The 124,692-nt window shown below is 37.3% G+C and overlaps 13 protein-coding genes across 23 annotated transcripts; 10 read left to right on the top strand and 3 right to left on the bottom strand.

Moving 5' to 3' along the window:
- The first annotated feature begins 11,471 nt into the window (after positions 1-11,471).
- On the top strand, positions 11,472-29,310 carry msi1b (musashi RNA binding protein 1b). Of its 3 annotated transcripts, none has more exons than XM_079382286.1 (14): positions 11,472-11,740; positions 12,004-12,044; positions 12,976-13,057; positions 13,183-13,267; positions 18,375-18,416; positions 18,522-18,614; positions 21,895-21,943; positions 23,280-23,362; positions 23,458-23,575; positions 23,901-23,981; positions 25,524-25,580; positions 25,825-25,887; positions 26,039-26,193; positions 27,358-29,310. In XM_079382286.1, exons 1-14 carry the CDS (start codon positions 11,610-11,612, stop codon positions 27,397-27,399), a joined length of 1,122 nt encoding a protein of 373 aa, XP_079238412.1. In that variant the 5' UTR covers positions 11,472-11,609; the 3' UTR covers positions 27,400-29,310. The 3 variants fall into 3 exon arrangements, with proteins under 3 accessions (XP_079238412.1, XP_079238413.1, XP_079238414.1); XM_079382287.1 differs by having other exon boundaries at positions 11,643-11,740; positions 26,060-26,193; positions 27,358-28,619; XM_079382288.1 differs by lacking the exon at positions 25,524-25,580 and having other exon boundaries at positions 11,643-11,740; positions 27,358-28,619.
- A 445-nt stretch (positions 29,311-29,755) lies between these two features.
- Positions 29,756-30,972, bottom strand: LOC306847816 (uncharacterized protein). The gene is made up of 5 exons (XM_079381990.1): positions 30,850-30,972; positions 30,536-30,685; positions 30,354-30,391; positions 30,139-30,240; positions 29,756-29,978 (listed from the first exon to the last, which is right to left on the bottom strand). Exons 1-5 carry the CDS (start codon positions 30,926-30,928, stop codon positions 29,880-29,882), a joined length of 468 nt encoding a protein of 155 aa, XP_079238116.1. The 5' UTR covers positions 30,929-30,972; the 3' UTR covers positions 29,756-29,879.
- A 7,701-nt stretch (positions 30,973-38,673) lies between these two features.
- On the top strand, positions 38,674-46,048 carry LOC306848668 (5'-AMP-activated protein kinase subunit beta-1-like). The gene is made up of 8 exons (XM_079383354.1): positions 38,674-38,784; positions 40,266-40,413; positions 40,542-40,693; positions 41,841-41,934; positions 42,043-42,157; positions 42,243-42,376; positions 43,729-43,797; positions 44,858-46,048. The coding sequence occupies exons 2-8, from the start codon at positions 40,273-40,275 to the stop codon at positions 44,933-44,935; spliced, it is 783 nt and encodes a 260-aa protein (XP_079239480.1). The 5' UTR covers positions 38,674-38,784; positions 40,266-40,272; the 3' UTR covers positions 44,936-46,048.
- A 396-nt stretch (positions 46,049-46,444) lies between these two features.
- LOC306848755 (phospholipase A2, minor isoenzyme-like) lies at positions 46,445-53,585 on the top strand. 5 transcript variants are annotated; one of them, XM_079383500.1, is made up of 6 exons: positions 46,445-46,606; positions 49,242-49,525; positions 49,690-49,739; positions 50,029-50,176; positions 50,275-50,405; positions 53,276-53,585. In XM_079383500.1, the coding sequence occupies exons 3-6, from the start codon at positions 49,694-49,696 to the stop codon at positions 53,491-53,493; spliced, it is 543 nt and encodes a 180-aa protein (XP_079239626.1). In that variant the 5' UTR covers positions 46,445-46,606; positions 49,242-49,525; positions 49,690-49,693; the 3' UTR covers positions 53,494-53,585. The 5 variants fall into 5 exon arrangements, with proteins under 5 accessions (XP_079239626.1, XP_079239624.1, XP_079239625.1 ...); XM_079383498.1 differs by having other exon boundaries at positions 46,462-46,606; positions 49,242-49,364; XM_079383499.1 differs by having other exon boundaries at positions 46,473-46,606; positions 49,245-49,364.
- Positions 53,586-55,061: 1,476 nt separating this feature from the next.
- LOC306848788 (phospholipase A2, minor isoenzyme-like) lies at positions 55,062-56,556 on the top strand (the record flags this gene model as incomplete). Its single annotated transcript, XM_079383556.1, has 4 exons — positions 55,062-55,082; positions 55,336-55,472; positions 56,193-56,326; positions 56,435-56,556. 4 exons carry the CDS (start codon positions 55,062-55,064, stop codon positions 56,554-56,556), a joined length of 414 nt encoding a protein of 137 aa, XP_079239682.1.
- Positions 56,557-61,057: 4,501 nt separating this feature from the next.
- LOC306847978 (phospholipase A2, minor isoenzyme-like) lies at positions 61,058-63,245 on the top strand. Its single transcript, XM_079382259.1, has 4 exons — positions 61,058-61,121; positions 62,183-62,333; positions 62,730-62,863; positions 62,995-63,245. Exons 1-4 carry the CDS (start codon positions 61,073-61,075, stop codon positions 63,114-63,116), a joined length of 456 nt encoding a protein of 151 aa, XP_079238385.1. The 5' UTR covers positions 61,058-61,072; the 3' UTR covers positions 63,117-63,245.
- A 1,598-nt stretch (positions 63,246-64,843) lies between these two features.
- Positions 64,844-68,100, bottom strand: asgrl1 (asialoglycoprotein receptor-like 1). The gene is made up of 8 exons (XM_079382256.1): positions 68,041-68,100; positions 67,505-67,588; positions 67,205-67,288; positions 67,000-67,077; positions 66,844-66,882; positions 66,158-66,297; positions 65,959-66,071; positions 64,844-65,881 (listed from the first exon to the last, which is right to left on the bottom strand). Exons 2-8 carry the CDS (start codon positions 67,584-67,586, stop codon positions 65,716-65,718), a joined length of 702 nt encoding a protein of 233 aa, XP_079238382.1. The 5' UTR covers positions 67,587-67,588; positions 68,041-68,100; the 3' UTR covers positions 64,844-65,715.
- LOC306847977 (C-type lectin domain family 4 member E) lies at positions 68,041-71,821 on the bottom strand. Of its 2 annotated transcripts, none has more exons than XM_079382257.1 (7): positions 71,334-71,821; positions 71,108-71,197; positions 70,704-70,781; positions 70,532-70,618; positions 70,262-70,401; positions 69,726-69,838; positions 68,041-69,570 (listed from the first exon to the last, which is right to left on the bottom strand). In XM_079382257.1, the coding sequence occupies exons 2-7, from the start codon at positions 71,175-71,177 to the stop codon at positions 69,414-69,416; spliced, it is 645 nt and encodes a 214-aa protein (XP_079238383.1). In that variant the 5' UTR covers positions 71,178-71,197; positions 71,334-71,821; the 3' UTR covers positions 68,041-69,413. The 2 variants fall into 2 exon arrangements, with proteins under 2 accessions (XP_079238383.1, XP_079238384.1); XM_079382258.1 differs by having other exon boundaries at positions 71,108-71,191; positions 71,334-71,500.
- A 1,619-nt stretch (positions 71,822-73,440) lies between these two features.
- On the top strand, positions 73,441-76,518 carry cox6a1 (cytochrome c oxidase subunit 6A1). Its single transcript, XM_079382255.1, has 3 exons — positions 73,441-73,646; positions 73,978-74,120; positions 76,048-76,518. The coding sequence occupies exons 1-3, from the start codon at positions 73,469-73,471 to the stop codon at positions 76,135-76,137; spliced, it is 411 nt and encodes a 136-aa protein (XP_079238381.1). The 5' UTR covers positions 73,441-73,468; the 3' UTR covers positions 76,138-76,518.
- Positions 76,519-76,635: 117 nt separating this feature from the next.
- Positions 76,636-86,340, top strand: hps4 (HPS4 biogenesis of lysosomal organelles complex 3 subunit 2). Of its 3 annotated transcripts, none has more exons than XM_079382267.1 (13): positions 76,636-76,945; positions 79,248-79,289; positions 79,585-79,669; positions 79,838-79,981; positions 80,171-80,278; positions 81,100-81,216; positions 81,414-81,508; positions 81,631-81,670; positions 82,239-82,372; positions 83,257-84,016; positions 85,186-85,312; positions 85,438-85,549; positions 85,735-86,340. In XM_079382267.1, the coding sequence occupies exons 2-13, from the start codon at positions 79,255-79,257 to the stop codon at positions 85,904-85,906; spliced, it is 1,929 nt and encodes a 642-aa protein (XP_079238393.1). In that variant the 5' UTR covers positions 76,636-76,945; positions 79,248-79,254; the 3' UTR covers positions 85,907-86,340. The 3 variants fall into 3 exon arrangements, with proteins under 3 accessions (XP_079238393.1, XP_079238391.1, XP_079238392.1); XM_079382265.1 differs by having other exon boundaries at positions 81,631-81,703; XM_079382266.1 differs by having other exon boundaries at positions 76,720-76,945; positions 79,606-79,669; positions 81,631-81,703.
- Positions 85,873-89,740, top strand: LOC306847985 (uncharacterized protein). The gene is made up of 3 exons (XM_079382268.1): positions 85,873-87,986; positions 88,737-88,881; positions 88,988-89,740. The coding sequence occupies exons 1-3, from the start codon at positions 87,563-87,565 to the stop codon at positions 89,352-89,354; spliced, it is 936 nt and encodes a 311-aa protein (XP_079238394.1). The 5' UTR covers positions 85,873-87,562; the 3' UTR covers positions 89,355-89,740.
- A 1,309-nt stretch (positions 89,741-91,049) lies between these two features.
- hnf1a (HNF1 homeobox a) lies at positions 91,050-97,794 on the top strand. Of its 2 annotated transcripts, XM_079382896.1 has the most exons (11): positions 91,547-91,675; positions 92,911-93,019; positions 93,988-94,187; positions 94,271-94,451; positions 94,531-94,733; positions 95,029-95,177; positions 96,238-96,379; positions 96,462-96,650; positions 97,062-97,177; positions 97,303-97,387; positions 97,475-97,794. In XM_079382896.1, the coding sequence occupies exons 3-11, from the start codon at positions 94,013-94,015 to the stop codon at positions 97,603-97,605; spliced, it is 1,371 nt and encodes a 456-aa protein (XP_079239022.1). In that variant the 5' UTR covers positions 91,547-91,675; positions 92,911-93,019; positions 93,988-94,012; the 3' UTR covers positions 97,606-97,794. The 2 variants fall into 2 exon arrangements, with proteins under 2 accessions (XP_079239021.1, XP_079239022.1); XM_079382895.1 differs by lacking the exon at positions 92,911-93,019 and having other exon boundaries at positions 91,050-91,675.
- A 5,324-nt stretch (positions 97,795-103,118) lies between these two features.
- LOC306848787 (globoside alpha-1,3-N-acetylgalactosaminyltransferase 1-like) lies at positions 103,119-109,633 on the top strand (the record flags this gene model as incomplete). Its single annotated transcript, XM_079383555.1, has 7 exons — positions 103,119-103,219; positions 107,669-107,698; positions 108,108-108,143; positions 108,227-108,271; positions 108,526-108,558; positions 108,664-108,798; positions 108,943-109,633. The coding sequence occupies 7 exons, from the start codon at positions 103,119-103,121 to the stop codon at positions 109,631-109,633; spliced, it is 1,071 nt and encodes a 356-aa protein (XP_079239681.1).
- Between the last annotated feature and the right edge of the window lie 15,059 nt (positions 109,634-124,692).

Genomic DNA, 124,692 nt, shown 5'->3' with positions numbered 1-124,692 from the left:
CTCTAGATGCATTTGAATGCACGTATGTTGTATATTTCTTATTTATTTTAATTAAATAAATTAAGATTTTTTTCTGAATGCTGTTTCAGTTGGTTTTCAGTTAGTTATTTTATGGTTCATCGAGTGACATATGGCACAATACCTAAACAATATTCAAAATCAAAGTTGGTAGAGCCAGTGATGATCAATCTGCAACACAGGTGTGTAAGTCAGACAAGACAAATAACCTACTCTCTTGTGTTTTTTGCATTTGATAGTGTTCTTAGCATTCCTGTGCTACCAGAGAGAACAAAGGGAAATGTAATTATGCTGTATCGTCTCAGCTAAAAGTAGTAACAGTTTCTAACAATCTTTAACGCTATTCATCATCAACAGTACACAAAATAAGTATAAAATAAATAAACTATAAGACAATTATAAGTTCTGAGAATGAGAATTTTGTCTAATGCCTACCTACAGCTTGTCCTTTCATTAAATAGCTAACGCAGTGTATAAAGTTTAATTGATATCGTGGAAAACGTCTTAGGTTACTTGTGTAACCCTAGTTCCTCGAGGGAACGAGACGCTGCGTCGACGACGCTTTGGGGAACGCCAACAGCGTAACCGGCTCTGAATACCAATCAAATCTGTCCAGAAATGGGAAGGGACGTCACGGGCGAGGTGACGTAATGACCAGCTGGTATAAAAGCACGTGCGGGGAAACCGGCATCAGCTTCTAGAATGAAGCAAGCGCTGGCAGGGATGCCGGAAGTGTGGCTCCGTGACGCAGCGTCTCGTTCCCTCGAGGAACTAGGGTTACACAAGTAACCTAAGACGTTCCTCTTCAGGAACTCGAGCTGCGTCGACGACGCTTTGGGGAACGAGATACCAACGGCTCCAGACTTCCACACCCCTGCCCTGTGTGTCCAAAAAAGGCGCACAGCTAGGGCAAGAGAACGGAAGAACCTGGAGTGGCTCGCATGTCCAGGCCATAGAAGCTGACGAAGGTCAGAGGCGTGGACCAAGGCTCCCGAAAGGGAAGAGGACTAAGGGCCTGCAGTACGACAGGCTGTGGTGTGACAGCTAAGTCCAAAGGTGGGACCCGGGACCGTACTGGAGGCCTTAGCCTCAGTGCACCACGGAGGAAACGTGTAACTAGGGGTTGTGCGCCTACTGTCGATCCACCCAGAGGGGTGTGGTAAGCAGAAATTGCCGCCACATAGACCTTCAAGGTGGAGTGGGCTAACCCTGCGGAGAGTCGAGCCTGCAGGAACTCCAGTACTGTACCTACTGGGCAGTTAACTGGGTCGAGCTGGCGATCTCCGCACTATGAAGTGAAGAGTCTCCACTTCAGGGCGTACAGTTTCCTCGTAGAGGGAGCTCTGGACTGGAGAATGGTCTCCACAACCTCGGTTGAGAGACCGGAAGCTATCAGTTGTGCCCCCTCAGGGGCCACACCCACAGCTTCCACAACTCCGGGCAGGGGTGCACAAGGGTGCCTCCTGCCTGTGAGAGGAGATCCCTCCTGACTGAAATCTCCCAAGGGGAGCCGTCGAGGAGGAAAATCAGGTCCGAGAACCATACTCGGCCCGGCCAGAACGGGGCTACCAATAGCAGCCGGTGTCCGTCCCGGCGCACTCTCTCCAGAACTCCAGGGAGCAGAGCCATCGGGGGAAAGGCGTACAGACGCAGCCTCGGCCACGTCTGTACCATGGCATCCAGCCCCAGGGGAGCTGGACGACGTAGAGAGTACCAGAGGGGACATTGCGCTGTCAGTAGCGAAGAGGTCCACCTGAGCCTGGCCAAATACTCTCCAGATCTGCTCCATCACCTCGGTGTGAAGCATCCATTCCCCGGATAACAGCCCCTGCCTCAACAGGGGCTGTTATCCGGGGAATGGATGCAGCTCCGACATTGAGATGCCCAGGGATGTAAACAGCTCTCAATGAGAGGAGTTTGCCCTGGGCCCACACAAGGATCTGGTGTGCCAACCTGTACAGGGGGCGCGACCGCAGACCTCCTTGGTGGTTGATGTAGGAGACCACTGATGTGTTGTCGGTGCGAACTAACACATGGTGACCTCTCAGGTCTAGGAGAAAGTGTTTCAAAGCCTGAAACACGGCCAACATCTCGAGCCTGTTGATGTGCCAGGCGAGATGATGACCTCTCCACCGACCGTGGGCAGGGTGGCCACTCATGACCGCTCCCCAACCGGTGAGGGATGCGTCCGTCGCTAGCGTTACGCGGCGACAAGGAGCTCCCAACACCAGGCCCTGGGACAAGAACCAAGGTTGTCTCCACATGTCCAAGGCACGTAGGCACCGCCGCGTGACCTTGATCATGCGAAGCGGGTTTCCCCTCGGGGAGAACCCCTTGGCCTTGAGCCACCAGTGTAGGGGTCTCATGTACAGCAGGCCAATGGGTAAAACGTTGGACGCAGCCGCCATCAGACCCAGCAGTCTCTGAAACTGCTTTACAGTGAGTGACTGGCCTTCTCTCACTCTCTCGACTTCTGTGAGGATCGACTCGATCCGAGCAGGGGACATACGTGCCTGCATCGTGGTCGAATCCCACACCACCCTCAGATAAGTGGTTCTCTGTACTGGAGAAAGAACACTTTTCTTGGCGTTTAGTCTTAACCCCAACACTTTCATGTGGGCGAGAACAGCACCTCGATGCTGAACCGCCCTCCGCTCTGACCGAGCGAGAATCAACCAATCGTCGATGTAATTGAGTATGCGGACGCCCCGAAGTCTCAACGGAGCTAACGCGGCGTCCACACACTTCGTGAAAGTGCGGGGTGAGAGTGCTAGGCCGAAAGGAAGTACCCGATACTGGTAAGCTTCGCCCCCGAAAGCAAACCTCAGGAACCTCCTGTGAGAGGGAAGAATGCGTCCTTCAGATCGATCACGACAAACCAGTCCTCGGACTTGATTTGAGACGCGACCTGCCTGAGCGTGAGCATCTTGAACTTCAGTCTGCTGACTGAGTGGTTCAGATGCCTCAGATCTAAAATAGGAATAGCTGTGTATTGCAGCGACCGTTGCTCTACCCCAGCGGGGGCTACCCTCATAGGCCCTGGCACACCACCATCAGGGCCTCTTGGCCGAAGACCTCCTCGCCTGAAGCATGGTCCTCAGATCCTGCTTAGGCTGAGAGGTCCCCGGCCGCGCACCCTTCTTTCTACCCCGCTTATGAGGAGGCGCACGGGTGGCCACGCTCTCCTTCTGCGCCTCCCTATGTGAGGAGCCAGCACGCGGCAGGGGCTGCTCTCGCCCAGCAGCCCGGAGAACCGGAGCGCGGCGAGGGAGAAACCGCTGGAACGCCGCCGCCTGCCTCCTGGCCTCCTGGTGTCTGCTGACAACCGAGTCAACAGCATCACCAAATAGGCCAGCAGGCGACAGCGGGGCGTCCAAGAGGAAGACCCTGTCACGTTCTTTAATGTCGGACAGGGTCAACCACAAGTGCCTCTCCGCCGCCACCAAGGCTGTCCATAGACCGCCCAATGGCACGGGCGGTCTCCTTGGTGGCGCGGAGAGACAAATCAGCGGTTCTGCGGAGTTCGCGAACGTCCTCCGCAGAAATTCCCTCGCCCTCGTCCAGATCTTTGAGCAGGTCCGCCTGGTATGCCTGCAACACCGCCATGGTGTGCAGGCAAGAACCAGCCAGACCTGCTGCCACGTACCCCTTGCCCACCAGCGCCGATGATGTACGCAGCGGCTTGGTGGGCAAGGTCGGAGCCTTCAGGGACGATGCCGCGTCAGGAGACAGATAGCTCGCAAGCGTCTGCTCCACACGCGGCATGGCCCCGTAGCCACGCTCCCTCGTCCCCATCACACTGCCGCAATAACCAGGTGAGGGGGCGAAGAGGCGGGCCGAGAAGGGTTTTCCCCACGACCTCGACACCTCAGTGTGGAGGTCGGGAAAAAACGGCAGGCTCCGGTGTGGAGGTGAGATCTGGAACCGCAGGAAACGCTCCTCTAGTTTGCCTCTCTGCGGTTCAACCGAACGCTCGGCCGGCCAGTCAATACAGAGCTTGGCTACAGCACGAGTGATCACCTCCACAAGCTCCTCATACTGGGGTGAAAGAGGGGGTGCGACACGTTCGGCGCCTCCCATGTCAACCTTCTCAGAGGAAGACAAGAGAAGCGCCGCGGCCGCTGCCCGAGGGGAAGAAACCGCCAGGCGTGCTTCCGAACTCGGCGAGCGGTCGCGGGATCCGGCAGGTGAGGACGGAGAAAGAGACTCGCTCGTCTCCGATCCCTCTGCCAGATCCCGTTGCGAACCCCACGAACGCCGCCTCAGCGGAAGCGGGGCCAGCGCCGCGGGGAGCGCTAATGAAAGACCCTTCTCCAGAGAAAAGAGTCTTTCGGGAGCGAAGCACACGTAGAGGAAAACCCTCGCAGTGCGGACAGTCAGTCCCCTCGAGGGCTGCCGCTGCGTGCCTCGCTCCCAAGCAAAGCACACACAGGCTGTGTGTGTCCTCCGCACACAAATAGCGTTTGCACAGAGGAACACACAGCCTGTATTGCGCCTCACTCTCTCTCCCATACTTGGTTTTGCAACCACGTTTGGACATCATTCACAGACAGACAACGGTAAATATGACTCACAAGACACAGAGCGCTTAGCTGAATGACAGAAAGCTGATGCCGGTTTCCCCGCACGTGCTTTTATACCAGCTGGTCATTACGTCACCTCGCCCGTGACGTCCCTTCCCATTTCTGGACAGATTTCATTGGTATTCAGAGCCGGTTACGCTGTTGGCGTTCCCCAAAGTGTCATCGACGCAGCTCGAGTTCCTGAAGAGGAACTTCTATTATTACACAGGCCCAGTCTGAATCTTATTGTATAAAATTTATTTTTTGCTCCATCTCCAAAGTGTTGTTCAACATTGTCCTCTGTCTGATTCATGGCAAGAGACATGATGAAAACACAAGATTTGTAAACGAAGCTAAAATTCTGCCCACTGCAGTATGTATGTAAACCTATGGCCAAATGCATTGGTTGAATGCAACCAAGGGTGGCCAAAATCAAAGAAAGAAATACCAAAATGAGCTAGCCTTTTTTATCTCATTCTCTGACTTAAGTATTTATCTGCATGAGTACATGATATATGAAATAAACACAATTGGCTTCTCTGAAGTGATTGCTTACCGTTGAGGCGTTTCCGCTTTCCCGTTCCTCCATGTGGATGCCATGTGTACTGTCCTCTCTTCAGCTGTCAGCTCAAGCACAATCCAAACCTGCCGCCAAATCAAAGGCATGAAGCTTTTATGCAAATATTGCTTCCGCTTCTGAAAATTGTCCAAATATAAGTAACCTACTATCGTGACGTCTATGAATTATCTGTCCTGTAGCCGACTGGGGGAAAAAAATGTTATGTAAAACACAAGAAATTAATAAAAAATGCATCAAAAATGTATTATTGTTGTTGTTGTTGTTGCTATTGTTTGCTTAATTTTATTATTAGGCTATTATTGTTAGTAGTAGTAGTAATACTTCTATAGGTCTTTGCTCAAATTTACTCACAAGGTGCATTGTAGTGTATTTAAGTGGTCGTTTGTTTGAGATATTTCTAGTGGGCTATTCTGTGTTTCTAGGGTTAGTGTATTTTCATAAAGTGCGCGTGTAAGCAACATGTTTATCAACGTTAAAAGTGTGTTTGTACCAATGGTGAAAAATATTTTAGTCTTATTTGAAAATGTAGTTCTTTTCATTCGTGTTTCTTCCAGTTCTCTTCCACTAGAGGGAGCACTAGTCCACTCACATTCCCTAATTGTGAAAACACAAAATCTCTCTCTCTCTCTCTCTCTCTCTCTCTCTCTCGCTCTCTTTCTCTCTCTCTCGCTCTCTCTCAATTCAATTCAGAAAGCTTTATTGGCATGACAAAAACATACATTTTGTATTGCCAAAGCATTAAAACAACATAGAAAGTGATTTAGAATATCTGAACATTTAGTAAAGCCTAGAGAAAATAATAGTAATAATGAAACTAAATAAAAAAGGCTAGAAACAAATAAATAAAACATGGCTAGATATAGCAAAAAAAATAAAAAATAATAATAATAGTGTTAATAAAATAATATTAATAAATAAAGAATTATAATAATAAATAAAAGATTAGGCTATACTACCGATATCACGTAACAACTGAACTTCTTTGACAAGAATGAAACAAGAATGAGAGTTTTGGGTTGGATTACAGGTGTTAAATTGGGGGAATATTTTCTTAATTTTGGGGTAGTAGTGGTCTTTGATATCTTTATATTTTGTGCATTCTGTGAGGAAGTGCAGCTCCGTCTCCGTCACTCCCAGGATGCAGTGTGAGCAGAGTCTGTCCTCACAAGAGAGCCAGGTCTGTCTGCGGCCTGTCTCTACGGCCAGACTGTGTTCACTGAGTCTGTACATCATCAGTGTTTTCCTGAGTCTCACATCACTCACGGCGCTCAGGTAGATCGCAACAGTGTATTCTCGATTTAGGGCCGAATAGCATTACAGTTTGTGCTGGTTTTTAATGGTGTTTGTCCAATGGGTGATGTGCTTGTCTTTTTCTGTGTTTATAATGTGTGTGGGCCAAATGTGCCCATTTGTGCCATTTCATGCAACTGACAGAATACGCCTTTCAGATGTCATAAGTAATCGTATAAGTGTGGCTTTTGACGAATCAATGATTGCATAAATACAAATGAATTCCAACAACAGCATCTAGTTGTTGCCTTCTAATGGAAGAGAGATAAGGAACGAAGCAGGATCCCCTCAGACATACAGTATCAATGAAAATAGCCTACACTATGTTAAAGTATTTAAGACCCCTGTAATTGAAGACCCCTGATTTAAAACACACGCACATTCAATTTTAAATGTCCAATTTCAACAAACATTTGGAACTTTTTTTTTTTATATATATATATTTTAAGTCCTTGTTTGCATAGGTTATATTTTTATCTTTATGCATAGAAATTCACTATATTATAAATATATAGTGTACAGTGGTGTTTTTACACACACATAGAGAACAGCACTGTTCAGAGCTACAGTGCACTATGTATATTTAAAGCAGTACTGTGGCTCATACAAGTCCTCCTCTGTACACTAGGCTACCATGTGGTTAAGCGTGCTAGAGATGTTGGGTAATCCTGTAGTGATCGGTGATGGGGTCACATGTTGCGGTGTGTGTGTGTTTAAAGAGTGTGTGCTGAAAGAGATTAGCCATGGCTGGCACTAATTAAATACTTAAGACTCAGCCATAAGCAGTGAACATGCTGACTAAAACCTCAGCAACACTTTGAGACTCCATGAAGAAATCAGCAACACAATAGCTATGAAATCATATCCCATTCAAATATTAAAAATGGTTTATTTGTATATTACGTAAATTCATTTGAGTGGGCGAACAGGAGAATTCCCCAAAACGTATTTGCATGTATTTCGAAGCATTTTATTGCAGGCTACATAAAGTTATACTTTTACATTTCAGGATACACTACAAGGGTCAATTAATATGTATTGTGAATATATTTTTAAATATTAAAACGTTAAAAAAGCTTAAAATACGTTTTTAGCTACTTTAAAGATTTAAATAGAAATTTGACATTTTAAAAATCACAAAACTTGGAGCAACTTTAAGAAATCTACATTTGTCTAAATAGATCTCTTTATTTTGCATAAAAACACCAAACTTAACAACTTGATATCCAAAGCATGTATTACATTCTTCATAACCATAACCATACGCTCTGTCCAAAAAGCACTTAATAATTTAATTAGAAAAGATGTTCTTAAAAGTTCAAATCTTTTGATAAAATACTACACAACCTATAATTATCACTAACCTTTTACTTATCTAAACATTGCTTATACAAAATAAATCCCATTCATATTCACAATTTTGAGCACTCCAGGGTGATTATGAACATGATATTATCCAGCCATGGCTTCCTGTTTCACATAATTATAAATAGGAGGGAAAACAAAGACCAAATTCCCTTAATCATCCATCATCACAATGAGAAAAATCAAAGAATATATTTCTGATGTGAAGCAAAAGATAATAGAGCTTCACAAATTAGTGAAGTGGCTTTAAGAAAAGAGCTAGAGCAGTGAAAATTCCCATTTCCTCCATCAGGGCAATAATTAAGAACTTGCAATCAACAGAAAATGTTACAAAACTGCCTGGAAGAGGACGTGTGTCTATATCGTCCTAATGCACGGTGAGAAGGAGAGTTTGAGTGGCTAAAGACTCTCCAAGGACCACAGCTGGAGAATTGAAGAAAATAGTTGAGTCTTAGGGTCAGAAAGATTTTTTTTTTTATTGTCAAACAGCACCTACATCACCACATTTGTTTGGGAGTGTTTCAAGAAAAATTCCCCTAGCTCATCCAAAAACAAACTCCAGCATATTCAGTTATCAGACACGACTGGAACTTCAAATGGGACTGGCTTCTGTGGTCAGAAGAAACTAAAACATCAGCTTTCAGCAGCAAACACTCAAGATGGGTTTGGTGAACACAGGCATCATGGATTCTATCAAATAACAACAGATAAAAAATCAACAAGTGACTGACTCTGTTAGAAATCTCATACTGGGCCATGTTTGGATCTTCCAACTGTACAATAATCCAAACACAAGCCTCAAAAACAACACAAAAAATGCGTCACTGAGCACAAAATCAAGCTTCTCTGCTATGGCCATGCAGTCCTCTGACCTGAACTCTGTAGAAAATGAGTGGGGTGAACTGAAGCGGAGAAACACCGTCATGGAGCTGGGAATCTGAAGGTTCTGGAGTGATTCTGGATGAAGGAATGGTCTCTGATCTCTTGTCAGGTGTTCTCTAACCTCATCAGGCATTATAGGAGAAAATTTAGAGCTGTTAAACTGGCAAATGGAGGTTTCAAAAAGTATTGAATGAAAGGGTGCCGTTAATTGTGGCCAATGTGTATTAGAGGAAAAACATTTATTTCATAATATTTTCCCCCATTTTAAATTCTTATTATCCAAAGAAAGGTTGGATTTTTGTGATTTGTTTTTTAAATATAAATAAAAGATCAAAAGGATTAACAATGCAGATTAATTTCCACAGCCGCCTTTTATCATATTTACCAAGGGTGCCGATATTTTTGGCCATGACTGTATATCTAAGTTGCTCTTTTCCATAGACTGAAGGTGAATGGCAACTAAAACAAATCTTTTAGTGAATTACAATTTTCATTCAGTCTCTTCTGTCTTTTGATTTCAGAAGTCCTGGGATATTGTGTTACAATTGCTAATATTACTTTATTATAATGTGTTTTTATGGTCCTGGCACTGGTCCCCATCTACTTTCATTGTATGGAAAAGAGCAGCACAAACACTCTGCTAAATATCTCATTTGCTATTCCAGGGTGGAAAGAAAGCCTTATGTTTGGACTGACATGAAGGCGAGTAAATGGTGACAGCTTATTTATCTTGGGGTGACCCTTTGAGATAAAACACAAATGGAGACAACATCGACAGATGTTAGCTGCACACAGAACTGTACCAACCATATGTAACCAGCGAGGATTAATGTCTTAAATTCTCAATGTTGGTACCATATGTTTATGTTCCGCTCTAATTACATTTGTCCACTGCAGGCCCTTAAGTGTGTGAATTAGATAGAATGAGTGCTATGAGTGGGGCAGACAAATCAGGCACATAAATTCACACAGCCAAGCACCGCTTACCTACAATCCTATTATGACATATAAATCTCCAGAAGATCTGGCTAGTTGTAGAGAGCCACTTGGCAATGTGCAGTGGCCTTTTACCACCTCTCATACATGTCAAATTAGGCCATACGGCCAGATAAATCTGTATTGATCTAAGATGACCCCCAGTACCACCTGCTCACACTGCACACAGTCAGCATTTATGTCTTATTCACAAAAGAACACATGGATAAAGGACAATTTGAAAAGATTATACTACTGTGTCTTATATGGAGAACTGAAATCTGACTGAACAAATCAAATATATTTTTAAACCATGTTCTGGTTTCAAATAACAGGAAGTAGAAATAATCTGTATCAAGTCAAAATTTTCATGGCATTTATATTTCATGTAAAACTGTTAATGCTTTTACTGAAATTCATTATAAAGTGTGACTGAAAATGATATCTTTTTATACTGGGGTCTCTGAGTTTGCTGAGAGTCTGGGTGGGGGTCACTAGATCTCTAAAGATTGAAAACTCCTGCTTTAGCTGCATCTCTATTTGTGAGATTGTTGTTATAGTGATGGTGATATGTTGTGCTGATATGGGCTTCCCCTAGAGAGAAGGTCAGAGTGGACTGTGTTTCCACCAGAGCAGTTTCATCCACAGGTGTCAGAAGAAAGAAAATGCATATGCATATAGAGAGAGAGAGAGAAAGATCAGTTTCAGAGCAGCTCTGCTGAACATAACCAAATCACAAAAAAACGTATCATACCATTAGGAAAATGAAAGTGCAAATCAAAGGAACCTGGAATGTTACTGGGAAACTAAACAGAAGGTTTGATTCATCAGAATCAGAGACAGATCCTCATAGGAAAAGCCAAACACATGAACATGGCTTCAAAATGGAAGAGTGTGGCACTGCTGATGTTGCAAATGTCCAATTTTGTTGTTATAAAGTTAGAGATATAAGAGAGAAACAAATCTTTCACTCTTTGTTTTCCTAAACTGTCAGAAATCAAATGCAGGTACTGTAGAGGAGGGCATTTGTGCATGATTTCATATTAACAATTAATTGTTATTTATATTTTGTTCATTGTCTGTCAATGTGCATTAATGTCTTCCTGAATTTTTTATTTATTTATTTATTACAACTACTATTATTGTTTTGCTGTTTTTCATCATCATCACCACCATCATCATCATTATTATAATTATTATTATTATTATTGGTAGGCCTACTCTCTTTTATTGTATTGCATTTTATTGTATTATTTTAACATTTGTCTGTCACTTTTGGTATTGATGCTTTGGTAATTTTGTATGCAATATACATTGTGTCATTTAAGTACTTTGAAATTAAATTTATTTAAATAAAAATAAAAACAAATAATAAGATAAATAACTAATAATCAAAAGTAAATAAATAAATAAATGTCCTTTAATAAAATGAATGTTCACTAATAAATAAAGCAAATTTCACAAATAAATAAATAAATGTCCTTTAATAAAATGAATGCTCACTAATAAAGCAATTTTCACAAATAAATAATGTGTTTATTAATAAAATGAATGTTCACTAATAAATAAGGCAAATTTCACAAATAAATGTTTTTTTTTTAATAAAACGAATGATCACTAAATAAAGCAATGTTCACAAATAAATGAATACATTTTATTTAATAAAATGATTCTTATAGTGATTAAATAAACAATAATCAAGCATATTATCAATCACTGTTGCTTCAGTAAATCGGTGAATCGCTACAAACAGACACCGATCGTCAGCTTTAACAGTTAACGTGATGCCGAATGGTTTCGGTTCTGATGTCATCCTCGTGTCACGGAGGAAGGTAATCCACTGACTCCCGGTCAGTTCTCGAAGGCTCCCGTGTTTCACGCCGGGACTGGACCAAGAGAGAGGTGGAGTCTTTGGGCTTTGAGCTCTAACTCACCCCATGCCAATCCCCCTCTCCACACTTTCTGCCTCCTTTCTCACACCGTACTCGGACGGGATACACAGCCGCGCAATGGAGTCGGAAGGCAGCCAAAGTAACCTGTCCTCCTCGGACTCTCCGCACGACCCCTGGTAAAAAACCTTCCTCCGATCTCAGAACTTACATATGAGAGCGTCAGAACGAAATCAATTAAAAAGTAACTCAACAAAGAGGGAAACGTGTTTTGGCGGTGCCCAGCGCACCTCTCATCCACTCGGATGAGTTTCACTGAGAATCACTGCCGTTATTTGAGTCTCGGAAGATCTTGACGCGCTCCTCTGTGTCTTTTCAGTCCTTAAGATTTATACGCAAACGCGCAGCACTTGTTGATCACTTGTTTGTATTGTTTTCACAGTAAAATGTTCATCGGTGGTCTGAGCTGGCAGACTACGCAAGGTGAGTAACACTATAGCCTAAGTATCGGCACATGTCAGCCAAAGAGACAGATCTGAGTCATATAAAACACTGAATTACTGTGTAATTACGGTCTAAATAAATCTCAATAGCCTTTTCAAGCAGCCACAACGTCTACAGTAAAGTTACAACCTGCAAATTCAATGCATTTTAATTCTATAAGAAAATCTCTAAAATTGCTTAAAATCGAGTGGAAATGTTAGAAATTATCGCAACAATTGAAGAAGATTAAAGATAGTATAAAGATGAAAACATTTTATAATGCATAGTGTTTCACCGTATGCATGCAACTAATAAGCAAGTAGCTCTAAATGAGAATTAAAAAAATAATAATTCTCCACTGGGTTGCTCTGTAATTTGGCTTGATCCTTTGTGCAAAGCCTATACAACAGGTTTAGCTGAGTGAATGGAGAAAGTTTCACCAACTCATGCTGTAGGCTGTCCTCAGTATGTAGGACACATTGTTGTTTTGAATTACGCTGAGGTATTGTTCACGGCACAGAACTCTTAATAGCTTTCCTGTCATCTGATTCTGCCAGCTATTATGATCATTTAATAGATGACCATTTTCATTAGGCTTTATAAGCTTGGCAGGCCAAAGTTGTTAACTAAGAATTGTATTTGTAGCTAATAGCCTATCTATATGTTAGCCTAAATTTGAATGTTTTTAGATTTAGAAATCAAAAATGCCTCATTAAAGAGTAGATAATCTAAATGTACATAAAAAGTAATGTATATTTCACTATGATGACCTCACCTTGTATTTCACATCAGGCTTCTTAGATCATCTCTGTTGATGATGTCATCCATTCACTGTTGATGTCATTAATGAATAATCTTGGTTTATCCATAATCTTGTTTGGCTTCTAACATTTAATGTTCTGAAATAACTCATCTTCTCCTGCTTTCTCAGAGGGTTTGAAGGACTACTTCTGCAAGTTTGGTGAAGTGAAAGAGAGTATGGTGATGAGAGATCCAGTTACAAAACGCTCGAGGTAAGGGAACAGCCAACCTGACTGGGAAGCGACAACAAACATACAAAGGCTTTTATTATTGACCGTATTGTCCGTTTTACACAAATGGGTGGAGGTGCTGTAATTTTGATCTCTCTTTTCACTAGGGGTTTTGGATTTGTCACATTTGTTGACCAAGCTGGTGTGGACAAAGTCCTGGCCCAGTCTAGACATGAGCTGGACTCGAAAACTGTGAGTTTTTATCATCGCTTAACTGCTGTGCTAACAGTCTCTTGTGTCGCGTTAACTAAAACCACTTCAGATACACATTTTTTTAGTATTATTTTATTTAGCTTTAATGAGTTTTAGTGCAGTGAGTCTCTGACTGACTGAAATGCCAATATATAATTGTTCAGAGTCGCAGATGCTGTGTATGCTTGTGAGGTTTCATGCCTCCTCACTTTGGGTTTTGGTCAAACAATTTGGGGAAGATTTGGAGAGAGAGAGAGCGAGAAAAAGTTCCCATCTCAGCCGTTCTTCAATGAGGTTGTCAGGGAAGCATTCCTATTCTGTGTCAATTGCTATGGTAACTAGGGGACCCCGAACAGGGTGTGCTGGGAGTTGCTGGGAAGCCTTTGTGGTGCCTTGTCTCAAGAGTGCTCACCAAACACATTAGACTCAGGCAGAATTCAGATTTGCCCCTGTGGAAACTAGTCCTTGAATCCTGTGATGCTTTAGTGCTGTTTTTCTAGCAGGTGTACAAGGATTTTTAGGCCATGTTTATAAATGGCATTCATTGGATGAATAAAATAACCATGGTTTTGCAACAAAACAGATTAGTGGATTCAGTAAGAGTGCTAGAAATAGGAAACTTTGATGCGAGGTTTTGTCTTGCGTTGCATCTATTTGTGAGAGTCTTTGTCGCTGTGCAGAGCAGGCGGGTCCTGGGACAATGGTGCCCGTTGGTTACCATGACGACAGTGGAGTCACCCCCCCAGGGGGTCAGTGGGGAGGGAGCATGAGGCCCAAAGGAGAAGAAAAAAAACTTTCTCATCTCTCTCTCTCCCTCTTCTGAAAGTTTGCACCAGTTCCTCATTTGAGTGAAAAACCGCCTCGCACTATGGCAACAGGTAGTACATGACAAACCACAATGAAACTGTGTGTTTCGGTGCTTCAGAAATCCTCAACACTTCAGGTATTGGGTTCACTGAGATTTTTCATCGAAACAGGCAACCGAAGGAAAGGGACTGGAAAAGCCCATCGGACTCTTAAATAAAACTACAGCGAGCGTTTAGAAAGTGTCTTTCAGCTCCAGTCTTCCACAGCCTGGCCGCTTGTGCTGTTTTCTAAGTGCCTCCCCCCTGAGAAAGAGGCAGGCAGAGCCAGGGGAACATGGAGGCCTTTGTCCTGCTTTACCTCTATGACTGTGCCCCTGTGAAGGTGCCTTATGGCTGCTCGCCTGGGCCGACTTTAAACTGGAGATTAGCTTAACGAGCTCAGCGATGGGGCAGTGGAGGAGGGGAGGAGAGGAAAGAGAGAAAAACGTGTGCGGCACAACTTATAAAAATCACAATTTTAAGTCAGCGGTGTTGGGACGCAATGTTGAGCATTCTTGTGGACGGAGCGGTCACTCGGTGTGCTTGTGTGTTTGTTTGTCTGTATGTGATTGATACACACCGCTAGAGTTCTGCTGATTGACCCTGAAGGATTGACCTAGTTAGATAAATCCATTGACTTAAAATAGTTTTGACAGGGATAGCAATTTTGGCCGTTTAAGGACACGTTGTGGTCAGATGCTAATTAGATATACTTTTTATTGTATATTTTCCCAAGATGGAAATTTTGTGAATCAAAGGGTAATGTAATTCCCAGAGCCACAGAGAAGTATTGACAGCATCTGAAAACACCCTTAAAGTAAACACACAAATCAGAATATCCATACAAAGTGTGCATCTGTTGTGCACACTTTAATACTGAAGTGTATTAGCGCTGGGAGTCAAACTCAGAAAGAGGTTTTCACCGTCATATCGAACTTTGGGTCAAGTGATAATACAAAAAGAGCACATAAGAAATGTAGTATTTCTGTTCCTTTTGGTTTCAGATGGTTTTAAAATACTTTTATTTAACATAAGTTAAATTTTTATTTTATTTAACAAGTTTTAATTTAAAAATAAAAATGTCTGCCCTTGTTAAGAAAATATTTTCAAAGGATTTTCCTTACACCTTGAATGCATGTGAACACATTTTAATCAGTATTTGTTTTTTATATATAATTTTAATTTAGTGGGCCATTTATAAGCAGTAAAGCATATTTCTTAAAATATTATGTAAATAATAGTAACAATATTTTTTTTTCTTCGTTATGATATCAGGACAGGTTTATCACCCCACTATTTTCTTTACATTTTTATTTTACTATTTTTAATATACATAAAAAAAAAAAAGACTGAAAAAGTGTAAAAGTTGAAGAGTTGAAACCTCATGTCTAAAACTAATGTAAATTTAGTGAAAGTCTATAGTGTTTACACTTAAAATCCCTTGTATGTAAAAACATACTCAGAATGGAATATTGTATTCATTGTATGTATTTCATATAATAATTAATAGACAAATGGCAACTGTCATTTCATTGAACCATTGTGTGATAAAATGCGAAAGATACAAGCAAACATTCAAGACCCAAAAAGCGTAAAAGTTTAAGATTGACCACTGATGTGAATGTATTGAATGTCTACAGTACGGTGGTTAATCATACAAGCCCCTGCTGAATCCATTACTTTTCAGTGTCTCTCCACTCTCCACCTGGTCAAAACCAACTCTAATGCCAATAATCTGTTTTATGTGACCAAACATTTTATCCTCAGCTTTCCGCTCATGTGCGTCGGTGGCTGTATGTTGATTTTGTTTGTTTGTGTGTGTGTCTGTTTGTTTGTTTTTGATTGTGCACAGGAGTGGTGCGGCCTCAGCAATGTTGTGGACCGGAGGTGACTATCAGAGTAGTCTAGAATCTATAGAAACTATACTGTAAACCGTAGCCTCTGCATCAGATCTCTGTTCAGATTAGCTTAGCCTCTTCATTTTACTCTCTAGATTCACAAAGAAACTCTGTTACTTGTAGTCTGTTGTATGAAAACAAACGGGCGACAAGAGCTGCTAGCTCTTTAGCGTAGCTCTATTCGAACCCTCTCTCAGACAGACTAATCATTATTGCTGCTAGCGCTGTACTGCCTTTACTGTCTTCTAGAATTTAACCTCAGTACAGCATGACGTAGACTAGCGTTTGGTAAATAGATGGACTAGACTATAGACTAATATAGAGTATCTTGAGTATCTGTAATCTAGTTTGTCTACTTTGGCAACGGGTGCTAATCAACATCAAATTTTCTGCACATGGTTAATAAATAAAATACCGACTGGTATATCAAAATGGTGTTGCTACATTTACACAAATTTAGCTTTTTAGCAACTTGAACTCTGTTTTAATGCATTTAAGTGCAAATATACTGTAGTTTCAAGGAGCTGGATGCTATTTTTAATGTTTCACAGCTCATTTTCCAGATTTAGACACCAATAAATAATATTCAGATTTTTAGAAAGAAAGAAAAGAAATAGGAAGACATGCAAAAACAAACAAACACAAACAAACAAAATATTTTGTTTGGCTGTCAAAAGAGTGTGTGGGTCAAGGATGCTTTTCTGCTTGAGTTTCTGTGCCTTCTTTTGTTTCTGACCACTCTTCTTCCGAGGAAACATGGTTGGGGTGTTTCCCTGAGTGTTTTTCATGTCGTCCAGTGATGTTTACAGGAAAGCTGACCCTTCTCTTGTCCAGTCACAGGTGGCCGTGACAGCCTCTTCTGTCTAGTCGTACTCATCCATTTCCATTTGCCTCTCATAGAAACCTGTAAACTTTTCTCTGTTTCTCTGTCATCTGTGAACATGATTTAAGGGGTGTTCACACTGACAAAAGCCACTCCGAGTTTGCCAGTCACATGAGCAGCAGTGACCGACTAACAATTGGTGTGAAGGCCGTGTAGCACACTTATCATTTTTTGAAGGAAATTAAAACTGTTTTTGAGGAAAGACACATTAAATTGATCAAAAGGGACAGTAAAGACATTTACAATGTGACAAAAGATTTCTATTTCAAATAAATGCTGTTCTTTTAAACTTTATGTTCAACAAAGAATCAAAAAAAAAAAAAAAAAACGAATTATGGTTTATGCTAAAATTTTAAGCAGCACTACTGTTTTTAAAATCGATAGTAAGAAAGACAGCTTATAATGTAATAATAATATTATAATCATTTAATAAATAATTTTAGATTGATTTCTGAAGGATCATGTGACACTGAATTCTTTCTGTTTTGCCATCACGTGAATAAATTGCATTTTTAAATATATTCAAATAGAAAGCAGTTATTTTAAATTGCAATAATATTTCATAATATTATTATATTTTTGCAAATACATGCAGCCTTGGCGAGACACTTCTTAAGTCTTAAAAGACTTCTTTTAAAAACATTACAAAATCATACAAACCCATATTGTAATATGATAGTTTATTTAAGGATGTAATTATCAAAATTGTATTAATTATGACATTATATTTTATGAATTATGACATTATATTCCGAAATAAAAAAAAAACTTTTTTTTCTTTTCTTTTTTTTGCTGAAACAAACTGAACACTGGCAACAAAAATGAAAAAATGAATTGTAAAAATAGTCTTTTTTTTCAGTCATTTTATTCAGATTAATTGTGCAGCCCTAAGAACACACACTGTAACAGTACAAAAATAATACATATTCAGTCTATTTCATGTTAATGCTGCATATAGTATTACCAAGACTACACAGTTCTTTTTTTAAAATAGTCTTATTTACTTACTTATCTGTAATCAGATGTCCAAAAACTACGGCCAATTGCGCAGCCCACCAGTAATATTAGGAACGCCTTCAAGCGACCAATAATACAACAACCTGGCAAACAAAATCACTGTCAGTGTGAACGGAGCATTATTTTCTTCTCTTTATAGTATCTCACTGTCAATCATGTTCTCTCTTTAGATGAATCTACATGTCTTTTTCATTTCTCATCGCTCTTGTCCTTCCCTGAACTCTGCATGTATGAATGTGCCATCATTCTCAAACAGTAAAGTTAATGCAGGGTGCAGTCAGAGCCTTTAAAACACACAGGCAGATGTCCCTGCAAGGGTAGAGAGACACCAACTGAAACCAGAGCTCAGAGGATGTGAGCTTCTCACTGATGTTCTCATTTATAGTCCTGGGTGTGTTGGTGTCAGTCTTCCTCTCTCTCCAGAATTTCTAAACTAGATCTTCTCCTCTCAAACTTTCCTCTAGATTGATCCAAAAGTTGCCTTTCCGCGACGAGCCCAGCCTAAGGTATGTGCCTGACTGGTCCACATGATCAAGATGCTTGATAACATCCAGTTTTTTGTTATTTTTGAAGATAGATCTTCATCTCTCCACCCTATCTCTCTTTTTCAGTTGGTGACTCGGACAAAGAAAATCTTTGTTGGAGGTCTGTCGGTGAACACTACTATTGAAGATGTAAAGCAGTATTTTGACCAGTTCGGAAAGGTAAGTCGTCTGTGTTAAAGTCATTTTCCTGTGGGTAAATTATGTTCTTATAGGCTTGGAAAAAGGAATATGACTAATACAATAAATATGATTAAATATGGATACAATAAAATATAATATGAATACATCAAACCTTTGGGTCAGTAAGATTTTTAATACTTTTAAAAGAAAAAGTCTCTTATACTCACCAAGGCTGCATTTATTTGATCAAAAATACAGCAATATTGTGAAATATTATTACAATTGAAAATAACCATTTTCTAGTTTATTATATTTTAAAATGTAATTTATTCATGTGATGTAAAGCTGACTTTTCAGCATCATTACTCCAGTCTTCAGTGTCACGATCCTTCAGAAACCATTCTAATATGTTGATTTTCTGCTCAAGAAACATTTATTATTATTATCAGTGTTGAAAATAGTTGTTCTGCTTAATATTCTTTGCAAACCATGATACATTTTTCTGGAATATTTGATGAATAGAAAGTTATAGAGAAAAAAAATAGAACAAAAACATTACTGACCCCAAATTTTTCAAAAGTAGTGTTTAATGGTACAGGTGTTTTTCTTTCTTCCTTTCTTTCTTCCAGCATCAAAAATGACTCAACCGATCAAGTCAGCACTTTAAATAAAATAGCATAAACTAATCATTGTGAAGGTTTTACAGAGGTGTACTGAGTGAAATCTGAGCCAGTTTGGTGAGGAAGCATGAAAGAGGGAGCAAGAAAGGTGCAGAGAGACTGAGAGAAAGAGTTGGGGTAGAGTTTGAGAGTTTGAAGGGGTGAGTTTTTTTGCAGGGGAAGGTGGGGGAGATTACTTGAATCTGAATTAATTTGATGGAACAGCTGCTCCTGCCCTCAGCCCCCCTCCTACCCGGTTACCACGGTGACCCTGCCCATCCATTGTCCCCAAGTAATTTAGCGGGCAAAAGGTTTTGTGTTTGGGGTGTGTGTGTGTAGGAGAGAAAACGAGGGAGAGACTGTGTGTTTAGGGGGAGCACGAATGTTCATAACTGAAGTAACACAACAATACATCCCAAAATCTGACGGGCTTCAGTAATAGATCATCTAACGTTTCTTTGCTTCACACTTCAGTCACACATTGTCAGTGCAAAACTTGGGCAGAAAATAATTCATCATTCTTGAGCCATACTTGAGTTTGGAATGCAGACAGAGAGAGAAAAAGAGAGAGAGATGATAGTCGCAGCCACCCGGGGAAGTTGCAGATTAGTTTGCCTCACTGGTCACTTTGTGTTCTGGCCTGGTTTGAACAAGGGATGGAGAGAGAAAAACAGACACCATGATAAGAAGCACGCAGAACTAGAAGGGACTCGATTTGTAACTCAATTAAAAAAGATACCAGTTAAGACTGGAAAATTTGAAAGGTTATTAAATACAAATTTGTGGTGTGAAAAGTGAGAAAAGCTCTCAGATTTCTACTTGATCTGATCTTTAAATGTGCGCTCAGGAATTTCCCTTATGTAGGCAGTTGCTTTTGAAAATATTAACAGATTTGACAATGTGATAAATCATGCACGCTCACATGAGATGAAGACTATAGTCAATAATAGCAGCTTTTTAAGGGGGCTGCCTGGTTTGTATCTCAAGGCCAGACAAATTCTTACTTTATCGCCGTAACTCTCATCACGATTAGGTAGCCACTTTAATCCAAAGCAACTTGCATTGCATTCAAGGTAAACATTTTATCAGCGTTTGCACTCTCTAGGAATCGAAGCTTTGTCCTTGGCATTGCTAGCGCTTGAGCTGCTGTCTGAAATACAGGAATTCTGTTCTGTTGTTTGGGTGACTTAAACTGCCAAGACTGCCATATAGGCAAATACAACGTAATATAATACTGAACAACAGAAAATTAAATGTACGTTAAATGGATGAAACTAAATGAACACTTATTTTAAAAATATTTACTTCAAATTTACATTTCTACGATAATATTGGTAACTTAAACTGTTGTTTTATATTTATGTCCAAGACTACCATAACAACAGTGATGAGTGACAGAAAATAAAATGTGCATAAAATTGATTAAATTACATGAACACTTATTTTAAACAATATTTACTCAAAGTTCATTAACTAATTTGTATCGCGATCCATTAAAATTTTAAGCAAAAAAAAAAAAGTTTTGGTTGGAATAGTTGGAACCAATGCTGCTAATCTCAAATATCAGACAATTAATGGTTAGTAATATTAAACCCTATACTGCACTATTAGACGGGTTCTTTTTCCAGGCACACACATTAAAAGATGAGTAAAAGGAAATGGAGAAGGAACACAGAGAGTGTTATTGGTCTTTTAGTTAGTCTTCACCAAGAGACTGTGAACGTGTGCACACATCAAGTGTTGATTGGTCAGGCTGTCCACTTGTGTGTTTCATATTCTAGATTGAATATGAAACAGTTTTTCATCCTCTCTTTCTTATTCACACAAAGACCTAGAAGTTTGACCTTCACCTTTGACCTTTAGGTTGAAGCTGTCAGTATTCTCACAGTGACGCAATTTTTTGCACTCACGCACAGATGCTAAAACACAAGACAAATACACTTTCTCCCTTCTTAATTCTAACGGAAACCCTATGATATTGTAGTTAGCATTCCAACTAATTAACTAGTACTTGTAGTGTACTTCAAATCTTAAAAGTATATTTAAAAAAAAAAACTGTACTTGGGGATAATGTTCCTGAAATACAAGGCCACTTAAGTGTACTATTTTTTTGACACACTTAAAGGGCTAGTTCACCGAAAAATTTTACTTGTGTCATCATTTACTCAAGTTGTTTCAAACCTGTGTGAGTTTCTTCTTTTGAATACAAAAAAGAAAATAAAAAAAGCTATTTTGAAGAATGTTGGTGACTTCCGTTGACTTCCATAGTATTTATCTTCCATACTATGGAAGACAGTGGCTACCGTCAGCTGTTAAATGCTAAAATGCTAAATTGTGGTGACTTTTAAAGACTCCCTTGAAAGTTGACAAAACTAGCAGATTTAATATTTAATATTTTCAATTCCAGGAAACCCAAAAAAAACATTAATGACTCATCCTGCACCTCTCATATTTTTATCCAATCAAATGCCCCTAATATAAAATGAAACAGACCATCATGTTATATTATGGTTTATGGCTATGACGTAGCTAAAGCCTATTGGCCCATTTACAAAAAAAGAGACATGCCCTTTTATGTTCCCTCAAACATCCTGTTTCAATAGAATATCGTGACTAATGCTATAGATAACAAATAATCTCTTTCTCTTCCTGTCCTACAGGTGGATGACGCCATGCTTATGTTTGACAAAACCACCAACAGGCACAGAGGTAAATTTCCCTTTCTGTTTATTTCATTAAATAACTATGTAGCCAATCTCCCGTTTGCTCCTTCCTTCCTAAACCTGGTCCAATCTGTCTCTGTCTCTTCTCCATGGCCCTCCATCCTGTACTCTGTAGGATAAGCGGTAGGTGAGGAGGGAGATTGAGTAATTAGTGTGTTTGTTAATCAGGGTTTAGGCTAAAACCTCGTTAAGCACCCTTCCCTCCCCCTCGCCGGTTCAACAGCACATCGATTATGACAGCTTGCATGGCTTTACCGCAGCCTTTCAACCCAGCGGAGAGGTGGAGGAGATGAGACACATGGAGAGACAGACAGGAGACCAGAGCAGCACTTGAGAAGAGAGAAGCAAGTTTTGATGGAAAAAAAAAACTAGTAGATCTTTTTGTTGAGAAAATCTAGCACTGTTTACGGAGACTGAGTGGACACGTATATGACTTCAAATGTTTAAAAAAGAATACAGGTCACAGGAAATCTGTGTAATTACAGTATTAAGGGTGAACCTTAAGGACACAGGGACATTCACAAATATTTCACTTCAAAATGGAGAGGTTACAGGCACAAGGAAAAAGCACAGTAAATTAGTTTTTGCAAATACTTGGGGGAGTCCAAATACCTGAGACCACAATCTGGTATGATTTAAATATAAATAGAAAAAGTGATTTATTTATTTTTTACTTTTTTTAAAAAACAAGGAAATGTTATGATACTGCCTTAAACAAAGTGACAATGATTGTGTGATTTTTTTTGGTGACAGACAGCCATTCTGTAATTTATGTACACTACCATTCAAAAGTTCAGGGGCCAGTATATATAAAAAAGAAAAATAAATGATTACTTTTATTCAGTAAGAATTTTACATTTGAATTAATTACAAATAATCAAAATTGTATTTGTTACAAAAAATATATTTCAAATAAATGCCTTTTTTTAAACTTTCTATTCATCAATCAATTCTGGAGAGAAAAAAAAATCTATTGCAGATTACACCAAAAATTAATAAACTGTTTTCAACATTGAAGAAATGTTTCTTGAGCAGCAAATCAGCATATTAAAATTCATTCTTATTGCTCATGTGACAGTGAAGACTGGAGTAATAATGCTAAAAATCCAGCTTTCATATTTTTAGTGATGTCACAATCCTTCTGGTATTTATTTAACAAAGTCTGTGAGAAGGGAAGTAGAATTTGTCGGTAGTTTCATCTGATCTTCTCACCTGAAGTTGAACTGAAGTACATGAACTTTAGACAGTGTTTATAATGATGGCTGAAGTGGAAATCCAAATGTAAACTGCGGTCTGAGCGTCTGGACTCTTTCTTGCCTCAGGGTTTGGATTTGTGACCTTTGAGAATGAAGATGTGGTGGAGAAAGTCTGTGAGATCCACTTCCACGAAATCAACAACAAGATGGTGAGAATTCGTATTCTGAGACACTTCAGTTTCATTTCAGATGCACTGCTGCAACTACTGTTTGACTGACTGATATCTTCCCTTTCCTCTCACAGGTGGAGTGTAAGAAGGCCCAGCCCAAGGAAGTGATGTCACCCACAGGCTCTTCAAGAGGTCGTGCTCGAGTCATGCCCTATGGGATGGACGCCTTCATGCTCGGCATAGGAATGCTGGGTAAGAGTGTAGATTACAAGGATGATTAGAGTAGAGGATGATTCTTCTGCACTCTGCTGTTTAGAGTGAAAAATGCAGTCTGGAAAAGCCATAAAATTCATACTGGAGACACAAATGCTACACTTTCATTCTACTATATTGACAAATATAGATTTAATATTAATTTGAGTTATCATATTACTGTTAATAATATTAAAATGATTAATAATATTCAAATCAAATATTATTTTACTCATATAATTGTTTAACAAAATATTGTATAGTTTTGTTATTTACTCGCAATACTTTATGAATAGACATTAATTGGTATCATATTTTTTCCCAGGTTATCCAGGGTTCCAGGCAGCAACATATGCGGGTCGCAGCTATACTAGTCTCACACCAGGATACACATATCAGTTCCCTGGTAAGACTCCATGTCCATCTCATGCATTCTGTAGGCCTTTTCACACATTGATTCACGGGAATTAACTCTTTCTTGGGATAAGTCTTTGCAAACACTCAGGAATATTATTAAATATTGGGTTTTTGAATCAGGAAGGGATTGTTTATCAGTTTATAAATAAGCAATATAACATGAGTAGCCGTGCGATATTGCTGTATATCAACTACAACTACATTCATGCCTAAGAAATTGTAAAACTACATTCCGTGACACAAAAAGAGTATTATTTATAAAATTATAGTGGATTTGGGCATCCGCCATAACTCTCGCTGTGAGAAATATCGCAAACGGAGTGATACAAACAGTGAAATGGTTGGAGTTCTGTTATCACTACAATATTGCAGTCCTCTCAGACAATCAGATTCAAGAACCAGAAAGAACTGTTGTATAATTGCATATAACCAATTCAGTGACCATATTGTAATGGCTGTCAGATACAAATTGCCAACATGTAGTTGCTAAATATGCTTTTGAACATTATCTGGCAGACTTGGAGAAACATTTGATGTCACCCAATGTCCATATGCACAAAGTTAATAGTCATTAATATTAAAAGTGATTAATTGAAATTGAAATTTTGTGATTAGATTTTATGTGTAAAACCACATATGTGAAAATGGACCACAAAACCAGTCATAACATAAGTAGCACAGGTATATTGTAGCAATAGCCAACAATACATTGTATGGGTCAAAATGATAAATTTTTCTTTTATGCCAAAAGATCATGTTTCCGTGAAGATATTTTGTGAATTTCCTACTGTAAATATATCAAAATTTTAATTTTGATTAGTAATATGCATTGCTAAGCACTTAATTTGGACAACTTTAAATATGATTTTATCATTATTTAGATTTTTTGCACCCTCAGATTCTAGATTTTCAAATAGTTGTATCTTGGCCAAATATTGTCCTATCATAACAAACCATACATTAATGGAAAGCTTATTTATTCAAATAATTTACCCTTATGACTGGTTTTGTGGTCCAGGGTCAAATATAGTTGATTATACTGTATATACATTACCTTTTGGGGTCGGTAAGATTTTTTAATTATTTTGATGGAAGTCTTTAATGCACACCAAGGCTGCATTTATTTGATCAAAAATGCATACAAAACAGTAATAATGTGAAATATTATTACCATTTAAAATACCTGTTTTCTATTTGAATATATTTTAAAAAGTAATTTATTCCTGTGATGGCAAAGCTGAATTTTCACGCAATCCTTCAGAAATCATTCTAATATGCTGATTTGTTGCTCAATTAACATTTGTTATTTCTGTCAGTACTGAAAACAGTTGTGCTGCATATTATTTTTTTGAAAACCAGTCATTTACACAGAAACCCACAGAGACCCATGGCTGCTTGTAAACCTCAGAGAGTCGGTCTAAGACTATCTTTCTGTGTGTCTTGCCATTCATAGGCCCTGTAGTGCTTGTCCATGTGTGAACAGCACTTGTGTGTATGTTTAAACAGCTTTCTGTGTTTATCTCTATTCTAGAATTCCACTTAGAGAGGACCCCCCTTCTGACATCACCCCACCCCTCTGAGCTCACAGGTTAGTTCCTCTATGAGCTTTACAAGCAGCTATTGCACACGGCCAACACACAGCATAGTGTGATCTGAATGCTGAACAGCACCCAGGAAATCCTGCATAACAGGCGTTACCACACATTATCAGAGCATCGTTTCTTACTCAGTATGATGCAAGCACTTTTCCCACTGCTTTCGTACTGTTTGATACTGATTAAGTTCTCTTTCCTGTTTTTGCTTGTTCTGCGTGTATGCGGATGTTTTCGTAGCCATTCCTCTAACGGCGTACAACCCCATGGCGGCAGCCGCAGCAGCAGCAGCTGTGGTCAGAGGTGCGAGAATTTTGTTTTTTCTACATCCCACACACAACCCATTCTCAGGAAATAAGAGCTCACACCCCAATGGCTGGCCTATATAGCTTTAAGATTTAAGGTTAATGAAAAGTGATTGAGATGTGGAATTTCACGTTGATTTGTTCTGTAGGCTCAACTCCTTCTCGCTCAGCTGGGTTTTTAGGTACCAGCAGCCCTGGGCCGATGGCAGACCTGTATGGAACGGCCAATCAGGACTCAACCGTCAGTAGCTACATCAGCGCTGCAAGTCCCGCCCCCAGCACTGGATTCAGCCACAGCCTCGGGGTGAGTCAGTGACATGCAGTGTTGCTAATGTTAACTAAAACTAAAAACTATTAAAAACATTTTCAGTCATTGAAATAAAGCTGAAAGAAAGGACTTTTAAAAAATAGCATCACTAAAAATTAGAAATGTTGCTTTGGCAAATAAATAAAATACCTTTTAAACTAAAGTACTAAAATTACGAAACCTAAAACTGAATTTTAAAAAAATCAAATAGAAGTATTAAAAAACTCAAAATTACTAAGACGTAAACATTTAAAATGAAAAACTGAAAACGGGTAGTTGACAAATAAAAATTGGGCTGTGTCCTATGGTGTGACCAAAAAAAAATGTAACATACAAATAACATGAGAAAAATGAATCTTCATTCTTAGAGTTACAAATTGCATGAGAGAGGTTTATCTTCAATATTTTTTTTTTCTGTCACATCATAGGACACATTGATATGTCAACTACCCAAATATAAAAATGAAAGCTAACTCAAAACATTAACAAGTACTATAATAGTATAAAAATAATGATAAAATAACACTGATGACAAAGTGAAAAAGAATTTTACAAATGTACTTTTTGTATCCATACTGGTTAATACTGGTTCCATAAGGTGGTTCCATAAACTGAATGACACTAAAAACATAAAAATACATAAATAAATAAAAAATATTTTTTGTACATTTTGAATACATGAAAGGTTCAAAAAGTTTTTTTTGTTTGTTTTTTTTAATCTTTTTAAAAATTCATAAATATCATTACTTTTTTGGAGTTAAACTGGGTGACATTTTACTACCTTAACTAACCTTGCCATATTATGAAAGGTTAAATTATTGACCCTGACACACAGTCATGAGTATCTGCAGGGCATATTTTCAAATATTAGAAGTAATTATTGGCTGTAATATTTCTAGTTTATAATAATTACTATTATTTATGATAAATTATTATAAATAATTCACCAAAAAAGCAATTAAAAACACGATTTTCATATAAGAAGTGTATTCGAGTCATTGTACATCTGAATTGCATTTTAGTGTATTTTTTTTATAAAAAATGATTGATCGAGAAAATCTGATGAATTTGATAACTGAACTTTAAGTAAAAATAAGCAAGTTATTCCTGTGGATTCCTTTATGCTGCATTCAAATCCATGTCGTATTTTTATCTTTACAGGGCCCTCTGATTGCCACAGCATTTACTAATGGCTATCATTGAAATGAGTGACGGGTACAATAGTATTCACAGTTCTGACGTCTTCCCAACATTTTAAGGAAGGATTTTCAATCGAATATAACAGATGCACTCTCCGTGCCGCAAGGTTTTGTTGTTTTCTCAAGCGCTCTGTTTTTGAATTGTTTTGGATGAGATAAATCAATCCTAAACTGATAGAATGTCAGCTGCAACACTATTAATGTGACATATTTCCTGTTTTATGAATTACTGTCATATCAGTCTCTAAACTAACCTCCTGCTCCTCTTATATAGAGCTAAACCTGTAAATAACTAGTTCATTTCTCAGTTTAAAACGCTAACAACTTAAGTGTATTTTTTGTCTTAGTTTGATTTTTTTCTCTCTCAGTTCTTGATCAAAGTTTTGTCTTTTTTGTGATGACATTATGTACATGTAGGGTCATAATTGTAGAAAAGCCTTTTCATTTTAACAGCATAAGAGCAATAATCTGTGTCAAAACTATTTGGATCTTTGTAGCGTATTTAAAAGACTAAATCGCTTTCAGACACATTTTGTACATTTTCTACTGAAGAATATAGTGTGATGGGATGTCAAAATGTATATTTTGTTAGTTTTGCAACTGGATTTATTAAATAGCAGTAATTATAAGGAGAACATATTCCTCAGACTTAGATTCGACCTTGTTTGTGTAAAATATTGTACATACTATCTTTCTGATCTGGTGAGATCTGCCGGTGTGATTAAGAGAGTTTTTTACACTCGAGAACGCAAACACATGATATTCTGTGTCCAAAAATGCTTTTTTTTCATGATTTGATGAACTTGAACTTTTGGTTTTATTTTGTTCAGTGTTTTTTTTGTGACAGAAGGCAATGTGAATGATGCTACTGTTGGGTGAGTGTGTGTCTGTGTGTGTTTGAGATCGAAAGCATGTCTGGTGCTGTCATGATCTAATGTGTTATCTTCAGTAAGATGTTTTAAAATGTGAATTGTAACCCCTATTTCCGTGCTGTTATGTTGCTTTGACCAAGTTTATATCCATAACACAATTTCTTTAATCTCTTTTAGAGGTTTAAAGTGTTGTAACAATTGGAATATAAATATGCTTCAATTAACTGAAGATTCTGGTACTGGTGGAAAAAAAAAGTAGCAACACTAATATAACACTTTTTATGACGTAAACAGGATGGCTGTTATTAATTGAAAGTTGTGATGTTTCTTGTTTGAAGCTTGACCCTTACTGAAAAATGAAATAAAAAAAATTTAAAAGTGAATTTGGAAATACCAATTAAATTATTTCAAATTTCAAAACTCCTACGTGATTTAAAACTGCATGACTCACTTTACACCAGACATTGCCTGTTAATTTTGTTAGTCTTTTCTTATTCACCTGTGGCTTCAGAGCATGTCAAATCGCCTACAGTATGTTACTGATTCTGTCTTCTGAAAGCGAGCACTGAACAGTCCCACACAGAAATCTGTATTCACGGGACATCTGTGAAAATATATTGAAACTAAAGATTTTGCTCAGGATGAAACAGCGTTATCTTGTTGTTGAAGCACGTCATATGACTAGGCCTTTTACCGTTAAGTCTCTAAATGGGGTTGTGTAGGCGATAACACCCATCAGTCTTTTTCGATAAACATCTCTGTTCTGTTCATTATTTACTGTCATTTTCTTGTTTGACGCTTATTGCTACAAAACGTGCTATCAACACTGTTAAAAGCAGTAACCTGCAAATGTTACCTTAAAGAGCTATTTTAACTCATATAATATAGTTGTGTTGGTATAAATGAATCGGCTGTCGGTTGATTCGGTGATGTTAAATAACATTTTTGACTTGAATACAAAATTTAGATGTTTTATATTTTTGTGATTTGAAAAACAAAATGTTACAATAAAACTTTACACTGGGCTGTAGCCAACACATTATATATCATTCTAACGATTGCAGTCTAATTCCTATATAAAGTCATTTCATACTATAACAGTATCTATTCAGTACACTTACAGTCTTAAAAATAAAAGCACTGGCAAATAAACTCACAAAACATCATTTTGCAATTCCATGAGGTTGCATTTGACAGTCACCTTTTAAACAATGCAATAAAAATATGTCTAAGCATCACCACGTAACCTTAATCACTCAGAAGACACAAGAAAAATCTTTGAATCTTTTCTCTCAGAGGAATGAATGTGTTTATATATATATATATATATAAAGAAAAATTAAATATACATGCACTTTGAGCACAATACAGCTTAATATAGACTCAAATGTGAGCCGACAGCATTTCACAATTCAGTCTTCATGAGAATTACATGAAGAGAAACAGAAAATTGGAAACTATATAAACATATTTACAGAAATACCCTCACAAAATCGGGCCAAACAGGTCCAGAAGCTTTAAGTGCGATTAAAAGACTGTCAATGACACCCATATGCACTCATATGCAAGGCGAAAGAGATTACAGTGGGAATAAAATTCAGGCAAATAATGCTTAACCTGCATCCTTTGGTCCTTTCTTTAAGTGGACCTCAGAGTATGTTACTGATTCCTCGGCACAGGTCACTGAAGTGGGTGTCGGAGCTGGACAGTCCTGAAAAACAAGACATATAGCATCACATAATTGCATGTGGTTACGTATAAAGTGCAAGTGCAAAAGACAACAAAACTGTCCATTTGCTTTCTAAATTGGTATCATGTAACAATTAGCTAAGCATGAGTGTATACAGACTACCTTGATTGGCATTATTTACCTCATTTCTTGATTTCACACTGTCTCGAGGAATGTTTAATGCTGCATAAACAACAGCTGTTTCACAAGTGTCTGGGCAGTGTGATCCACGGGTAACATTAACCTGAGAGAAATAATGACTTTTTTTAAAACTATGGCTTTTCTGAAAGACCATCAGCTCTGTCAACATTCACAATCAAATAGAAAAAATGTAATAAATAAACAAACTTCACTCACCAGGGCTTCTTTTGCTCTAGTTTCTATTCTGTTCTGCCCTAAAAAAAATACAGCTTGTTAATATTTACAGTCAATTTAATTTAGTTGATTTTAAAATTGATGGTGTCCTTCAAATCTCAAGCACATTGTGATAAACCCATAAACACTCTCAAGTTTAAAAGAAATTTCACAATTGTTCTTACCTTTAGAATGTATGTGAATAACACAGGCAATGCAGATGATCAGCAAAACAAAACCCAAGCCTGAAAGCACTGACCACATCACCGTATTATCGGGGCTTGGTGGAACTGTCAAAGTTACAAGTGTGGGATTTGCTGTTGTTGAATTAGACACTACAAATGATAAGAGTGAGAAGTATAAATGTTTATCATTTGGATTGTTCATTAGACTTTTTAAAAGTGTAGAGTGCATTGACTCATAAAAAAGTGTATTGTATTCTCAGTCCTTAAACAGAATAGAATCAAAATTATGAAATTAGTAAAAAAATAAAGCTCACCCACACATACATACGTTCCCTTTCCATATTCAACTGGTCCAAGCACAGGTAAATTCGTATGTGCTGTGCAGTAATACATGCCAGTATGATTTTGAAGTACTGACTGCAGGTGCAGCGTTGCGTTAATAAACACACATCCATTTACAGATGATGGATAGGCAGAGGTAACAATCGTTTTACTCGTCACTTCAGTTTGATTATCTTGCAACAACTTAACCATGATTGCTTGCACGCATGAATCAGCTTTAATATGACAGGTGATGCTGACATTTGTGCCGCCTTTTGCTGTTATGTTAGGTACTTGCCACACAGATATGTCCAGATTTGGCAAAGATGCATCTCCAGATATGAGACCTGTGAGAATGTAACATAAAAAGTAATTAATTAATTTAATTTTTATAAATCTGACAGCATATTGATATTAACTTGTGCAATTGAAGAGGAAAAGGACGATATTACCTGTGAACCAGATGGTTACGAAGAAAACAGAGAGACTGGTGCATGTCATTTTATCAAACTGCAGAGACAGCGGGTTTCTCACATTAGCAGAGGCAGCTGTTTTTCATTTATCCTGTGTGGTGTATCCTGCCGTTTGAAACAAAGCATCACCTTATCTGCATAAAGTCACACGCTACGGTGACGCCCACAGACAAGACACTTGGGCTCAATGTGAAAAAAATGACTTTTTTGTCAAATGTACATTATTCATTTAGCAAATCTATTAATTTATTCAAAAATACATTGAAATGCAGTTCATACAAACAATGCATTCTTTCTACGATGAGCATGCTTTTAGTTTCTGTATTAAAATGTATTTTGAGATTTTTGGGGGTGCACAAAGCAACAGCTGTCATCATATCATAATGAACAAAAAAAAATCACTAATGAAAAAATTAACTTCTTGAAAATAAAAAAATATTTTAACCATGAAAACGTATTTAAAACCTTTTTTTAATAATATATGAATACACATAGAACATGTGATTACACCTTATTTTAAGGTGGCCTTGTTACAGTCATTGACTATTAGGTAACACTTTATATTAAGGTGTCCTTGTTACACATATTACATGTAGTTACTATTATAATAACAATAAATTATGCAGAGATACATGCAAGTAAGCCTAAAACAAACCCTAATCCTAACCCTAATTACATGTAGTTAATTAATATTACTCAGTACTTAAATGTATAATTACACTGTAACAAGGACACCTTAAAATAAAGTGTAACCAATATTAATTAACAATATGTCCTTACTACTATTAATTATGGTTACATGTAATTATGAATAATTTACTGTTTAACTATAGTACATACATGAGACGTGTAATAAAACATTGTAAAATAAAGTGTTACCAAAGATTTTTCCATACTGTATCATCCAGTGCACTATTGTATAACTGTAAACTGTGATACAGCTTTTGTACTCTATGCGGTGCTGTTTGTGCCCTCCTCACTTACAGTACTATGCAAAAACCGTGGGAAAATTGCCAGTGTGCATTTCTTGGCAGCCTTGTAATGTGATTTTGGGGCCATTATCCATATGGCTGTATCAGTTGTAACTTTAACACTCCCTTCTCCCTTTGACAGATAATGATAATATGGACAAGTAGACAGACTCCTTTTTTCTCCGCTTGCCTCTCCTCTTACATCTTACATCTTACATTGCTTCAGTGTCCTGCACACATTCTCTCTCTCTCCCTCTCTGAAGTGGGATAGTGTTCAGCCCGGGTGGTAATTAGGTCATAAACCATCTCTGACTCACTCAACATCTCATCCATCGCCTTTCACACTTACCCAATCATCTGACATCCCCATGAGTGTCTTCATGAGCTCTTGCCTTCTTGTGTCTCCTCCGGTCTTCCATTCAGTTTCCTGATCTTCTCCGCACAGCTCTTGTAAATGTTCTCGCCATCTCCTGATCCTTCCTAACTCACGCCGCTTGTTACTCCTGCATCATGAGTCCTGGTCTTCAGCGGTCGGATGAAAAGACAAACCGCTCTATCGATGGCAGTTCGGACCACAGTATTGGAAGGTGTGCTGAGGCGCATGGGGCACCGCCACTGAACAATTATATTTTTTTGACTATTTTCACTTGCTTTTGTCCGGCATGGCCTATTAATATTGTGGCGTTGGTTTTTTCTCTAATGGTGAGTAGAAAATATATTATTTTTTGATATTATGGAGTGTATCTACCTGGACAGTTGCATGTTCATATGATGCTTTTTTAAAAGGACAGCTTACCCAAAAATGAAAATTCTGTCATAATTTGTGGAACAATAAAAATATATTTTGAGAATTGTTCTGTCCAGATAATGGAATTCAATGATGACCAAAACTGTTTAGTTGATATTCAAAATATCTTCTTTTGTTTTTCACAGAAGAAAGAAAGCCACATACTACAGGTTTGCAATGACATGAGAGTAAACAATGACAGAATCTTCATTTTTGAGGGAACTATCCTTTTAAATCACATTCTTATCTGAGAATATTGTAATGTACAGTTTATCTTTGGTCTTATCTGGTGTTTTTCTGCAGAGTTGTTTTTGTGTGTTTGTAGATTTGCACTTGGCACTGTGTTATACATGCAGCTTTGAAATCTGACTAAACCTAATGTTCTTAGGGTCCAGATAGACATATAAGTGTTATAAATAGACAGGCTTCAAGTATCTGTGCAGTTAACTTTTGTAGCACTCCCACACTTGCAAGCAAGACTGCATACACTCTCTCTCTCACACACACACACACACACACACACACCCTTTGCCCTGCTTGAACATTCACACGGCAGCCTGCAGATGTGCTCATTTGCACAAGGCACGTGAAAGGTGGATACTGTGATGATGAACTTTCGCAGGCTGTTGTTACTGTAGATGAACAGGAAGTTTTTTTCAGTGGTTTTCTACCTGACTTTTCACACCTTGACCTCAGAACGAGAGACACAGTCTTAGCTCTGGTCACTAACATGTAATTCACTTTGCTTTTAAGGTCAATTAAAAAGAAAGTTACTTTTGCTATGAATTTAACACATATATTAAAAAACAGTGTTTCTCATTCTCTTTTGGGGTCATTTATCTTAAGACCATGACCCCATAAATATGGTTCAACATTAATATTATATATTATACACATCATGTATTAATTGTAAATGTTAAGGCAAAAACCTGAGGCCTGTGTATTATTGAAGTCACTAATATAATTAATTTTATCATTAATATTAATATATAGTACACTTAAATAATTGTGTAAATAATTGTAAAAGATACATTTAAAAAGTATTTTTAAATAATTATATATAATATCAATGTTAGAAAATTATGTAAATAGTGTATATATAATATTTAAATAATTGTATAAAATATATGTAAAATAATTAATAAATTAGTAAATAATTTTATATAATATTAATTTTATAATTTAAATGCATTATAAATGTACACACACATTTTCATTATTTTTAAATAATATTATTTAAAGCTTTTTTTATCAATAATAATTGCTACTGTTGGTGAACTGGATTCGATTAACGCTTAGTTTTGTTTTTTTAAATAAGTCTAATAACAACCTTAATATTTTTAAGTAATAATTTCTGCTTTACAGGTTTAAGCACTGCACCACAGGAATAAAGAATAATACATCAGTGTAATGAATCAGGAGGTGCGGATCAAGACAGAATAGGTATAAATGTAGCATACGTTCATTTGTATATTTTTGTACGGTACAGTGATTCATGGCATAAATGTGATTCATCCACATGATAAAATGAATCATTTTCACCAGCTGCCCATTCCTGTCATACCTTTCCCCTGCATTCAGCAATCAAATCTGTGCTTTCAAATGCCATCACCAGACTAGAGACAAGAGGTGGGCTCTGAATGGGGTAAAGTGCAGGGACTTGCAGTGGAGAGCAACACCTTCAGTTTCAAATTGACTCTACCGCTGCTACACATTAAAACTTTAGGGCTTACTGACTACAGCAGCTGCAGACGCCACCACACCGCCTCTGAGAAACTAGATGAGCATCACAAATCACGCAACCCAGCTTAATGCCCTCTGACACACTGGGGGGTTTATGCATACTGTACCATTGTCAAAATTGGTTAACACATAATGCTTATCTTTACAAAAGCAGTGATTTAATCCTTTCTCACTAAACTTCATGCTCATTCATGAGAGAAAACTTTTTTGTACTCAGTAGTGTTAAAAAAATATTTAAACATCCTTCCACATGAGATTTACTTCCACATTATATTTTTTCATATTTTAGCCATACATCTAACAACATGTAATGATGTTTACCACTAATTAAGAGTTTAGGTCACCTGCTTTGTATCAAATGTTATTAAAACCTGAAACATGGTTTTAATATGCAAATCAGCTTAGTGAAGTCAGATCATCTTTGTCATCCCAGTAAATGTGATTTAGTACGAGTGGGCTGTATACCCAAGTCTCAGTTTGCTGTTTGATCTTATTAAGAGAGCCGGAATGAGGCAGGCATCTTCACTATGCCCCTCAGTGCTGTCTGCTTTATGGACCACCTACTGAGGTCTAGTTTTCACTTGGAGACCTGTCACTGATGCTGCTATCCAAATATGCTACAAATCTATTTTTACAATAAGCATAATTTCTGTATTGCTTCATTTAAACCAATGTCTTTAAATTTCTCCATCCTCAAATGGTTTATTTTGTGAAATTGTGTTTAGTCACGGTTATGATTTCTCTCTCATTCAGTCTCAAAGCAGTTATGATGCAGAAGACTATGAAGGAGCTCAGCGGTTGGGGAGAAAGGCTCTTCACATGGGAATCGCTTCCTTAGTCATTGGCCTTGTGATCATAACGGTCTTCTCTGTTGTACACTTCACCACGGTACTCATTTGCACAAATATATTATAAATATGGTTTGTTTAAAGAATAGTTCACATAAAAAGGAAAATTCAGTCATTATTCACTCACATCTCAGTCTTGCCAAACCCGTGTGAACTTTTGGAGAAAATCCTAGCCAATGTTTTCAGTATAATGAAAGTGAAGGACTGGCCAAAATACAAAAACACCATAAAAGTATTCTAAAAGTAGCTCTTATGACTCATGCGCTATATTTCAAGTTTTCTGAAATTACACGATAGCTTTATATGAGAAACAGACTGAAATTTAACTCATTAATCGCTGAAAGTCTTGAAGTAATCATTAAGGAAGCAGTAATGCTTAATTTGTGAACAAAGTGTTCCTTTAAGTTGAATCTTCAATATGAATCAATTGATTCTCCACAAATGGTTTGATAACAAATTAGACTGATCTGGTTTTCAAAGTCACTCACTGACTTGATGTGGTTAAAGTTCAACTGGAGGAGAAGATTATCAGTGAACTTAATTTTAGTCTGTTCATCACACAAAGCCTTCAGATAACTACAAGACATGTACTCACTATTTTTAAGGAGCTTTTTAATCTTTTTTGAGACTTGAAAACTCCTATTCCTATTTATTCACCAGATTTTCTCCTTTTCTGTTTTACAAGAAAAAACTGTGTTTGGAAAACATGAGGATTACTAACTTGAGCATTTATTTTTCCGTGAACTATTCCTTTAAATGATCAGATGTACATTATATTCTTACTCGCATATCATGTTAAGTAACATGATTTATTCATTGTGTTCTCAATTGGTAAGAAAATATTTTCTACTTTTTATATCAACTAAAACAGAATGCAATCTGATCATGGAGAAACCAGTTGGACAGGAAGACTACACTATAAATTGGTGGCGATCAGTTCCAGTGAATGTAGAAGGACACTGTGAGCGACACCCAGAACGTGGTTTCACTGTGGCGGCATCATGAGCTTGAACCATCCCGGGTTTATAAATAATCAATATTTTCAAATGGAATGTATAAGCGGGTCTGATTTGCTCAAAGCATGGCCAAGAATCCATACTACAGGAAATCTTACACTAAAAGTTATTTAATATTCATTGTTTATTTCTGCAGGCAGTACAACTGCATTTGTACGTCTGTATTTGCTGAGTATGATGACACAATCAAATATTGTAAATGTGTAGTTTAGAGGTGTACATTGTATTTGTCCAAAGCATACTAATAGGATGCTTGAACCCAAATAGCCAATGCTTTTACAGAACAAAAACCAGTGTATGTTTTTGGATGAATGTAAAATTACAAGAAGTATGATCATTTTTTTATGAATATGAATAAATGTGCAATGTATAAAACGACTCAATACACTAAATGCACAAGCATCTGTTACAGTTATATAATGAATTATAGCAGCACTAGACACTCCCTCTCCAACTTTACACCCAATGCAATCTGCAGCGTTTGGAGTATCCTGTATTTTGATATGTAATATTATAGCCAGCTAAGGTTAAATATAGCAAAATCTGTCTCGAATCTTGGCAATCACAGCAAACAAGCTAAATCTGCAATGGTATATCACTGGTAGTATTTACTTTAAGAGTTTCATTGACAAGTTTTCAGTGTACTTCAATGTACGGGTGATTATAGTAATAGTAATCAGTGTGTCACTACCATCAATCTCACTTGAGTTACTAACTAATGTTTTTCCAAGATGTGCTGGTGGTCCGTCTCACTACTGTTGCCACCCATGTTTGTGTTTATTGAAGTGTGCTTCGCGGATTCAGTTCCACTTATCCCAGTACCTCATTGCCAGTCATGTCATGACACTGCGAAACTGAACAGCCGTGAGAATGTCTCAAGCTTCTGACGAACACGTGTGTGGACACTCAAACACAGCTGGCTCACTCCATCACAGGACACACCCACTGGCATAGTCCCTAAAATTTATAAATAAATTAATATTTTTAAAATGAAACAAATATGAAATATAAAATTCAAATGACTTGAAAATATTTTGTTTAAATGACTAATACAATATTTTAAATAAAATATTAAAAACAGTATGTGCTGTTTGAACTCAAATACTTCCTTTATTATTTTAAATAAACCACATTTCATATAACACTTCAAATGGAATAAAGCTGATGGTACATTTGATTACTATAATAAACTCATACATAACATTAAAAAAATTTCTATTAGTGTAACAACCCGTAGGTATGCAGTCAAAACAGCACTTTTTACGCAGTTTATGAATAAGCAGCAGATTACACTGCATTACACCATTAATTTGTAGAAAACAAATATCTGTGTGTGTGTGTGTGTGTGTGTGTGTGTGTGTGTGCATGTTTATGTGGTTTATGAGGACACAAATTTGTATAATGACATGGGTATGACAGAGGTATTACAATATGAAGGTGGTTTATGAGGACACTGCCTATGTCCCCGTAATTCAAAAGGCTTAAAAAACATACTAAATGGTGTTTTTTTGAAAATCTAAAAATGCACAAAGTCTCCTGTGAGGGCTAAGTTTAGGTGTAGGGTTGGTGTAGGGCAATAGCACACACAGTTTGTTCAGTATAAAAACCATTACGCCTATGGAGAGTCCCCATAAACCACAAAAACCAACATGTGTGTGTGTGTGTGTGTGTGTGTGTGTGTGTGTGTGTGGGTAGTTACACTAATAGAAACATTTTTAATGTTATGCATGAGTTTATAGTAATCAAATGTATACACATATATATATATATATGTGTGTGTGTGTGTGTGTGTGTGTGTATACATTTATGCATATATATATATGCTGGTGGTCCGTCTCACTACTATTATATAAGTTTGAGACAGACAGAGCAAAAAAAACAACGTGTTACAGAAGTAGCGAAATGTGTTACACCGCTCCCGTCTTGCACCGGTTTAACTTTAAGCAGAGCTCGCTGCTGGTTCTTTCCCTTGCCCCGAACAGCAGGCGGAAGAGGTGTGCTTAACATTTAACCTTTTTGTGAAGCAATGTGAAAATGGCGTTATGAAAAGTAACATAGTCGCGGGCTAGAGGCAAATAAAGTTTTCAGAGGTAAGATATTTATTCACGAGGGAAATCACCAGAGTCCGAGATGAAACGGAGATACGCTGTGGTCGTTTCTGTGGGCGAGACTTGCACGCAAGAACAGGAACAAAGAAAAAACGATGTCAAAATATGACCAAAGAAACAACATCCCAGTTTTGACTTCCTTGGGTGTTTCTAGTTTAGTCTATTCAACTGTTGAATCGGCTATGTAGCTCCAAACTGTACGTGTAGGTATAAAATGCGTTTAGGTGATTTCCAAAACAATGTAAACAGCGATCAAAGGTTAGGTTACTTCTTTAGTCGCTAGTATTGCATTGTTTGTGAACCGTGTGCGTATTTTAACAACGTTTTATTTAAACGTTGTTAACATACATCTGTCAAATTACTTAATTGGCCTAATGTAAATACGTGCCTGTAATGTAAATTATCTGAAAAAGCAAAATAGTAAGGGTTTTGCTATATTTGTCGTATGTGATAAGTAAATCTTTAATAAATGGAAAATAATGACATTACTTTTCTTGTTGCCTACTTACCATCTGATACTGATCGCGAGCATCCGTACGGTTGTTATGGTTACCACATGAACTAGTACTTTAGTCGCTACCAATTTGTGACCCTGGACCACAAAACCAGTCTTGAGTAGCATGGGTATTGGTAGCAATAGCCAACAATACATTGTATGGGTCAAAATGATCGATTTACTTTTATGCTAAAAAAAAAAAAAAAAAAAAGCATTAAGATATTATGTAAAGATCATGTTCCATGATTTTTTGATTAGTAATATGCATTGCTAAGAACTTCATTTGGACAACTTTAAAGGTGATTCTCTCAATATTTTGATGGGTTTTTTTACACCCTCAGATCCAGATTTATATCTCAGCCAAATATTGTCCAGATCCTAACAACCATACATCAATGTAAAGTTTATGATGTTGTATAAATCCCAATTTAAAAAAACTGACCCAACTGGTTTTGTGGTCCAGGGTCAAATTTTATAGTTACTTAGACTTTGGAAACTCCTGTACTTTGGAAATTCTTGTATGAAAAGAACATTATTACTAAACATTAAAGGGATAATTCACCCAAAAATATTTGTCATCATTTAGGCTACACCCCCTAAATTTCTTTCAAACTCTATGAGTTTCTTTCTTCTACTGATCACAAAAGAAGATATTTTGAAGAACATTGGTGACCAAACAATTGACAATAACATTGACTTTAATAGTCTTTAAAAGTCAATGGCTACCGTCAACTGTTTGGTGACCAACATTCTTCAAAATATCTTCTTTAGTGCTTAACAGAAGAAAGAAACTCATACGGAGCAACTTGAGGGTGAGTAAATCATGACCAAATTTTCATTTTTAGGTTAACTATCGCCTTAGAAATGAACTTTTAAGACCCCAAGTGAATAGTGTTTTGAGTGAGATGAATTGTGAAGAAAGCTCTTGTTCAAAATTGGAAGTCTCATTAAAATGCATGTAAATAAGGAGCAGCATGGGCAACACCAGCAGTGAGAGAAGCGGAGCGGAGAAGACGCAAAGGCGAGAGAGCCGCGGTGCCAAAGATGGCGCTCGACCCAAAATCCTAATGGACAGTGCGGAGGACGGAGACATCTTCCAAACAGATGATGCCAAGGTGGTGTGGTTACAGTGAAACATTAACCTTGAAAACATGTTCCTTAACTCATTTATTGCAGCAATATCTGACTGTTCTGCTTCTATTGGCTGTACACACCTCATCCATCTTTCTCTCTGTCTTACTAGGAGTTTCTAGCCTGGCGACAAGATCAGGAATCAAATACTAAAGCCCCGCCAGAGGAAAGGCCCACTGTGTTCCGCTGGAACGGTCCAGGGAAAGAGATCTACTTGTCTGGCTCCTTCAACAACTGGTCCAGCAAAATCCCCCTGACTAAAAGGTGAGTGCTGACAGATCATTAGATCATTAGCATGACATAGTAGACTATGTTAGCACAAGAAACCCAGCAGGAGGTATTTGCATCATCTTAAAAATTATAGCGCTAAACGTTCTACAAGGTGCTGCAAGTCAGCTGGTCCTCAATAGTGGGTCTGTTCAGATAGACGCAGGGGAAAATGAGAAGCTAAATTCAAATAGCAAAATGCATTCGAAGGAGTAATCCATATTTAATGCATTTTAAGCTCAAGGTTGATTTGCACAAACATGAATTTAAATGAGACATCGTAATGCCTAAAACCACAAAGAAGTTTTTACATGCTGTATGAAGGAATGCTGAAAAGCAAATCATGGTTTCCACAGAAATATGAAGCAACACCACTGTTTTCAACACTGATAGTAATAAGAAATGTTTCTTGAGCAGCAAATCAGCATATTAGAATGAATTCTGTATGACCAGTAGACTGTAGACTGGAGTAATAGCTGTTTTAATAAAATCTATAAAAATATAAAGAGTTCACAATGTTACAAAATCTCACAATATTAGCTTTTACTGTATTTTTTGATCAAATAAATGCAGCCTTAGTGAGCATAATAGACTTTCAAACCCCTTGTAGAAAATCTTACAGATTTCAAACTTTAGAACAGCCGTTCAAATAAAATAGTTTTTCTTCACATTTCTACTTTTAAATTCTCTCACTTTTAAATTATCTCTCACAAACTAACTTTGTGCCATAAATGCTGTTAACTGAGCTGAACTCGCAACAAATCCAGAACATTCCTTCAACTACGTTATTGTACATAATTGTCTAGCTTCACACATTTCAAAAGTGAAAAGGAAACACTTCCTTATGTTAATGTAGCATTAGAACACTCTATCTCTCTGATACTGTAGGTTTGGCCTTAATCACTAAAACTGGGAACTTAACAGCACTTGCTGTGCTTTTACATGCTCAACACTAGGGGTCAGTGTGCACTTACAAGAAAGAAACTAGCAAAAAAGAAAAACACTGGTGATCTCATGCTGAAAGCCAAAAGGCATCTACCAGAATGTGCCTCCTTTTCATTCACTGTCATCATAAGTAGAAAGAGGGAAGAACCTTCCACTTGCTTTTCCTAACTGTTTTGTTCTCTATCTCTCTTTTTCACAGTCATAATAATTTTGTGGCCATAATTGACCTGCCAGAAGGCGAGCACCAGTATAAGTTCTATGTGGACGGACACTGGATATTAGACCCCAAAGGGGTGGGAAAGAGTTTCTTATAGTGTTTGATCTGATCTGATAATACTCATTCAGCAATGTATTTTGAAACCTGTCTTGCATTATATTTAATTAATTCTATTTACTTCTAGTCTGTTGTGACTAGTAAGTCAGGTGTGGTGAATAATGTCATTAAAGTGAGGAAAACAGACTTTGAGGTTTTTGATGCACTGAAGACAGACTCTGAGAAATGTGCCGACATATCAGGTAAATATAAATCAATATAAATCTATTCACTGTTAAGCAACTGAAATATACTAGTGGTTCTGATCTTCTGCTTTATTTCTGTCAGACTTATCCAGCTCCCCGCCTGGACCATACCATCAGGATACCTACTCAACCAAATCAGAAGACAGAATGCGTTCTCCTCCCATACTCCCTCCACACCTGCTGCAGGTGCTCCTCAACAAAGACACTGGAATCTCTGTAAGTACTGCTCTATTACATCCTGAACAGAAATTTGATCACCCAATGACAGAAGCCTCTTATGCTCACCAAGGCTGCATTTATTTGATCAAAAATACAGAAAAAAACAGCAATATTGTGAAATATTATTACAATTTAAAATAACCGTTTTCTATTTTAATATTCTTCAAATTAAAATGAATTCCTGTGATGCAAAGCTGAATTTTCATCAGACATTACTCCAGTATTAAGTGTCACATGATCCTTCAGAAATCATATGCTGATGTTGGAAACAGTACATATATATATATTAGTGCTGTCAAACGATTAATCGCATCCAAAATAAAAGTTTCTGTTTACATAATGTGTGTATACTGTGTATATTTATTATGTATATATAAATACAAACACATGCATGTATATATTTAAGAAAAATATGTTATTTTAATATATTTATATAAAATATAAGAATATAAATATATAAGTGTATATACATGTAAAAATTTTCTAAATATATACTGTATGTGTGTGTATTTATATATACATAATAAATATACACAGTATACACACATTATGTAAACAGAAACTTTTATTTTGGATGCGATTAATCATTTGACTGCACTAATATATATATATATATATATATATATATATATATATATATATATATATATATGTTTCCAACATCAGCATATTAGAATGATTTCTGAAGGATCATGTGACACTGAAGACTGGAGTAATGGCTGATGATAAATTCAGTTTTGGATCACACAAAAAACTAAGGTATTATAATTGAAAAACATTTTATATTGCAATAATATTTCACAATATAACGTTTTTTTCTGTACTTTTGATCAAATAAATTTAGTTTTTTCTTAAGCACAAAATCACATGGCAAAGCATATGGCAAAATTACTAAAACTACTTAAACTTGAACAAAAATGGTAAAGTTTTAGTAATTTTAGAAAAGTAATTACTAAAGCAAATAAGTGCATTCATATTATTAAATAAATAATGTAGTAGTATTAAAAAGAAATAGAAAATGAACAATAGTGTATATTTTTGTTGTTTTGGTTATTTATTTAGCTAGCTAGCTTTCTGGAACATTAAACTACTTCCATTACTTAAACACAAATAGATATCAAAGCTTTTCATTTGGGTTTTCTAACACACATGAAATCTAGTGGAAACCAAGCAGGTGATTTGAGAAGAGGTCGATTCTTTGTAAATACAGTGTTACAGTTAAAGCAGTTCCTTTTTGGGCTTAAAGAGATAAGAAAAGATAAAGGGCCTATGCTTGGAAATTGCTGAGTCTGGGTAAATTTAGAAAGCAGAGACTTTCCCTAACTTGTTCACATGTCTGCTTTTAACAGTGTGACCCAACCCTGCTGCCTGAACCAAACCATGTGATGCTCAACCACCTGTACGCCCTTTCCATCAAGGTCTGGCAGCAAACTACCCACACACTTTAGAAAGACACTCACGCAAGAAATTCTCTAATAATGTCCCACACCCTCGAAGAGCTAACCTTAATCATCATATGGATTCATGCATGAATATCGGCAGCCTTAACTACATGTTAGAACATGTTTGATAGTTAATGCATTAATTAACATGTATGGGTAAACTAAATTAAACAGCCTCTTTAAGAAGGACTAAGAAATACTCTGACATTGAAATTAATTTAATACTATCATAATTTGAGCATCTTCAGCTTTGTCATAAATATTATTGGGTGGCAAAGGATTAGTTGATCCTGAAGTGTTGAGAATACTAAATACACTAATGACTGATCTTGTCTGTTTTATGTTCTTCTCTTTCCCTTTAAACTCGCCCTATTGTGACTTATACACGGATTAATAAAAAATAAAAACCCACAAAGAACATTTGTAGAACAATTCCTAAAGAAATGCTCAAACTGTAAAGAGTTCACTGTCCATCCAGACACAGCCGTGATGAAAATCCACACAGCATCTCTTAACCGGGCTGAATACTCACATGTACTAACTTAAAGAGACTGTTTGATTTAGTTTACCCATAAGTGTTAATTAATGAATTAACTATCAAACATGTACTAACATGTAGTTAAGGCTGCCGATATTCATGCATGAATCCGTATGACTCCAGTCGTAGTTAAGGCTAGCTCTTCGTTAGTTCATACTGTAACTAGTTAACTCCTTTAATAATCATTAGTATGTGATGAATTAAGTATTAATTTAGGTATTAGTGCATGATTATTCATGTACCCTTATTGTAAAGTGTTACCACCTGTATGACTTGTTTCTTCAGTGCAACACAAGAGTAGATGTTTAACAGAATGACAGGGCTGCTTTCCAAAAATAACAAAAGCACCAAAAAGTATCATTACTTTAATAGATATGAGTGCGTAATGAGTTATTTTCAGGTGAACTATCCCTTTAATCATTATTATTTTGCATATGGTAGAGGTGACCAGCAGTTTCAGTTGATATCACACACTGTCTGTTTGCTCTCGTCTCACAGGATGGTGTGATGGTCCTAAGTGCGACACACCGCTACAAAAAGAAGTATGTGACCACACTGCTGTACAAGCCCATATGATCTCAATCCACCAACACTATTCTCTCTGGTTTCTGCCTTGTACTGCTAAATGTTATTCATCGAAGAAAGGGTCCATACCTATCAAACGTCACCAAATGCATCTGTCTCTGTGAGTTTATATTTGTGTGTTTCTGAATGTCAGCGTCCGATCCATAAACCCCAGTATCTACAATGTTTGCACAAATAATGTAATGTGTTTGCCAAATGTAAAAATATCAGCTTGCAGAGGTGTTTTGTATGTGGCTTTTCAGTTTATGAATTTCAAAATACTCCTAGATCATTCAAAGGACATCTGTGATGTCTGTTTTCATCTTTTCTTAGAGATCTTGATTCCTGGGATGTTTCTAAAAGACTTTTGACATTTAATGGGAATATTCCCATCATGTTTCTCTGGATTTAGAAATATATGCAAATAAAATAATAACTGTTGATGAATGGACCATTGTGCTAATAAAACGCACACTAAAACATTATTTGTGTATTGTTTGTTTACATGAAGCAATCACACACTGAACACTGAGTGTATTTTGTTGGATAAGCAATTTTTTAACTGTTCTGCTGCTTTAATGGGCTTTAATATGAGCATTACATATCTGTCTATATGGGTATGATGCATTATGTTTGTTTTTTTCAATGCAAGGTTTTTTTTTGTTACATTTTGTCTGCACAGAGGTAATTGAAGGTTCTCTTGCAGATAAATATGGTTTCTGTAAGCAAGTCTATATTCTCAAAATCCCTTCACAGTTATCATGGCAACAGTTTTGGTCAGTGCTAAAATATGATTAGGGTTGGCTGAGACAGTTGTGTGTGTTTGTTGTGATGTTACCAGGCTACAATGTTGAAAGTCCTGTTAAACTGAATGAAATATTTGTGGTGTTTTTAGTTTGCAGGATGTCTCGGATCTGCAACACACCAGCCTGGCATGAGCCTTGAAAACAAGCCTATCAAAGTAGTGTGATACTGTTTCGTAATTTGGAATCCATCCTAAAAGATCACACAGGAAATATTTTAAAGACTTTCACCAAAACAAACAGTTCTCAATAAGACTGTTACGATTTATCGTTACACAATACAAAACTGTGTTTCCAACAAGACATTAAAAATTTGTATTTGATCTCATTGCGATCCTTTGCCATTATGGTACAAATTCTAATAGGACTGTCAAGCAGGGGGGAGGATTTCAATAAGTTATGAATGCATTTAAATTCAGCTTAACAGCTGATAACAGTTTCAGTGTAACCTCGGTTTTTATATCAAAAGTGGAGCATATGGGCAGAGAAAGGAAAATGCCACCTGTTACTGAAAAGATTTGGCAAAATCGGCTGATAAATTTACCAGGGGCTTTCTTTAATCTCTCTCACTTTGAGAGTCTTTTTTTCTCAGTCATAAAGGTTTGTGACAGGTTTAATGAAGAATGCAAAGTATCTAATGCACCAAATTAGTCAGCAGACTGGTTGGCTGAAATAACAAGCTGCTCACATGTACAAATAAGAAAAAACAATCCTGTCTACAAAAGGAAGGCTGTCAGTTAAGAGAAGAGACAGTGATATGGTGCAAGTCATCGTGATTGGCATAACGCTTTAGCTCACTATAGTAGAACTACTACATTGGAAAAATAGTGTTTAGTGCTTAAATCAATTAACCCGGAGAGGAAGCCTTTGGATATTGGAGGTAAGATGAAAGCGAAATAGTCATTGTTATATTGACTTTATATTTTCTTTATTATATTGACTTTTCCATTACGAACATTATGATTAAATGGTAGCATGCAAAGGTGTCACATAATATAGTTAGAAATACATCTGCGCTGTTATTGAGAATAATGCACTGTCTACAGTAAGATCATAAGATGCAATCCCACATATTATTTTAGTCATTTATAATAAATTAATTTATGTTAGAGGAAAACGTGTTGTTAACTGTGACTGAAAAGGAATTTAAGCTCTTTTAGAATTTATACAACCCTGCTCTACATATGGTTATATTTAGATTACATAACAGATAGTCATGCATTATTTATAAATAGATAAAATAGTAATTGGAGCAGTGGTGTGAAGTATGTATTTGTTTAAAGCAGGTTGTATATTCATGCTCGTCTTAATCTGTGTTTTGCATCATATATAGCTTAGGTAGTTTGTCTCATGAAAATTGTTATGTCACAGTGTTTTACCTTTCATCAAGAGAAAGGTATGTTTTAGTTGACGTGAAGCCATGTCACACCCAACCAACCTCAGTTCTCCAACATGCCTTTATTTATTCAGAAGACGCTTATACACAATGACAAGTGAGGAATAAAACTGTACAGCACAAGCACTGTGCTCAAGAAGAGCCTCTGTGCCTATAGTTAGAGGTAAAAGGTTGTAAGGGGTGTGAAGTTTAGAACAATGTTGCACAAGACAGCATGTAAAAAGAGAGTTTGGGTTGGTGTATTTGAATTTTCATGTAATGTTTAAAAATATTTAAACATTTTTGAACATGGTGCTCCAGGGGCCTCATTTATCAACAGTGCGTAGAAAAGGTTCTATATTTTGTCCTTATATTTACACACATTCCTACATATACAGTGCCCTCCAAAATTATTGGAACAGTAAAGACAAAATTGCTCTGTTGGCTGTGGAGTCAAGACATTGATATTCAACTCATAGATGTTTTACCAACTAAGAAGTTCAGCACTTTTAGAGTTTCATCCCCCGATCTGATGTGAGCATAAGTCTTGGAACAGTTGCCTCACAGGTCTTTCTAAGTGATCAGCTGTGTCCTGTTGCATTAATTCTTCAGATATTAAAAGCAGGGAATGTGTCGTATCAGTTATATCCATTACTTCTGTATTTTGAATCTTGCATTCAGCAAGATTCAGAATACAGCAAGCAATTTGGACGCTAAAAGGGGGAAGTCGTGGCCTAATGGTTAGAGAGTCGGACTCATAAACCAAAGGTTGTGAGTTCGAGTCTCAGATCCGGCAGGTATTGTAGGTGGGGGAGTGAACGTACAGCGCTCTCTCCACCCTCAATACCACGACTTAGGTGCCCTTGAGCAAGGCACCAACCGAACCCCCAACTGCTCCCCGGGCACCGCAGCATAAATGGCTGCCCACTGCTCTGGGTGTGTGTTCACTTTCACTTTCAAAAGAAAAGCAAAAACAAAGGGCATGGAGAAATCAAGAGTTTGGAAACCAGCAACCCGATTGGCTGAGAAAACAACAGTAGTTGATGACAGACAAATCATAAAAGCTGTGAAAATGAACCTTAAGTTTATGGACCGATGAGACAAAGATGAACCTTTAGCTAAGTGGAGAAAAAAAAGGGAACTGCAAATGATCCCAAGCATACAGCCTCAACTGTAAAGCATGGTGGAGGTGGTGTCATGGCATGGGCATGCATGGCTGCCTCTGGAACAGGCCCTCTCATCTTTACTGATGACTTAATGTAAGATGACAGTTGCAGAATGGATTTGGAAGGGTACAAAAATATCTTACCTACCAATATTCAAGAAAATGCCACCAGATTCATTGGGAAGTGCTTCATATTGCATCAGGACAAGGACCCAAAACACCCTGCCAGTGCAGTCAAGGAATTTATAAGGGCAAAGAAATGGAAAGTCTTAGATTGCCCAAGTCAATCTCCAGATTTAAATCCGATTGAACATGAATTTCACCAGCAGAAGAGGAGAGTAAAGGCAGAAACTCCCCCAAACAAGCAACAATTGCAATTGGCTGCATTAAAGGCTGGGAAAAGTATTTCAAAGGATGAGACCAAGAGTCTGGTGATGTCTATGGGTCACAGACTCACTGCTGTGATTGTGTGCAAGGGATCTGCAACTAAATAATAGCTTTTAATCTTTTATATCTGCCTTATGTTCAACTGTCCCAATACCTATGCTCACATCAATGAGTGGGATGAACTCTAAAAGTGCTGTTCTTTTTATTTGGTAAAACATGTATGTGTTGAAACGGCTAATAATAAAATGTGACATTCTGTAGTTTTGTCTCATATTCATCTTTTAATCATATTTGCAAATGTCTTGACTCCACAGCCAACAGAGCAATTTTGTCTCTACTGTTCCAATACTTTTGGAGGGGACTGTAAGTACAAGTTGGTAAATCACACACTTTGCGTGAAACTGCGCTTGCACACTCATTATGCACACATCTGTGCGTACACACTGTGTTACAGAAGAGGACATAGACTGACGGAAGGTTAAGGTTTGTTTATTGATCACCATTAGTTAGCAGGAGATATGGCAGAAGCGTGGTGAACTGATCAGATCTTGACCGGAGTGAAGGGGTCACTTGCATCTTGTCCTTTAGCAGGAGCGGCGGCAACCACGGAGAGGGACAGCGGACACACACACACCGCCAACCAGGAGCTGATTCACGGGGACACGGGAGCTGGATCCTAGGAGTACAGAATGCAGTTAAGTCGAATAGCAGGTAAGTAATACTATCACCGTTGCTACAAAGACTATATGGAAACTTCAGTGGTCCTCCTTCGATGAACGAGACCGGACATCGAGTGTTTGGCGGTGTGTGTCTTTATGGGGAGTGGTGATGAGGAGCGTGACGAGGAGCAGGTGCGTGTAATCAGAATTCAGGTGAGAGTGATCGTTGTGATTGTGTGGTGGCAGAGCCTGGCAGGTCTGGTGATAAATGAGGGCTCAGGATCTCTTCTTTTACTTTTCTAGTGTGTGAGAAAGCAACAGTAAAATTCATAGATCTACAATAATACATAGAATATAAAGTTATTTGCTTCTTCCAGTGATATGGCTTTCTATCTCACACTCTTGATCCTTATGACTCTACCAACATGTAAGTATTGTTAACCTTATTATTAGCTCAAACATACTTAACAGTGAAATACTGATTCATTAAAAGTTACCTAATTTTATATGAACTGATTTAAAAAAAATTGACATTTAATCGATATAATGCATCATTCCTGAAAAAGATATTAAACCTTACAGACCCCAAACTTTTGAATGGTAGGGTAAATAATGCAACAGATTCTATGCTAGCAGTTTGTTCCTGTCAGTAGACTTGTATTATTACTCAATCTGATTCAAAATCTTTGAGTTTACCAGTAATATCGTCTCTGTAGGTCACCTGGGCAGCATTGAAAACTTGCTGCAATTCGAGGACATGATTAACTGTACAATACCGGACAGTACACCGGTGCTGGACTTTGCAGACTATGGCTGTTTTTGCGGTTTAGGTGGTACAGGGACACCTGTTGACCAGCTAGACCAGTTCGTTTATTTTATTATATTCAGTGAAAATGTGTTAGTGTCACGGTTTTGTTTTTGTTTTTTTGTATTATTAATGTTCTTCTCTGATGACCTGGTAGGTGTTGTTTTATCCACGACGCCTGCTATGGCACCGCAACCCTTCAGTCCTGTTCATCAGTGTTTGACAATCCCTACACAAATACATATGACTACAAGTGTGATGAGAATACCAAAACGATCACATGTCTGGGTGAGTGAAAAATGCGGGGACACCAACATGAAAAAAATAATATATATATCTATCAGTGGGGATTTCTTTAAGACTGCAAGGGAAGCTCTGCTTCCCCTATAATGTCAAAAAATTAATGGTCAAATATGTACTATTGTGTTAACATTTTATTGATTTAAAAATGCGTTACAACACGTTCATCTCGAAGACGAGTTCGTTCAGAATCCGCTACATACAGCAGGTGACTCGATTTCCTTCTCATATATTCCCATAGCATCAGTGTATTTCCCTGTTGAAGCCTAGCGACCATTGACTTCAATGGGGCTGCTTTGAACAGTTTTTTTTCAGTGCTTCGAAACTAGACGGTTATTGGATAAATGCTGCGATTATGTCCCGCCCACGGGCTGGACTCTGCGTGATGATTAGAGGGTCTGTCGAAAGACTGCATCTAATTTTGATTGACAGCGATTTTGTCCTATAAGAAGTCATTGAAGCTATTCGAGCTCAGTCCCATAGCAGAGTTTTGCAAGTGTAGTCGAAAGACAAATTGCTGCAACCTATTTCTTGGTATTTGCTTGGCGAAATTGCCAGTTTTCATCATAAAAGGAGAAAGCTGTGATTACTTGGTGTTAACCCACCGGTGCGGGCTGTCTCGTTTTTTCTTTGACGCGAAACTAACTAAAATACTCCACGAGTTTTGATCTTACAGATGAGAGTAAGGTATCATTTGAAACTGCAAAGGGTCTACTTTTAATTGTGTATAGTCATAATAACAACAAAACAATGTGCTTTTAAAAAAATAAAGTAAACGGGCTATGTCTCTGTCACCTCTTCACAGACACGTAAATAAAACAACACGAATCTCCGCAAATACTCGCCTCAAATACATGAGAAATATATGTATAGAAAGCTTGAAATATCTACTTTTAAATGAAGTTACGTCCAAAACAAATATTCTATGTTAAAGTAATCCATATGAAACCAACACAATGTCCAGTTTTCCCAGAAATAACCCAGAATGTGTGAATGTGAAGGTTGACGCCTTCTCGCATAGACCCTTTTTACTCAAAAAGTGTCTTAGGAAATTTAAATCAATATATTGTTTTCTGTGAGCAAATAAACAAGATGATTTTCACGTTATTTTGAAGGAAAAATGCTAGGCTGCAAGATCCAGTTCTCCGAGGTCTTGTGAATAAATGTTCTGTATGGGTGTTTTTTTTTTTTTTTTTTTTTTTTTTTTTTTTTTAAATGGCCCTATTTCAGTGACTTAATTTTATTGTTTCACTAACCACGCATAAACGTTGTTTTCTCAAAAACAAAATCAAGTACATCAATTCTGCTAATATATTTTTGTAGCCCAGTTTGTGCTGTTTACAGTGTTATTAGACTTTAGCCATTTATATATTTATAAGCAACTGAAAAAAGCACATGTCAGGGCATGTCAAAAAATCTCCAGGCCCCCAAAACACCCTCAGACCCCAGGGGGTTAAAGACATGGAGCTGGACAGTGTTCTTTAGAAACTGTTGTCATTAGTGGCAACAATTGGAGCTACATCTGCAGGTGTAAAAAGGAGCTTCTCCTGTTTAAAGCGGCTCAAGTCCTACACCCATAACACAATGGGTCAAGACTGTTTAAGCAGCCTAGCTCTGCTGGCCATTGAGAGGACACTGGTCAAGTCACTGGAAAAGATGCCTAGTTGGTACGACAGCGTCACAGAGCATTTTCATGAAAAGGAATGTATAGGGCAGAATTTACGTATAAATAAATGGAAAATTTTTATGATGTAGGCTGAAAATGAGCTTCCCCTCTTTGAAAGACCAGCAGCCGCCACTGAGATAGATGGATAGATAGATATATATATTACTGCTGTCGAACGATTAATCGCATCCAAAATAAGTTTTTGTTTACATAATATATGTATGTGTGTACTGTTCATTTATTACATAGATATAAATACACACATGCAGTATATATTTAAAAAATATTTGCGTGTATATACATTTATATATTTATATTATTATATATATAAATATATTTAATATATAAACATATTTTTCTTAAATATATACATGCATGTGTTTGTGTGTGTATATATATATATATATATATATATATATATATATATATATATATATATATATATATATATATATATATATATACATGCATGATAAATATAACAGTACGTAAACAACTTTTATTTTGGATGTGATTAATTGCAATGAATCATTTGACAGCACTAATATATATATATATATATATATATATAACGTGTAACAAGGATACCATAAAGTGAAAATGTATACTTCTGAATGGCAAGCATTTATGGTATATTAAGTATATTTGAAGAGTTCATTTGCAAAAACATAACTCAGTTTTTAACCATTTTCAAAAATCATGTTTTTTCATTGTGCATTCAAATCTTAATCAAACCGCAGTTGGGTTATTTTAATTAGGCTGAAAAAATAACTAAAAAATACAGCTAGCTAACACAATACAAACACGATAACATAACACAAAACATGATTTGTGAACAATTTAAAATTGAGTTATCTGTTTTTGCAAATAAACTCTTCATTTGTAACGATGAAGTTGCAGTTTAGTAAAATATTAACTTTAATATTAAATAAAACACTACAGACAAATTATAATCAATACTTTGCATGTGTTTTAGTGTTATTCAACACATCAACATAAATGTACTTTAAAACACAACAAAAGATATTTAAAACATCACATTTTAAGTGTGTTATTAAACACTCTTTAATGTGTACTCTCTTTGAATACATCTAAGTGGCCTTGTGTTACATTATCTGCAAGTAAGAGCTGAGAAGTGCATTTACTAAAATTAAACACACTCCTTCATACAACCTCTCTTTTTCTTTTTCAGACCGTAATGATGAGTGTGACATGTTCATCTGCAAGTGCGACAAGGCTGCAGCGGAGTGTTTTGCTAAATCCCCTTATAATGCCTCCAATAGTCACTTGCCCTCGAGTGTTTGCAGCTCAGCTTCCAGAGAGATCAGCAGCTTTCTTACCACTCTCACTGCATTCACAGTCACTCTCACACTCCTATACCCTGCAATACGTGAAATGTGCATGCGCTGAACATAACTGTTATATGTTGTCATTTAAAATCTTTTGTGTGCTGACAGCTGTTTTGTATGTACTCATGCATATTATAACTTTTCCCAAGCCTTATGAAATTGTCATGTTTTTTTTTTGAGAAAACTGAATTCTTCTTGTAGCAGCCGTGCAAATTGCAAACACATGCTGAAGTTCCCAAAGATGAACACACACACAAATTTACTTAGCTATCTAAATGGGGATATTCCATAGGCATAATGGCTTTATAAGTGTATTCTACCAACAATACACCTACCTCTACCCCTTACAGAAAACTTTCTGCATTTTTATTTTGTACTACTAGTTATACACATCTGCAAAGGGATGTTTTTGGAGATTTTGTCAGGTTTTGACAAATTTGGGTACATTGTAAAAAATGGGTACAAATTTGTCCCCAAAATATGGTTAAGTAGGTACACACTGATAATACATAAACGCACTTAACTTGCACAAAACTGTAACAGTCTCATTGCACATTAACGTCTTAAACGTTAATATAATATTCCCATATTAAATTGAACTTATTTTGAAAACTACACCTTGTCCCTAACTGTTTTAAAGAAAGTGCAGTGACTACCAAGGTGGAAACATGGATGCCCATTTGAATTTGATATCTTATATGTACATTTTGTTTTCTGATAATCAAATTTTAATTCTGTAAATAATTAGTTTAAAATACTTAAAGTAACTAGTCATAAAAACTAGCTGTGTCAAAACAGATCTTCTTAGTCTCTACAAGGTCCATGGAGCACTGGATGAAGCACAAAGAAGTCATTTAATTTAATTGCTACACTGTAAAAATAATTCCGTAGTTTTCACAAAATAATTTTGGCAGATGTGGTTGCCAGAATAATTTAGTAAAAAAAACAAAAACAAAAAAACAATTTACAGTATAAAACTGTAATTTACAAGGAAATTTGAATGTAAACTAAATTCTACAACACACACTGCTATTAAAATCTGTTTTGTACCTTTAACATACTGACAACCACCATAATAATGCAGTTGGTAAAAGAGAAAGCCACATGAAGAATCAAAGCTCATCACAAGTAGCTTCGCCACAAGCAGAAGTATATACTAATATATAGAAGGTGCACAGAGTCATTCACGCAAACACAAAACACCATCATGGTAACACACACGATACCTAAATAATGCAATAAACTTTCATTAAACAACAGAAGATGTAACAAAGCCCAAAGGTACATAACAGAGATTAAAAAAACGATTAAAAACATGATTATTTAAACAAAATACTTTCAAATGTAGAGTCACCCAGGGAATTCTGGGAATATCAGTTTACAGGTTTTGACTGTAAATTATACATTGATTTGTTATTTTTACTTCTAAAAACTGTACAATTAATAGCATTTTACTGTAAAATTACATGAAATGGTTAGATCTTTTACAGTTTTTCCCTGTATATAATACAGGAACTTACTGTTAACATATTAACAGTTTTTTCAGTAGCATGTTTACAAAATTTTACAGTTTAAATTACAGTTATTTTTTACAGTGTATATATCTCTCATAAGTATTTTGTAAGGCAGATGGTGAATAATTTTTACAAGGTGTGTGTGTGTGTGTGTGTGTGCACATGCAAAAAAAAATCATAAATATGTGATAAAAATGGTTCATATGTACTGTATTTAAAATTTAAAAGTATTTTTGTCTTTTTTAGACAGTTTGGTAAGTATAGAACAGCTGACAATTAAAAGTATAATATGTTGTTTACATAACATTTTAATTTTATTGCATAATAAGATTGCTAATCAGTATAAACACTGATAAACTATCACTGTTCAACAGTGGTGGCGCCTCTAGACTTACCGTGCAGTGTGGCAGTTCAGGGAGATGATCATGTGTAATAACCCTAATAGCTGGCCTGTACTGGATTACGTAGACTACGAATGCTACTGTGGACTAGGAGGCTCAGGCACTCCGGTGGATGGACTGGACAGGTCAGATTTAAACATCAGGTTATATGCAGGGACACTGAATTAATCAGATGAATCAGTTTTGTCAGTCACACTTAGGCCTTCTAAGGCTGAGACGTTTGTTCAAATGTTGCACAAATGTATTTATTTTTGTAGGCAGCATGCATTGCAAAGCAAACAAACAAAAGTAAAAAAAAAATATGACACAACAGTAAACCTTATCAGCCTGTCTCATGAATATTAATTAGATGTAATGTTTGCCCATAAAGAGTCTGGCTACATTTTATTTTTTTCCTCCCAGCAGCCAAGCAACACATATCTGTTCTTACTTCATTAGTAAATTTTTAAGCATAATTCGAACTAAAATGTTCTGAGGTTTGTGCTCAAATTAAAAAAAAAAAAAGTTTGCTTCAACTTCAAATTCAAGATATTTCTTCTAATACTGTAAGTCTTTCTATTTTTGCTATGAACATTTAATGACAAGAATGCGTTACAGTCAAGCAAATGTAAATATTACCTTCTTAATGAAATTTTCAGAAAAAAAAATCAGATTTTGGCACAATAGTAATGTGATTATTAATTAAGTGGCTCATGAATATTAATGATGCATCAATATACCATTTCTCCATAAAGAAACTAGCTACATTTTTTGTTTCTTTTCCGCAGCAGCCAAGCAACACAGATATCCTAAAACAGAATAAGTGTACTTTGAAATCATGTGCACTGCATTCTCTATCCCTCTAGGTGCTGCGAGGTGCATGATCAGTGTTATTCTGACTCATGGCAACATGACGACTGCTGGGGTATTTTAGACAACCCCTACACTGAAGTCTACTCATTCTCATGTGACAAAGCGGCAAAGAAAGTCACCTGCAATGGTAAGATGCTACACTCAAGTCTATCTGCAAGCTCTGTTAGTAATTGACACCTAAACTGCATCTGGTTTGTGGCACAAATTTGGACTGTTGATCTTTTGTTTCTTGCAGCTGACAAGAATCGCCCCTGTGAGATGTTCATCTGTGAATGTGACAGAAAAGCAGCCGAATGCTTTGCAAATGCGGATTACCACCCAGAACACGAGCAATATCCTAATGAAAACTGCAAATGAACTGAAACGCGATAAAGATTTAGGATTGTCCCTAAAGTCTCATTAAAGATAGCAATGGTATATCATGTAACAGTTTATTTTTGTTCATGCCAATTGATATTTAATTCATAGCAGACAGATTTCTTTAATGGTATACGTGCAAATTCATGCGATTTTAAAATTATTTAAATTTACTTTATTTTTCAATTATTTATTTTTTCCCTTTTTTCCATTAAAGATGTCTATGTTAGATATGAAGTAGGCTATAATATATGAAGCATTGGATTTAAGAGAATATATCTTATAAGAATTAAGTTATTAAATGTAATTTCTTATAGCTGGCAAACCGTTTTTCTTGCTCCAAGTAGTTTGTGCTTTAAACAAGTAAAAACAATTACAGTTTTTTTTAACTTACATATTCTCTAAAAAAAAAGCGTATTATTCTTATCTATTTGGAATTCTCAATTAAATATACATTTTTAAAACAAAACAAGCAGGATAAGTAGCCTACATGTATATGCAATTATTGACACAGAATTGTATGTAGTCTCTTATAAAATAAACTAAATACTTAGATTATTGAAAACAAATATTTATACAAATAAAATAAAATTAGCAGTAATCCTGCATGGAAACTAGTCTGTCACATTCATTTATGAAATAATAATAGGCCTGTAGTACACACTGTTTTCTAATGTACAGGTGATATATGTAAAATTTGAGTGATATGTTCAGTTTGTGGACCTGAACATTTTCAGAAATGGAGATATTGTGAAAACGCAGAGTGGTGGCTATTGCGCCACCTTGGAATTAAAAGGTTCTGATATTTTTGTCAAAATTGAGTTATTTACATATTAAATCAATCTAATAACTGGTTGTGCCATCCTTTGCAGCAACAACTGCAATCAAGCGTTTGCAATAACTGGCAAAGCATCGTTCACATTGCTGTGGAGGAATTTTTGCCCACTCTTCTTTGCAGAATTGTTTTAATTCAGCAACATTGGAGGGTTTTCTAGCATGAAAGGACTGTTTAAGGTCATGCCATAGCATCTCAATCAGATTCAAGTCTGGACTGGACTTCAAATCAGACATCAACCTTTTTAAAATTCCAAAATCTATTCATTATAAATAACATTTAAAAAAATGAAAACTATATCTGTTTTTTTTTTTGGGAAAATTGTACAGTGTCACTAGCAACATAAGGTAGGCTATGTGATAGTGTAAGTATATTTTTCCTGCACAACAATAATTAAATGTCTGATGACTCAATAAGTACAATTCACCTTTATTCCTCAAAGTGGCACAGTTTGATAGACAACGATTACCTGATTTTTCATTCATAATTACCGCAGGCATAAAACAAATAATATCATCTGCAAAAATTGAACTGGCTTGAATGGCTTTACTGCAGAGCAGTTCGTATACGCAATGAAATATCAATGCTACTGTCATTGGATGGTGGATGTGGTGAATAGCAATCCAAATGTTGTTTTTGAAGACGTTGAAAACTATAGTTCAATCATGACAACTCTTGGAAGATTTTAGCATGGTGATGGTTATGACAGTGTTAATGTATTTGGTCTTGGCGGAACAGATCTGATACGATGCTGCTGCTGAATTGCTGCTGCTGTTGGTTATTGCTGTAGTTGTAGATTATTGCAGTACGGCGATACAGTGCTGAGAGTATTTAAGACATACTGCTGCTGCAAAAATAGCATATAAAATAACCCGTAGCAGATTTATGCAGGTGGAGCTGGGGAAGGTGGTGGGTTTCAGAGGAACTGAATGGCTGCATACGCAACATGAACCAATCAGCTTGGCACAAATTCATTTTTGGTGAATTGTTTTAATATTCACATCTATATAACTTCTTGGTCATGTGGCCTGATGATGTCACACCAGTTATAATATTTTCACACAGTCCTGACACACACCATACCTTAAAATACACCGTATAAAGAACTGTATCACTAAGCCCTCATCTATATGAAATCTGATCCCTAATTTTATTTTATTTTTCCAAACTAGGTGTTTTCTTATTAATGTGTAGCTTTATAAAAATCCCTATCAAATTATCTCTTTTTGATTGGTAAATGTTAGCTTGGTCCCTCATTTTTAAACACAATTTTACAACATATCTAATATAGATTAATAAGAATCTATACTGTAAACACAATTCTCTTTTTTTAATAATTGGTTTAAAAATTGTAAATCATATTTGTAAATGTAAATTTTCTAAATGCAAACCTCTTTTTCAATTCTTGAAATGAAAATGTATTTTGAATCTTTTGAGATCGCTACAAACTTAAAAGCAATAAGAACAATGGCTTTGTTGGCGGACTTGGCACTTCATCTGGCCTGAAAGAATGAAGTACCCTGGATTGTTATTATTGTTGTCCTGACACACATCATACACAAACTGGATTTTGGAAATATGATTTTGTGTATTTTTGGTGAATTTTTCAAATATTCATATATAACTTCCTGAGCATGTAACCTCATGTTGCCACACCCACTGTATTCTATTCATAATCATCTGTCACACATTCATATTTTTTTCTTTTGAATATATAGTTGTTGTTTTTAGACAGTTATCTGATTTATTGAAAACGTTTTTTTACTCGTTGGTCATGTGACCTGATATTGTTAAACAAGACTGGTTCATATTCACAAACATTTCTCATACAAAAATATTTACATTCTGATATTATGTGCCTATCAAACATTTAAGTAGTACTACAGTGATTTTTTACACTACACTGTTAGTCCTTGGGTAATTTGGTGTGCCAGGCTTCAATTGCATTTTCTGGGAAATTCATAAAATAGGAATTTTATGTAGAAAATGTAAGAACAGTCATAATTTGGTTAGGGTTTTTCCTTATTTTTAGAAGGGTTGAGTGTATGCGGGTACAACAGTGGGATAATAGTCTTGAACTTGGGTCTCCATGAGCCAACAGGCCTCGACTATCCTTTAGTGCTTAGTCCATTGTACCATTCATTCCTACATTAACTCAGTAAGGGCATTTTCAAATTATATTATATGCAAGTAAGAGCTGAAGTACACTACAAGGGCATATTCAATTAAACACACTTCTTTTTTTACAACCTCTCTTTTTCTCTTTCAGACAGTAATGAGTGTGAAATCTGTATGACAAGACTGCAGCAGAGCGTTGTGCTCAATCCCCTTATAATGCCTCCAATAATCATCTGCCCTCAAGTGTTTGCAGCTTGCATTCCCCGCAATAAGTGAAATGTGCATGCACTGAGCATAATTTATGTTGTCAATTTGGTCACTTAAAGGACAAAATCGGATGCCCATTTTACACAAGTTGATATGATTCTTTAGGGTCTTAATGAAAGGTCTGCAACATACTGTGGTTAAAATTTCTCAATGGTAGTGTAAAAAAAACATTCTTTACCCTGTCAAAATCAGCTCTGTTTTCAGCACGCTGATCTAGTCCATGTTGCTTTAAATCCTAGTGAGCTCTGCTGACTCCACCCCCTCTTCCGTGGAGTGACAAGCAGACCATAGATGTGTGTAGATTCCCTATTCGACCGCTCCAGATACGTTGACATGCCAGCCATCTCGCATTCACCATAATAATCAATGAATATTCAAAGATTCAAGATTCGCAGACCGTTCCAAAAATGTATGGCTTACATTTCGCGGCCCATAGAAAAAGTCCATAATGAGGCATCTAGGTATATATATCTATGGAACATACTAAACTTCAGCCAAGAAACTGGCTAACTAGCACATTATTTGGAAAGGCGATTTGCAAAGATTCATAAAAACCCTTATATTCACTTCTGTAGATGAAACTGGATCACGAATGATTCGGGCGAACATAGGGGGATCCTCGGGATCAGCGCATTCACTTCAAAGCGAAAGTAATGTTAATCCTCTGCGTCTTCAGCCGCTCAGATGTCGGGAGTAACTGACAATCGCTTAATCTGAGACTTGTCTTCCCCTGCACCGGAGGCGGACAGCTCTCAGCTCACTCAGGGCGGGTCTAAGGTAAGACGGTCTTGTCAATCAACTATCATGGGAGGGGCCTGTACAGAACTACGTCATTCTGACAGGAACCGCAGTACAGCCTGATTTGAGAAAGGGGATTTTAAAATAGGGATTTAAAAAAAAAAACACTGGGTGGATTTTCATCATTATAGGATGGGTGTGTACACACACTTCCAACACATTTTTGTTCAAACAACTTGTAAAGTGAATTTTGCATCCGATAACCCTTTAAAAAAAAAAACCTTTTGTGTGCTGACGGCTGTTTAGTATGAACTCAAATGTTTTGCAACTTTTTCCAAGCCGTATGCTTTTTTTTTTAGAAAACTGAATTCTTCTTATACCAGCTGTGCAAATGGCAAACATATGCTGACGTTCCCAAAGATCAAAGCACACACACACACACACACACATATTAACATATCTTACACTTATCAATGTGCTCCGCCCATCAAGGTTGTATAAATAGGTTATAGACCTATAAATGAATGGCAGCTAACACTTGTTCATCTAGTCTTCACCATGAACACCTCCCTGTCTCTTGTGATCCTGAGTTTGAGTCTGCCCACCTGTGAGTAAATTTAAGATATGCTCCACAATTAAACTCCAGCTTACTGTTTTAATTAATTATATTTTGTAATGTAGGTAAAAGCAAATATTTAACATATAGACATATTGAATGTAATTTGCAAAACAAATTTTAACTAACTATTTATTAGTGAGTCCAATCATTGAACTATTAACTACCTACTGGTTGTGTTGTTTGATTATTAGATAAAATATTTTCTAAAGGATACTCCAAAAAATAAAATTATAAATATGTAATCATTTACCCCCTAATGTTGTTTAAGCCTTTTTTCTCAACATAACTGAAGATAATGGGCTCTATTCTGTTTTGTAAAATAAAGAATGTCACACAGGATTGGAATGACATGAGTGTGAGAAAATGATGACAGAATTTTTATTTTAGGGTGTAGTATTTCTTTAAACAAGACCTAAAGTTAAAAAACATGAAAAGATCGTAGAGTGAAATTAGCTTTACAAAGTGTAGAGTGTTGCAACACATTTTGTTTCAATGTCTGTAATTTAGTGTTATTTTATAAGGCAGATGGTGAATTAAAGATTTTATGAGATTAATTTTGGTCATAAAAATAGTATATGCTGCTTCTAATGAATAGTGAAGTTTGGATTATAAATAGTGTCTGACACAAATTGGCCAATGTAAAGGGACAGTTGTAACAAAATTTAAATTATGCCATCATTCATTATTCTGTCACCCTCAATGCCATTTTAAACCCATATGACATTGAACTGTATTACTACTGTGGAATTTTTTTTTTGAACAGTGGATTTATTTTTTGTTTAAGAATATCCTGGCCACTCTTTCATATAATGACATACTGTAAGCTGTCAAGTTTCAAAAAGGATGCACAAAATCATAATTATAAAATAAAAGTGTGTACTATGTTCAAAATCATCTGAAGGAAAGTGAAAAAGCCTAAAATTTAAAAGCATTTTGTCATTTTTAGACAGTTTGGTAACAGAACAGTTGTTGATTAAGAAATACAATTTTATTGCACCTTTAGATTGCTAATCAGTATGAAGCACTGATAAACTATCACTATTCAACAGTGCTGGCAACTCTAGACTACCGAGCGCTGTGGCAGTTCAGGACTATGATCATCTGTACCATTCCTGATAGCTGGCCTGCACTAGATTACGCAGACTACGGATGCTACTGTGGCAAAGGAGGCTCGGGCACCCCGGTGGATGAACTGGACAGGTCAGATTTAAACCAGTTACACAGACAATCAATTATTTATTTGAATCAGTTTTGTCAGTCAAATTTTTGCCTTCTCAGAGAAGTTTAGTGCATTGTTTATAAATGAAGAGTTCAGATGCAAAAGCCTCCAAGAGCCGTTTGAAATTTTCTTCTAAAATTAGCATTTTTATCATCAGGCTCCTATGTGTAGGTTCACTAATTTCACTTTAATGGCAATGAATAGGTTCTTTTCTTTATCTGTACTCTTCAAATGTTCAAAACTGAATGATGCACAAATTAATTTTTGTAGGCAGCATACATTGCAAACCGTCAAACAATTTTAAACCTTAACTTCTTAAAATATAATGATTATAGATGAAAAAGTGAAGGCTACAAACTTTGAAATCATCCCTCTAGGTGCTGCGAGGTGCATGATCAGTGTTATTCTGACTCATGGCAACATGACGACTGCTGGGGTATTTTAGACAACCCCTACACTGAAGTCTACTCATTCTCATGTGACAAAGCGGCAAAGAAAGTCACCTGCAATGGTAAGATGCTATGCTCAGTACTAGTACTACTGTACTAGAGAAGTCTAACTGCAAGCTCTGTTTTAATTGAGACCTGAATTTTATCTGGCTTGTGACACATATTTGGACTGTTACTTTTTTGTTTCTTGCAGCTAACAAGAATCGCCCCTGTGAGATGTTCATCTGTGAATGTGACAGAAAAGCAGCTGAATGCTTTGCACTGGCGGGTTACAACCCAGAACATGAGAACTATCCTAGTGAAAACTGCAAATGAACTGAAACGCAATAAAGGTTTAGGATTGTCCCTAAAGTCTCATTAAAGACAGCAATGGTATATCATGTAACTGTTTATTTTTTGTTTATGCCAATTGATATTTAATTCATAGCAAACACATTCTTTAATGTTATATGGACATTCATGCACTTAAAATTATTATTATATTTTTTTTTAATATTTCATTTTCAAATATTTATTTTTTCCATTAACGATGTAAAGTTAGATATGTAGTATTAGATATTAAGACTTCAGAGTATACAGTTCCTTGCGAAAGTATTCATACCCTTTCATTTTTTTCAAGTTTTGTTTTGATAAAATTCCTTCTTTTTTTTTCTCCACATCAGTCTACACTCCATACACCATAATGCCAAAGCAAAAAAAACATTTGCAAATTTATTAAAAATAAAAAACTTAAATGATTCCATTGCATAAGTAGTCATACCCTTATCTGGGACCGTTGGAATTTAGCTTAGGAGCATTCATATTGCTTGTAGATGTTACTACACTTCGAGTGAAGTCAACCTGTGGCCAATTGAATTGAATGGGTATGATTTGGAAAGGCACATCTTAATAAAAGGTTCACAGAAGCATGTAGTCTCCATTACCCTTAAAGGGGTCACTGAGCGCCCATTTTCCACAAGTTGATATGATTGGTAACACTTTATTGTAGGGTCTCTTAACTAGTTGCTTATTAGTATGCATATTACTGGAATATTAGCCATTTATTAGTAGTAATTAAGCACACATTAATGCCTTATTCTACATGACCTTATTATATCCCTAAACCTACCCAATACTTAAACTTAACAACTACCTTACTAACTACACTGTAAAAAGTGATAAGTTGACTTAACTTTAAAAAATTGAGGAAACCTGTTGCCTTAAAATTATTTAGTAAATAATCATTTTAAAAAAAAAAAGTTAAGTGAACTTGACAATTCACTTAACGTATTTTTAAAAAATTATTATTTACTTAATAATTTTAAGGCAACAGGTTTCCTCATCACTGTAAAAAGTGATACGTTGGCTTAACTTTAACTTTAAAATTGAGGAAACCCGTTGCCTTAAAATTATCAAGTAAATAATAATTTAAAAAATAAGTAAAGTGAACCTGAGTAAAGTGAACCTTTTTGGAGTGATTAAGTTAAGTCAACTTTCCAGTGTATTAATAAGCAGCAAATTAGGAATTTATTGAGGGAAAAGTCGTAGTTAAATGTTCCCTATTCTAAAGTGTTCATGAAAAGGTCTTCATGAAAAGTGTACAACATACTTTGGTTAAAATGTCTCAATGGTAGTGTAAAACAACACCCTTTTTACCCTGCCAAAAACAACTCTGCACACAGCAAGCCGATTTAGTGCATGTCTCTTTAAATGCTAATGAGCTCTGCTCGCCCTGCCCCTCTTCTGTGGGGTGATGAGCTGTTCTCATGATACTGTTTACTTTAGCTTCGGAACCTGCTAATTAGCACATTATTAGGAAAGGCAATTTGCAAAGATTCATAATTAAAAGAACTTTATACTCACTTCTTCTGTAGGTGAGGCTGAATCACGAATGATTCGCGTGAACATAGACGTATAGCAGTTACTTGCCAAATGCTGATCAGCAAAGCTTGTCACATCATACCCAAAAGACTTGAGGCTGTAAAGGGGCTTCAGCTTAGTACTTCGTTAAGGGTATGAATACTTATGCAGTGTACTTAGTTCGGTTTTTAGGTTTTTTTTTAATTACTTGTGACAGCTTTGTCATTATGGTGTATGGAGTGTAACTGATGTGATAAAAAGTAATTTAAAGCAGTTTAACATAAGGCAGCACCATAAAAAAATTTATATCTTTTAAGAATTAAGTTTTTAAAATGTATTTTCTTCAAATTGGCGGTTTGAGCTTAAAACAAGTAAAAACAATTAGCCAATTATTTAAACTTATAATTATATAAAAATATAATGCATATTATTCTTATCTACCTGCAATTCTCAATTAAATGTATATTGTTTAAAATTATTTTCATGAAAAATTTTTTTTTTTGTAGTTTAAGCCAGTTAAGCACATTTATATGCAATTATTGAAACAGAATAGTAATTTAACCTCTTATAAATTAAACAAACATACTTATTGTTGTAATCCTGCATGGAAACTAGTTTGTCACATTCATTTTTGAAATAATATTTTATGTAGTACACACTACATAAAAAAAACCTTCAGTTTTGTTTTCTAATAAAAACATCTAAACATCCTTAAATTATCCTGAGAAGCCAAATTTCCTCAGATATTAATATTAAGAGAGACCTTGAAGCAATGTTAATTTTGTTTTACCCCACTGGTAAATTGTTTAAGCATAACACTTAAATGTTCTGCTTTGTGCTTAAATTTTAAGAAAAAAAAAATCAGTTAGGAAAGGAATAAATTCCAATTCAAGGAATCAATTCCAAAATCAATTCCAATTCAAGGAATATCCTCTGATAAGTTTATTATCTACAGTTTTGTTCTCAAATAAATATATCTTGTTTTAAGGACGTTTAGATATTTGTACTGGAAAAAGAGACTAAAACTCTGCTTAAAGAAGTGATTTTTGCAATGCTGGAGGTTAGTTGATGTTTGTCAGTGGCTCTTGGGTTTGCCCTCACAGATGTATGGGCAAGGAAGCGTACAGTCTGCATCATTCCACAGCCTCCGTCTTTCCACAGTTTCCCGGGCATGAAGCTGCCCACAATCCTCACCATTCACTCGGACATCCCAGTCATCTGGTTGACCTATGTCCCAGTGGCTGAAACAGACATCAGAAGTTACTTAGCGCATTTGGAGTTGTACCCCACCTCCTCACATTAATTTATTGGTACTTACTGTTCAGTAGTACTAAAGTCAGTTCCATCTACCCAGGTCCACTGTCCCTCTTCTTTCTCAACAAGCCCGATCCAGTAGCTTTCAGACGACTTCACGAATGAAGACAGAAAGTCCTGGTTCAAAAAGAGGCCAAACTCACATTTAACCTTGCATAAAACTCCCCCAAATCATTGTGATGCTATGTGTAATCTTGTCTTACGAGCTCAGCCAAGTCATTGGCAACCACTAAATGTGATCCTTTCTCCACACAGATTTTTTCAGCAGTTTTCCAGTTCTTCTTTACCGAAGACTGAAAGTAGCATGAGTCTTTATAAAACACCCAGTCTTCCTGACAGGGACCTGTACAAACACATTTAAACACACTTAGAATCAAACTAAATCTTAAATAAGGCAGGTTTCCAAGTCCAATATAAACGTTTTACTAAGGAGTAAAGATCAGGAAATACAGTGGGGTCCAAAAGTCTGGGATTCATAATCTAGTTTAAATCTGGAAATAAACAGAAAGTAAAAAAAAAAGCTGTTTTAATGTAACATGAATAAATAGGAATACATTTCTGCACTATTTTTTATGTCACTAATTAAATAAGTACATTTGTGACACTGATCATGTAACTCTTTGATCAAGCTCAAGATGATCTTTGGATCATCTTAAATCTGGAGAACATTATCATCAGGTTTCACACAAACTTGTGGAGTTCAAGAGGTTCAAGTGCTGAGAAACCCATTTCAACGGTTTACTCAAATTGTTATGCTGATGATATCTTTTGTAATGATATTGTATTAGCCATTATTATTAAATTATACAAATGGAAAGCTTAGAGGCATCTTAGAGGCTCTAGTGGTCTCAGACTTCTGGACCTCACTGCAAGTCACGAGGAGCCTCACCTTGCACCAGCATCACACGTTCAGAGAAATGAGCATTTTCTAGGAGAAAAAGATTAAATAGAAAAAATAATATTACAGGTATTGCTAGTATCGTTTAAATATGGATATACCTATATAAAATTGTAATTTACAAAGACAGAAAAAAGGGGTCTTTACCAAATTGCAGAGTTTCGGGGGCCTCAAGGGTCTTCAGAGAAAGTCTAACATCAGCGACATCTTGGCTGACCTGAGAGACTTTGAAGAACTATAATTAAAATCAAACTCTCTGGTGAAAAATCCCAAGCTGTGGGATCCAACAACACGTTTTGCTAAATTTGACATCAACAAATTAGTGCTTGGAAGAAAAATGCTGACAACATACTTTTAATTCCTACAGCCAGAGTTAGTATAAACACATAGAGGGCGAGAACGCCATATAGTATGTACACCTTTCTGTTCTGTCTACCTGTAGGAAAGAAGAAAAGTTAAAATGTAAGAATATGGATCAAACACAGACAGAAAATAAATTTTGAATTGTCATGGAGTGTCAGCATTCATTAATAAACAATGATTTTCTATGGTATTTCAACGCCTTATCTGGTTACTAGACATGTTAGTCTTTCTTAGTAAGTTATATGCAAACATTCCTTTCATAAAATTAATGAAAAAACATGTTTCTTACCTGATTCATATAAAAATTTTGGGCCAACATGATTAATTTCTGCCTCAGGTGTGGTAAATCGGTCATACGATACAGTTTCCATGTCTGAAGAATAAAGCAGGATTAATTTACATCAGGTTTTTTTAATAATAAATTTTGCCCCCACATTGAAATATTGAGGTGTACATAAAGAGACTGAATGTACTAATGCAAGGTCTCAAGGTCATGCGACAAACAGTTGAATATTAACCTCTAGATTGACAAACTATGTCTGAACTTCATCCATCACAAACATGGAGAAGAGCAAATGAAAATCACAAAAACACAACAGAACGACAGGACTTCTGTATATCAGAGATTTATTAACTGACATACAATACTGCCAAAATACACAAAACCATATCTAAAAGACATCAAACGTATCCTTGCAAGACCATTAAACTTTAAACATTCTCATTACCAAATTAAAGTAGGACTTTGCTGTGAAGGACAATACATTAAAATGTTCTCATGTAAAAAAAATACAACAACTAACTGTCAAGTGCAGTGAATCTTACTGTTTAAAGCGACTGTTTCTGTGGGCTCTCCCTCCTCGGCTGCGGTCAGTGTCCTGATGGCTGTTCTCTGTCATTCTGCCCTTACGCAACGACTCCTAACCATTTCTGAGACCGGAACTGACAGTCCTAATATCCTATTGGTCTTTTTGAAACACTTGTATCCTCACATGTGTGTGAAATGTCACAAAAACATACAGTCAAGAAATGACCTGCTTCTTTGACCTACATGCTATACTAGGTTTAGATGTTAATAAATTATTTGACTACAGCTAGATACATACACTACTGTTCAAAATAAATTTGAAAGAAATCGATACTGTTATCTAGCAAGGAAGCATTTATTGATTAAAAGGGACAGTAAAGACATTTATAATGTCACAAAAGCTTTCTATTTAAAATGATTGCTGTTGTGTTGAACCTAATACATATATACCTCGTATATAACATGTATAAATCAACAGTTGAGTTGATGAACCTAATCAGTCACTTATGATTGGCTAACGTCATTGCATAGGAAACAGTATCAACGCCCCCTTGCTATTGGATGTGTGTTTTGACAAAATACTGAAAATAAAACGGTCATTTCCAGACAAAGCATTATTAAATTGACAGTGATTGTAATTTCTATTTATTTTGACGCGACTCGACACTCGCATTCAGCATGATCAAGTGTCATCTGTTAACAACTGAAAGCCGGTGGGTGGGCTTATGGTGAGAAGATGACTGTTTGTCGATGTCTTTCTCTGGAGGCAATGTTTATGCAAATGACGCCCAGGTGACGTCACCTTGTCCCATTGGATCCAAAACGACCCGTTTTTGGAGCTTGATTAAAAGCTTTGTTTATTACAAGGAGGACATTTTAAGCTATCAAATTGCAGGATGTTTTAATGGTACAAAAACCTCTCGTATGCCAAAAAAATCAAGGAAAATTTGATTTTTCAAGTCATGACCCCTTTAAGAAGACTCTCTTTACTTGCAGTTGATCTGGCCCACCAAAAGAGGTCAGCATTACCTTAAATCTAACCCTGGATTTCGATTAATTACATAACTAAATATGATTGCATAATTATTAGGATAATTCTGATCATTAATTGATCTCTTCAGTTAAATTGGGCCAAAAATGACTTGAACAAATTATTAATTTTAGTGAACATTTTTCTTAATTGGATGTGTTCATATAACAGGACTGTACACTGGAAGACTATAAAAAGTGACTTATGAATAGCAAAAGTACATTGAATGTGCATCAGTCGGGCAAGTACAGTTTACAAACAAAAAGAGGACATCTACAGACACCTAACAATTTCAGAAGGAGCATGTCCAGAGCAGGGTTTTAGGAGAGTCTAATGCAGTTGACGTGATGGAGAAGTTTCCTACCGCATGCCTTTCTCTAGTTTGCGTTCACAAATGTGATACAGTTGACTGTGACAGTCAGCACCATGCATTAGCTTTCGATGCACTGTGTCAGATCCTTTTAAGTGGACGCAGGACTCCATATCCCAATGAGCAGGCTGATTTTCATCCCAGAAACTGAAAAGAACACAAAACAATTCATTCAGAAGGAGAAGTACTGATCTGGTTGGTACAGTATGTTATACAGTATCACTTGTTTTTTTCATTACTTTTAAAAACAATTACAGACATCCTAAAACACATGCTTATAAAGAACGCCAATGATTTCTTACTGTGGATTTGAATGATAATTATCTCCATTAACCCAGGACCACTGGCCCATTTTGTCCCTCTTGAGACCTATCCAGTAGTCAGTCCTCTTCTGAACCACTCTTGAAATAAACTCCTGAAATAAGGAGGCAACGATATGCTTCAACAAGTATGCATTTATTTAATCAAAAATGCATTAAAAACAGAAATAAATATTATTACAACTGAAGATAAGTGAATGCTGAATTTTCAGCATCATTACTCTAGTCTTCAGTGTCACATGATCCTTAAGAAATCATTCTAATAAGCGGATTAGACAAACAAACATTTCTTATCATTACCAAGTTGTGTTGCTTAATATATCTGAGGAAACTGACTGTGGTAAAAAAAAATTCAGTATTCTATAATTGTTGAAACGTACAGCATTTATTCTATTATTTAGTCTTTATTGTCATTTTTTAAAAATAAAAGTATTAATTTCTTTAAAAAAAAACTTACTGACCTCGAACTTTTGAACAATAGGGTAAATGAAGATGAAAATATAAACTCATGTTCTTACCAGCTCTTCGTCACTGTTCACAACCATCAAGTGTGCCCCAAAGTCGTGGCATAAAGACTTTGATAATTCCCATGTCTCATAAACATTCATTATCAAATAACAGGTGTTCTTATAAAAAACCCAACCATCCGAGCAGAGCCCTGTATTTAAGAAAACAAACACACGATTATATAGACACAACTTGCTTACGAATGTAAAAATGGTTTATAATTATTATATGCCAATTGAATTCATTTAAAATGTTTTTTTTTTGTTTTTTACATTTCTTACCTCTTTCACCTTTGTACTGGAATGGGATGGGTGTAATATCATCAGAAAGAAGACCTCTGTTCTGATCCTCTTGTGAATTCTTCTTGACTAGAGGATGTTAAATTAAAAACAAACCAGTTACACAACCATGAACCATGAAAATCTGCTGAGAGACATTATAAATCTGACTTACAATTGAGACCTGTTACGATTCCTATTACCAAGAATGAAAGGAGGAGGAGAACCGTGAACATGACACAAGCCACTTTTCCTGAATATTACAGAGAATAAACAAACGTCAACAGTTTAAATTTCAATCAGACATATCAAAAGCAAACACCATTAGATGAACTTATGTAAATGGTACCAGATACCACTCTGTTTTACTTGTCATTTAGCTCACATTTTTATTTAAAGCAATATGTTATGCAATTAATAAATGCCTGATGGATTGATAGGAGCAGATATGAGTCTTTTTCAGTACATAGATAACTCCTACCTCCACTTAAAGCTTCTAACCAGTGTATGAGCAGCCAACACCCATAGCCACTGTCTCTGCTATAATAAGCTAAACTGATACTAGCCTACTGTACTTGCCTTGCTGGTAGAAGGGGTCCACCCTGTCAGGATTTCCCTCCACATCATCTGAGAGTTTGTTGGACTGCATTCCTTGAGGTCAGCCTATAGCTTGAATGACAAAAAAAAATTAAATCTGACAATGCCACTTTTACAACGTTCTCTGAAATATTAGAGGTCCAAATACATCGCAATAAATCCGTTGCATTCAATGCACAAGATGCAATACTGTTATGAGCATACACACATGAACAATGAGAAAGCACTCTGGATTGCAGTTGTTCAATCTTCAAAGCGTAAACAATCTTTAAGAAAACTTCAATCTACAGATCAGCTAGTTTCCTTGCAACACATAAAGTTTCCATGGCACAACATGAAGGCCGTGTGGAATGGCAGGATGACGCCAGAGGGGCTGGTCCTCTCCACCCAGCCAAACCAAAACTCGGGATTTTCTGCCAAGAACATCACAGTTGCCAGAAATGCATGACAACGTAGCTATAAAATATAAATATCTTAGTGGTAAGTCAGAAAAACAACTGAGCACGAGCTCTTCTTATGCCTGTTGGCTTTTTAAAGTAACACATGTCAGCTTAGCTCTGACTGTTGATTCATATGTACAGCTATGAAACAATATGTGTTATTCTTTTGCTCTCGAGAAATTATTATTTATGTCAGGGAATGAAAATTCTAGCTCGGTCTGTATGAATGAATGAATCGTTTGCCTTCCCCTATTATGCCTGCAAAGATTGATTATCGCTTAACCAGTAGCATTCGAGCACGGACTGTGAAGGTGCTTTTCATTGGTTGGTTTTACTGAATGAACACGCCCCTTTTAGTCGACTTTAGGAGACTCGAAGCAGCGCAACAACGAGTGAATGAACTGAACGAATGAACAAATCATCTCCTACATTAATGTGGATCTGCTCTGTTTTGTCATGTCAGTCCGTTTTATTCACATCAAAAAGACAAAAAAGAAGGAAGAATTGTGAAAATGACTGAACACAATTCAAATAGGCTAAAATAAATGACACAACACAATTGAAATGGCATAAATAATATCACTCTATTATTGCTGTTTTGTATAATGAATCGTTTGAGTCGATGATTTACTCATTGGCAATGCCCAAAAACACACACTTGTCGCCACCTACTGGCGTAATGATGTAACCTGGTGATCTTAATTTATTTAGGCTATTTATTTTAATTGCATCAACCATTGGATAAAGTTGCGTTTAGATTTAAACCATCTGCTGAATAAAAAAAAACTTCCCAAAACATAACAGGAAATTAATAACAAATTCAAAATTTTGTTTTCAAGAAAAACCTGACAACCTTCAAATTGAGTTGTGGGAATTCAACATCCCTGGAACATAACCATTTTTGTATCTGTCTCTAAAAACGTTGTACTGTATTACAGTCTATCTAAAGTTTCAATACTTGTTTCACAAAAAAAATATTTACATCAAAATTGAATTTCAATCTTCAAAATTCGTTATTTGGCTAAATCTCATTTAACAATATTGAAGCTCACCTCTTTAACTTTTGGAGGGAGGGAAAAAGATAAATATATTTTTTCTACAAAGTACCCTAAATTAGAGAAGAAAATTACTTTGCACTGCGGACGATAAACCAAAATGAGTGGTTATTACAAATTAATGATTTTAAGCATTTTAAAAATGAAAAAAAAAAATCAACTTCAGGATTTAAATATCTCCAAATGTCATTCAAATTATTTTCTGTCTTCAAAAATTCAACGGTTACTTTAAGCCGCTTCTTGTTAAGTCTGGGAGCCCATCTGTCCTTCACTCATCTGGAACCATATTCCAATCCTCCATAACTTTATCCGATGGGTAGCCTACTTTAGTTTCTTTAATCACTTTAGAATATCTTCTATTAATTTCTGATTTTGAGCTGCATTGTTAAACCCATAAATATTAAATAAAATGACAAAAAAAAGACCATCAATTTTCAGTAACCACCATTAACCAATGACCACTGCATCAGGACATTTGTTCAAGAATATTGCCACACCTCCAAAACGGCTAGAAACATGGCTGAAAAAACCTTATGACCCCATTGATTAGTCCAGAAAGAGGCATCCAAGTCCAACGAATGAGTCTCTTGTAAAAACACACAATGATCTTTTGAACCTTTACAAAATAAAAACTGCTTTTCTTTTAACGATGTCTTTTAAGCCCCTAACATTAAGAGAACCAAAAACTAATTTGGCCTTATTTCATTAACTCTGGAACAAAAAGGAGAAATAACCCGGTGATCCTGATGAATCTTTGAGTGAATGGATTGGAAAGATCTGAGTCGCTCATGAATCAAAATCCCTAACACTGTTCTGACAGAGCCGTTGTTGGACCTCCCAGCCACTAGATGGCGGTCGCGTCCATCTCCAGCACCAGCAGCCGCCTTCAAGATTCTTCCGCCGCTGTTGTTCCAGTCTCCACAAAAATGGCCGCGATCGGACGTCTGTCCCAGAACCTCCTTAAGTCCGCTGCGCTGACCCAAACCCGTCAGCTCTCGGCTGCAGCAGCTCACGGCGAACAAGCAGGTCAGTAAACAAGTCTAAATAACCTGAAACAGACTCCGACATAAAAAGACCAACCGTTACGAACAGCCGCTACTCTACGTGTTGACCTTGTGGAAGTGACGCGAATGGCTGATTAATGTTGTTCTGTCGGTGGCATAAATTACAGAATAGCAGTTTGTTCAGACTTTTGTGTAACGTTAATAAGGTTAATTGTATTTTGATAACTACATAGATGAATGAGCTAAACGACTAGCATACGAACGGTTAGTATGACTTCGCTATTATGAAAATATCCACAAGTGTTAAGCAAATTTGTTTATAATATGTCTCTTGCTGATACATGTTAATGCAGCCAAGACCTGGAAGATCCTGTCATTTGTGGTGGCGCTGCCCGGCGTCGCGGTGTGCATGCTGAACATGTACCTCCGGTCTCAACAACACAGCCATGAGCAGCCCGAGTTCGTTCCCTACAGCCACCTGCGCATCCGCAGCAAGGTGAAAACACGCTCTCTTTACACCAAAAACACCTTTAAAGAGGCTGCAGGTTGAGTCTGGTGGGTGTTTTTTGTAAGTTCAGTCTGGCCGTATGCACTTTTGAGTCAGGTTTGTTTTTAAATATAGGAAATATTGAAATTGAAATGTCTATTGGTCTATTGGTCAGCTAAAGCGGAGCAACACATTTGAAAGCCAAGAAACATGATTCATCTCTGCCCCCACCTCCAAATAAAATAAATGTTAGAATTGCTGGTTTATCTGACATTTAAGATCTGTGTGTACTGTAACTGAGACCTTAGAGGGCCTCCAGGAATGAGCCTGTGACCTCACACACCATAACCATATGCAATGCATATATCAGTACAGAGAAAAGTGAATATGTTTCTGGTAATGCTGAGAAATATAGCTAGAAAAATATCTTGAGACTTTTAGATACTACTCAATATAACGGCACTTCAGTGATTACCGTGGTTTGGGATGGGGTAATAAGATTATGCATGTACAGTAATGATTGTTAAAATCCATTTGTTAAGGATAAAAAAATGACAGTATAGTATAGTTATATTGTTAGGGCTCAGTATCGTTCAAAAAATTTCGATACCGGTTCCTGAACGATACTTTTTTTGTTTTCGATACCAATTTTATGAAATCAGTTTTACATTCTCAAGAAAAAACTTGTTTTCAGCTTTTTGACATTTTATAGACTCAAAGCCTCATCTCCTCAGCCACTGCACAAAGGAACAAAATATATCCAGCACAATAAATCAGTGCAAATAATTTTAAGAAAGTTCAAATAGTTTTCAGTTTACACACCGGTTACATTTACACAAGTGCGTGTTCGTTTTAAAACGCATAGCTCAGACAGAATCATCATTTCTATTCATTTATTCTAGGTTGTTAAAGACTTCAAGAAATTGTAAATCTTTATCCACTTTCATAAGTGGGTGTTTTATTTTCTTTCACCATATGTTTTATTGTTATTAAATTATGGTGTACTATGTCTAATTATTTGAACGCATACAAACAACTTAGTTTATTCAAATTTATTCTAAAAATAGCCTTATGAAATGTTTTAGTTTTCCTCAGAAATTCTGAGTTCTGTATCTGGTTTTCAAATTAAGGCATGAAAAATGAATTTAATTTATCTTTAAATGATTGAAAATCAAAGTTTATTTATTTTGGCAAACAAAGGGGGTTTACTATTAAAATTAAAACATGGAAATGTTGTGTGATCATTACTAAAAAAAAACAAAAACAAAAAGTTTTAATTTTAACAGTAGGCTATAGTAGCAGTTCTGGAGATGTTGTTGTTCACGTGTTTATGTCCTCATTTAGTGAGACGGCAGACGCTGAAATCACCGCGAGCGCCACACGCGCTTCAGTCTGTGTGATAAACAAAACGGCGCGATATAGAGAGCAGACTGCTCTGTACGTGATGAGATTAACTCCTTAGGTATCGAAATTTGGTACCGAACGACGAGACGTTTTTCGATACTCGGTGGTATCGAGGCAATTCGGTTGGTGCCTAAAAAGTATCGCACTCGATACCCAGCCCTATATATTGTTTGCATTAATGCCGATTCAAAATATTTAATGTAAGAGCTAAAATGCAGTAAAATGGTAGTTTTAAAAATACATGATTTCTACTTTTGCTGTTATCTTTGTAATTGTTTCATGTATGTGCACACATTTAACAATGCTTAACAGGGATGTGTTTTTTTCCTGTGTATTTTCATATTTTGTGACTTGAAGTACTGTATGACCCACATACTGATACAAAAAAAAATACCTACATATATTTTTACTAAAACTTTTGAATGTATGAAAAATTACTTTTGTGAACATTTCTGTGTAATAATTGAAAAACAAATGTTCATGTTGTTAGTCAAATAATCTCTTTTTCTCTCTTCCCCCACACGTACATCAGCGTTTCCCATGGGGTGACGGCTCCAAGAGTCTCTTCCACAACCCCCACGTCAACGCCCTCCCCGACGGCTACGAGCAGCATGATCATTGAACGCTGTCTGGAGCTCTATCAGAACTCCCCTACAGGGACCAGAAAGCTCTCTGTCTCCCCCTCTCTTTGCCCTGGACCACTCCTCAGTTTTTTTCAGTTTACATGACATCTTTCCAGTATGTTGATCTTACCTCTGTGCTCTCCACACCTAGTGAAACCGTTAACATTTACTTAAGGACCATTGTATCACCTTTACAGCTTAAATGGAAATAAAATAAAAATGCATTCATTAAATTATAAATCATGTCAGAAGTCTCATTTTTTGAAGGGAGTGATTGAAGTCATCAGATCCTGGGATACATTGTGTTTTGCTTGTGTTAAAAGCTGCGTTAGGAGTATAGAAGAGAAATGCATTAAAAGAACACGTTTTTAAAAACTGCTAATGGTTTTATGAAGTCTGTGTATTCTATTCGTAGGTGCATGTGACTTAATATGTAAATATATAATATTGAAATATACATATAAATAAATGTGTATATAATGCTCTCCTAGAAACGCGAGGCTAAAATGGATAACGAAATGCAGTTTGTTCCTCCAAGCTCGCCGTACTGTCAACACTCTCACATGACTTTACTCTTGTGACACATTACTCCTCAAAAACGAAATTTAAAGGCATCATGAAACATGAGGTGGTCTTAGTTTCCGTTTATGCTGAATATATTACTGGCATTTGGTTACTCGTGAATTTTTGAACAGTATTCTCTAAGCGGAAATGAGTATTTAGGGGAGTGTGAGTGGGACTGAGTAACGCAGCTGAAGTTGGATGACATGCGTAAAGTTTGTTTAAACTTCATTCAACCCACCGACGGTGAGTGAAAATAATACCTGTATCGGTTCTTGTTGCACAGACACGAAACATGGAGGACTTGTTTGTCTCCACATCTGCGTGTTCAACCAAGCGCAAACATACGTTGTCTTTATTGGTGTTACTCTTTAGTGCAACAAGTTTTACATAAAGTATTTTAGCCAACTCTATTTACACCTAACGTGAACGTGCACGTCTGCCTCTGTATTTTTTCATTGACGTGTGAATTCGAGAGATTTTCTCACTCAAGTTTCTTATACGAAAATCTTGTAAGGCTTTTGTAGCGATTAGATGTTAAAGTGAAAGCTGTGTTTATTTAAACATTGATTTGATGAGCTCTAAACGACATTGTAAGGAGTAACTGGCATAAAGTTTGCCTTGAAATGTAATTGAGTTATAGAACAAGCATTCCGTTTTAGTAATACTGGAATGAAGTACAAATCCTACAAATGTATAGGTGAAGTAGTTTACACTCTTGCGTGCACATCAAGAAATCAAGAACATGTGACCTTTTGTGTAATGCAGTTACAGCAACATTGCTTTGTTTTCTGTGTATTACTTTCCCAAATAGACTCTGTTATAGTAAACCATAGTTTGTGGTGTGCCAAAGTTAAAGGAATTCATTCAAAAATTAAAATTCCACAAATTTGTAGAAATGTAGCACTACATCACTTGCTCACCAATGGATCCTCTGCAGTAAATGTGTGCTGTCAGAATGAGTCCAAACAGATGATAAAAACATCACAATAATCCACAAGAAATTCACCTGAATCCAGTCCACAAGTCAATATTTTGTGAAGTGAAAAGCTATGTTTTAATAAAGAAACATATAATTAAAGGGATAGGCTAGTTCACCCAAAAATGAAAATTCTGTTATTAATTACTCTCCCTCATGTTGTTCCAAACCCATAAGACCTTCGTTTATCTTTGGAACACAAATTAAGTTATTTTTGATGAAATCTGAGAACTTTCTGACCCTTCATAGACAGCAACGCAAATGACACGTTTGAGGCCCAGAAAAGTAGTAAGAACATTGTTAAAATAGTCCATGTGACAGCAGGTTTTTTTTTTTTTTTTTTACAAAGCTGATAATATTTTTCTGTGCGCAAAGAAAGAAAAAAAAAAAACTTTATTCAACAATTTGTCACCATCTGCTGCCATTGTACCATGACATTTGTTTTCTTTGTGCACAAAAAGTATTCTCTACAACTACTGATGTCACATGGACTATTTTAACGATGTCTATACTACATCTTCGGAACACAAATTAAGATATTTTTGATGAAATCCGAGAGCTCTCTGGCATCCGTGATATTCTCCAAAATGGCGCTAAGTTGACGCAGAGGAGAAGAATTGTTGAATAAAGTCATTATTTCTCTCAGGACCACTATCGTCAAAATGATAGACACTTAGCATACAGTTTGGTTTAGCGGTGTGGTTCTGTTCTGGGCAAAAACGTTCTGCCCATCCATGCAGCCTGTCATGAATGAGCAGGGAGAGCAGCATCAGAACAGAACAAAGCAGATATCAGTAATGTACTTAATGATATTTAAGTGTAACGCATTACTTAAGATAAAGGAGTCTGATTCAAAAATGACTATCAGAAAGCCAAGTCCTGACTCTGGTGAAAGGAGGAGTTGGGGATGGAGGAGGGTAATTTGCTCCTGAGCAAGCAAAAACCATTATTCCTTATTAATTATAAGGAATAATTATAAGACATAATTAAATATCTCTAAAATGTCACTTCTGGCCAAAATGCCAGTCCATAATCCATAATAACACTTCCTCCACTGAAAAAGTCCATCCTATGTTGTCCTCTCACAACAAAGTCCACTGATATATTTGTTTAGAACTGTTTTAGACTGTTTGCACTTGTAAAGAGTGAATATCTATGCTGATATGGAATATAATATTCCTCTCCTAATTCAGACAAGATTACTTTTTCACTGGAGAAAGCAATGTTATGGATAGCGGACTCGTATTTTAGCTGGAAGCAACTATTTAATTTCAAGACACCTTAATGATTTATTTGTTTATTGCAAACACCCAGCTTTTCACTGTTAACTAATGGACTGGAGTTGTGTGGATTACTTATGGATTATTGTTATGTTTTTATCAGTTGTTTGGACTCTCATTTTGACGGCACCCATTCACTGCAGAGGATCCAAATGATGTAATGCTAAATTTCTTCAAATCTGTTCCGAAAAAGAAACAAACTTAACCACATCTTGGATGGCCAGAAACTGAGATAATTTTCACTTTTGGGTGAACTATTCTTTTAAACAGATTGCTTCTCGTTCAACAGATCACCAATGGCTGAGACAGAGACTTTGACTGATTCCAGATGGTAAGAATAATATTTAGTGTGTAAATCTTTCTTTAAACAAAGTGATATCTTGTGGCCTTGTACAACGTGTGTGCCGTTTCCTAAGATGCCCTTTATAAAGGCATCCCTTACAGTATGACCCATCAGTGCAGTCATGGAGTACAGAATTCTCATCGTACAGATATTATCATGCTTAACATCAATGGAAAACACTTATGTATCAATTTTCTCAATTTTAACAGTAATACTGGAAGGCAAGAGGGTTGGCTTAATGGCTAACTTTACTGCTTATGTTTCATCATATTTCCGAATGCAGCTTCTTCTTCCTGTACGATAGTTCAAAGGTGCAAGAGGAGGGTGACCTGACTAGAGATGGGATTTACTACTTCTCTCCTGAGGATGTAAGACATACATCCTGTTTATATTGATATAATTAGTAAAGAAAATGATTTATATTTTGTTTAAAGGATGAAGAAGCAACTGCACCTTCCAAACCACTATTATAACACAGCTGTTTTAAAAGACGACCTTGATAATAATTATGCATGATGGTGTGTGTGCTGTTGAAGACACCAATAGATCAACAAGAGCTGCTTTGTGGCCAGCTGGCCGGTGTGTGTCGTTGTGTGTCTGAGCTGTCCTCATCTCCTGTACGTCTCCTTCGCCTGCGCAAAAGCAAATATGCAGTCCGCATGAAGGATAACTTTCTTTGGGTAAGAGAATATTTTGTCTTTGGGTAATGACATTATTAAACCTGTTACAAAATCGAATGTCTTGGTGCTTACTACCTCCTGACTTAAACAGAGCCAAGGTTTTGGAACAGAGCAATGCAAACTTGGTTTCTGTGTGCTTTTATGGTGGTTTTACAACTCTTTTGAATGGGATCTTTCTCTGGTTTCCAGGCATTAAGTTGTGTGGTTGACATTCCTGATGTGAGTGTGTGTGACTTACTCGATCACCTGATTGCCCTCTTCTGTTTCTACAATGGACCAGTGCGTCAGAGCTACCAGGTGCAACATCACAGTCTACAGTTATGTGTTCTATCCACTGATCATGACATTGATTTAACAAGAATATATTTGTTTAAGGTTTGGGGTCAGTAACTTTCTTTTTGTGTGTGTGTGTGTGTGTGTGTGTGTGTGTGGAAAAATGAACACCTTTATTTAGCAGTGCATTCAAAAAGTGTCAGTATTTAGTATGTTACAAAATATTTCTATTTCAAATAAATGCTATTATTTTGAAAATTAACTTCCATCAAAACGTCCTGACAAAAAATGTATCATGGCCTCCACAAAAATATTTCATTAAATGTTTCTTGATCACCAAATCAGTATATTATAGTGATTTCTGAAGGGTCATGTGACACTCAGGACTGGCTGTTGATGCTGAGAATTCAGCTTTGGCATCTATATTAAAATGGCAGAGATATTTCAAATTGCTATAATATTTTGCAAATTACTGTTTTGTCGTATTTAAAAAAAAAAAGTACATATTCATTTTTATTGGGTTTTATTTCATTGTAATAATGTAAGTTATTACGTTTATTTGTTTTTATCTATTTTGCTACTTAATGGTAAACAAAACAAAATTGAGAAATATTGCATTGACAGCTAGCTAAAATAAAATGTTCAAGGTTTTTAAAATATTTTCATTTAAAGCTGAAATGTTTTTATGGTTTTCCTTTTTAAATATAGTAACCCTGCTTCATTCAACAGTACAAAGTCTTATTACAGACCTCAAACTTTTGAACAATATTTTATATCTATTAAATGTTAATACCATATCAGACAACTTCCACATATATGTTGTGTTTTGCTGCACTTAAACACAGTTGTACAGTAAAGAAGAGTTGGCTCTACGATGGGCCAGATATCTCTGTCACCTGCAGGGCGGCTCCACTGAGCTGCACAACATCTTCAGCTGCTTGAGGACCATTGACTCCACACATGTAAGTATGAGTGGATTTATTCTAAAGAGATGTTAAACTTACTGTGCTTATTACGTTAACAGTGTGTCACAAGACATTTCAAATTCATTCGGTCAGTACTGCAACAGCAAGCCCTAAGTAAAGCATCCTGTCTTTGTTCATTGTGAATCATTTTCACAAACCTGTTTGTGAATGGTCACTTCTCCTCACTGCATCAGATTGATCCTCTGCTGCTGCTGAAGGCTGCCCTCATTCTTCAGGCATGTCAGCGATGTCCTCTGGTCTTGGCAGGCTGTATCCTTTATAGGGGCAGGTGAGCTTTCACTGCAGAAGACAATCTGTTTACGATAATTCATAATCATATTTATTCCAAATATTGATTGTGTATCCGTAAATGGCTAAAGCAATTTAGATTGATATTTCTCTGTTGTACAGGGTGGTTAGTACTCAGATGCCGCCTGGGCTGACAATGAAGGTGATGGTGTATGAGACACAAACGTACAGTCAGGTAGAAACAAGTCTCGCAGGACCACGGTGCTACATACTAGTTAGACATAAGATAAACGTACAACAAAGCAAGTATAAGAAAAAAAAAAAAAAAGAGCATCTGACTATACATATACGATAACTACTATACCTAGTTGCCTAGACATACACAAACTGAAATTTATACATCATCTGAAAGCTGGATAAATAATCTTTGTTAGGATAGGACAATATTTGGCCAAGATACAACTATTTGAAAATCTGGACTCTGAGGATGCCAAAAAATCTAAATATGGAGAAAATCACCTTTAAAGTTATTCAAAAATTAAGTTTTGATATATTTACAGTAGGAAATTTACAAAATATCTTCATGGAACATGATCTTTACTTAATATTCTAATGATTTTGGGCATAAAAGAAAAATAAACCAATTTGACCCATACAATGTATTTTTGGCTATTGCTACAAATATACCCCAGCGACTTAAGACTGGTTTTGTGGGGTGTGTGTGTGTGTATGTATATATCCTTGTGTATTTTTCTTATTTCTCGTTACAGGATTTCAAGGTGACGGCCAATGGCCTGAGCTCATCGGTGGGCTCACCATCCTCTTTCACAGCTACCACACAGGTATTCCTGATGCCCACTGAACTGCACATGCTCCGCTGCCCCCCAGTGGATAGAGCATGCAGGTACAAATCAAGAAGTGTATGCATTAAAGGGATAGTTCACCCAAAAAAGAAAATTCTGTCATTAATTACTCACCATGTCTTTCCAAACCTGTAAGACCTTCAGAAAATGCTGAGTAAAGTCATTATTTTTGTTTTCTTTGCACACAAAACGTATTCTCGTAGCCTCGTAAAAATTACGGTTAAACCACTGATGTCACATGGACTATTTTAACAATGTTACTACCTTTCTGGGCCTTGAACAGTCGTGTTGCTGTATATGCATGGACAGAAAGCTCTTGGATTTCACCAAAAATACCTTGTGTTCCACAGTTGAAGGAAGGTCTTATGGGTTTGGAATTACATGAGGTAGAGTAATTAATGACAGAATTTTTAATTTTGGGTGAACTATCCCTTTAATAAATATTTGCATTTTGTAGTTATACGTACACACACTATACTGTATAAAAGTTTGGGATTGATAAGATTTTTTAAATGTTTTTAAAATAAGTATATTATATTCACTAAGGCTGCATTTATAAAATGTAATTTAAATGTAATTTATTCCTGTAATGGCAATGTTGCTATTACACCAGGCTTTCAGTGTCAAATGATCCTTCCAATCATTCCAATATGCTGATTTCATGCTCAAGAAACATTTATTATTATTATTATTGCTGAAAACAATAGTGCTGCTTAATATTTTTGTGAAAACTGTGATACATTTTTCTAGGATTCTTTGATGATCATTTGTAACGTTATAAATGTCTTTGCTGTCAATTTTGATCAAACCAAAGTGTCCTTGCTGAATAAAAGTATTGATTTTTTTTTTTTAAATCTTACTGACTCCAAACCTTTAAACAGTGGTATCTTTACATATTCATTGGTATTTATATATATTCTCTTAGGTCTCACTGCAATCAACCTCCCTGCCAACCCAGCAAGTCCCGCCTCTTGTCGCGCACTTTATCCGACACCCCAACCACAGATACTGACTCTTCAAGTTTGGATCCCACACAATGTCCCCCAATATCCTATCAGACGATGCTGTCTTCTCCTCGCTCCTCACTCTCTGATGAACTGTGTTTCAGCCCTTCTCCCTCACGGGTTAACACTCCCATTCACTCCAATCTCATGAACCAATTAGAGTATTTCACTCCTGACTCACATGACCACAGCACTTTTAACGGGACTAACTTGTGTGCGGTGGAAGAAAGTTTGGCAGGCCTGAACATAAAGCAGGATATAGATGCAAACTCAGGGTCAGAAACCAAAAGCGAGGGTTTAAATTCAGATCAGGACATTCAGAGTGAAGAAATCAAAGCCCTCACTAATGGGTATGAGCAGTCGAACTGTCTTGACAGCCACTCTGACCTTGACAACCAGATTAAAAGTGAAGAAAATAATCTAGATGCTAACAATCATGTGACCAATAAAAATGGAGAATTCCAAGGAGAAACAGAGGAAGAGGCAAAAACAAAGAGCAAGCAAGTCAATAGAAAACTCAAGGAGAAATATGAACCCACAAACACCCCCTCATCATATGAGACCCTAGCAGACACCTCTCTAGAGCCATCAGTATTATACCAGCATAGAGTAAGAGGTTTGGTGTTGGCCCTGCTGGTGGAGCCTGAGTTCAACACAGACCCCACCGCCAGAGAGGAAGTGGTGAGAAAAATGAGTTTGTCTGATTAAAATATATCATACATATTTAAGGAACACTTAACAAAAAAGTATTTGCTGAAAATGTATTCACCCTCTGGTCATCCAAGATGTAGATGAGTTTGTTTCTTCATCAGAACAGAACAAATTTGGAGAAATTCAGCATTAGATCACTTGTATCTTCTGTAAGTGAATGGGTGCCATCAGAATGAGAGTCCAAACAGCTGATAAAACATCGCAATAATCTACAAGTAATCCACACGACACCAGTCCCTCAAAACAAAGCCATCCTTAAATCATCTTTTTTAATTTTAAACCACTGCTTTTGGGCAAAATACCAGTCTATTATCCATAACAACTCCTCCAGAGTAAAAGTCCATCCCCTGTTGTCTTCTCACATCAAAGTCCACTGTCATATGGAATCTAGAGTGGTGTGGATTATTTTGATCTTTTTTATAGCAGCTGTTTGGACTCCCATTCTGATGGCACCCATTCACTGCAGAGGATCCTGGATGGCCTGAAGGTCAGTAAATATTCAGCATTTTTTCATTCTTTGGGGTGAATTATTTTAAATGAATGAATTTTAATGAGTGTGTGAACCCCCAATATATAGTTTGCGTCAGTAAGAGTTTTTAAAAAGAACTTTAACTATTCAACTATTAACTATAAGAAATTTTAACTATTTTTGATGCAATATGCATCCTTGGTGAACATAAAAATGAGACACTTAAAGGAATACTTCACCCAAAAATGAAATTCTTTCATTAATTACTCACCCTCATGTTGTTCCAAACCTGTAAGACCTTCGCTCATCTTCGGAACACAAATTAAGATATTTTGATGAAATCCGAGAGCTTTCTGACCCTGCATAGACAGCAACACAACTACCAGCTCTTCAAGGCCCAAAAAGGTAGTAAGGACATTGTTTAAATAGTCCATGTGACATCAGTGGTTCCACCGTAACATTATGAAGCTACGAGAATACTTTTTGTGCCTAAAGAAAACAAAAATAATGACTTTACTCAGCATTTTCTGAAGGTCTTACGGCTTTGGAAAGACATGGTGAGTAATTAATGACAGAATTTTCTTTTTGGGGTGAACTATCCCTTTAAAAGAATTACAAATCCCAAGAGCTGGTTCTTCTGTTATAAAAGTATTCTCTACTACAACTGCAGCAACACAGCAGCTTGGCATCATTAAACGGGCTTGAGGCTCACTTGAGAAATACCTCACCTGGGACACCAGGCCCACCTGGGCCCTACACCTTTGCTCACTATGACTGCATTCAAAACACTCTGACTAGTAAGTCATGTTTCATATAAACATTATAAAATCTTAGTCATTTCAGTCAAAATGGTAACAGACACAAGTGATTTTGTATTTTATTTGTTCTTGAAATAGCTTGTGACTTTTAATTTGTTGTGTAGCTAATGTATGTGGGCGCACCGCTGGACCCCAGGATCAGGCCTTTGTGAAGGCCACTAAGCTGGTCCATTCACATTTCTCACACTTAGACACACTACAGGAGGCCATTGTCAGGTTAGAGTGTGTGCATGAATGCCTGTTCAGCCGTTTTCATCATTTAATGTTTATTTTGACAATGTTTCACATGTATTTTCTATTTGATTAATTTGTTAATCATCTCTGTATGTGAACAGTTCAAAAGTGTTAATAATTTAAGCACATTTCAGTTATAAGCATTGTGTTTATGTCCTGAATTACAGGAACGCTAGCTCGGCAGTGTATGGAACCCGTAGCACAGCTCAGGAGACCTATTTTCTCCAGCAGGGAACACCTGTCAGAAACTCTGGAAGCCCTGATCCTCAGGATAGTGCCTTCTCACTACCCAGAAAAGCCCGTCAGCGGCTCCTTAAACATGGAGTTAACCTGCTTTAGCTGGGCTCTTTTTTTAAAGATTTCAATTCCTGTTATATCGCTTTTATTTCATAGATATTCCCCATATTTATACTAAATATGTCTCTCGTACTACTCAGAATGTAATTAATGCTTTTTGTTTATATAATAGGCTGCTGTTTGTTCATTTTGTAATTAAAACTAGAGGCTGAAATTGATAATATACTTTCATTCCAAGTAATACTAAAATAGAGAGGAAGTGTCTTCATCCTGAGAGACAGCTTCTGCTGTAGCCCTTTGCTGTTTTAATGAAATAGAGAACGGAGGCTTTAAAAAATGGCTGAGACCATTCAGTGTTACTGTTAAAGGTAGATGTGTATAGCTGTTGAAAGTGTCCCCTTTTTTTAAACGGAACAAAATTGTGCGTGGGTGTTAATGTGTTAATAAATGTCCTTTAGTAAACCTGTTTGAGATTCTGTCAGGGTTTAAATATATGAAATAATCGCACATGCTCAAATATTTAGAGAGTGGCTGAAAAAGTATTTGGATACCTAAAAGAATAGTTCACCCAAAAATGAATATTCTGCAATCATTCACTCACCTCAGGTCATTTTAAACCCCTAAGACTTTCTTTTATTGTGGCAACACAAATGAAGATATTTTTAATATTCTCATTATTCTCCCAAAGCTTTCAAAAATAATGATTGTATGTGCTTGACACACAAGAACTTCAACGTTTTGGTGTAATGGGCTTTCCTTAGAGGGACAGAAAAATCTTAGGTTTTATTAAAAAATACTTAATTTGTTTTTTGGAAGAAGAACTAAAGTCTAATGGGTTTGGATTGACATGAGGGTGAGTAAATGATAACAGATTGCTGGGTGAACTAACCCTTTAAATATTTACACATTCTTTTTAGACAAATTATTTCAGAAAAATGTTATTGTAAATGATAAAACACTAGATATATCATTCAATATATAGACATTTAAACACTTTTTGGTTGTCAAACATTCACCATAAATGTGAGCTACACCTGCAGTTCTCTGATAGGACCTGTGTGAACTTTAGGAGAACTGACTTCATACATCCAGTAAAAAAAAAATCACACTGAAACCTTCAAAATGAACTTAAATTAACTTCAAAAGTGAAGTTAATTGTGAGAAAAGCTACTTAGTTGATTGTTTGTTATCTATGTAATTAAATTCATACATTTGTATTAGTATAAATTGCAAAGTGTATCTTAAAGTGTCCAAATACTACTTAGGGCCAGTGTATGTGCACCCAGGTGAATGGTTTCTATATCCCAGATTACCTCTCTGTTGGTTGTGGAGCTATTGTCAGGATAGGGCAGTTTGGCAAAGTTTTATGCTTCCCTTGGCGAAAGTTGTTTCTCTTGCAAATGAGCAGCTCGTTCGTGATGGTGCAGATATTCTGTAATGAGGGTCATTAGGAGTGAGAATAAGAATGGCCTGGACTGGCAGGGCTCTGGGCGCCTCATTATGCAGACACATTTAAAAGGTCGATGGGGGTGCGAATGGCTGCTTAAGGGTCCCAAACAAAACCAGGGGGAGGAGATTCCACAAGAAGCCAGAATACAAATTCCACAGAAGTAACTGCGTTTATTGTCAGAGCAGGAGAATTTACCCTCTCATTCGTGTAGTGGAGATCCCGAGACGAGCATCTCCGGAGCGCGATATATGTGGATATTTGAAATGGCCACGGTTACGCGCACACGAGTTTCACTGCTGGTCCTCGCTTTCATGACTATTGCTATAGGAGTACAGTGCCGATCGCTTCGTACACAGCTTCGCAAGGTGACTTCATTTCAAGGAGAGCGTAAAATCCGTATCGGACACGTCCAGAGACGGAGCCGTCGCGAACCAGGATCCGAGCACGACCAGTGCGCCCTCCTGAGCGCCCCTTGGACGGAGAGCACAACTCCGCTTGGTGACTGGGGCCAGATGTACCGTCTGAAGATATTATCGACGATGAGTGATGCTCCACGTCGTGCTGTTTTCCCAGAACAACACCTCTTCAGATTCGTCAGACGGGTGTATCGCTGTTGTCAAATGGGCTACCACTGTGGAAGTGTCAAAGGCATACAAGGCGGAAAAGTTGGGGGTAAGTAGCTCTCCGTTCCGAAACCTTGTTGAAAAAGTGATGCTGGTCCTCAGCATGGGACGCTGGTGTTCCCATCAGCCTTAGCTTTCAAGACTGTAAGTCAACTAGCTGTACCAGTCGTTTTGCTAATAAACCGTACATTTAATTAGGACAATTAAGTACTAAAGCAGCCAAGAGAAGTGAGGTTCTAAATGAAATCAGCGTTATTCAAATTTAGTAATCTAAGTTACGCTTTCGAAGTTGGAACAGAAGTAGCGTTGTGTAACATAACAACAGCAGCGCCCGAGCGAATTTATTTTCTGGGGAAAAAAAAGGCACTTTGTTAAAACCAAGCTATATTGGTTTGTTGGACTTAGCTGGTTCAAGATGGTCTCCCAGCCTGGTCGAGCTAGTGTTAGTCTGGTAACCAGCTTCGTCTGGTTTCAACAGTCTGTTTTTTTTTTAGTATGGAGAGTTTTCGACAAAAAAGTCCTGTAATTAAAAAGTTGCATACAACAGCACGAATATATCTAAAAAAATGATGAATGGTGTTTTGTTCAAAATATATTTATTGGCAGAGACATTAAAAGACTGTTTAGCTTTGCTAAGAGGAACCTGAACAGACATGCAACTTGAAGATTTCTGTCAAAATTCACTTGAAAAGCTAGACCAGCATAAACCTAAATCATGAATCTGGCAATTCACGATTTTACAGGTATATTTATGCGACAGCAGTATCTCTAATCATGTTTCCTTCTCTTACTTGTCAAGACTACAACATTGAGTTTCTGCTCGGAGAGGATGTGCTGTCAGCACCGTTGGAGAAAGCAGAAGTTCATTTTCACTTTTCAAACCCCCAACACCTGAAAATCCAACCCGTGCTGCCCTCACTGGAGAAACGAGGGTTCCCTACTAGGTGAGACAGAGGAAGTTGATAGATGAAGTGAGAATGCTGTTAGCACAGTTCTCCTGGAAATTAATCTTCTGAAGAAAAATGCTCACTATTTTCTCTTTCTCTGCAGGTACAGAGTCTGGTTGAGAGATGGTGTCGTAGAGCTGAGAGTGGATCTGCTTGCCCTCTTCCAGGCCCTGCAGCTGGTCATCGGAGGAGCAAGCAGAGGTCCAAGCATGATGGAAATGCATCGGGTGAGGGGCTTGACCAGACCAGGGGTCGTTGTCCAAAAGAAAAGACCCCCGTCCCTTCAAGACACAGTGCCTGTAGAGTGGGGGGAGGTGAATGAGGGCAGGAATGGTTTGGGCCCCCTGCAGCCCACTTTAGAGCTGGGGCTGGCATTACACTGCATCTTATTAGATAATATCGCACGACCCTGTCAAGATTATGGTCTACATCTAGAACATGCACCCTTCATTGCTCTGACGTACAGATAGCAAGACACATTCAGCTGTACTAAACAGTGTTTTAGCAAATACATTTGGAAACTGCTTCAGTATCCAGCCAAACACTGTCAGTCCCTAGCGCTCCTTTGTGGCCATAAAATCTCTGTCCATTCAGTCCACAAACACCTGGTGTGAATGTTCCCTGGATGGTTCGCTGTTTTTTAAGAATTGCTAATGATTCCCATTGTTCTGTGACAATGGTGCTTCAGTAGAAGCTTACTGTGATTCAGAGTGGCCGGTGTTATATGGAACACTATGCACTTCAGCATGTAAATTGAATTTATTAACTTATGGGTGTTATTTGTGAGGAAAAGGTAAAGTAAATGTAAATAGTGTATAGTTACAGTTCTATATATTAAAACTTTTTTTGCATTGTATATACGTGTCCAATAGTTTGTTTCTCTCTGTTCCTGTGGCCAGTTTTTATTTTCTTCTCAAATATTTGAGACATTTTATGTCAATAAGGTGTTTTAAATTAAATCGATTTAAATATGAGATCTCTCACATACTGAACATGAAGCATTTTCAGTGCTGATTGATAATTCAAGACAAAAAAAAAAAGTTTCAGAATGTATGTTGAGCGTCCAACACTTGTCAAGTACTCAAATATTAACATTAGGTCAAGCAATGCACATAATTTGCCAAATCCTGGTCGGACATGTTAGGAACTTATACCGTTCAAAATGTTGTAGTCAGTAAGATTTTGCTAGTTTTATTCAGAAACATTCGTTAGATTGATCAAATTAACAGCAAAGACATAATGTTACTAAATATTTCTAGTTCAAATAAATGCTGAAAAAGAATCCTGAAAAAAATGATCAGGGTTTCCAAAACTACACAAAAGACAGTTTAATGAATAGCCTTGTCTCATTTCTAACACGTCCTACTTTGTGATTGCTTGTGCATTTTAAACTTTAATTTTGAGAAATGCATGACGGCAGTTTCATATGAATACAATTATTTGCAAATGGAGTGAAAAACGGGGACACTGTCCATTACATGTGAATACAAGTTAGATTGGGATATTCAAAGAGGCAGGAAGTGGGAAGTCTTTATCAAAACCTCAGCCTCTGATGTCACATGAACAGACACAGATGTATAATCTCATTGGAACAGCTCAAACATTAAAAAAATGCCTTGGTCTGCATATCTTTACTCAATAATACACAATTATGTGTGGTGTGCTCTACAGGATCCGCTACACACTGCATTTTGTTCATTTTATTAATTGACATTTTCAGGCCTAGAAATCTTTAAAATCATTACAAAATGTGAATAAATGAAAAAAATAATAATAAAACATAAAAATAAATTACATTTAAATTTAAGAAATTTTAATTCACTTTTAGGCCCCCTGGTTGAGATCCACTGGCATATATTTCACTTTCAATAAATAAAGATATTGTTTCACTCTTTGTTACGATTATCACGGCAATATTTTTTATGCTAGATTTTCATAGTTCAAAATTGAATGCCAGAGTTTGGAACATGGATAAAACAAATTTTTCATGAAAAAGACAAACAAGATGACAGTGTGAGTGGTGAAGGTGTTTATAGAGTCCATTTTCACTGAATAGATAGACTCTACACTTTGGCCTCAACACAGGCCGGGGCTAAAGTTCACCGAGAGAGGGAGAGAAAGAGAGAGAGAGCGACAGAGTAAGGGAGGAGGGGATGAAGGGAAAAGCAAGTAGCAAAAAAATCACATTTCAAAGCAAAAGGACAACAGGTGTCTAGACTTAATACAGGAGCAGAAACAGAAGAACACTGGAAAGTGAAGAGAAGAAAAGGATGAAGAAAATGAAAACAAGCTGTTCATGCGAAAAACAGACTACTGAACTCTAAGTCTGAGACTGAGGTGAATATTGAACGTGTGCGAGATTGTTTTGCTGTGTGTGTACATCTGTTTGCACACAAGGAGTGTGTTGGTAATTGCTTCAGTGACACGGACATAGCTTCTGTGAGCAAATTATAGACAAAACACAGTCGCTTAAACACCTCCAAACGTGAAAGATGGAGGGAGGAGAGGGGAGGAGAGCAGTAGGAGAACGAAGAGGCCAGCTGTCGGCCTTACAGGAGCAGCTGGTGTGGTCTCTACTGGGATCAGGGCTGTCAAAAGAGCTGCTGATCCAGGCCATGGGAGATCTGGAGCGAGAACGGGCCTCGGCCGGTGCCGAGAGGATGGATCGGGCCGATGGCGAGAGCTCGGAGGAGGGAGACATGGACAATCCACCTCCTATCTTCCATGACCTGGAGAGGCTGCCGCCGGAGGAGGCTGCGAGGCAGAGAGCTGAAGTGGACCAGCTGTTGCAGTAAGTGTCCTAGTGTCTTCTGCTCAATCAATCCAAACTTCATCCAAAACACACAATCAGAAGTGTCTAATATGACTTTAGTGCATCGAATGTTGTTGTTCTAAAGAAACATCATCTAAAATCCACCACTGGCATCTTCTCAACTTCCTATTTCACTCCACAAATTCTTGATTAAACCTTCTTTTCTCTGGCTCATCTCAGGTCTTCTTTCTTCTATTCCTTTTCTTTTGCTTCCTTTCTCCTCTAGTGCTCTGCTTCTGAACTGATGGGGTGAATATAAAGGAGGTTCCACCTTTTTTAGTTACTAATTACCCACCCTATTCATTATTCTCTGGCCATTTCAAACTTTTTAATAAATGAGCTACATCGACTGGTTAAAATTAACAGAGTGACACGCTCTGTCCATCACTCTGTGTGTGTGTGTGTGTGTGTGTGTGTGTGTGCGTGTGTGTGTGTACACATTACTGTGGTGATATTGTAAAGATAGTGCAGTTGTGAGGGGAGTTTTGTTTTCTAAATGTTTGGCTCTTTGAATAGAGATAAAAATGGAATTGTAATGTACTTTATTTAGACCTCAAAAGGAATTTGTGAGTGATATGCATGCATTACTGTTGGATATGTTTGTGTGTTAGTAAGGCTTTGTGCGCTTGTGTTGAATTCAAGAGGGTTATTTGCAATCTCTTTTACTGGACTTTGGCCCCATGTCTCTTGCCTTATCTTACAGTGCAAACATTGAACCCTCTCTCTACCTCTGTATTATCTATCCTTTCTCTTCCCCCTCACCCTTCTCCCAAAACGTTTTTTTAAATAGCCGTAATATATTTAATCAAGATAAATTAAAAAATGTATATTAAGTTTAGTTAGGAAAAATTAGGTCTTTTCAGGAAACTATGGTACTATGTGTTTGTCTACTGATATGATTACCAGAATGCTGTGCTTTCACACTTTTATTTATTACATAAAATATGTTTATCTCTTATATATTTTTGTAACAATCTATAATAATGTATTAATATATTGTTTAATTTCAATATCAGCCACTTTGCAGTCTAACCATCAAGATTACATTTTAAATGATTCATTTATTCTCCCCAAAAAGGGCAAAACCATAAAGAGACATCAGAAAATTAAGTTATTTCTAGTTTCCATCTTATTGGGACACAAATAATACAACTTGATCATTTTTTTTTCAAAACATGACTTTTAATTTTGATTTTAATGTTTGTATCCCACAGGATACATTGCCAGTTTGGAGGTATAAATAACTGAAAACAGAACACTTGTTTATCAATGCTTGTTACGACATGGTTGTAATTCCTGAACGCTTTGGAATACAGACCTAAGGTTGGTCTCTCTTTTTAAAGACACATAGCAGATTATTGCTGAAGTGAAAGCATTTAAAAAAACACAAAAGTATAAAAAAGTTATAGAAGTTTACAATAAAGATAATGTAGTATACTATTTTTATTTTATTTTATATAAAATATGTATTTTATAAATTATGTTGAACTCTAAAATTTCTATGAAATCAACGCCATATGACTAACCAAGTTGTGTTCCAAATTTGAAGTTGATATCACAACAATTGTGGTTCCTGTGAGATTTAGTTTGGGCACTATACCAAAAATAACCACTGGGTTACACCCAAACTCTATTGATTTTTTAAAATGCAGTTTTAAATGCTTCCTGTGAGCGAAAAAAAAAAAAATGTTGAAAAAGGTCACCTCATCTAAATATTCACAACAAACACCCTTTCAAACACCCCCTTGCTGATTTGCTGCTTTAGAAGCATTTCTTATTATTACCAATGTTTAAGACAGTTAATATTTTTTGTTGAACTTTTTTTACAAGATATTTTGATTAATAGAAAAAAAAAAAAAAAAAAAACCCAGCATTTATTTAAAGTAGTCATTTGGTAACATTATAAATACCTTTACCATTATGTCTGATCAATTTAATGCATCCGATTCCTTTCTGAATAAAATTTATAATTTCTTTTTTTTTTTTTACTAAATCCTACCCCATTTTGAATATTGTATATATGAATTTACTTACTGTGACATAGGTGAAACAAATATAGCATATTTTACAAAGCCATAACCACATATTTTGGTTCAAAAGCACCTGGAAAATCATGGAAAAATATGACTCTTGAAATGCAATTAATTAAAGGAAATTCTCAAACTCAAACGGTACAATTTCCTGAGAATTATTCAGTAATAAGCATCATGTTCTTCGCATGATTTCATAAGAACTTGTTTGGAAATATTCAGAAATGTCTATTAATATATTAATGTATTGGTGTGTGTTAGAGAGGATCCTTGGCATGTGGCTAAAATGATAAAAAGCTATATGCAGCAGCACAACCTACCACAGAGAGAGGTGGTGGAGTCCACCGGCCTCAATCAATCCCATCTCTCCCAGCACCTCAACAAGGGCACACCCATGAAGAATCAAAAGCGAGCTGCTCTGTACAGCTGGTACGTCAAGAAAAAGGCAGAGATCAACCAGCGTGAGTATGACCATTTCTTATATCTCTATTTTAATGCATATTTAAGAATTACACTAATGAATCTCTCACCCTGATCAATGCAGAGTTCACCAATGCCAGTCGAGGTGTCATGTCAGGAGAGGAATCTGGGGAAGATGTGAGAAAGGGACGGAGGAATCGATTCAAATGGGGCCCAGCCTCCCAACAAATCCTGTTCCAGGCTTATGAACGACAGAAAAACCCCAGTAAGGAGGAGAGGGAGGGACTGGTGGAGGAGTGCAACAGGTAAGGAGTGAACTGTGTACCAACTCAAAAAGTTTTTAAAGGCATGACATAATACCTGTTGAATGTATACATGTTTTAGAGCAGAGTGTCTTCAGAGGGGAGTTTCTCCATCTCAGCTGGCTGGCCTAGGCTCTAATTTGGTCACAGAGGTTCGTGTATACAATTGGTTCGCAAATCGGCGTAAAGAGGAGGCATTTCGCCACAAACTGGCACTGGACGTGCCCTACAGTAGCCAATCAGCTCCCTCCACAGGCCAGACACTACCATCCAGTCCCTCACCAGGTACAATGTCAATCAGGCTAATACCTAACCCCAGGGGCGCCGTAAGGGGGGTGTGGGGAGGTTAGGACGATTCTAAGGGCCCGACGACGGAGGCGATTTTTACCGAGCGGGACCCCCAGAACAAGATTACGATTTCTATCGAAGGGGAATCCCCCCGCACCCCATATGAAATAACATATGAAATGCATATGAAATAACCTTTTTAATGGCAATAGGTTGCATGGTTTTAATTCCTCTTCCTAGATTTCTCCCTCATTTTGGCCTGTTTTACCCACCTTTCTCTTTTGTTAATAAGTTCTGAAGTACAGCCAGCCAGTGGTTTGTGAGAGTCTGGGCATAGTGAGAAGCTCCAGTGGTGAAGACAGAGGTGGCGGCGGTAGTCTAACCAGTCCAGTCCAACTAGAACCCAGTCATACACTCCTGGATACACACCATCACAAACCAGTGAGATTACACTACTTTACACACATCATCATTTAAAGTGATCACTGACTGATTGCTTTTATCTCACAATAACAGTAAGAAGGTCTAAATAAAGTTATTAATTTAAACCTAGGCAGTGGTTATTTGCACTGTGTGTAAATAGCGATAGAATAAAAATATGGCAGTATTTTCTGCTATTTATGCTACTTATTGCAAATAGTGGCAAATATCTGAATCTCAGTATTGTAGTACATTATAAAACAGCATGCAATAATAACGTACTGAGTGTAAATTATCATTTTTATTAGAATTATTAAATGGATGCTGCCTTATTGGGACAATAAACCCCTCCCTACACCTACCTTAACCCTACCCGACAATATATTTTCAACTTTTCAACTTTCATTTTTATTGAAATGAAATGCCTTTCTGATGTGATAAGAAATGGGAAAAGGGAGAAGAGCGAGTTTGGCAAAAGGCAGATTCGAACTCGGGTTGCTTGCGTCGTAAATAATTATCATCTAGTTAGAGCAAATAACCTCTTCCAACAGGGCGGGTTAACATTAAGTGACTTACAGTAAAAAAATACAGTATTGTCTGTTTTGCTGTATTTAACCAAAGAAAAAACTAACAAATGGAATAACAGAATCCTTGCATTGTTTAGTTTCTGAATGAATCTGTGTTTGGCTTATGTGAATGATTCAATAACCCATTCATAACATCTATTTGTTTTAGAATGAATTAGTTTTTGTTTTTAATAAACCGAATGACTAACTCGACAAGACACTGACTTGCCGCCACCTAGTGGCAGTTTGTCACATTTAAAAGCACCATTTTTTTTTTTTTCATCGTTTCTTATTTCTAAGCCTCTCTCAAAAGAAGATATTTCACAGACCCGTTTTTGTCCACACAGTGAAAGTGGGGTCCAAAACAAAACTGGACTCCACCGAATTAAATTTTTATGGACAAAAAACACTGAGATTTTTAAATCTTCGACAGTGTTAAAATGTTTCCATTTGCTATACATTAAGGTAAATGTAACCTGAAACCTGACAGGCAAAGTTTCCATTTTCTCTCTTAGGTATCTGGCGGTGGCTCCTTACCTCCCGTCAGTACTCTCACTTCCCTGCATGGACTGTCAGGATCCTCTGCTGCCCATCCAGGACTAATCATGACCTCCCTACCAAGTGTAATGAGTCTGGGGGACTCCTCACTTCTCATAGGTACAGTGCATATAGTGATCTGCATTAAGAGTTTAACAACAACACACTGCTAATTAATACTAAAATGTGTCTTTTACTGTAGGCTTGACGTCCTCTCAACCACAGACGGTCCCTGTCATCAATAACGTAGGGGGAGGCTTTACTACCCTTCAGCCAATCTCTTTTCAGCAGCAGTTTCACACCTCACCTCAGCAACCAATAGCACAGCAGCTTCAGAGTCACATTTGCCCAAGCTCCTTCATGGCAACAATGACACAGTTACCATGCCACAGTATGTACTTAATTAGTAGTCTGAGTAATTAATTAAGTTGTGCATCAAAACAAGCATCACTATATAGTAACTACAGTAGCCTTAAAACATTAGACAAATGTAAGTAACATTTTTAGAAAAAAAAAACATTCCTTGAAACAATGTATAAATATTGTTTTTGCCCTAACGATTTGAGAACATTTTTAAAGACCAGATAACTTTGAGCAAACATTCTACTAACATTACTTGAAGAATGTCTTCATAACTTTGAAAGAACATTAGCCTACAAGTTAGCTGGCTAGACCGAACACTTTATACTAGCATGGCAGCAGTGCGTTTTAAATGGACAAGCACCATACAAAGACCTAGTTCGTCTCATTTCAGAGATGTAGTGTAGACCAAAATTCTTCTTTAATACTGCATGTGTTTTAGTGTACAGCAAGGCAGACCTGAGCTCTTACCACTCCTCCAGTCTCCTGTCCCAGGCTATGGTCATCGCAGACAGCAACAGCATCGGAACACTGACTAACCTCACAGCAGTTCGACAGGCATGAACCGAACACAAACTCATCACACTGACATGATTACATTTCACATCATTTTCAGACTATATAATCGGTTTGTGAATCTACAGAAAGTCTTTAAAATACTCTATCATTTTCCTCGCCATCAGATTCTCACCTCAGATCCAGAGGGTCACTCAGACAGTCCCATTGAAGAGGAGTCTTTACATCTGCAGTCCACTTCACCAGAGCCAGGTACAAACCCTTGCAGACCATGCAGTGCTTAATCTAGCCATATTCAGATGTTTCTGTTATAAAACATCTGTTTAATTACATTCCCAGTGTCTTCTGGCAGTTTGGAGCTCTATCCTCAGACACAGACGAGTGAAACCCACCCTTCTCACCTGCTCTCCTCTCCACCAGGAGATATAGACCCTTACATCCCTACACAGATGGTCTCTACTGCACAATAGCTGCAGCTACTGAAGGAAATACCACTGAGAGCTGGTGTAACTCTTTAAAATACATTGGAGAGCAAAATGAAATAAAACGAGCAGTCCTTCTAAAAACAAACAAACTGCCACATTGCTACCTGCTGCCTACCAACACTGAGGAAGAAGAAAAACGTTAAACTCCACAAAATTATTAAAACCTTTAAATTATGCTCCATAAAAGAACTGAGTTCAATTTGAAATGGAATCTTATGTAAACAATGCATATAATTCAAGTTTTAGATTGCAAATTGTGTGACTGCAATAAATTACTTTAAAAATATAAATGTCATCGTTCTTGATTTCTGTGTCTAGTCAGGCTGTAAGACTGATTAAAATGAATTAAAAGTTTCGAAAAATACCTTCTAGTAAAATGGAAAAATAATCATACTTCATTGATGTTTTAGAGGGGAGTTATCGCATGAAAACCTGTTTCTGGCTAATTTAGAGTCTTCTCTAAATTTTGCAGCCAACTGTTACTATACAATGAATGCCATAAAAATATACAAACACCAAGAACAGCATTTACAGGATAATAGACCTTTGTTACTTTAGTCACCATATTGAATTTTACGCAGGATGAAAACAAGGCTGTATAAAGGTCCTAGATCTCATAATTTTTTAGAACTCACAATTTTCATAACTATTTATGGATTTCTTGTCTATTGATTTTTAATTTTTTTCTCAGAAAGATGTTTCATTGACTGAACACTGTTTTTAAACAACAGTACAATCCTATAAACGCATGAACCTATTAAGGATCACTTGATGATCACTTAATGATGCTAAAAATTCAACTTTATTTTTTCTATATCTTTGCAAGAAATTAATTTCATCATTCAGAATTACAGGAATTCCTCAATTAACTTGTTTGTTATCACATATTCTTATTTTTTCTTTCTTACTTTTGAATAAAATTCGTTTTTGTGTCACTACCCTTCTAATGCACAACATGGGTCTAAAATGACCTGTATTCATTTCCTATGTTATTTCAGTCATGGCTGAGTGTTTCTATGCTGAATCTTTAAAAGAAATGCATTTTATCATTTATTATTCCAAGTATTAATTAAATATCTTGTGTTTGATTTCCACAAATCATTATGTTAATTTTTTTCTTTCTTCACTTTATAAAAAAAACACAGTTTTTGTATTTCCACATAAATTTTACACACATGGGTCAGAAATGACCCATATAGAAACCTTTGATTATTTGCTATTTTTATGCAAGTAGGAACATATTTACTGCAGAAAACCATTCACCTGCCCCACATTTCACAACTCATCATGGCTGCTTTTGTATAATTGATGCATTTAGTCTTATTTGATAAATTATTACCACAGAAAATATTTGATATACTGTGGAAAATAACTGGACATAATATTTTAATGTTAGGCTAAGGTTACCTTGACCTTGAAATGTCCAATACTATAAACTAGCTTGTTGTTGACATATTCTATTATGTTAGCTAGGTTAACAAAATAATAGTCAAAATGACATATTATATACAAGTATATATCATTGCTGTCAGGCAGAAACCTTGTATCTCCATATTTCATACACATTTATAATTTGTATTTTTTGTCATAAATCAGTGCTATATTGGTCTAGTCTATCATACATAGTTTATCTATTTAGGAAAATAAGAGGTTAAAAAAAGTACAAACAGTAAAAAGGTGATGGTAGAAAGGATTTTATTATTATTACATGTGTTACAAAAAAAGAATACTAACATGGTAACTTCTGACCAAAAAGAAGAGCAATTATAATAGATGTATGAATTTCTGATGCTCAGGAGGAGAACAGCCTATTCTAAACCAGGTTGTCAGCTATGGTCTTCAAGGTGCACTTTCCTGCAGAGTTTAGCTCCAACCCTAATCCGCTGAGAACTCCTGGTTTAGAATCTCCTCCAGAACTATTATAATTATATTGTTAGAATTGTAGCCACTGCCCTAAACCATCAGTCATTTCAACTGCAACCTGAAGGCTTTGATATTAAACTTGTCCACTAGAGGGATCCATAGGATAAGGAATCGTATTAGACTAATATTATTAATTTGTTTTCTATCCCTTTGAATAGAAATAAATGCATTGATTGATCTAATTTATTTGAATAACCATTGTGCATTGACAGTATAGTTTTATATCATTTATTTACATGTAAGTTTGTGAAATGTAAATCATTAACACGTCATGTCACGTCATGATTTCCACAAAAACATGGTGGAAAAATATTTTTTTAATATCAAATAATGTTTACAATATTTTATTTACATAAGTTCTGCACTTTAAATGACTGTTGTTGCTAGCTGCTAAGGTGGCTATATGATGAGATGTGTTAATTACTGTTAACTGTTTTTAATTTAGTTTCAATATTCAAGATTTTTATTTGTCACATAAACAATTATACAGAGTATAACCAGCAGTGAAATGTAGTAAAGTTTTATTTAACGATTCAATTATTGATGAATTTAAGAAATTATAGACCACTCCCCACAACATATAATAAAGCAATACATATCTATCATTAGCATTCACTGTTTTCCTAAAAGTGAGCAAGCAGAGTACAAACAGTGTCTTCAATTAATGATTAAAAATAGCAAAATGCTGAGCAAGCTAAAAAGAAAAGGAAAAAAACACAAGAAAACGCTCTCGGTTACTCACGTAGAGTGGGAAATGAGGGAACGAGACATTGCTTTGGGAAATACCTTTTCCTCGAATACTATACTGAAGCATTAGTGAATCACGCCAGTGAAACTGGCCAATGGAATTCAAGCGCGCAAAATATGAGCGGGAATCCCACTCTATATAAGGCAGTGCTTGTACGTCATTCATTCAGAATCTTTGACTGAAGCAACTTGGAATTCTAAGATCCTGAGTTCGGTGACACGGCAATAAGAGGAAAGTCTTGTTCCCTCATTTTGGAGAACCAAGGTTACGTGAGTAACCGAGAGCGTTCCCCTTCAATTCGGTCACTCTACATTGCTTTGGGAACATATAAAATCCCGCCGTGTCACAGTAATTGAGCCTGGCATCTAAATATGTCAAGTTTCACATTCAGAGCCGTAATCTTGGTAAACACAGCTCAGGTCTACAGGACCTAGTCGAAATGTAAAAAGTAAAAGTCAGGGGGGGCGTGGCAACTACACGATGACGCGTCACACCAGGGATGGAATGAACAGAGAATGTGAAATGGCAGAAGCTTCGGCACTTTCACATATAGATTAGTTGAAATGGTTTAATTTCAATGAATTCATGTGTTATGATGCACGGCCGTAGCGGTGCTCAATAAGCAGAGTATGATGGTGATCAAGTCTTAAAAGACATGGTGAACTATATCAAAACATTGTGATAAACTGTTAGGGACAGCATTGAATTGGTGGTGCATCAATACAGGGTGTATACGACCTAGTCGAAACCACTGATAAACATGTCAGATCATAGCTAAGACTGAGTAGGCGCGTTCGCTGCTCGCACTGACAGCACATGCGAGGCAAACGAAGACACATCTAGGTTATAAAACCTCGCGAGTGCTGGGTGACGACCAGCCTGCCGCCATAAAAATGTCCTGAATAGACATGCCATTTGCCCAGGCCCAGGATGATGGGAGTCCACGGGTTGTGTGGGCCCGAACCCCTATCGGACATTCCGCACCCTTAGAGCTGTAAGCCAAAGCAATTGCGTCAACGATCCAGTGTGACAGCCTTTGCTTGGACACAGGCAGTACTTCTGTGCATCCACCAAAACATACAAATAGCTGCTCCGAGACGCACGTACAGGGCACAGCAGGAGTGTATTAAGCGGCTCCGTCCCGGTCGGTGTTTCAAGGCGGAAAGCAGATAGTGTTATGACCTGCGCTTTAAATTAAGTCGAAAGCACTTTAGGCACATATCCTTTTCTAGGCTTCAATGTGAGTCTGCAATCACCTGGCCCGAATTCAATACACGCGTCGTCAATTGAAAGTGCCTGCAGGTCTCCAACTCGCTTAATAGAGGCCAGCGCGAGCAGGAGCGCTGTCTTGAGAGAGAACGCTTGCACGCTCGCTGATTGTATGGGCTCAAACGGGGGTCCCGTGAGAGAGTCAAGCACAAGCGCCAAGTCCCAAGTGGGTAGAGTAGAAGGGCAAGGAGGGTTCAGTCTTCTTGCTCCTTTTAAAAATCGTATGATCAGGTCATTTCTGCCGATTGGGCGATTTTCGACGTGCGCGTGAAAGGCTGTTATAGCAGCCACATACACTTTCAATGTGGATGGCATACAACCACTATCAAATCGCTCTTGGATGAAGGCAAGAATTATTGGTATTGGGCAGTTGATTGGGTCTTCACCCTGCGATACGCACCAACTTGAAAAAACTCTCTATTTATGTGTGTAAAGACACCTCGTGGAAGGAGCCCTAGCCTCAGAGATAGTGTTCAGCATGGGCTGAGGAAGTGCGTCTGTTACTGGCAAGCTCCGTCGAGCAGCCAGACATGAAGGCTCCATGACTCCGGATTTGGGTACCATATCGTTCCTTGTGCTTGAGGGTCTCTCTTCAGTGGGATAGTCCATGGGGTGCTACCAGCATCTCCACCAGTTCTGGGAACCACGGCTGATTGGACCATTTCGGTGCTACTAACAGAACAGATTCCTTTTCCTCTCTGATTTTGCAAAGCACGCGAGGCAGAAGTTTCAGTGGAGGAAAGGTATACTTGCGTACTTTTGGCCAGCTGTGAGCTAGTGCATCCACTCCCAGGGGAGAGTGTGTCAGTGAATAAAACAGCGGGCAATGAGTGTTCTCCGCTGATGCTAAGAGATCCACCTCCACCCTGCCGAATACACTCCAAATTCACACCGCCTTGGTGATTTATAAGTGCTACCACTGTCATGATGTCCGTCCTGATGAGAATGTGAGGGTGAAGAATGTCTGGGAGAAAGCACTCGAGCGCTAGGTGTACAGCATGGAGCTCCAGACAGTTTATGTGCCATGACCTCTCTGTTTCTGACCATGTCCCGAAGGCAGGTCTGCCATCGCATACGGCTCTCCAGCGCATGCTCGATGCATCTGTCGTAACATTCTTTCTCCTGATCACTTGGCCAATACGAACACTGCGGCGATACAGAGTCATATTACGCCAAGGGGTCAGTGTATGCAAACAGTCGCGCATCACAGAGCTGAAGCAGTCGCATATGTAGGAGCCCTAGATTGCACACTGTCGAGCCAGCAGCCATCTGGCAGAGCATCCTCTGAAAGCATTTTAGCGGGGAAGAACGCCCTAGTTTGAAGACTGTGAGAGAGCTGATCAGTTTTTGTGAGTGCTCCTCCGACAGACGCGCTCGCATATTGATTGAGTTCAGCTCCACTCCTAAAAAGAAGATGTTCTGGCTCAGTACCAGCATGCTCTTTTGCATATTTACAGTCAGCCCTAAGCTCTGAATATGAGCAAGGAGTCTGAGTTTGACGCTGATCAGCGCGCTCTCTGATTGGGCTAAGACTAGCCAGTCGTCGAGATAGTTCAGGATGCGCATTCCACTCTACTTCAGAGGAGAGAGAGCAGCGTCCATGCACTTTGTAAACGTGCGAGGAGCCAGCGATAAGCCGAAGAGCAGGACCGTGAATTGGTACGCTATCCCCTCGAATGCAAATCTCAGGAAGCGCCTGTGGCGGGGGGCTATCTGAATGTGAAAATAAGCATCCTTTAAATCCATGGAGATAAACCAATCCCTCGGCCTGATATGTGAGAGGATTTGTCTCAGCGTAATAATTTTGAACGAGCGATTTGAAAGCGCTCGATTCTCGGTCTCAGGTCCAAGATTGGGTGTAGTCCGCCGTCTTTCTTTGGCACCAGAAAATAATGACTGTAGAAGCCGCTCTCTCGAGCTGTCACCTTTGTCGCTCTGAGGGCCAGATCAGTGGTGTGTCGGAGATCTTTGAACACTTCAGGGTCCGGCCCGTCCTCATCCAGAAACTTAAGCAACTTGGCCTAATATACCTGGCCGCCGACTACTATGTTCAGCAAAGCGTCCGAATAATCAAAAACCGGTAGGAGAATTTGTGGTGTGTTCTGCCAAATGTTCAGCAGTTCATCCCTGATGAAACTGATCGTGTTTGACAAACAAAAAACAGGAAAAACTAACAAAAACACTAAAACAACTGGAGAGCCAAGCACAATGGCTGCCATGCGCAGCAACATCTTTGTTCGCATCAGCCAACATCTCGCATCAGAAACATATGCATTCACATCACCCACAATAAAAAAGCACATGGTAGCATTATCTTGAATAAAGGACATAACACAAGCCAGCCTGTTAAGGTATTCATCTTCATTCTGGGGACTCTCATAAGGTGTATAAATATAAACTTTTTGCGCCATAATACTGCAACACCACCGGGTATCCTACCTTGAACTATTTTAGTGCTTAGGTCAGTGGTAGATTCACCCGCCCCATAGAAGTCTTTATGTATAGAATTGAGTCTTTCCAAGTCTTGCTTAGGTAAGAAAGTCTCTTGGACACACAAAATGTCACAGGACTCCAATAGTTTATCCACCACAAAACAGCGTGATTTATGCACGATTTACACACAGTCCTTGAGCATTATATGACACGATATTGACCTTCATTTAGTACAGTTTATCCCGAGCACCCACAAAGCTACTGCTGTTTTGTAAGCCTGCGGATGTAATGTCAGACACTGGGTGATGTTCTTGCAAATCAACCCCCCCCTTCTAATCCAAGGGCCGCGCCGTCACTGTTTACTCTAGGTTTACAAGCCTCAAAATAACGGCGAACATAAATCCCTGCCAGGCAAAGTTGTGGGTCATACATGTCTGCTATTTCATTACACTCAGCAGTAACATTTGACTCATTTTAATGAGTCAAATAAGTATTTGACCCCTTCGCTAAACATGACTTAGTACTTGGTGGCAAAACCCTTGTTGGCAATCACAGAGGTCAGATGTTTCTTGTAGTTGGCCACCAGGTTTGCACACATCTAAGGAGGGATATTGTCCCATTCCTCTTTGTAGATCCTCTCCAAGTCATTAAGGTTTCGAGGCTGACATTTGGCAACTCAAACATTCAGCTCCCTCCACAGATTTTCTGTGGTATTAAGGTCTGGAGACTGGCTAGGCCACTCCAAGACCTTAATGAGCTTCTTCTTGAGCCACTCCTTTGTTGCCTTGGCCATGTGTTTTGGGTCATTGTCATGCTGGAATACCCATCCACAACCCATTTTCAATACCCTGGCCCTGATTGTACATGACCCTGTCCATCGTCCCTTTGATGCGGTGCAGTTGTCCTGTCCCCTTAGCAGAAAAACACCCCCAAAGCATAATGTTTCCACCTCCATGTTTGACGGTGGGGATGGTGTTCTTGGGGTCATAGGCAGCATTCCTCCTCCTCCAAACACGGTGAGTTGAGTTGATGCCAAAGAGCTGGATTTTGGTCTCATCTGACTACAACACTTTCACCCACTTCTCCTCTGAATCACTGGCAAACTTCAGACGGGCCTGTACATGTGCTTTCTTGAGCAGGGGAACCTTGCGGGCTCTGCAGGATTTCAGTCCTTCATGGCATAGTGTGTTACCAATTGTTTTCTTGGTGACTATGGTCCCAGCTGCCTTGAGATCATTGACAAGATGCTCCCGGGTTGTTCTGGGCTGATTCCTTACTATTCTCATGATCATTGAAAGTCCATGAGCTGAGATCTTGCATGGAGCCCCAATCCGAGGGAGATTGACAGTTATTTTGTGTTTCTTCCATTTGCGAATAATCGCAACAACTGTTGTCACCTTCTCACCAAGATGCTTGGCGATTGTCTTGTAGCCCATTCCAGCCTTGTGTAGGTCTACAATCTTGTCCCTGACATCCTTGGACAGCTCTTTGGTCTTGGCCATGGTGGAGAGTTTGGAATCTGATTGATTGATTGCTTCTGTGGACAGGTATCTTTTATGCAGGTAACAAACTGATATTAGGAGCACTCCCTTTAAGTGAATGCTCCTAATCTCAGCTCCTTACCTGTATAAAAGACTCATGGGAGCCAGAAATCTTGCTGATTGATAGGGGAACAAATACTTATTTGACTTGTTAAAATGCAAATCAATTTATAACTTTTTTGAAATGCATTTTTCTGGATTTTTTGTTGTTGTTGTTGTTGTTGTTATTCTGTCTCTCTATGTTCAAATAAAACTGTCTAAAAATAATAAAATAATAAACATCTAAAAATGCACATGGACACCCATATCTTAGTCTGCAATGGTCTAATTGTCTTGAAATTATGTGCTAACAAACACATCAATTGATTAAGACATCAAGTAGGATAATACATTATTTTTTTATTTTTATAATCTGAGCTCAAAAATGGTAGTGTGGTTAATGGGTACTTGAGCTTAATAGGTACGTTTATGCTATATTTTAAAGTTTATTAAAGTAGAAAACTTACTTTTAATTGTTTTAATAAATTTAATAAAATTACTTAAGAAATGTTTTCTAATTTGAGTTGTACTGGTAGGAATTCAAGGGAAACTCGAGCATGCCGTTGCATCATTACTTCACGTCTGTTAACATAAAGAAGACATCCCAGCTAGTAAGCTATATCGCATGTGTAGATCCTGCAGGTGGCGGATCGTTTATAGCCCTTTCTCACAGCAGCTGGAATAATTCAGTTTAATCATTTTAATGGCTGATTGTAATCCAGAAAGGATTATGTATTTATGAAAAACATGTGACTGAAATTAGACTACATTCCAGTTTTAAATGTGTATCTAACAGAGAGGCTACGCGGGAATACACAAGATTTGTATTTTAAAGAGAACCAGTTCTAAGGAAGAACAGTTTGCTTTTTGGGTAAAAAGAATTTCTTTATATGAAATTGGAATGGTAATTAGACTGTTACAGAAACTGAAATCTACAAGCTAATACACACTACATACACGCAGTCATGCAATGCTGATGTTGTTAACATTAACAATTTGAAAACAAAGTATAACGATAATAATAATTTGAATGGTTTGATGTGATATGATCTAAACTGATCATTAGATTTAATCACCATTGGTAGCGTGATTTATTGTAATGCTTTTTTCCTAAATTGGTCAGAACAAAAGTGGCAGACTTGTTCAGATGACAATATCCGATGAAAATTCTTATTTGAGTCATTCTTCCAAGACACAGTCTAGAATCTGTGATTCCGAAGTACAGTATCCACACCGGTGTGGTGACTGACAGACACACATCAAAACATTTGATTCATTCAAGCTGAGGAGTAGTGCCAGTGCACAACCCCCTGCAAACTGCAAATAACTGCAATTGCAGGTTTCAAACAGAGATGGGAACAAAGAGGCAGCATTTACAAACAGTTTGTTTCACTCTAATGCAGGGCCCCACCCTAATGTGTTTATTTGACTCTAAAATGCACAGACTCCTCCTTCCTTGTCCTACATCTCTCAAATCTCTCTCTACAGGGAGAGATTTTATTCCTCTCACTTCTGTTTATTTCTCTAACTTCATATCAGTGTGAACATTAGTATTCCAGGAATAATGTTGGGCCATCGGAAGGTTCTCATCATTGTGTTCTTTGGGATGGCATTGAGTGGGTATGTAATTAATTTTTAGCAATATTACATTGTTTGTCTTAGTGTTTGGGTTGTGAATTGATGTGATAATAATGCAGCATTATATCTCAGAAGTCGGTAGCATTACCACTGCTTGACATGTGGCCAGGAGGAGTACATGAAGTATTTAGTATAATATTGCTTCTACTAATTTTAGAATTAATCTTGAGAAAGATATTATAAATTTCTAAAACTGCATTTTATAACCCCTTTAAAAATGTGTACGTATTATATTAAGGGTGGTTCAGGTTATGAAAGCGCTGAATGAAAGGTTTGGGACAGGAAAACAAAAGTTATAGTTGATTTTCAACCTTACAATATTAAGCAAATTATTACTCTGCATTTTCTGTGTAAATGACAAGCATAAGATATAAAACTCTAAACTCTGAGAAAAGGATTAAAGAGTTACACGTTTACAGAGATATCTCTTCATGAAGTTATTTGTCTTTCTTTACAGGCTCATTTACCTGAAAAATATCCAGTGCAGGTGAGTTTAGTGCAATTAGAAAAACATGGTGATGTAGTGTATGTGTTGCTCTCTTGATTTGAGAAGTTTGCATTACCGAATCTTTTTTTTTTTTTTTTTTACTGTTTTAAGCTGCAATCATCAGATAACAGCACAAGGTTTCAAGCGAGTAATGATGTGCGTATTCATACATCACTCTTCAACACACATACACACACAAAAAAACAAAACATGCAGACACATGCTAGTATTAATGTACATGCTCATTTTCAAACACACACACACACACACACACGCACACACAACATAATCAAATTCAACTGAGTAAAAGTTTGACTCTTTTATTAGGCAACGGCCCTGAGTGTATGTGATGTTCTCTTGATTTGAGAAGTTTGCAATACTGATTTTTTTTTTTTTTTACCGTTTTAAGCTGCAATCAGCAGATAACAGAACAAGGCATCATCAAGTGAGTAATGGTGTGCATTACAATCAAACACACACAACATAATCAGATTCAAATGAGTAAGAGTTTGACTCTGTTTTAATCAGGCCAAAATGGAAGCAAACGAGCTTTGGATTGCGCTCATCACCAGGGTGTGTAAAACTTCATCTTCTTAAAAGTGACTTTATTTTTAAGCTGATCTGTAGCTCTGTAGTCAATGATCTGCTCAAGACAAAAACATTTTTGGTTCATCGTTGTTTTTGTGGTTCTGATCAGATGACCAGAGATAGTTAAATAATGTCTTGGATAAAACTTGGAAAAACTTGGAAACCCATGTTTTTTAATGTGTATCAACTTCATGAACCAATAAAATGTCTGTTGTTCTTTCTGCTAATTTTCCTTACAGGTTGTTGTACAACCAGCCGAGTGCATTGGTAGGGTGAGTATTCTGTTTTTAGTATCAACTTCTTGTACTAAATGGAATAGATGGAATGATTACAGTGCTGTATGTGTTTTTTGTTTGTTTGTTTGTTTTTTTATGAAGTCGGACAGATGTTGCTTCTGTGACACCATGGTCAGCTCCAATCATTTGGGAAGGAACCTTTGATTCCACACTGATCGACTCTATCTACAAACAACAAAATCTCATTATAGCAACCACTGTCTTCGCTTTGGGAAAGTAAGTCTTCATTATACTTCTCATTTTGTATTTATAATTCTCATTTGTTTCCCCTCTGTTTTTCCTTGTTTCTGGAAATAGTAATCATTAAAGGATAAATTAACCATAATATATCTCCCTGTATTTGTTTTCTCTGTTTGTTAGATACACGCGTTTTGTCAAAGATTTTCTGGAGTCAGCAGAGCAACATTATTTTGTTGGATTTCGAGTGCATTACTACTTGTTTACAGATCAACCAGAATCAGTTCCTGAAGTAAAGATTGGTGAAAACCGTAGTTTGACAGTTCGAAAGGTTCAGAGTTTGAACAGATGGCAGGACATCAGTATGAGCAGGATGGAAAAACTGGAAAAACTAATAGAGACTGAACTAGCCAATGAGGCCGACTATATTTTTTGCCTTGACATAGATACAAAGTTCTATGGCCGGTGGGGTGCGGAGTCTTTGAGTCGTCTGGTAGGTGTGATACATCCTTGGCTCTTTGATGTTCCAAGGGATCAATTCACATATGAGCGTAGACCAGAATCTAAAGCATACATTCCAGCTGGGGAAGGTGATTATTATTATGCTGGTGCTACATTTGGTGGTTCACTGGAGGATGTATATCATCTCACCAAAACCTGCAGGGAGCAGATGAACATTGATGCTGCAAACTCCATTGAGGCGGTATGGCAAGAGGAGTCTCACTTGAACAAGTATTTTCTTTTGAACAAACCTAATAAACTGCTCTCTCCTGAATATATGTGGCGGGACGTCAATGAAAAAGCAGCCCAAATAAAAATAGTTCGCTTCTCTAATGTACCTAAAAACTATGCTGAAGTTCGTCCAAACCCATAGCAACCTGTTGCCAGTATTCATCTTCACTGACATGATGTGTTATCACAGGCCTCCCATAAGACATTGTGAATCTGTTAACAGGTAATACTGGCAACAGGGAAGACGACATCTGCCACAAAGAAATGGATAATCACAGACATGTACAGATGTTGCAATGTGGCATCAGAAACAATATCTGCCAAAATCTTTTTGAATAAACACACACAATATCTTATATAACTTCTATACCTTCTATAATATCTATAAATAGTTATCAAACTTTTTGCAATAGGCCTACTCTTATGTATCTGAACACAGTTTGCGTGTATTGTAAGCACTTTGTTTTGCCACTTTTATGAAGAGAGTTGAGGGAGGACTTTTAGGGAGCTACAAGGTCTGAAAATAAAACCAATTGTAAACTTGAAATTATATATTTTGGGTACTACTGCAAAAATTTAACCTGCCTTTTTGTATGTTTGGTTATACACTGAAACAATGTGTGACATAAGACATTTTGACACTGTAAAAAAATATGTATGTATGCATACATTTAGGAACATAAAAATCTTTACAAATGTTATATATTTATATTATTTATATAAATATACTTTATACTATATACTGATTCCTTTGAATTGTATTTGTTTATATTTGTATAAATAATTGAATATACATTTTAACATAAATAAACACATAAACTATCAAGTTCAGAGGCCAAATGGGCCGCATTTAAACTAAATACGATGCGAAGGGCCACAAATTACAATTTACATCATCAGGCTTTATTTAAGACAATATTTGCAGATTTACTGATTCAGAAATACAGTTTATTATTTATCTAAGTCTTGCTTGTCCTTGTCTTATTTAAAATAAGACTGCGCAAAGTTTGATTAAAAGTTTGTTTTGCTATATTGATGCAAAAAAAATTGCATTCATACTCAAACAGACTATTGAACAAACTCAAAACGCTAAAACTAAAAACATTCTTGAGCAAATATAGTTCACAAAGTACTTTAGAAAGAAGTATTATTTTTCATATTTATGTTAACTATATCGTATCAATATTTTATTTAAAAATAGATATCACTATTCTCCCTCCATGATTCTGAAAAAAACAGACAACTAAACAAAATAACGTAATTTACTAGAGTTTCTAGAAAAAATTGCTGCAGTCTATTTATAGAATACAGTATTCAACGAATTGATTAAAAAAATAAACAAATGATTCATAACTCATATTCATGACTTGCTCATAAAGACTTCACTTGTTTTATTCCTGAATGAATCAATGTTTCTGAATGAATCTCATTTTAAGTCACTTGTCTCTCCCTGCTGGCATTACGTTGTAATTGATACAATCTTTATTTGAAGCATGTCACTTTCAAAAAGGTGATTTTTTTCTATTTTCTGTAGACATCCATTGGGATGTCCCTCTGTACACAAAGTTCAATAAAAATATGTTTGAAGTAAAAGTTTTTTATTTTTTATTTTTATTCAGCTATTCTGTTTGGTTTTATAAGCTAATTTGTATTATTTGGTTAACATGTTTATGCATGTCATTGAGAAGAGGGGAAGGTAAAGCAACAAGTCAAGTATTTTTGCTATATTTTGAAATATAATTTGAATAATTATGTCCAACCAACACAATTCCAGTCAAAATAGGAGATTATAAGAAACTATATCATATCCAACATGTATCCACATACCTGTCAATAACTTGATACTGTGGAGAACCAGGGATGTTGGTATCATGAAGGTCTCTTATTCACTAAAATAAGCCAGCACTGAAAAAAATTATTTAAATATTGTGAAAAGTACAGTTGCAGTGAAAAGTCTGAATTTTGCCAGAGCTCTCCCCGGTAACACTTTAAATTAAGGTATACATATTCATTATTAACTAATTGCTTATTAACATGCTTATTACTAGCACATTAGCTGCTTATAAAGCACATATTAATGCCTTATTCTGCACGTCCATATTCTACGCCCAACAAACCATTAATTAAGAGTTTTTCTTTAATAAACTCATAGTTACTGCTTATTGGGAGTGAATAAGGCAGTTGTTGTATGAGAATTATGATCTTAATATGCTTTGCTTATTATGGGCCTCATAAGCTGGTAGTAGCAGAAGAATAGTCATTCTCTCTTAATAAATATAGTTTATTCTTACGTAACAACACGCATAACTACAAGTGTTTATTGTGTTTATTGCATCCTCTTCCCAATTAATAAGTCCATTACAGCACACAACTACTACAATTAACGAACCTTAGTCTTAAGGTTGCATCTTAAAAAAGGTCTCTGGTTACGTATGTAATCTTGGTTCACTGAAACGTGGGGAACAATATGGAAGATTGACACTCTCAGAAGACACTCCTTCCAACAATATGGAAGATTGACACTCACAGAAGACACTCTCTGCCGAGATGAAGAGAGTCTTCGACCGTGCGGTCGCGGGAAGAGAGGCGGCCCGGGTCCTGGCGGATCTCAGACAGGAGGAGAGGTCAGTGGCCGACTACTCCATCGAGTTCCGGACTTTGGCGGCAGAGTGTCAGTGGAACGAGGAGGCGCAGTGGGATATGTTCCTGCATGGGCTGACTGACCGTGTCCAGAGAGAGATTTATGCCTTGGAATTACCCACTACTCTCAATGGTTTGATCGAGCTGGCTATTCGGGTGGATTCCCGCATCACCCGAGTGGAACGGGCTCCTGCAGCCACACCGGAGTTACGAGCCAGCGGCAGGGACGCGTCAGTTCCGTTTACGATCACGAGCCCATGCAGGTCGGGCGAGCTCGGCTTTCCTGGGAGGAGAAGGAGAGATGGAGGTCCCAGGGCCTTTGCCTTTACTGTGGCGCTGCAGGACATTTTGCTTACAACTGCCCGGTAAAAGGGGCAGGCCCGGCAGTAAATTTGAGGCTACTGTCGGGTGGGATCTCCGCTGAGAAGACCTCATCAACATCTACACTCCTCCCGGTAAGACTACGATGGTCAGCCCACACTCACGACTGTCAAGCACTACTGGACTCTGGGGCCGAGGGTAATTTCATGGACCACACATTTGCACTCAGTATTCAAGCTCCCCTTCTACCCCTCACTCAGACCATCGCAGTTCACGCTCTCAATGGCCAAGCTCTTCCCATCATTTCCTTCACCACTGGACCCGTCACACTCATTGTATCTGGCAACCACTCTGAAACCATCTCCTTCTACATTCTGGACTCCCCCCTCGCACCTATTGTTTTAGGTCACCCTTGGCTCACCAAACACAACCCAAGGATCGATTGGCAGCAGAAATCAGTATCGGAGTGGAGCAGTAAATGTTATGAGTCTTGTCTTGTGTCTGCCTGTCCGTCTGTTTCTGTTGCTACGTTTCAGGAGGAGGCAGTGGATTGGTCAAACGTGCCCACGGAGTATCACGACCTGAAGGAGGTGTTCAGTAAGTCTCGTGCTGCTTCTCTCCCTCCGCATCGTCCCTATGACTGTGCTATAGAGTTACTGCCAGGTACGTCTCCGCCTAAGGGCAAGTTATATTCACTTTCTGTTCCAGAGAGAGAGGCTATGGAGAAATATATTTCTGATTCTCTAGCAGCGGGGTTCATCCGTCCCTCCTCTTCTCTAGCGGGGGCGGGGTTCTTTTTTGTGGGGAAGAAGGACGGGTCCCTGCGACCTTGTATTGACTACCGGGGGCTGAACAACATCACGGTAAAGAATACGTATCCTTTGCCGCTGATGTCCTCAGCCTTCGAGAGGTTGCAGGGAGCGTCAATCTTCACTAAACTGGACTTACGTAACGCCTATCATTTGGTCCGCATTAGGAGGGGGGATGAATGGAAGACTGCCTTTAACACCCCCAGGGGGCACTTTGAATACTTGGTCATGCCCTTCGGTCTGTCCAACTCCCCGGCAGTCTTCCAGGCACTCGTCAACGACTTGCTGCGAGATATGGTCGATCAATTCATATATGTTTACCTGGATGACATATAGATTTTTTCTTCTTCTCTCCAGGAGCACGTGCAGCACGTTCGACGAGTGCTTCAGAGGCTGTTAGAGAATGGGCTTTTTGTCAAGGCGGAGAAATGCGCTTTTCCCGCACAGTCTGTTCCTTTCTTAGGGTACATTGTGTCGTCTGAGGGAGTACGTATGGATCCTGAGAAAGTTAAGGCTGTGGTGGATTGGCCAAGTCCAGATTCCCGTAAGGCCCTACAGAGGTTTCTGGGGTTCGCTAATTTCTACCGGCGGTTCATTCGCAATTTCAGCCAACTAGCCTCTCCTCTGACCGCCTTGACCTTCCCCAGAACTATGTTCAGGTGGTCAAACGCAGCTGAGGCTGCGTTTGCCAAACTGAAAGGCCGCTTTGTTTCAGCCCCCATCCTAGTTACCCCTGATCCATCACGTCAGTTCATGGTGGAGGTCGATAGCTCAAACCCCAATTAAGCAGACCTGAGCAGTTGATCAAGTATCACCAGAAAGGTGTCCTCCATGCCCAGGACTGGACACCATTGTTGTAAGTCATCAATCTAGAAGTCATCCTGCCTCTCTGAATTGTCATGTTCAGAATATATTGCAGGATATCTCAACATTGTCTCTCAAGGTCCACTTACATGCAGAGTTTTGCTCCAACCTAGTGCAGTGCACATGAACAAACTAATCAAGTTCTTCAGTTTTACTAACTATAAATTCACAAACAGGTGAGTGTGATCAGGTGTGGACCTAAACTCTGGGTGTGAATCACTCAGGTCCCTTGCTCAGTAGTCAGTGGTTAAGGGCTGTCTCAATCACAAAATTTAGTTTGCTCCCTAAAAAAGCTGTGAAAACCAACATTTTTCCTGTTCAGGAAGTGGACAACAAACGCAGGAAAAACATACATCTAACAAAATCCCCCATTGATGTAAATAATGTGGGCTTTTTACATCCATAGACCCAACTGTGCACAAAAGGCCCCTGGGGACGACAGCCATAACTCTAAATAAATGGGACCCATAAAACCCCATCCATTTTCAGATGGTTATCAGACTGTTGGCACACAAAGCCCACTCATATCCCACTGGTTACTTTCATCAACAAACAGAAAAAAAAATCTTAGTTCAAAGCAAGTATGGATATGGAATCTGCAGCTGAAACTCAATCCATCCAGTTTGGTAGCGCTTGGGGTGGTGTGTGGGCGGTATTAAAAATAAAGATAATTAAATCATAAAATAATTATAGTTTTGCATTAATAAGTGTAGTTACTAGTAATATTACACATTTATTTATTGGTAATGCACATGTGACAGTAAAGCACTGAGCTTGAGTTAGGAAGCACATTTTTTATACTTTTAAAATACTTTTATTAACAACAGTAACACGTGCAAAATGTAAGTTTTATATAGAAAATTTACATTCTACTCTTATTAAATGTACCATTATTCTTCTGTAGTGTTATATGGAACTGACCAACAACTTCAGTGATTATAAAAGGAGGTCTCTTGCTTTGTGTGATTCAGTCAGAGAAGTTTGTTTTTCAAGGCACTTTGTGACTTTTCTTACTTCATACACAAAAAAGAGCAAACGTTTACAAAATTTGTTTTCTTGATTATTTAAAATTTTATAATAGTGATTTTATAATTTCAAAATATTAAGTAAAAAGTAGAAATTAATGACCAATAGGCCTGTAAGTGTTCCTCTGCTGCCATCTACTGGTTATAGTGGTAATTTGATACCCCCTTTTTTTAATTTTACAAATGTGTTTGTTTACCACAAATTATATTTTGATCATCCCTTAAAAAATAACATTTTAATAGTATGCTTTTTAGAGTTTTAAAGTGCTGTAAATAGTTGTGTGAAATACTTAAATGTGCTTGAATTTCTCTCTCAAAAGTTTGTACAAACCCTGAGATGCATAATGTAATGAAATTCAACTATTTCTGCCACAACACCATGGTTATAGTTAGCGTCAGGGGCGGAGCCAGACGATGTAAACATTCGGGTCTTAGCCTAAACCTAGGGGGGTCCGGGGGCATGCTCCCCCGGGGAGATTTTTTCCCAATTACGTCAGCTAAATGCACTATTTTTCAGGCTGTTTGAGATAATAGAATGCCTAAAAATCTATACACTATCTGGGAAAATGATGATAGTTAAGGCCATTGCACACTGAGTCCGAATTTTTCGTCCGAAATTTTCGCACGTTGAAAAATAAATACGACCTCACGTTTTGTCAATCACGTTTGCACACTGCCTCCGAAATTTTCGTCCGTCAAAAAAAAAATTCGGATCGGGTTCGATTTTTTGCGTTTTTCGCATCCGTATAAAGCATTTTGAGATGCTTTGAGAAGGTGTTTTGACAATTCAGAGCCACCGTACAAGCGAAAGCCAAAATCCAAAATAGTGTCAGACAAATTAATACACGTCGTTTTGCAGCACAGAGCACTTTATGACAGAATATAAAGAACTGCTGTAGCCTATTTTTTATGCCTGGCGCGCTCCTTTCCGATGCCGCAGTTCGGTGTGTGTGTGTGTGTGTGTCTGTTGGTGTATCCATACCTCAGACAGTCTCTGTTCAGGAATTGGTGGTCTTCTTTTTAATATGTGGATTCAGTATCGCTAGCAAAGTATCAAACTGAGGCACTGACATCCTGAAATAAACTTTGAATCTCTCGGGATAATCCCGCTGCTCTTTGATAAGGAGGTGGAACTCTCCTTTCTCTCTGCGCAATCTAAGGATTGGATGGACCCAATATTTCCTTTTTCTTTTTCTAAAAAGAGAGAGGACAACAAAATCATCCTCACTGCTTGAAGACATTTTGTATAGTTTTGCGAATTTTTTCGCAACGGATTAATTAAAACGCATCGGACTCAGTGTGCAAGGTCTCTGTGCGTGACGAATTTGTAAGATTGCGAATGCGAAAAAACGCATGCGAAAATTTCGGACTCAGTGTGCAGAGACCTTTACTCAGTAAAAAAAAAAAAAAATTCAATATAAATTCAAATTCATACAAGCTGAGTGATGACGTCATTTTGCCACGCTCACCTTCGCGCGGACACGTCGAGTACCGTCCGACACCACGCATGGTAATAGAGCTTTTGTTTCATTTTTTGCCGCTCCTTTCAGAAAGACTGAGAGGAAATGAAACAAAGTTGAAGTTATTTAAAAAAAAACCTAAAAGATTCGGGGCTTTTGACAAAACATTCGGGGCTTAAGCCCAATTAGCCCCCTATCAAAAAGCCTATCAAAAGAATCTACTACTCACCGTGATCTACACGCTGCAGCGGACACGACTTCTTCCCCTGCTGTGTTCCGGCGAGCTTCAGACGAACAAAGATGACCTCTCGCGATTGCCTCTCCTGTGTAGAGCCAATCGAACCCTCTGATGGCCACGAGTCGTGCGTCTTCTGCCTGGGTCGCGCCCTGCAGGTGAGTCTTGGTACTGCACCTCCTTATTAATATTCATACGTGTGTATGGAATCGCGGGGTTTGATTGGCTGAAAGGTGAGTCCTCATAAATTCGGGTTTTGTCTAACCACTGTGTTTTAGCCTATTCACACAAAGGACGATAAAGATATGTTTGTAAAATCGTTCTAAATATAAAGGAATAACAAAGTCCACACCACAACTATAAAAATAAAAACACAGAGACGCAAAATCATTGGAATCATTTTCCTACCCTCCCCCACCTCCGACCCAGTAATTTCCGGCTGAGATAATGAGCAGGCCACTCTGAAGACACTTAAGGTAAGACTGATGATAAAACTCAATAAACCATAAAACATTATAATTATATTAGTTAACGTTTTAAAGCAGTTAATCAGGCTAGCTTTGGTCATGTTTGTAAGCTTTTATCTAGCGTTTCCTCACAAATTATAACTAACGTTAAGCAATTAACAATTAACTTAACTTACTAGTCTGACAAATAAAGATAAGCAATAACTAAACCGCTTGTGTTATGTATGTTTTAGGTTTAAAAGTTAATAGCTAATGGTTAAATAACTCATGATGCCAGATTGAGATCATATTTATTTAGCTATCTGGGCAGTTCAGTGTTGTGGTAATGGGGTTAACGTTAATGTATGAAAGGCCACATGGAATAATATTGTAGTATTTGATGTTGTAAGAAATTATAGTCTGCCTCGACCCAGCTTCCACTGCAAATGGTGTAAAACCATACTTCTTTCCTTACAAAGAGCTTAATTATCTTAGGGGTAGTTCTTTCCGTTTAAATAATATGTAAATAGTATCTCCGGAGTGATAATTCGTCACTTATAGCATGGGAACGGCAGTAGGCCATCGAGAACCATCTGCTGATCAAAAGGGTAAGGAAACAATTGATTGGGATTCTATTTGATCTTATCACTTTAACATTTGGTCGTTCCCACCTGAAAGTCAACTAGAGATGTGGGAACGGAAGGCTATCACTTTCATGGTATCCGCAATTTACATTTAATACACATTCTTCACTAATGTGTATGTGTTAAACCATTGGTGCTCATATATCAGGTATGTCCCTTTAATACACTCAAATAACACTTTTGTGTGTTGTATAGCTAGGGTCCTTAGAAATCACGCTAGTTCTCCTAATACTGTTTTGTGTCATAGGCGGGGCTTGTGTATCAAATTGTAAATTGTCCTCATAATTGTGTATATTTTCAGATTGTTACATTATAGGTTGTGTTTTGTGTAAACAAACTTTAAAGTGAAATCTGTGTTGTATGGGTCAAAATAGATTTTTTGATCTTCACCACATCTCTGTACAGCAAGTGAAAAGGGGTGTCCCCCTAATACACCAACACACCTGTTTGGGCTGCAGTGTCCTGGTAACTCACAAAAACCTGTGTGTGTGTTAAAGCTGGGAGAGTTGGTCCTCCCTGAGCGAGTGTCCTGATACTTATCTTTACATGGCTGTGTCATGATGTGATGGTCTAGGCAGCCAAACAACTTCTGCCAAAAATAAGCAACATGAAAAACATAATAAACAACATGTAAATAATTTTGGCCACCACTGTAATTTCAAGCAAAACACAACAATCTTCAAATTAATGAGGTACTTTAACTGATCCTACATGCATACCTCTGTGTTTCCTGGGAACTCCGATCTTGGGATGCTGGTCTGTCTTCATCATTCTTTTGATTGTCAACTGCCTGTCTTTTCCTAAAATAATAATAGATTATCGTCGATAAAGATCGTCCTCGATGAAGATGATGGTCTTAATGGAGAAGTGGAATTTGCTGAAATATAATAAATATAATAAAAAAAATAAAGTTTTCGTATGCTATCTTTGCAGCTGCACAGACCCTGACGAAAGGTGGGCGTCAACGCATTCTGCACATTAATTAATATTCATGTTCACTGTAATTGTTATTGGACATTTTTAGATCATAATACTTTCACAAAATCTCATTGGATGAGCCACGTTTAAAGGGTCACGTCAGACAGTAGCTACAATAAGTTGTCCAATACAATACCTTTACAATAAATAAAGGACCTATACTTTGCGTAGTAATTTTTACCCAGCCAGCTTTATTTTTTATTTATTTGTTTGTTTGTTTGTCAAGTAATATAAAGACTTACCCACGTTTTATAGTATGCCTATAATAGATTAAATTTAACCAATAAATTTGAACCACACATTTGTGACCAGGTAGAAACCAGGCAGGAACTTGTTCAGTTTATTATTAATTTATGTTATATAGGCCCTTCGCAGGTTTGGTTGTGGTGGTTTCTTTTGCAGATATGTTAAATGCTTTATTGTAATGGGGATAGGCTAAACTGTAAGTAGTAAGAAATTACAACTAAATTCATTAGAACTAAACTACTAAAAAGAAGTATCCAGAGTCTAACTGACTAGTATTAGTCATGGTTCTCATTACCATGGTTATATGGATTTTATTAACTTAAATTCAAATTACTATGGTGCTGAATTGACAAGCCGTAGCCGTTTATCAATATAGGCTACCTCATTGCCGTGGCTGTTTTCAGACAGCATCACTACAGAACCTTTAATGTTCTCATATCACACGACAGTATAACAATTCTGTGTCATCCATTCAGATGTGAAAGTTGCACTGTTTATCTCTTCTAAATCGTGGCAGAAGCGTGGCACACGTACTGCAGTGCTGTGCGGAGACTGATCCTGTTCTGCTTTGACAGATGCATCGGGGAGCGCTGCTTCGCGCTTTTGGAGTTGCTTTATGCGGTTTAGCATGCGCTGTAATTATAAACAGTGCCTAATATTGGGGAGGTCTCCTTCATTTCGGCGATTGGCCCACTATTTGAATGAAATGTCCCGGATTTCCCAATGGCCAGTAGGAGATCGCGGGCCCCCCAGACTTCTGGGCCCTAAGCACTCTGTCACCCTTTTCCCCCCACTAGCGACGCCCCTGAATACGGGGTAAAGATACTTTAACAAAGGTCATACGTAAATGCTTTAGGTTAAAGGATTCTGGTTGGCTAAAACATATTAAATTGGAAAGATCTGCACACAAAGGACATCGAAGCATATCTCCGATGATTATTTAGGTGACAACCGAGATCCAGTCTTAGCACCCCTAGCGCAACGTTTTCTGAAGATGTTCATTCCATCCTGGGGTAAGTCAGCTAATTCACTTCACTGTTCAGTCCTGAGAACACAAATTTCAACCACACACACACACACAGAGAGAGAGAGAGAGAATAGGCTATACAAAGTTCCTTGGGCTCTGACTTGTAGCCTTATTAGGTTTTTTCCAAAGCCTTTAATGAGTGCCGTTTCTCAGAGAGAAAAGGGAGGGAGAAACTTAGCTAAAAGATATTTTTAAAACTCATAATTTTTATTCAATCAGCTAAAATCTAAGATGTATGCAGATTAGTAAATTGATGAATAACCACTCAATATAGCAAGCGGCAGTGGATTCCACACCTTGAATTAGAAATAATAATACAAAGTAAACATGAAGAAAATCTAAATGAAAATGAAAGTTTGAAAGGTTTTGTTTGAAAAGAATTAAAACTTTTATTGTTTCGCGTTTCTGGCTTTGTGTTTTCACGTTTGAACGGGTTTAGATGTTTTTGGAGAATGTTTGATCAAATAATCAAACTTTTTTTTAAGAAAATATTCTGTTGGTAACTAAAGCAGAAGTGCAAGTCTAGCTAGTTCAGTGATTGCCTGAGAATACACTGGTCTCAGACTGTTCATCCAGGTGCTGAACTTGATTATCCTTCTTCCTGGTAGACCAGCACACCTGCCTGACTCTCCCTTAAGGTGTTTCTGAATCAGGTGGTATGAGTTTTGATGTTTTGTTTTTTGTTACTCAGGTTTGTTACAAATTGTAAAATGAAAGATTACACTGTAAAACAATTCTGCAGTTTTTACAAAAAAAATTTGGCAGCTGTGGTTGCCAGAATATTTTTTTTTTAAAATACAGAAAAACTGTAAACACATTTACAGAACAAAACTGTATATTATATGTATATCTATATAAAACTGTAATTTACAAACAAGGAAATTTGAATGTAAACCACTAAATTCTACAACACACACTGCTATTAAAATCTGTTTTGTACCTTTAACATACTGACAACCACCATAATAATGCAGTTGGTAAAAGAGTAAGCCACATGAAGAATCAAAGCTCATCACAACAAGTAGCTTCGCCACAAGCAGAAGTATATACTAATATATAGAAGGTGCACAGAGTCATTCATGCAAACACAAAACACCATCATGGTAACACACACGATACTTAAATAATGCAATAAACTTTCATTAAACAACAGAAGATGTAACAAAGCCCAAAGGTACATAACTGAGATAAAAAACTATTAAAAACATGATTATTTAAACAAAATACTTTCAAATGTGGAGTCACGCAAGGAATTCTGGGAATATCAGTTCACAGTTTTTGACTGTAAATTATACATCGATTTGTTATTTTTTACTTCTAAAAACTGAACAATTAACAGCATTTTACTGTAAAATTACATGAAATGACTGGTTCGATCTTTTACAGTTTTTCCCTGTATATAGTACGGGAACATACTGTTAACTTATTAACAATTTTTTTCAGTAGCATTTTTTCACAATTTTACAGTTAAAATTACACTTATTTTTTACAGTGTACAAAGAACCATAGACACATATAAGGAAATCCTAAATCAAGTGTTTATTGGCCACAAGCCGAAACCACTAGACAGTCTAGCTATTTACAATATGGCAATATTACAGAGAGAGAGAGAGGAAAGTGTGTGTGTGTGTGTGGGGTGTGTGTGGGGTGTGTGTGGGGGGGGGGGGGGGGTGCCACAAATTTAACAAAATAAATAAAACAATTCCCATAACTATTTTCCAAAAACCATAACCTATCTAACCAAATAAAAAAGCGAAAAATAAACCCGAAAAATTCAGCTCATATGACACAACACAAGGGAGGGTTGGCGCACAGGTGATTCATCCATTCGGACAGGAGTGAGACAACGAATAGGAAAACAGAGAGAGATGGAAAAAGAACTAAAAAAATTATAGAGAAATACAAACTAATGGTTAATTAGTTTGTAATTAGCCGGATTGGTTAGAGAGTCGGACTCGTAATCCAAAGGTTGCGTGTTCGAGTCTCGGGCCGGCAGGGATTGTAGGTGGGGGGAGTGAATGTCCAGCGCTCTCTCCACCCTCAATACCACAACTGAGGTGCCCTTGAGCAAGGCACCGATCCTCCAACTGCTCCCCGAGCGCCACAGCATAAATGGCTGCCCACTGCTCCGGGTGTGTGTTCACGGTGTGTGTGTGTTCACTGCTGTGTGTGTGCACGTTGGATGGGTTAAATGCAGAGCACGAATTCCGAGTATGGGTCACCATACACCATAAATGCTTATGCTACCCTTATAAATACACATTTAACATTTATTGCATAGATGTTATCCCTCTAATGCTTTTCTTAATAAGTGTACATTGTTCTTTTGGTAATTCTGAATCTGAAACTCTTACACATTTATTCTGTTAATTGTAATTGTTCTATAGACTTTTGGAAGCAGGTGTCAATGATGAATTTTGATACATTCTATTCTACAAAGTAATTAAAATAGACTAATCTATGATCCTCTTTCTGGACTGTAATAAAAGAGACTGTAATATATTTATTATGGTGTCTTATTTTCTGTTGTTATTGTATTGTTGAACTTGCACTATAAGTCATATGCAGTGTTGGGGAGTAACTAGTTACATGTAACGGAATTACGTAATTTAATTACAAAATAAAAGTAATTGTAGTTAGTTACAGTTACTAAGAAAAAATGTGTAATTAAATTACAGTTACTTATGAAAATTAAAGATTACACATGGGGTTACATCTGATTTGTTTCACACACACTCCCACATACAGATTTAATTGATTTCTGCAATGATGTTGCAATGTTATGAGATTAACAGTTTTTTTTTTCTAAGGCAATGTTAGATTCCAGTGTTTCCTGTCATAGCTATGCAAAGATTTGATTTCAAAACCAGTATCATAGCTATTAAACTATATTTTAAATCTGTATTTAACCTCAGAATGATTTTAAAGTAAATCTGATTTTGTGGTGGCTGTGCTTTCAAAGGGAACATTGGATGCCCATTTTCCACAAGCTGATATGATTCTTTAAGGTCTTCTTGAAATGGTCTCAGTGGTCGTGAAAAACAACATCCTTTTTACCTTGTCAAAAACAGCTCAGTTCACAGCAACTTGTTTCGCTGCATATCTCTTTACATGCTAATGAGCTCTGCTCACCCCGCCGCTCTCTTCTGTGGAAGAGCAAAGGCGATTCACAAATAATCATAAAAAATATAAAGTGTGAGACTTACTTCTTCTGGAGGAGCAGCTGGATAATGAACAATGGGTACTGCTCTATCCTTGAGTTTTAACTTTCTAACAAAACCTGCCTTGAATTGTCCCTCATTCAGAAAACAGTCTGGAGCAAAATGATTTGCGCAGCCAGACATAAACAAATTTAGTGAAAGTGAAGTGAAGTGACGTGTGGCCAAGCATGGTGACCCATACTCAGAATATGTGCTCTGCATTTCTAACCCATCCAAGTGCACACACACTGTGAACACACACCCGGAGCAGTGGGCAGCAATACTGTTGCGGCACCCGGGGAGCAGTTGGGAGTTTGGTTCTTACTCAAGGGTCTCACCTCAGTCATGGTATTGAAGGTGTAAGAGAAAGCTGGTTATTCACTACAAAATCAAAATGGCTTGATAATTGAGGCTGTTTAGGTTTTGGGGGGGATTAAAAAAAGGGCTTTTTAACATTTTAAAATTTTTATCATTGTGTCCACACACTGCCAAGACACATTTATATGCAAATGAAGATATTTGGTATCCAATGTTTCCTTTAAAATTAAAATATTATAATCTTAATTCAAGTGATGAAGGATTTCGAAAGTCTGACAGTAATCAGTGTTGAGTACTACTGTAAGGTTAACCCTGTCTGCTTTACATGTTTGAAAGTGATTAACAGTTGAAGCATTGGGAATTTAGAAAAGTAATCAAAAAGTAATCAGTTACTTTAATAAAGTAATTGAAAAGTTACACTACTTATTACATTTTAAGTAGGGTAACTTGTAATCTGTAACCTATTACATTTCCAAAGTAACCTTCCCAACACTGGTCATATGTCACGAATAACAATAACAAAAAAAAATTTAAATAAAAGATTAAAATTAGAAAAGAGTCCTATCTTCAATTAAAAGGCTTGAACAATCGGGTCCCACCTAGCAAGGATCCCTAAGATGGCGGCCATCGCGATGCCTGTCCGCAAGGCGCAACTGGGGTAGTTGTCCCGAACAAAGGCCACAAAACGGGTAGTAATGAACACTAAAAATTGTCGTGTGATTAGTGGATGTGTATGACACAACTTGAGATGTGCTTAAACCCACCTCGCACACGCAGGCATAGCAGTGACTGCCTTTTGGGTGTGGAATGAAGGGGCGATTAAGGACTCGAGGTGATTGTCTTATAAATTACCCACACAACCATCCATATGTGGCCAAATAAGCAAATGTAGTTGATAAAACGCATGGACAATGCTTACAAACAAAATGATCGCAAGTAAAAAGGCTTGAACAATCGGGTCCCACCTAGCGAGGACCCCTAAGATGAT

Source organism: Barbus barbus, assembly GCF_936440315.1.
Source record: "Barbus barbus genome assembly, chromosome: 28".
NCBI lineage: Eukaryota > Metazoa > Chordata > Actinopteri > Cypriniformes > Cyprinidae > Barbus > Barbus barbus.
The sequence above is the reverse complement of the archived record's forward strand: the minus strand, read 5'-3'. Positions and strand labels throughout refer to the sequence as shown.

Excerpts from the sequence above, each read along its gene's own strand:
- msi1b (XM_079382286.1), top strand. The coding sequence starts at position 11,610 with ATGCCAATCCCCCTCTCCACACTTTCTGCCTCCTTTCTCACACCGTAC. Across the intron at positions 18,417-18,521 it reads CGCGACGAGCCCAGCCTAAG|TTGGTGACTCGGACAAAGAA; the intron begins GTATGTGCCTGA and ends TCTCTTTTTCAG. Across the intron at positions 25,581-25,824 it reads CCACCCCTCTGAGCTCACAG|CCATTCCTCTAACGGCGTAC; the intron begins GTTAGTTCCTCT and ends ATGTTTTCGTAG.
- LOC306847816 (XM_079381990.1), bottom strand. The coding sequence starts at position 30,928 with ATGTATTACTGCACAGCACATACGAATTTACCTGTGCTTGGACCAGTT. Across the intron at positions 30,686-30,849 it reads GGGAACGTATGTATGTGTGG|TGTCTAATTCAACAACAGCA; the intron begins GTGAGCTTTATT and ends TATCATTTGTAG. Across the intron at positions 30,392-30,535 it reads TATTCACATACATTCTAAAG|GGCAGAACAGAATAGAAACT; the intron begins GTAAGAACAATT and ends TATTTTTTTTAG.
- LOC306848668 (XM_079383354.1), top strand. The coding sequence starts at position 40,273 with ATGGGCAACACCAGCAGTGAGAGAAGCGGAGCGGAGAAGACGCAAAGG. Across the intron at positions 41,935-42,042 it reads GGATATTAGACCCCAAAGGG|TCTGTTGTGACTAGTAAGTC; the intron begins GTGGGAAAGAGT and ends ATTTACTTCTAG. Across the intron at positions 42,158-42,242 it reads GAAATGTGCCGACATATCAG|ACTTATCCAGCTCCCCGCCT; the intron begins GTAAATATAAAT and ends TATTTCTGTCAG.
- LOC306848755 (XM_079383497.1), top strand. The coding sequence starts at position 49,482 with ATGAGGAGCGTGACGAGGAGCAG. Across the intron at positions 50,177-50,274 it reads CCTGTTGACCAGCTAGACCA|GTGTTGTTTTATCCACGACG; the intron begins GTTCGTTTATTT and ends ATGACCTGGTAG. Across the intron at positions 50,406-53,275 it reads CAAAACGATCACATGTCTGG|ACCGTAATGATGAGTGTGAC; the intron begins GTGAGTGAAAAA and ends TTTCTTTTTCAG.
- LOC306847978 (XM_079382259.1), top strand. The coding sequence starts at position 61,073 with ATGAACACCTCCCTGTCTCTTGTGATCCTGAGTTTGAGTCTGCCCACC. Across the intron at positions 62,334-62,729 it reads CCGGTGGATGAACTGGACAG|GTGCTGCGAGGTGCATGATC; the intron begins GTCAGATTTAAA and ends TCATCCCTCTAG. Across the intron at positions 62,864-62,994 it reads AAAGAAAGTCACCTGCAATG|CTAACAAGAATCGCCCCTGT; the intron begins GTAAGATGCTAT and ends TGTTTCTTGCAG.
- asgrl1 (XM_079382256.1), bottom strand. The coding sequence starts at position 67,586 with ATGGAAACTGTATCGTATGACCGATTTACCACACCTGAGGCAGAAATT. Across the intron at positions 67,289-67,504 it reads AAAATTTTTATATGAATCAG|GTAGACAGAACAGAAAGGTG; the intron begins GTAAGAAACATG and ends TCTTTCCTACAG. Across the intron at positions 66,072-66,157 it reads CCAATGACTTGGCTGAGCTC|GACTTTCTGTCTTCATTCGT; the intron begins GTAAGACAAGAT and ends TTTTTGAACCAG.
- LOC306847977 (XM_079382257.1), bottom strand. The coding sequence starts at position 71,177 with ATGCAGTCCAACAAACTCTCAGATGATGTGGAGGGAAATCCTGACAGG. Across the intron at positions 70,619-70,703 it reads AATCGTAACAGGTCTCAATT|TCAAGAAGAATTCACAAGAG; the intron begins GTAAGTCAGATT and ends AACATCCTCTAG. Across the intron at positions 69,571-69,725 it reads AATTATCATTCAAATCCACA|TTTCTGGGATGAAAATCAGC; the intron begins GTAAGAAATCAT and ends TGTTCTTTTCAG.
- cox6a1 (XM_079382255.1), top strand. The coding sequence starts at position 73,469 with ATGGCGGTCGCGTCCATCTCCAGCACCAGCAGCCGCCTTCAAGATTCT. Across the intron at positions 73,647-73,977 it reads AGCTCACGGCGAACAAGCAG|CCAAGACCTGGAAGATCCTG; the intron begins GTCAGTAAACAA and ends ATGTTAATGCAG. Across the intron at positions 74,121-76,047 it reads ACCTGCGCATCCGCAGCAAG|CGTTTCCCATGGGGTGACGG; the intron begins GTGAAAACACGC and ends CACGTACATCAG.
- hps4 (XM_079382265.1), top strand. The coding sequence starts at position 79,255 with ATGGCTGAGACAGAGACTTTGACTGATTCCAGATG. Across the intron at positions 81,217-81,413 it reads GGACCATTGACTCCACACAT|ATTGATCCTCTGCTGCTGCT; the intron begins GTAAGTATGAGT and ends TCACTGCATCAG. Across the intron at positions 81,704-82,238 it reads AGACACAAACGTACAGTCAG|GATTTCAAGGTGACGGCCAA; the intron begins GTAGAAACAAGT and ends TTCTCGTTACAG.
- LOC306847985 (XM_079382268.1), top strand. The coding sequence starts at position 87,563 with ATGTGGATATTTGAAATGGCCACGGTTACGCGCACACGAGTTTCACTG. Across the intron at positions 87,987-88,736 it reads ACAAGGCGGAAAAGTTGGGG|ACTACAACATTGAGTTTCTG; the intron begins GTAAGTAGCTCT and ends TTACTTGTCAAG. Across the intron at positions 88,882-88,987 it reads AAACGAGGGTTCCCTACTAG|GTACAGAGTCTGGTTGAGAG; the intron begins GTGAGACAGAGG and ends CTTTCTCTGCAG.
- hnf1a (XM_079382895.1), top strand. The coding sequence starts at position 91,377 with ATGGAGGGAGGAGAGGGGAGGAGAGCAGTAGGAGAACGAAGAGGCCAG. Across the intron at positions 95,178-96,237 it reads ATACACACCATCACAAACCA|GTATCTGGCGGTGGCTCCTT; the intron begins GTGAGATTACAC and ends TTTCTCTCTTAG. Across the intron at positions 96,380-96,461 it reads GGACTCCTCACTTCTCATAG|GCTTGACGTCCTCTCAACCA; the intron begins GTACAGTGCATA and ends CTTTTACTGTAG.